The sequence below is a fragment of the Pelmatolapia mariae genome, linkage group LG3_W, assembly GCF_036321145.2.
Source record: "Pelmatolapia mariae isolate MD_Pm_ZW linkage group LG3_W, Pm_UMD_F_2, whole genome shotgun sequence".
NCBI classification, from domain to species: Eukaryota; Metazoa; Chordata; class Actinopteri; order Cichliformes; family Cichlidae; genus Pelmatolapia; species Pelmatolapia mariae.
Genome location: NC_086229.1, coordinates 8,915,535 through 9,059,713, shown reverse-complemented (window position 1 = coordinate 9,059,713; position 144,179 = coordinate 8,915,535). Strand labels below are relative to the sequence as shown.

The 144,179-nt window shown below is 41.1% G+C and overlaps 2 protein-coding genes across 2 annotated transcripts; one reads left to right on the top strand and one right to left on the bottom strand.

Moving 5' to 3' along the window:
* Window positions 1–27,446: 27,446 nt before the first annotated feature.
* On the bottom strand, window positions 27,447–28,958 carry LOC134620399 (uncharacterized). Its single transcript, XM_063466565.1, has one exon. It carries the CDS (start codon window positions 28,956–28,958, stop codon window positions 27,447–27,449), a length of 1,512 nt encoding a protein of 503 aa, XP_063322635.1.
* Window positions 28,959–47,281: 18,323 nt separating this feature from the next.
* Window positions 47,282–106,323, top strand: LOC134624183 (protein NLRC3-like). Its single transcript, XM_063469170.1, is given in 5 exon segments — window positions 47,282–47,451; window positions 47,688–47,782; window positions 97,530–97,765; window positions 97,865–99,656; window positions 106,146–106,323. Coding segments are annotated over 5 exon segments (2,442 nt in total). The 5' UTR covers window positions 47,282–47,310.
* The last annotated feature ends 37,856 nt before the right edge of the window (window positions 106,324–144,179 follow it).

Here is a 144,179-nt window from a genome sequence, read left to right as displayed (position 1 = left end):
ATTAAGCATCATGAGGTGGAGGGTGGTTCCCTTTTTTTTTTTTTCTGGGAGTTTACAACCCTATTAGTTAGGTTGCTTAATATTTCTGCTAAGTACTCTTTAAAATACCAGAATAGGAAGGATGGAGTAGGTTTAAGTTTATTAGATTGATCAGTGTTGCTGAACTATGAAATATTTTGGGCGCAGTGTATTTTTTACATACAGGTATAACAGAATAGCTTTAGTGTTGTTGTTTATTTAAACTTGAGTATGAACTTATACAAAATGCAGCAAGATATTAAAAAAACAGTTTTATTGATTAAAAAACACACTATATTGGATTAATATCGGTATTGGCAGATATCCAAATTTATGATATCGGTATCAGACATAAAAAAGTGGTATCGTGCCATCTCTAAACATTATCATTGATTGGGGAGATTAAAATTAATGATATATTTTTATGTGGTTCAGCCACAACTCTACTACAACCTCAGCCAGTAATAGGTAGGCCAACTTTTCGACAGTCAAGTTGTCTGCATGACTGCTGCAGTACGTGCATCACATTTGCGCACAGAAAGTGCCAAACAGCGCCCTGGTGGAGTGAGGAGCTGTAAAGAGAAGCAGAGTGCTCTGTTTATATTCTAAAAATGTTTTAAGCTTGTTTCAAAGATTCTGTACAGCAGCTTTAAATGTTTTCCAAAAGCACGCATACACTTAACTTATCAGTGTTTCTCAAACTTTTTACAGTGTGTACCACCTGATAAAAATGTCAAGCTCTCCCAAGTACCACTATGAAAGCATAAAACTCATAAATCTTACAACACAAAATTATTATTATTAAATCAGTAAAATTAGTATCTGCAGTAAAGATTTTTTCATGCATTGTATACATTCTACCACAGGCAAAGTTGCCTCCATTTTTATATATATATTTTTTTAATTTTGTAATAATTTATTTGTAATAATTTATTCTGTTTTAGGAGTGTTTTTTATGCATCTGTATTATATTATACATACACATTAAAAGTGAATCTCTGTCCAAAAAATGCACTCAGTTTACTTCTTACTCACTACGAGCATCATTCATTCTTCTCCCCCAGTAATTCCGGTTAGGATATGTATTTTTTTTATTCCAATCCATTCTTCTTGCAGCATTTAAATAACCTTTATCTGATTTGATGGTTTTGTTACATACTTTAAAAAAGTGTTTTGCCTTTCTTTGTGGGGATTAAATTGTGTTAAAATGTAAAAAACAGTGATGTCATGTTTTGTGACGAGGACCCAGGCACAGAGAGACTTGTTGAATTTAAGAATCATATGATTTAAGAAAGAAATTTGCAGACTTGCACAGAGATGGTAAAATTATGATGACTGATAACAGAGATGAAGACAACAGACGATGAGGACAGAGAGGAACAGGGGTTTAAGTGCTGGAGACATTTAAGGACGCAGGGACTGACAGAGACAGGGAAGAAGTCTCATCGTGGCGAGTAAAGTTTATCTTGCCTGGCTGGGCAGCTCTCTGGGTGCTCAGCACCCCCAAAGCTCTGATCCTAGAATCGCCCCTGGTGCTAAATACAGCATTTGTGCTAAATCATACTATTTCTGCTATTTTATAGGATTTGTACTTAATATAGTATTTCTGCTTAATTATAGTATTTCTGCCATTTTATAGTATTTGTGCTAAAACATAGTATTTCTACTAAATGCAGTATTTCTGGGTAATCATTGTATTTCTATATATTTCTGCCAGGTCCCCAGGGAGTCAGTCCTCTGTAGGGACTGTAATATTCAAACTTACCTATCAGGACCTGGACGGCTTCCCAGCCAGCCAATCATATCTGAGCCCTGGCACATTCAAATTTGCATATTGGGGCCTTCATGGCTTCTAAGACAACCAATCATATCTGAGCCCTGGCACATTCAAATTTGCATATTGGAGCATTCATGGCTTCTAAGCCAACCAATCATCTATGTCATATATCTTTAATATTTCATATTTGTATTTTAAATGGTCAACATTTCAAGATTCCCCCATGTCTTCTGAGCAAAACGGTCTAAGAATGACTGTTTTAGCCCCTACGGTTAGGAATTTATGGCTGTTTGTTTGAGGGGAGTCCTGACTATGAGAAATAGACTGCAAAAATCCTGTCTCTGTGCTGCATGTGTAAAAGCCTGCACTTGGTGCACCAGTTTTGGCGGGAAAAAGCACACAGCCTCTCTGATTGGTGGATTCAAATTGAGAAGCTCACAGCTGTTTTACTGACCTAGAAACATGCTGTTCACTTGCTGCTGCTGTGTGTGTGTGTGTCTGTGTGTGAGAGAGAGAGGGAGAGAGAGAGAGACAGAGAGAGAGAGAGAAAGAAAGACACACACAAAGACCTTTTTTAGGGCAGCATCTCATTGGTGGATAGAAATTTAATATATTCAGACTGGTTGACTGGCATAGACCCTGTGTGTTTGGCTCTCTCTATGCTACGTATGTGTAAGCAGTTGCACCTGTTTTGGCGGGAAAAAGTAAACAGCCTCTCTGATTGGTGGATTCAAATTTAGCAGCTCCCAGGCTGCTTGACTGACCTAGAAACTTGCTTTTCTCTCCCTGTGTGTGTGTGTGTGTGTGTGTGTGTGTGTGTGTGTGTGTGTGTGTGTGTGTGTGTGACAAAGAGAGAGAGAGAGAGAGGGCGAGAGAGAATTTCTATTGAAGCATCTTATTGTATGATTTTAATTTAATATATTTAGACTTGTTGACTGAATTTGATCCTGTGTGTCTCTCTGTGCATGTGTGTTTCCATATGTGTACATATTTGTGATTGTGTGACTGTTATACTTTTTTTGCTGATTATTTTTCGTTTCACAATTACATTTGAGGGACCCTTAGCATGTTCAGCATTTGTTCAGCTGTCCATTTTGCTTTTCCAATTTTTCTATTTAAGTTATTACTATTGTGCTAAGTCATAGGATTTCTGCTGCTTTTCAGTATTTGTGCAAAATCATAGCATTTCTGCTGCTTTTCAGTATTTGTGCTAAATACAGCATTTCTGCTAAATCATACTATTTCTGCTATTTCATAAGATTTTTGCTACATGTAATGTTTCTGCTAAAAAATACAATTTCTCCCAAATATAGTATTTTTGATTAATTATAGTTTTTCTACCAAATCATAGTACAGTTTTACTGCTTTTTATATGGCTTCTAAGACAACCAATCATGTCTGAGGGCTTGCACATTCAAATTTGCATATTGGGGCCCTCGTGGCTTCTTAGATAACCAATCATCTATGTCATATATCTATGATATTTCATATTTTTATTTTAAATGGTCAACATTTCAAGATTCTCCCATGTCTTCTGAACAAAACGGTCTAAGAACGACCATTTTAGCCCCTACAGTTAGGAATTTATGGCTGTTTGTTTGAGGGGAGTCCTCACTATGAGAAATAGACTGCAAAAATCCTGTCTCTCTCTGTGCTGTAAGAGCCTGCACTTAGTGCACCAGTTTTGGTGGGAAAAATACACAGCCTCTCTGATTGGTGGATTCAAATTAAGAAGCTCACAGCTGTTTGACTGACCTAGAAACATGCTGTTAACAGCCCCTGTTCACTTGCTGATGCTGCTGCTGCTGCTGCTGCTGCTGCTGTGTGTGTGTGTGTGTATGTGTGTGTGTGTGTGTGTGTGTGTGTGTGTGTGTGAGTGTGTGAGTGAGTGAGTGAGAGAGAGAGAGAGAAAGAAAGACACACACACAAAGACCCTTTTTAGGGCAGCATCTCATTGTTGGATAAAAATATAATATATTCAGACTGGTTGACTGGCATAGACCCTGTGTGTGTGTCTCTCTCTGTACATTTGTGTACCCATATTTGATTTTCTGTGTATTTGGTGATTTGTGTATCTATATTTGATTTTGTGTATATCTGTTGGCTGTTCTTATTTGTTTTTTTTTTTCTAAATGTATTTTTATTTTATTTTTTTCACAGGTGAACAAAAATTAGTTTTGAGCAAATTTAACCTTGTTCCTTTTTATTCAGGTGTCATTTTACCTTTCCAATATTTTCACTTAAGTTATTACTATTCTGCTCAATCATAGTATCTGTTCTAAATCATTGTTATTAAGCTATATTGTAGGATTTCTGCTAAATCATAGTATTTCTACTATATTATATTTTTCTTTCTAAATATAGCATTTCTGCTATAGAATAGTATTTCTGCTATGTTACAATATTTGTGCTAAACTGGAGTATTTTTGCTAAAACATAGTATTTATTCAAAATTTCAATATTAATAGTATATTACAGTGTCTCTGGTAAATCACTGCATTTCTGCTAGGTTGTACTGTTTTTCTAAATCATAGTATTTCTGTAATGTTTAAGAATGTTTGGCTAAATATATTCTTTCTGTTATCTTATACTATTTCTCCTAATTTCTTGTATTTTTGAGAAGTTATCGTGTTTCTGGTAAGTTAAAATATTTCAGCTAAGTTCTGCTATGCTATTGTATTTCTGCCAAGTATTATGTTTCCTCTAAGATATTACAGTTCTGCTAAGTTACTACATTTTAGCAAAGTTCCTTTGCTTCTGCAAAGTTTTTACAATTTCTGCAACTTTTCAGCTTTTTCAGCTAGTTTCAGCAGACAGCTTCAGCGTTCCAGCATCCACACTGCATTTTCGCAGGAAATGCAAATTTTTCTAGTTGTGTGGATGCTGTTAAGCATCCACACTATTGAGTTCCTGTTTCTCTTTATTCTTTATTATTATTCTTCATCTTCAAGTTGCTTCCGTACGTTTTTTGGCCTTTAACTAGTTCCACAATTTTTGTGCTATTTTCACCGTTCAAATTTCACAATATTTTGCTATTTCTGCTCTTTCCGGCTATGACTTTTGGTATTTATTACTATTATACTTTTTGAAATATCAAGTTTTTTTCCTTTAATTTGTCCCATTGAAATGAATGGGAAACTTCCGCAATTCTGCTAAAACTTGCTTGTTTTTGAAACTTAACTACTTCCTTATACTTTCACATAGAAACTCCATTTAAACTTTAAAATGTTCACAAATTATTGGGCTATTCATGTTTGATTCAGCTTTTTCATATCTGTTACTGTTTTCATCTTATCCCTCTTTAAGTTTTGAGTTTCATCTTTGTGATTTTTCACAAAATACATGTGTTGTTATGGTTGCTATGCAGTTGGTTCTGTGTGAGCCACTGTACCTTTCGCAATTTTCTCTTTATGTCCGAACAGCTTCTTGCTACTTGCTCAATTTTCACTCAACCGCCACAAATTATACATCAAAACGTAGGTATTTTTGCTGGCTTTCAGAAAATGTCACTATCATTGTTGTGGGATTTATAGAATTTTGGCAAATCTCCTCAGAGCAACACAAAGTCTCAAAAATCCCCATAGAAAGTCAATGGAGAGTTCGTTTAAAATCACCGCTTGATTTCTGTAATGAGAGGCATTTTCGAACCGTCATATCTCCCGAACAAAGCAAAGTTAAGACATGAGGCTTGTGCCAATATATCTCCAGACACTCCTGACGCTCACAATTCAAGAATTTTTTTCTCAGCTATTACCATTTGGCCATGAATTGGGTTTGTTTGAGGGTAGGAAATTTGTCCCTCGCTCAGATTTCTTCAGATTTCAAACTCTGGAAATGAGGCACTTTTTTCTCTCGTCATATCTTTTTGATAGATTTCCACAGAGACCTGAAAATTTCCATGACTGTTCACCAAAGCCTGCTGTCTCTTACGGTGAAAGAATGATATCTATACTCCAAATAGATTTAGAGTTAGAAACCGTTGTTTGAGGGCAAGTCAAGGCAGTTTTCGCTTTGCCTCTACTCAGTTATGGTGCATTAGAAGTCAAATATCTTCAATAATTCATATTTTAATGATAAATTGTCAACACTGTAAGATTCCCCCATCTCTTCTGAACAAAACGGTGTAAGAATGACTGTTCTAGCCCCTACGGTTAGGAAATTATAGCCATTTGTTTGAGGGGAGTCCTCACTATGAAAAGTAGACAGCACAAATCCTGTCTCTGTGCTGCGTGTGTGCACCTGTTTTGGCGGGAAAAAGTACACAGCCTCTCTGATTGGTGGATTCAAATTTAGCAGCTCCCAGGCTGCTTGGCTGACCTAGAAACTTGATTTTCTCTCCCTGTGTGTGTGTGTGTGTGTGTGTGTGTGTGTGACAGAGAGAGAGAGAGAGAGAGAAAGAGAGGGCGAGAGAGAGTTTTTATAGGAGCATCTTATTGTATGATTTAAATTCAATATATTTAGACTGGTTGACTGAATTTTATCCTGTGTGTCTCTCTGTGTGTTTCCATATGTGTCCATATTTGTGATTGTGTGACTGTTATACTTTTTTTTGCTGATTTTTTTTTCATTGAACAATTACATTTGAGGGACCCTTAGCATGTTCAGCATTTTCTCAGCTGTTCATTTTGCTTTTCCAATTTTTCTATTTAAGTTATTACTATTGTGCTAAGTCACAGCATTTCTGCTGCTTTTCAGTATTTGTGCTAAATATAGCATTTCTGCTAAATCATACTATTTCTGCTATTTTACAGGATTTGTACTTAATATAGTATTTCTGCTTAATTATAGTATTTCTGCCATTTTATAGTATTTGTGCTAAAACATAGTATTTCTACTAAATGCAGTATTTCTGGGTAATCATTGTATTTCTATATATTTCTGCCAGGTCCCCAGGGAGTCAATCCTCTGTAAGGACTGTAATATTCAAATTTATATATCAGGACCTGCACGACTTCACAACTAGCCAATCACATCTGAGGGCTGGCACATTCAAATTTGCATATTGGGGCATTCATGGTTCCTAAGACAACCAATCATATCTGAGGGCTGGCACATTCAAATTTGCATATTGTTGCCTTCATGGCTTCCCAGCAAGCCAATCATATCTGAGGGCTGGCACATTAAAATTTGCATATTGTTGCCTTCATGGCTTCCCAGCCAGCCAATCATATCTGAGGGCTGGCACATTCAAATTTGCATATTAGGGCCTTCATAGCTTTCCAGCCAGCCAATCATCTATGTCATATATCTATAATATTTCATATTTTTATTTTAAATGGTCAACATTTCAAGATTCCCCCATGTCGTCTGAACAAAACGGTCTAAGAATGACCGTTTTAGCCCCTACGGTTAGGAATTTATGGCTGTTTGTTTGAGGGGAGTCCTGACTATGAGAAATAGACTGCAAAAATCCTGTCTCTCTCTTTGCTGCATGTGTAAAAGCCTGCACTTGGTGCACCAGTTTTGGCGGGAAAAAGCACACAGCCTCTCTGATTGGTGGATTCAAATTGAGAATCTCACAGCTGTTTGACTGACCTAGAAACATGCTGTTAACAGCCCCTGTTCACTTGCTGATGCTGATGCTGCTGCTGCTGTGTGTGTGTGTGTGTGTGTGTGTGTGTGTGTGTGCGTGTGTGTGTGTGTGTGTGTGTGTGTGTGTGACAGACAGAGAGAGCCTTTTTATGGGAGCATCTTATTGTATGATTTAAATTCAATATATTTAGACTGGTTGACTGAATTTGGTCCTGTGTGTGTCTCTCTGTGCATGTGTGTTTCCATATGTGTCCATATTTGTGATTGTGTGACGGTTATACTTTTTTTTGCTGATTTTTTTTCATTTAACAGTTACATTTGAGGGACCCTTAGCATGTTCAGCATTTGTTCAGCTGTCCATTTTGCTTTTCCAATTTTTCTATTTAAGTTATTAATATTGTGCTAAGTCATAGCATTTCTGCTGCTTTTCAGTATTTGTGCTAAATCTAGCATTTCTGCTAAATCATACTATTTCTGCTATTTCGTAAGATTTGTGCTAACTATAGTGTTTCTGCTAAAAAAGTGTATTTCTGCAAAATATAGTATTTTTTATTAATTATAGTTTTTGTACCAAATCATAGTACAGTTTTACTGCTTTGTATATGGCTTCTAAGACAACCAATCATATCTGAGGGCTTGCACATTCAAATTTGCTTATTATTGCCTTCCTGACTTCCCAGCCAGCCAATCATATCTGAGGGCTGGCACATTCAAATGTGCATATTGGGGCATTCATGGCTTCTAAGACAACCAATCATATATGAGGGCTGGCACATTCAAATTTGCATATTATTGCCTTCCTGACTTCCCAGCCAGCCAATCATATCTGAGGGCTGGCATATTCAAATGTGCATATTGGGGCATTCATGGCTTCTAAGACAACCAATCATATATGAGGGCTGGCACATTCAAATTTGCATATTGTTGCCTTCATGGCTTCCCAGCCAGCCAATCATCTATGTCATATATCTATAATATTTCATATTTTTATTTTAAATGGTCAACATTTCAAGATTCCCCCATGTCGTCTGAACAAAACGGTCTAAGAATGACCGTTTTAGCCCCTACGGTTAGGAATTTATGGCTGTTTGTTTGAGGGAAGTCCTGACTAACTTTCCAATATTTTCACTTAAGTTATTACTATTCTGCTCAATCATAGTATCTGTTCCAAATCATTGTTTTTAAGCTATATTGTAGGATTTCTGCTAAATCATAGTATTTCTACAATATTATATTTTTCTATCTAAATATAGCATTTCTGCTATAGAATAGTATTTCTGCTATGTTATAATATTTGTGCTAAACTGGAGTATTTTTGCTAAAACATAGTATTTATTTAAAATTACAATATTGATGGTATATTACAGTGTCTCTGGTAAATGACAGCGTTTCTGCTATGTTGTACTGTTTTTCTAAATCATAGTATTTCTGTAATGTTTAAGAATGTTTGGCTAAATATATTCTGTCTGTTATGTTATACTATTTCTCCTAAATTCTTGTATTTTTGAGAAGTTATCGTGTTTCTGGTAAGTTACATTTCTGCTAAGTTCTGCTATGCTATTGTATTTCTGCCAAGTATTATGTTTCCTCTAAGATATTGCAGTTCTGCTAAGTTACTACATTTTAGCAAAGTTCCTTTGCTTCTGCAAAGTTTTTACAATTTCTGCAAGTTTTCAGCTTTTTCAGCTATTTTTAGCAGACAGCTTCAGCATTACAGCATCCACACTGCATTTTCGCAGGAAATGCAAATTTTTCTAGTTATTATTATTATTCTTCAAGTTGCTTCCGTACGTTTTTCGTCCTTTAACTACTTCCACAATTTTTGTGCTATTTTCACCGTTCAAATTTTAAACTATTCTGCTATTTCTGCTAATTTCTGCTATGATTTTTGATATTTTCTTCTATTATACTTTTTAAAATATTAAGCTTTTTATGCAATTTTTTGTCCCATTGAAATGAATGAAAAACTTCCAAAATTCTGCTAAAACTTGATTGTTTTTGAAACTTAACTACTTCCTCATATTTTCACCTAGAACAACCATTCAAACTTTAAAATGCTCACAAATTCTTCTGCTATTCTTGTATGATTCAGCTTTTTCATATCTGTTACCATTTTCATATTGTCCCTCTTTAAGTTTTGAGTTTCATTTTTGTGCTTTTTCACAAAATACATGCGTTGTTATGGTTGCTGTGCACTTGGCTTTCAGTGAGCCACTGTAAGTTTTGCAGTCTTCTCTTCATGTCCGAACAACTTCTTGCTACTCGCTCAATTTTCACTCAACCCACACAAATTATACATCAAAACGTAGGTATTTTTGCTGGCTTTCAGAGAATGTCACTGTCATTATTGTGGGATTTATAGAATTTTGCCAAATCTCCTCAGACCAACACAAGGTTGGAAAAGTCTCAATACAAAGTCAATGGAGAGTTTGTTCAAAATCACCGCTTGATTTCTGTCATGAGAGGCATATTCGAATCGTCATATCTCCTTAACGAAGCGAAGTTAAAACATGAGGCTTGTCCCAGTATATCTTCAGACACTCCTGACGCTCACAATTCAAGAATTTTCTTCTCACCTATTACCGTTCTGAGATGAGTTACACTTGTTTGAGGGTAGGAAATTCGTCCTTCGCTCAGATTTCTTCAGATTTCAAACTCTGGAAATGAACCACTTTTTTCTCTCGTCATAACTTTTTTTTGGATTCCCACAGAGACCTGAAAAGTTCCATGACTGTTCACCAAAGCCTTCTGTCTCTTACAGTGAAAGAATGATATCGATACTCCAAATAGATTTAGAGTTACAAAGCTTTGTTCGAGGGCAAGTCAGGGCAGTTTTCTCTTCGCCTCTACTAAGTTATGGTGCATTAGAAGTCAAATATCTTCAATAATTCATATTTTAATGATAAACTGTCAACACTTGAAGATTCCCCCATCTCTTCTGAACAAAACGGTGTAAGAATGACCGTTCTAGCCCCTACGGTTAGGAAATTATGGCCATTTGTTTGAGGGGAGTCCTCACTATGAAAAGTAGACAGCACAGATGCTGTCTCTGTGCTGCGTGTGTGTAAAAAGAGGTGCACCTGTTTTGGCGGGAAAAGGTACACAGCCTCTCTGATTGGTGGATTCAAATTTAGCAGCTCCCAGGCTGCTTGAGTGACCTAAAAACTTGATTTTCTCTCCCTGTGTGTGTGTGTGTGTGTGTGTGTGTGTGTGAGAGAGAGAGAGCCTTTTTATGGGAGCATCTTATTGTATGATTTAAATTCAATATATTTAGACTGGTTGACTGAATTTGATCCTGTGTGTCTCTCTGTGCTTGTATGTTTCCATATGTGTTCATATTTGTGATTGTGTGACTGTTATACTTTTTTTTTGCTGATTCTTTTTTCATTTAACAATTACATTTGAGGGACCCTTAGCATGTTCAGGATTTTTTTCAGCTGTCCATTTTGCTTTTCCAATTTTTGTATTTAACTTATTACTATTGTGCTAAGTCATAGCATTTCTGCTGATTTACAGTATTTGTGCTAAATACAGCATTTGTGCTAAATCATACTATTTCTGCTATTTTATAGGATTTGTACTTAATATAATATTTCTGCTTAATTATAGCATTTCTGCCATTTTATACTATTTGTGCTAAAACATAGTATTTCTACTAAATGCAGTATTTCTGGGTAAGCATTGTATTTCTAAATATTTCTGCCAGGTCCCCAGGGAGTCAGTCCTCTGTAAGGACTGTAATATTCAAACTTACCTATCAGGACCTGGACGGCTTCCCAGCCAGCCAATCATATCTGAGCCCTGGCACATTCAAATTTGCATATTGGGGCCTTCATGGCTTCTAAGACAACCAATCATATCTGAGCCCTGGCACATTCAAATTTGCATATTGGGTCATTCATGGCTTCTAAGCCAACCAATCATCTATGTCATATATCTTTAATATTTCATATTTGTATTTTAAATGGTCAACATTTCAAGATTCCCCCATGTCTTCTGAACAAAACGGTCTAAGAAGGACTGTTTTAGCCCCTACGGTTAGGAATTTATGGCTGTTTGTTTGAGGGGAGTCCTGACTATGAGAAATAGACTGCAAAAATCCTGTCTCTCTCTGTGCTGCATGTGTAAAAGCCTGCACTTGGAGCACCAGTTTTGGCGGGAAAAAGCACACAGCCTCTCTGATTGGTGGATTCAAATTGAGAAGCTCACAGCTGTTTTACTGACCTAGAAACATGCTGTTCACTTGCTGCTGCTGTGTGTGAGTGTGTGTGTGTGTGAGTGTGTGAGTGTGTGTGTGTGTGTGTGAGAGAGAGAGAGAGAGAGAGAGAGAGAGAGAGAGAGAGAGAGAGAAAGAAAGATATACACAAAGACCTTTTTTAGGAGCAGCATCTCATTGGTGGATAAAAATTTAATATATTCAGACTGGTTGACTGGCATAGACCCTGTGTGTTTGGCTCTCTCTGTGCTGCGTGTGTGTAAAAACAGGTGCATCTGTTTTGGCAGGAAAAAGTACACAGCCTCTCTGATTGGTGGATTCAAATTTAGCAGCTCCCAGGCTGCTTGACTGACCTACAAACTTGCTGTTCTCTCCCTGTGTGTGTGTGTGTGTGTGTGTGTGTGTGTGTGTGTGTGTGTGTGTGAGTGTGTGTGTGTGTGTGTGTGTGTGTGTGTGTGTGTGTGTGACAAAGAGAGAGAGATAGAGAGGGCGAGAGAGAATTTCTATTGAAGCATCTTATTGTATGATTTTAATTTAATATATTTAGACTTGTTGACTGAATTTGATCCTGTGTGTCTCTCTGTGCATGTGTGTTTCCATATGTGTACATATTTGTGATTGTGTGACTGTTATACTTTTTTTGCTGATTATTTTTCGTTAAACAATTACATTTGAGGGACCCTTAGCATGTTCAGCATTTGTTCAGCTGTCCATTTACTTTTCCAATTTTTCTATTTAAGTTATTACTATTGTGCTAAGTCATAGCATTTCTGCTACTTTTCAGCATTGGTGTTAAATACAGCATTTCTGCTAAATCATAATATTTCTGCTTTTTTATGAGATTTGTGCTAAATACAGCATTTCTGCTAAATCATACTTTTTCTACTTTTTTATGAGATTTGTGATAAATACAGCATTTTTGTTAAATCATACTTTTTCTGCTTTTTTATGAGATTTGTGCTAAATACAGCATTTCTTCTAAATCATACTTTTTTCTGCTTTTTTATGAGATTTGTGATAAATAGAGCATTTCTGCTAAATCATACTTTTTCTTCTATTTTATGAGATTTGTGCTAAATACAGCATTTCTGTTAAATCATACTTTTTTTGCTTTTTTATGAGATTTGTGCTAAATAGAGCATTTCTGCTAAATCATACTTTTTTTGCTATAATATGAGATTTGTGCTAAATTCAGCATTTCTGCTAAATCATACTTTTTCTGCTATTTTATGAGATTTGTGCTAAATACAGCATTTCTGCTAAATTATACTTTTTCTGCTATTTTATGAGATTTGTGCTAAATACAGCATTTCTGCTAAATCATACTTTTTCTGCTATTTTATGAGATTTGTGCTAAATGCAGCATTTCTGCTAAATCATACTTTTTCTGCTATTTTATGAGATTTGTGCTAAATACAGCATTTCTGCTAAATTATACTTTTTCTGCTATTTTATGAGATTTGTGCTAAATACAGCATTTCTGCTAAATTATACTTTTTCTGCTATAATATGAGATTTGTGCTAAATACAGCATTTCTGCTAAATCGTACTTTTTCTGCTATTTTATGAGATTTGTGCTAAATTCAGCATTTCTGCTAAATTGTACTTTTTCTGCTATTTTATGAGATTTGTGCTAAATACAGCATTTCTGCTAAATCATACTTTTTCTGCTATTTTATGAGATTTGTGCTAAATACAGCATTTCTGCTAAATCATACTTTTTCTGCTATTTTATGAGATTTTTGCTAAATTCAGCATTTCTGCTAAATTATACTTTTTCTGCTATTTTATGAGATTTGTGCTAAATACAGCATTTCTGCTAAATCATACTTTTTCTTCTATTTTATGAGATTTGTGCTAAATACAGCATTTCTGCTAAATCATAATCAATTATGTTTCCTCTAAGATATTACAGTTCTGCTAAGTTACTACATTTTAGGAAAGTTCCTTTGCTTCTGCAAAGTTTTTACAATATCTGTATTTTATCAGCTTTTTCAGCTAGTTTCAGCAGACAGCTTCAGTGTTCCAGCATCCACACTGCATTTTCGCAGGAAATGCAAATTTTTCTAGTTATTCTTCAAGTTGCTTCCATACGTTTTTTGCCGTTTAACTACTGCCTCAGTTTTCAGCCGATTTTCTCCGTTCAAACTCTATACTGTTCTGCTCTTTCTGCTAATGTTTGCAATGACTTTTGGTGTTTATTACTATTATACTTTATAAAATATTACACTTTTTTCCTTTAATTTGTCCCATTGAAATGAATGGAAATCTTCCACAATTCTGCTAAAACTTGCTTGTTTTTGAAACTTAACTACTTTGTCATACTTTCATCTAGAAACTCCATTCAAACTTTAAAATGTTCTCAGATTATTGGGCTATTCCTGTATGATTCAGCTTTGTCAGATCTTCTACCGTTTTAATCTTATACCTCTTTAAGTTTTCATTTGCAAAATTGTGATTTTTCAGAAAATACATGTGTTGCTATGGTTGCTATGCAATTAACTCAGAGTGAGGGCTGGTCCGTTTTGAATTTTCTCTTCTTGTCTAAACAACTTCTTGCTACTCGCTCAATTTCCACCCAGCCCCCACAAATTATACATCAAAACGTAGGTATTTTTGCTGGCTTTCAGAAAATGTCACTATCATTCTTGTGGGATTTACACATTTTTTGCAAATCTCCTCAGACCAACACAAAGACTGAAAACTCTCCATAGAAAGTCAATGGAGAGTTTGTTCAAAATCAGCGCTGGATTTCTCTAATGAGAGGCATTTTCAAATCGTCATATCTCCTTAACAAAACAGAGTTGAGACATGAGGCTTGTGCCAATATATCTTCAGACATCCCTGATGCTCACAATTCAAGAATTTTTTCCTCACCTATTACCGTTTGGCCATGAATTAGACTTGTTTGAGCATAGGAAATTTGTCCCTCGCTCAGATTTCTTCAGATTTCAAACTCTGGAAATGAGGCACTTTTTTCTCTCGTCATATCTTTTTGATGGATTTCCACAGAGACCTGAAAATTCACATGACTGTTCACCAAAGCCTGCTGTTTCTTACGGTGAAAGAATGATTTTGATTCTCCATATAGATTTAGAGTTACAAAACATTGTTTGAGGGCAAGTCAAGGCAGTTTTGCTTTGCCTCTGCTCAGTTACAGTGTATTACAAGTCATATATCTTTAATAATTTATATTTTATCTCTGATTTATGAAGACCTGCAGATTCCCCCATCTCTTCTGAACAAAACGGTGTCAGAATGAGCGTTCTAGCCCCTACGGTTAGGAAATTATGGCCATTTGTTCGAGGGGAATCCTGAATGTGAGAAATACACTGCAGAAAACTTATACCTCTCTGTGTGTCTGTGTGTGTAAGGGCTGATTACAGCAGGTGCAGCCAATTTAGCTGACCTAGATATACCAAGCCCAGACTCTTAACAGCCCCTGTACACTTTGCTCTCTGTGTATGTGTGTGTGTATATCAATATTTCTCCCATGTTAAAGTATTACTCCTCCATAATAGTATTTGTGCTAAATCAAATTACTTCTACTACATCTTAGTACTTCTGCTCAATCATAGTATTTCTGCTAAATCATAGTATTTTTGAAAAATCATGGTATTTGTGCCAAATCATGGTTTTGGGGCAGAACCATAATATTTATTTTATGTTATGAGATTACTACTAAGTGGAGGAATGTCTGTTATGTTATAGTTTATGTGCTGAATATAGTATATCTGCCAAATCATAGTATTTATGCCAAATTACAGTATTTCTGCTAAAAAGCAGAAATAGTACCTTTTAGCAGAAATTTCTGTCAAAAGATATTATTTATGTTAAAACATAGTATTTCTGCTAAATCATAGTATTTCTGCCAAATCATAGTATTTGTACTTATTCATAGTACTTGTGCCAAATCATAGTATTTGTACCCAATCATACTATTTCTGCAATATGATCGTATTTGTGCCAAATCATGGCATCCTTTTGCCAAATCATGGTATTTGTGCCAAATCATGTTATTTGTGCCCAGTTAAAATTTTTGTTATATTATAGTGTTAGAATAGTCATAGAGTTTCTGTTATGTTATAGTATATCTGCTGATTATAGTATATGTGCCAAATCATAGTATTTATAGCAAATCATAGTATTACTGCCCAAACATAGTATTTCTGCCAAATTGTAGTATTTGTGCAAAAACATAGAATTTCTGCAAAATCATAGTATATCTGTTATGTTATAGTATTACTACTAAGGCATAGTATTCCTACCAAATCATAGTATTCCTTCAAAATCATAGTATCACTGCAATTTCATAGTATTTGAGCGAAATTGTAGTATTTGTACTAAATCATGGTACTTGTGCCAAATCATAGTATTTTTTGCAAATCATATTATTTGAACCAAAACATTGTATTTGTACGAAGTCATAGTATTTCTTCTAAATCATAGTATTTCACCCAAATCTCAGTAGTTGTGCTAAAACCCAGTATTATTGCCAAATCGTACTATTTGTACTGAAACATAGTATTTGTGCCAATAATTTGTACTTATTCATAGTACTTGTGCCAAATCATAGTATTTCTGCCATATTGTGCTAGTTGTGCAAAAACATAGACTGTCTGCAAAATCATAGTATATCTGTAATGTTATAGTATTACTACTAAGTCACAGTATTTCTGCCAATTCGTAGTATTTGTACTAAATCATACTACTCGTGCCAAATCATAGTATTCAAATCAAAATATAGTATTTGTACCAAAGCATTGTATTTGTACAAAGTACAGTATTTCTGCCAAATCATAGAATTACTGCAATTTCATAGTATTTTGAGGAATCCCTTTTGTTATAGTATTACTTCTAAGTCATAGTATTTCTGCTTTGTCATAGTATTTGTACTGAAACATAGTATTTCTGCCAAATCATAGTATTACTGCTATTTTATAGTATTTGAGTGAAATTACAGTGTTTCTCCAAAAACATTGTATTTCTGCAAAATCATAGTATTTCTCTCATCTTAAAGTACTCAATTATAGTATTTGTGCCAAAGTTTAGTATTTGTGCCAAATCATATTATCTCTGCTAAATCATAGTGTCTGCCAAATCATAATATTTGTGCCTAAGCACAGCATTTGTACCAAAACATAGTATTTGAGCCAAATCATAGTATATGTCCTAAAACATAGTATTTCTGCCAAATCATAGTATTTGTCCTAAAGCATAGTATTTCAACAAAATCACAGTATTTCTCCTATGTTATAGTATTTGTGCTTGTAGAAAAACCTGTGTTAGTGTGAGCTACATTACCCAGCAGCCTCTGAGCAGTGAGGGAATTCATGGGACTTCTGAGCTAGATGGTCTTCCTTGGTTCCTGGGCTAACGATTGAGGAGAGAGCTGCTGGGAAGGGGAACAAATAGCCCATCCTGTATTTGTTGGGGATGGTGTGTGTCACATAAACGTGAGTTAATGTTCCATGCTTAAGATGTTTACCCTGCTACTTGTGTGTATCGGTTTTAGTTACCTTTAGCGTATGTGCTAGTTAGCGATAGCTATGGCAGCACAGTTATTTGATTGTTTTGGGCTTGTTCCTGCTTTGTTTGTTCCCCCTGCAAATTTATGTGAATTTGTACACTGTAATATCGCTGTATTACGTAGTGGCTAAGTAGGAGGCTGACTGTTACTAAGTGCATCAGTGTACATAGGTCATCTCTTGTGTTGGAGTGCCCTCTTGTGGCGCCTTTTGGGTAGTGCCTTAGTAAACGTGAACACTGCACAGTGGTATCAGACTGGTTTGTAGTGGAGGAATTTGTTGCCAGTTTCTTTCATCTTTAAACTGTATTCATGTTGTAATGTAGTAACTTTTCTGGCACAAATACCACAATATGGCAGAAATACCATGTTTTGGCACAAATACTTTGATTTGGTATACTTTAGCTTCTTCACCCCTTTTCAGCAAAATTTTCATTTTTTTCACCCCTTTTCAGCACAAATTCCAGCTTTTTTGGCAGTTTTCAGAAAAAAACTCTTTTCAGCAGAAACTCTGCTGATTCACCTCTTTTCAGCAAAATTTTCATCCTTTTTGCCTCTTATCAGCACAGTTCTCAGCAGCTTCTGATAATTTCAGCACAATTATCAGTCTATCTACCTCTTCTTTGTGAGAATGAGTTTGGCTCAGTGAGATGAGTAGCTGCCGTGAGACCAGGAGGTTCGAGGGGAATCCTGAATGTGAATGTGAGAAATACACTGCAGAAAACTCATACCTCTCTCTGTGTCTGTGTGTGTAAGGGCTGATTACAGCAGGTGCAGCTAATTTAACTGACCTAGATATACCAAGCCCAGACTCTTAACCGCCACTTTTCCCTTTAGGCTCTGTGTATGTGTATGTGTTTCTGTGTCTGTATCAATATTTCTCCCATGTTAAAGTATTACTCCTCCATAATAGTATTTCTGTTAAATCAAAGTACTTCTCCTACATCTTAGTACTTCTGCTCAATCGTAGTATTTCTGCTAAATCATAGTATTTTTGCCAAATCATGGTATTTGTGCCAAAGCATAGTATTTCCACAAAATAACAGTATTTCTGCTATGTTATATTATTACTGCTCATAGTATTTCTGCCAAATCTTGGTATTTGTTCCAAAGCATAGTATTTCTGACAAATCACAATATAACTGCAAAATAAAGGTTTTTTTTAGACAAATCATAGTGTTTGTGCTAAATCCTAGTAATTCTGCTCAATCATAGAATTTCTGCTATGCTGAAGTGCTTTTTGCTAGATTATAGAATTTCTGCTAAGTCAAAGTATTTCATGTAAATTATAGTATTTATACCAAGTCCCAGTGTTTCTGCCAAATCATAAATCATAAATAATGTGGCGTGTTGGGGGAACAGCTAGTTCTCTCCCATCATGCTTTGGGACATGTGCTGACTTTTAGATGTTCTTGTTTCATTGTTTATGGTTACGTTACTTTTAACTGTTGTCTTGAATGTTGTGTTTATACTACGGTACAAAGTCACTGACAGTTATTGTTTTATAGGAAGAATGCAGTACCATAAGTGAGTTCTGTTATGCTGTTATTGACCCTTGAAGCACATTGTAGCATAAGCAAGTATGTTCAATAAAAAGCTCCCCCTACCAGCTTGGGGTGGAAATACAGGCTCAATCTCTCCCTGTGAGCTTCTTTGCAAGATTCATTTGCATGCCACAATAATTTTTATAAAGCAAAGTTAAGACAAGAGGCTTGTGCCAATTCATCTTCAAACACTGCTGAGACTCATGATTGGAGCAGTTTTTACTGTCATTTTACTGTTGAGCCATAAATTAAATAAATTTGTTTTCAAACTCTTAAAATGAAGCTGTTTCTTCTCTCGTCATATCTCCGCGACGGAGGAACAAAGAGCTATAAAAATCGCACTCAAAGTTCATGAAATTCTGCTGATTCATCCAGTAAAGGAATTGTGCTTCTATCCCACCTAGTTTTTGAGTTACACGACGGCGCTTTACGCCTCTCACCACAATCTAATTTTGACTGCTCATCTCCCTGTTTTCCAGGCGCTGGCTCTCTTTGCCGGTGGCGCATTTGGTAATGACACGGGTCTGCAGCCCAAAGGTCGTGGGTTCAATTCCACCTTGGTCCACATGGTGTTTTTTTCACTACAAATTTATACACTATCACAGACCTGTAATTTATATTGCTAATTTATTACAATTCTGCAAAGTTTTATGATGTTAGTAGTTTGTCTAATACGGACCTCAGATTCTTGTTAACGCTCCATGGCAGAAATACATACAAGTACACAGCCTGATGAAGCAGACAGAAGCAGTACCTCTGATTGGTGAATTTGAGCAGAACCAGGTTGTTCTGCCTCTTTTGAGCAGAAATTCTGCTCATTTACCTCTTTTCAGCGCAACGTTCTGCTTCTTTCCCTCTTTTCTGCAGAATTTCTGCTGATTCACCTCTTTTCTGCAAAAAATAGACTGTCTGCAAAATCATAGTATATCTATTATGTTATAGTATTACTACTAAGTCGTAGACTTTCTGTTTTGTTATAGTATATCTGCTGAATATAGTATTTGTGCCAAATCATAGTATTTATAGTGACTTTGGCTTAGTGAGATGAGGCGCCACCTTGACACTAAGAGGGCCAGGTTCGAATCCTGCTCAGGGCAATGTTTTTTTTTTCACCACCATACAACTCTTTGCAACTTTTCATCTTTTTCAGCTTTTCAGCAGACAGCTTCAGCGTTAAGGCATCCACACAGCATTTTCGCAGGAAATGCAAATTTTTCTAGTTGTGTGGATGCCCTAAAAGGGCTTCCACACTATTGAGTTCCTGTTTCTCTTTATTCTTTATTCCACTATTTACTAGTTGCTTCCGTACGTTTTTTGGCACTTAACTACTTCCTCAGTTTTCAGCCGATTTTCTCAGTTCAAACTCTATACTGTTCTGCTCTTTCTGCTCTTTCCGGCTATGACTTTTGGTGTTTATTACTATTATACTTTTTAAAATATTACACTTTTTTCCTTTAATTTGTCCCATTGAAATGAATGGAAAACTTCCACAATTCTGCTAAAACTTGCTTGGTTTTGAAACTTAACTACTTCCTCATACTTTCACCTAGAAACTCCATTCAAACGTTAAAATGTTCTCAGATTATTGGGCTATTCCTGTGTGATTCAGCTTTTTCAGATCTTCTACCGTTTTAATTTAATGCCTCTTTAAGTTTTCATTTGCAAAATTGTGATTTTTCAGAAAATACATGCGTTGCTATGGTTGCTATGCAATTAACTCAGAGTGAGCACTGGTCCTTTCTGAATTTTCTCTTCATGTCCGAACAACTTCTTGCTACTCGCTCAATTTACACTCAACCCCCACAAATTATACATCAAAACGTAGGTATTTTTGCTGGCTTTCAGACAATGTTACTATCTTTATTGTGAAATTTACCGTTTTTTCGCAATTTGCCTCGAAGTGACACATGTTCTGGTTACTTCCCATTCAAAGTCTATGGGGAGGTTTTGAAATTCAGAGCTGAAATTCTGTAATGGGAGGCATTTTAAAATCGCCATATCTCCTTAACAAAGCAAAGTTAGGACATGAGGCTTGTGCCAATATATCTTCAGACACTGCTGACACTCACAGTGGAAGCAGTTTTTACATTCATCTTACCGTTGAGCCATAAATTACGTTTGCTTGAGGGGTGGAAATCTGTCCTCCTCTCAGTTCTCACACTCTGAAAATGAAGCGGTTTCTTCTCTCGTCATATCTCCGCGACGGAGGTACAAAGAGCTATGAAAATCGCAGTCAAAATACACCAAAGTCCGCTGATTCACCCAGTACAAGAATTATTCTGCTAGCCCTCCTAGATTTTGAGTTACACAACGTTTTGTAACTCCAAAAAACGGCGCTTTTCGTAGAGATGGACCGATCCGATATTAGGTATCGGTATCGGTCCGATACTGATTTAAATTGCTGGATCGGATATCGGTGAGAAATAAAAAATGTAATCCGATCCATTAAATATCAAAAAAGCACCTCACAAAACTTGCGACACTGCGTAACTCGGCTCATAACCGTAGCACGTCGGAGCAGTGTGCTCACGTGATAGAGCGTCTGTGTGTATTTGTAGCCTCGCTAGCAAACCAGCATTTCATCTCCGAGGAAGTTATCCCAGAGAGAAGTAAAGCAAGTGTGTAAGTTCATCTCTGAATGTTTGTAAAGCGTACCTACGTTAAGCTTAACAACCAATATATGGAGCGACTGCCTCTTCTCTCTCCCTCCCTCTCCTGCTGCTACTTCAATCGTGAAACTGCTTAATGATCAGCTGATCGGCTTTTCTGTCGCGAGTCCGTCTCTCTTCTTTGTTTTTGGCCCACTTTGCACCAGAAAGAGGAAACCAGCGGCTGAACAACAGCAGCACGTTTAACCTTGATAAGCTGTCGTTAGAATTTATTTAATATTACTTTCTAGACCAGGATCCTTTTCTACGTAGCTGACGGCTGGTAACTGTGCAGGGGCGGATCTAGCAAAGTTTAGCCAGGGGGGCCGATAGGGCATTAACAGGGAAAAGGGGGGCACAAAGACATACTTTTCTTTCTTATTCTCATTAAAAATGTCTAGCTTTTAATAAATAATTATCTGAATCTTACACCCAAAGTTTTAATCTGATGTAAAATGTATAGAAGTCCATTACTGTATATAGTAACTGTTAAGTCTAATATACCCTAGTAAGCTATAGTACTTTTTCCTTTGGGAAGATACCATCTGTGCAGTCTGCAATTCTGTAGAAGAAAGATGTTGAATCTATTTAATTATTCTTGAAAAATAATTTATTTCTGTGCATTTTTTTTTCACACTGCATCAAATTAAAGTTGATTACGTTGATTAAGCATCATGAGGTGGAGGATGGGGGGTGGTTCCCTTTTTCTTTTTTGCTGGGAGTTTGCAACCCTATTAGTTAGGTTGCTTAATATTTCTGCTAAGTACTCTTTAAAATACCAGAATAGGAAGGATGGAGTAGGTTTAAGTTTATTAGATTGATCAGTATTGCTGAACTATAAAATATTTTGGGTGCAGTGTATTTTTTACATACAGGTATAACAGAATAGCTTTAGTGTTGTTGTTTATTTAAACTTGAGTATGAACTTATACAAAATGCAGCAAGATATTAAAAAAACAGTTTTATTGATTAAAAAACACACTATATCGGATTAATATCGGTATCGGCAGATATCCAAATTTATGATATCGGTATCGGTATCGGACATAAAAAAGTGGTATCGTGCCATCTCTAGTTTGTAGTGGAGGAATTTGTTGCCAGTTTCTTTCATCTTTAATCCGTATTCATGTTGTAATGTAGTAGTACCACAATATGGAAGTTTTGGCACAAATACTTTGATTTGGTATACTTTAGCTTCTTCACCCCTTTTCAGCAAAATTTTCATTTTTTTCACCCCTTTTCAGCACAAATTCCAGCTTTTTTGGCTGTTTTCATAAAAAAAAATCTTTTCAGCAGAAACTCTGCTGATTCATCTCTTTTCAGTGCAAGTATCTGCTTCTTTGCCTCTTTTCTGCAGAAATTCTGCTGATTCACCTCTTTTCTGCAAAATTTTCAGCCTTTTCCCAGCAGCTTCTGCTAATTTCAGCAGAATTGTCAGTCTGTCCACCTCTTCTCTGTGAGAATGAGTTTGGCTCAGTGAGATGAGTAGCTGCCTTCAGCCCAAAAGGGCCAGGTTCAAATCCTGCTCATGGCAACATTTTTTTTTTCACCACCATACAACTTTTTGCAACTTTTCATCTTTTTCAGCTTTTCAGCAGACAGCTTCAGCGATAAGGCATCCACACAGCATTTTTGCAGGAAATGCAAATTTTTCTAGTTATTCTTCAAGTTGCTGCCGTACGTTTTTTGCCGCTTAACTACTCCCTCAGTTTTCAGCCGATTTTCTCAGTTCAAACTTTTAAAAATTCTACTCTTTCTGCTAATGTTTGCAATGACTTTTGGTGCTCATAACTTCTATACTTTTTGAGATATTGAATTTTTTTTGCAATATTTTTTTCCCATTTTTGCACATTATCAGTGGGGTCACTAGTTTTCCTTGCCCGGTTGAGCCGTGTTTTAGCTCAGTGAGATGAGCAGCCGTTCTCAGACTGGGAGGCCCGGGTTCAAATCCCGCTTATGGCAACATTTCTTTCAGTTCACAGTTAAACTTTTTTAACTCTTTTCAACACAAATTTCAGCTTTTCCACCCCTTTTCAGCAAAATTTTCATTTTTTTCTGCTGTTTTCAGAAAAAAAAGTCTTTTCAGCAGAAATTCTGCTCATTCACCTCTTTTCAGCGCAATGTTCTGCTTCTTTCCATCTTTTCTGCAGAAATTCTGCTTATTCAACTCTTTTCAGCAGAATATTCAGAATTTTCACCTCTTTTCAGCCCAAATTCTGCTTATTCACCTCTTCTGCAAAATTCTCAGCCTTTTCGCCTCTTATCAGCACAAATCTCAGCTTTTTTCAGAAAAAAACTCTTTTGAGCAGAAATTCTGCTGATTCATCTCTTTTCAGCGCAACTTTTTGCTTCTTTACCTCTTTTCAGCAGAAATTCTGCTGATTCACCTCTTTTCTGCAAAATTTTCAGCCTTTTCACCTCTTATCAGCACAATTCTCAGCAGCTTCTGCTCATTTCAGCAAAATTGTCAGTCTCTCCACCTATTATTTGTCAGAATGAGTTTGTCTCAGTGAGATGAGTGGCTGCCTTTAGACCATGAGGGCTAGGTTCGAATCCTGCTCAGGGTGACATTTTCTTTTTTCACCACCATACAACTTTTTGCAACTTTTCAGCTTTTTCAGCTTTTCAGCAGACAGCTTCAGCGTTAAGGCATCCACACAGCATTTTCGCAGGAAATGCAAATTTTTCTAGTTATTATTATTCTCAATCTTCCGCCTAAATTTCGCCGCGTAACTCGCCCCGCAGTTTTGAGACAAGCTTCATATATGTTACCTCATTTTGTGCGCCTGGATCTGGAATGGTGTGCTATGACTTTTGGTGTTTATAACTTTTATAGTTTTTTAATTATTAATATTTTAGTAAAAATTTTCCCACGCCTCTCTGCCCCCCAGTTTTGAGACAAGGGTTACATATGTTAGATCATTTTGTGCGGCTGGATCTGTACTAGTATGGTATGACTTTTGGTGTTCATGAGTTTTATAGTTTTTGAAATATTTAGATTTTAGTGCAAATTTAGGCCAATTTCTAGGCTCCTGAGAAAGATTCTTCTTTTGGCCCCATAGAAACAGACTTCATTTGTGGTGTGTTGGCGCCATCTTTTGGTCCCATTGAAACAAATTTCAAACTTCATTTGTGGTGTGTTGGCTCTCTCTAGTGGTATGCCGGGAGTGGTACGGCCTGTCTACCCTTATTTCGATACCGTAATGGCGACAATATCAATGGCACGCACAGCGTCGCTGCTTTCAGGAACCATTGGAAGTTTTAAGGTTGCGCGAACCATTGAATAGTTACGCGCTTCGTTTTTACCGCGCTTCGTTTTTACGTCTTTTTGCGCTGATTCTGACGCTGCAGGTTTTATTTCTCACCCGACGATATTGACTGAACCAGCAGCAAAAGAAGATCCAAACTACGCTTCACATAACATCGTCATGAATTCCCTCTGACTTTTGCTGTTTTGCTTCCACCACGATAAAAATCACACTTCATGCACAGCTTTCTCTCTCTCTCTCTCTCTCTCTGTACTTGAAGAACAGTTTCCCGTCTAAAAATCTGTTTTCTGTATTATTCGCTTGCTTGTTACGCACAAGTCTACCATTGTTTACAGCGCTGTCAGCCGCTGTTTTTTCCTTTTACTTACTTCCGAAAAGAAAACCTAATTTCTGCTGTTCAATAGGCTACTGAACAAATTTAAACTTTTTAAAATTATGCAAAATTGCAAAACGCTTAGCTGTGTCTCTAAACCTCTGTAACTTTGCTTTGCTTCACTTCAGCAGCATCAGGTAATGTTCATATGTTGATGAATGGTTTTCTTTCGTTTTTGATCTGCTTCAGAATATTTTTATAAATCGTATTTCTGTTTTATCCTTAGCTGCTTTGACACAAAGGCATCTGCTGTGATGCTCACACCTTTGATAAAGTCTCGCAAGTGTCAGCTTTCTTTTTTTAGATATAAAAATATAGAAATGTACTGATCCATGATCTGCATTATAATATTTCTGTCTGAGGCAAAATTTCCCCTGATGGAATCCTGGATCGAATCGATTCTAGAAATCAGTGACAATACGCAGGCCTAACAGTTACACAATCATACCAAAACTCTGTCCTGATAGTTTCCACTTTCTCTTTTGTATCAGACATACTGAGACAATATTTGGGATAAACACAAAAACAATCTATTTATTCAGTTTAGAGGTTTACACATCACATCATTATAATCACAGAGCCTATTTCACTTAAATCGTCCACTTGATGGCGCTGTAGAGCAAATGAATCATCACAATGCTTCGAACCATGAGTCGACCAGTTGGATGGAAAGCTTCAGCTCATCACGAGGCTTCATCTCACCGTCACTACTGCTGGGTCCATGGTGGCTGGTTCGTACTGTCACGTCCGGTGAGGCAGACGTGTGGAGTTTGTAGAAAAGACCCAAAATGCAGCAGCTCTGGTGCAGGTGAGTATTTATTGAACAAAAGTGGAAACAAACAGAAATGGCGAGGGTGCACATGAACTAAGAAAACCTAAACTGGAAAAGCTAACAGAACTAACCAGAAACCAAGATGCAGGGAGGCATGAGGACATACACGGAGAGGAGCAGGGAGACTGAGGGGAACAACACAGACGAACCAGCAACTAACAGAGGCAGACACGAGGTTTAAGTATACAGCAGGATAACGAGGGAATGAGACACAAAAGGAGGGCACAGCTGGAACTAATGAACATAACGAGACACAGACTTACAAAGTAAAGCAGGAACCACACGGACTATTTTACCACACAAACACGGGGACCCGAACGGAGCACAGAGGGAAGACACAGGTAGGAATAATAAACACTACGACCAAACCCAAAGAACTAATACAGAATCCGAATAAACACTAAACACAAGATGAAACCAAAATGAAACACAAAAAGCTGGGTCAACGACCCAGGATCATGACAAGCATAATACAACATAATGAAGGAAACGTACATAATAACAGAGTATCCACAGAGCATGATGTTGTTTATAGAATATGTGAGTGTTGCAGCAGGAACAAAGCTGTTTTTCTCATTTTTGTTCTACTCTCAGACCAGAAACCATCAACCAAAAGAAAGAAACTGAAAGTCATTATTCAAAGCATTCAGTCAACTGCTTTAGTCTAGTGTACAGGGATGCTGGGTTCAGCTGTGGCTCACTAATCAGCCTGTAAGCCCATATAACTGTCACGACTGGGGCAGCAGCCGTGTGATGTGTGGAAAGGAGGACTCGAATGCAGCACTTACTGAGATGCGAGGGTGATTTATTATAGAAGACAGAACACAAAGTGGGGATGGCAAAAACAGAACTAAGGATAAACTAAACTGGGGAAAACTAAACTATAGAACGGCAAACCTGAAACATGAGAGGAGGACTGCAGGGAGAGCACACAGTGGAGTCATGGAGAGGTTCATGGAGCAATGCAGAGTACGCAGAAACACAGGGTAAGACAGAGGATGAATACAGACGACGCGACAAGGAACACAGGCAGACACACACTAACACCAGGGACCAACAGAGGGAGCACAAACCCAGAAACCCAGCATTCAAAACCCCAAAATACAAATAATAATAATAATAATAACAACAATAAACTCAAAACACTGGGTCAACGACCCAGGACCATGACATTAACAATTTGAGTGAGCAATTTTCTGTCTTTTTCACAGATAAATATCCAAATCATGACACCAATGAAAATGAGTAAACAGACTCACAGAAATTTACCTCAAACATAACAAATGCTTATAACCCCTTTTTCTTTCTTTCTTCTTCTCTCTTTTTTTTTTTTTTACACACAGTCTGTCACAGTCTGTCTCACAGTTCAGTTTTCAGTCAATCATTGTTCCAAGATATATTAGATTATAATACTCAACACATTCCACTGTTTGACCCTTTTTGGACATGAGTATGTTTTCTAAATTCAGTGATGACGTCTTTTGAGATAGGACTCATCACAACATTTAGCATAATTGTCAAAGAATGGGTTGTAGCTGGTCTCATCATCCTGAGGCCAATTACCAATGACAGAGTAAACTGATATGTTTAATTGATAACTGATTAAATCTGCAAGTGAAAAATTTCCATATGCAATTTTTACAGAAATACTGTATTTTCTGTGAAACCATGAGAATGTCTTGTGATTTGAATTAAATTCTACACAGCTGTCTAATGGTTTTTCATCTTATTCCATAAGGTTTTCCCCAATTTTTTCATAACTGCAGGTATGTGAAGTGTGTACTGCAGAGCTCCTCTGGCACCGTCATCCACTCTGCTTCTCATCTCCTTCAATTTCTGGACCTTCTCTGTGTCTCCTTTCTCCTTCATCTTCTCAATTAATAACTCAAAGTGTACAATAGTGGACAGAGAAAAAGCATTCAGAGCGATTTCCTCCAGTCTGACAACATGTTGGTAGGACTCCTCCAGCCACTGTGACTTCTCTGCTGTCAGCTGGTTCATTTCCTTTTCTAGATTTTCCAAAAGGCTGGACTTGTTCTCACTTTCTGTCTTGTTCTTTTCATATTTCTTTTTCATTTCTTCATTAGTCTTTTTGACATGAAGTGTCTTGGTTTCATAGATCTTCCTTTCTTTCACATGATCTGATGCAGGACACTTGTTGGTACAAGAAGTACAGCGGCCTCCTTTCATGACCTCACAGTGTTCAGGATACCAGGCCATTGTGCATCCAGGATAGTGACAGTTCTCCTCACAGACTTTACAGCTGACAGCTCCTGCATACCCAGCCAACAAGCACCACCACCCAACCTCGATATCTTCTCTAACTTTGTAGACCTCATCAAATTCTATAGTGAACTCCTTATTTATCTTCATCTCTTCTTCATGTTTCTTCAGAGCCTCTTGAGTCTGTTTGATTTCTGTCTGTTTTAATTCAATAAAATCTATTCTTTTTTGCAGGTTTTGAATGCAGGCTGTCAGTCGGATGCGTTCATTTAACACTTCAACAGTTGTCATCAGTTTCTGAGGCTCAATATTTTCCAGGAATTTTGAGAATTCACTAATTCCTCCCTCTGATACTCTCCATGCGTTATCCAAACCCACCTTATCTTTCTTTCTTCTTTTTTTTTTCTGTTGGTTATTGAACAGGAAGTAAACTGGCTCATTCTCTATTCTGGCACATTTTATTTTTGCAGCTTCAAGAGCTTCAAGAGCATTTTCAGGTCTTCTTCCATCTGAGTGTGTGATCAGGGCTACAATGTTTTTCTTCAGGTTTTTTCCAAACAGAGACATCACTGAATCAAAGATGTACCTCAATCGATCACTCAGTCGATTATCTGTCGCCTTCATCACTAGACCCACTGCATGAACTTCTTGAACTCCGTCATCTGATCGAAACAAGTCAAATAATCTTTCACTAACAATGACATCATTCTCAACCCCTTTGGTGGCACCATATCCAGGCGTGTCGATTATGGTCAGAGAGTATGGCAGAGTTTCATCTTCAAAACCAAAGATCTCATACATGATCACATCTGATGTCTGACTTTCTGATAGACTTGTGTCCTCCTCCTCTACAATCTTAAACCAGACTTCATCCTCCCACTTCACTCCCATCGTGTAGTTGACCAAAGCGTTGATCAGAGTAGATTTTCCTGCTCCTGTTTCACCCACAAGTAAGATGGTTTTATTTGTCTTTTTTTTATTTTTTTCACCAACAGTCATTTTTGTCAGAGTTCCGAACGTTTTTTTCTTTGGTTTTAGCTGGTAAACATGAGGAGGTCCTGAACAGACAAGAACACTTTTGTGGATGGTGTTCTTGTATTTTGAAGACATATCCCTGGTCCTGAGAAGCAAAAATAAAAAATAAAAATTTGTTAAGTTTTGTTTTTTTTGCCACACATTTAAAATAAGTATGCATGTTTCAAAATACAGACACATAAATCATAAATGCCAACCCAGTTTTGCAATCTGTTAACCCTTTAAAACCGGTCGGAGTGCGCACGCTCCATTTTGCGTAACTATTTTTAACCCTCTGGGGTCCAGGGTATAATTGGCCGTTTTTGACTACTTTTGATTTTACCTCTATATTTCACTTTTAAAATATGTTTTTCTTGCCCTGTTTGGTATCATTATTTTCAGCACAACCTCAAATATCTGAAATCTGAGTTATTTTTTCATTTTGGTATACTATATTAGCACAGTTGATCTAAATTCAGATAAAAAATTCAAAATCCAAGTAGAAAAAAGTTATATTTTTTACTGTAAAACCCGCAAACATGTTTAACGAATCATTTTCATAACTTGAAATGCAAATAGAAATTGTACATTTCTAAAAATTATGCACAAGTTTTGCAAACAACAAAGTTATATGGTACTATTTACCTAAAAATGCAGCCAAGGCCTAAGGCGTTTTTTATATAACCATTTAAATCTATTTACAGAACAATCAGGTGTGCTGCATCAAATAAGAAGGCACACAAATTATTTGTGCCAGTCCAAAAAATGTAGTTTGTGTTCAGTATAAGACAGAGGAGAACACCACAGGCCTAAACCCTGCAGGTCTGACAGCAGGAGGTGCATGAGTGCAGTTTTCTATGTGGAGACAGCGTTTACACTGGAATCTGCCTTTGACGGCTTTTTTAGAGCAAATATGAAATTCAGCAGTCTAACTGACACACAATACAAAACAATAACTACACAACATACTAACTATAGCCTCCAAACACCCTAAACGTCACTAATGTCTCACATATGAAAACTCGCTCTCTCTCTTTCTTTCGCTCGCCCGCTTTCCGTTGCGGGTGTCCCTCCTAAAAACTTCCACTTCTCCCTAAACAACCAAATGTCACATGTTGCATTATCATTTTTTTGATTGGCTGACATGGTAAACTCTAACACCAATAGGGAAGGAGTGTTTTTTCTTTTTCTTTTTTCACTCGCAAAGGGAGAGTGTATGCTAGCGCTGTCTGTAGAAAACGCCGTTTTTACCGTTCTTCCCGCTGTAAACACCGCTGTTTTCTTCAGAAAAAAATATCGCGTGTATTTTTTATTATAACTCTGGTTTTACGTGGCCTATCGACACAATTCAAAAACTGGTATGTAGTTTGAAGTCTGCACTTTCGACCCAAGTTGAAATGGAGACTCTGACGTGCTGCATCTTGTAGCTGTGTCGTCTTAAATTGGTCATGTGATTTTGACGCGCCGGCGCGTCTGGCGACCCCAGAGGGTTAAATCCCTGTAGAACCGGAACCACGTAAGCTAGCGCAATATTTTTTTTTGCATATGAAACCGGAGGAGTTGTACTTACATGCTATTAGCTTGCCCTAGGTCACGGTTTCCTTGACCATATAGCTTTGCAAAAATTGCATAAAAAGCACTTGCAGGAACATAAACATAATATTCCAGAAACAGGCTTTGCAGATCCGATGTCAGCGCGAACTATCGCATGTCCACCATTACCCGCCCGAAACCAGAAGTGACGACATTTCGCGGAATATTTCGTTTTTTACCTTCAGGGTCTTATGAGCCTATACTGGTGTTTTCAAAAAGTCAAGTTTGACGTCATGCTTTTCTGAATAGTTTCTGGGATGCTTTGAAGTCAAATTGCACTGCTGGAAATAGTTTGTTTTGATGCACATGCTGTTTTCTTTGCAAATTTGCATTACAATATTTATTTTCGTTTTTCCTGCAGTATATAAAAATTGGTGTATCTCAAAAATAAAACTATGAAGACACTCAAAATAAATTTCCTGTTGTTGGAAACGATTTTGTGCAACTTTTTTGTATTTACAGTTTTGAGGAATAAACCTCTTAAATTTCTCTAACTAGAAATATATGTTTAAAAAAACCCAAAAACGATTTTACATTTTTTGTAGTTTATTGCACTTTGCAATTTCTGTAATTACCATGCACTTAATGCATACATATTATTAAAATTTGGGATATAATGTTTGTATTGATGTTTTTGAACTACTCCCAAAAATGGCACTACAGCATGTAAAAATATAAAGATAATCTCTGGCGGACTTGGTCCTATGGTAGGTCTTAAAGGGTTAAGAAGAATGATATGATCAGCTCTTATAGGACTCAAAAGACTCTTTTATAGTCTTTTTATGGTAGTGGTTGAAGAAATGTGAGTTAAACCATCTCACGTGACACAGACAGCTAAGAGTAGTAAATTACACATGAAAAGGCACTGTAACTTGGTGTTCATTCTCTCTGCGGTAGAGTATCACTTACTGTTCCTGTTCCAACAAACAGTGGTGTTTCTGAGTAGCTGGTCTCCCCTCCACCACAAGAACACTAGCTTTCCAAACATCACTAGCTGCATTTCATCTGACCCCTCTGATTGTTTTGCACAATAAATGTTTCATGTTTAGTGAATGTCTGAAAGTTTTACCTTCATACTACAAATAGGATGGAAATTGTTTTCCATATTCAGTATATTTTTCTTGCATCATGAATTCAGAAGTTTGGGATATCATTTGTAGTTATGTGTGTTCAGAGTAAGAAGATGCTTCAGACAGATTTTCCCAACACATACAAAAAGTAAGGCATCATTGAAAAGCTTCAAATTTCTCTTTCTGTCAACAGTTCAGTGAGCAGAATATGAACTGATCTCCAAAAGGCTCAAAGTCAGAGAGGAAACTTTCTTTTCTACATTTTAGCAGATTACAGTTTGATTTTTATTGGATGGATTTTCAGAAAAGTGGAGAGTGACTGTAGTTTGTAGAAGTTAAAACAATAACCAGTGTTTGAGTCATTTTTATGCTCTGAGTTTGATGAGTAAAAGTGCAACCTTTGCACCAAAGTTAGTGTTAGCTCTTCTAACTTCCTCCACCATTCAGCTTAATATGACTGATGGAAGAAAACATGAGTACGAGCATCACTTCCTGTTTGCTGAAGTGGATTTTCAGTTTTTTAGAAACCAAAGGCTTGTTTTTAAGAGACAGTTTAAATGAGATTGAGGGAATGACGTGTTTGCACTGCAGTTTATATCCAACAACATCAAGTTCAAGTTCAAAGTTTATTCGCCACATTCGCCTCAAGCAGGTAAATCAAAGAGTTCATCTTACTAACAGCTCACCTCTCTGCAGCAGACACAGGCTGGAATTTAAAATCAATGGGGGGACTTCTAGACTTCCCACGCTTTCTGGGTTCAGGTTCGTGTTTGCGTTTAGTTCCTCGTTTCTTCCTGTGAATAATGATGGAGCAGTGATGTGAGTGCTGAGCTGTGACATGGAGAAGAGTCATGGACAGTTAGGGATGGTCATCTCACCTCTGAGCTTTGGTCTGGCTCTCATGTTCCCCACACAGAGTGGTTGTAGAGGGAGGGACTCCCTCCTCTCTGTCCTCACACTGATCCATGCTGCTCAATTCACATCAGCTCACACACACTTTCTACTTTCACCTGCAGAGGAAACACAAATCATTCATGTGCACATCAACTGAAATCCTCCTTTCCATCATGTGTGCTGTCCAAATATCAGCTGCTTCTTTCCTGCTTCATCTCAGTGTCAGCTGAATGCAGTCAGACAGCAGTGTGAGGCAGAGGAAGCTGCCATCAGCTGCTCTACTATCAGTCCACTAGATGGAGCCTGAAGCACACACGATGCATTCACCGACACACACTGATCAATCCTGCTGAGTGTGCAGAGAACTCTACAGACACTGATTTACTGTTAATAAGAAAAATAACAAGTAATATTTTGTCTCTGTTCAGGAATAATGTGGACAGCAAACAAAAGGAAGGTGGAGGAGGCAAATCTTAACAATAAGATGAGTTTGATATAATTTCACCTGGTGGTTTCTGACTATTGTGAGATTATTCTGTTATCATATGTTACCTTATATATGTAATCAAAGTAGTTGAATTATGATACTGCTGTAGATCATATTATACCCCTTAATATAGAGTGTGTGATCAGTATGTAGTTTTAATTTGCATTATATTTCTAACTTAAAAGAGTGTGAAAATCATTAGATCTATTGGATTGACCTGTACTACTCGACACTGTTGAATGTGTTACACTGTTTCTTGACATATTATACTGCTGAATCATGAAGAGAATGTTGGGTGCAGAAGGCCTTGTTGTTCTGATAGCAGAAGAGACTGACCACATTCCATACCCCCACCTTTGCTGAGAGTGTAAAGACAAGGAGCCGAGGTCATAACTTAGGCGCCGTAAGACAGAAAGAATGTGAATGTTTAGGCTTTTACGAGTAGGTGGGGGCCACTAGAGAGTATAAGAAGCTGAGTAACCTGTCACCATTTTGAGACTTGCTGTGACCCTCTGCAGGCAGGTCTCCCCATCATGATGGTTTATGCTCAAAAGTGTTGAATTGTATGAAAATAAATAATGGTTGATTGAGCATTTATACACCGAGCATTGTCCTTCCTTCAGCCCAAAGATTAAAACAACTGGGAGATTTTAACAACTTGGTGCCTGGTGACCCGGATCTTTGGCGTGCTGAGGAGGGGCAGATTTGGCCTGTGGTGGGATCGTGGGGCGAGGCGAACAGAAAGGACCGGTCCACACAAAAAGGTAAGCACAGCCTGTTGTATTATAAATACCAAATGTGCATATTGGGCTTTCCAAATTAATCTGTTCGCTGAGTTACACGCATTTTCACATTAAATTTGTCGGTGTCTGGTTTTTGGCGCAAGATACTAACAACATAAGTTGAGGCTGAATTCCAGTGTGTAATAAACTGCTTCTAGCAAGATACTAATTACATACTACGTTGAGTCTAGTTGCAGCCCACTTTACCTTCCACATTTAACTTTGTCTAAGACTGGCTTCTGTAGCAATAGACATTAGAATTTTTCGTTGATGCGGCCATAATTCCAGTACATTGAATAGAGGTTTTGAAGTGGTTTATGGTGTCGGTGAGTCCCCGTTGATGCGGCCATGAAATTAGTATAAGATTAAGGGTAAGCAGATGCTGGCTTACGGTGTCGGTTAAGCGCCAGCTACGCAGGATGCGTAACGCGTCCGCAGGTTTTGGTTTATGATGCGGCGTGTTCTGGTGATGCGGTCGTAAGTGCAGTAGTGAAGGGTTGCTGGTTTCAGCACATTGAATAGAGGCTAGACGGTGGTTTGTGGTGTCGGTTAAGCCTCGAGGGCTGCGGTCATAAAATTATAAGTAAAATATTTACTTCACCCCGATTAAAGGTAAAGCAGACCTGGCTTATGGTGTCGGTTTTGAGCATTGGGGACGTATGCATCACTTTTGTTTTATGATGCGATTTTGCCCCATTGTGGCGGTCATAAGCGCAGAGAAAGGGGTACTTGGTCTATGGTGCGGTGGTGCTTCGGAATAGTTCTAACAGTTGAGCTCAGAGGTTTCTGTGTAAATTTCCGCTGGTGAAGCGCGCTCTGGGTGTTGTTCTGTGTCTGAGAAGCGCTCTGGGTGTGTTTCTGTGTGTGAAGCGTGAACACCGTAACAGTGACGGTTGATGTGTGATTAGGAGGACACTAGAGTAAAGACACATTTTAGGATCAAAGGTTGATACCTAGTGTACCTGTGGAAATTAATTTTGTTCATGGTGTGGCGACCCCCCTGTCTGTGGACGCACAGGCCGGTCCAGCGTCGTCTGGGTGCCGAGGTGGTGACTTGGGAACTGAGGACTCCCGCATAGCTACAGAATAACACTGGAACAGCCGTGTAAACACGGGTTCACATTTATTCTGGACTAGACCAAGACACATTTTGCGATCAAAGGTTGAGCTCTAGAGTAGTCGAAAATAAAAAGGTTGAATTCCTCGTTTCAGTGGTTGAAATTGTTGTGTGCCTGTCCCCTGACGAGTGTGAAATTAAACAAAGAGGGAATTTGGAGCCACATAGAGATAGACGGGCTTAATTGGGTGTATTACTCTGTGGTGTAATAAAAATAAAAAATAAAAAAAAGGAGAGAGAGGAATGTGTTCGGAGACTGGCGTGCAGTTTGCGCTGTCAAGGTGGGCATGTTGCCTGCTTATCTGTTTAACAATGATGACAATGATATTAAATAAATCTCTTAGTGTGTTAATACAGGAAGCTACGGACCTGGACCAACTGCCCCCACAAGCACAGCGGCCGAAGCAAAATTATAGTAATGGGAACCACACCCAGCACGAATCAGCAGCTGTGAAACCAACAGCAGCGAGGTGAGAATTAGAGGAGAAATTAAATCTGTAAGAGTACACAAAATTGGGTTGAAATTTGGGGCCAACGGACTTGTGGAGGTTGGGAAGGCGTCCGGAGCATCACAACAAAAGGTGAAACAAAAACACACACAAGTAGAGAAATGTGAGAGAAAGGCTCCTTTTAAGGTAACGCCCTGTTGAAGAAAAAGTTAAAAATAACCTGCCTACAAATGCACACTCACGCAATGAAGAAACAGCTTACACTCATGAACACGTGAAGATTTTCCAGCAAGGTTAAAGCAGCAAAAATTAACATACACCTGTTGTTAAATGATGAAGTTTATGTATTACTAACAAATAAACCCTCTGGGTTGCAGGACAACAATTAAACTTCAAAAAGAAAATAAAGAGACTGGTATGATCAACCAGTGATTAAACAACAAATTTAGTGGTTAAGAGTCAAATTGTGAGATGTTTTCTGCTGATTGAACAACACAAGTGAGGACTGACGGAAGGAAAATTCTCCTTTGTGAATTTAAAAATTTTGAACATGTGCATGTTGTCCTGTCAACTTGGTGGGTTATGAGTTGATTATATCGTGAGGAAAAGAAGAAGAAAAAAAGGGGGAGAGAAGGCTGACACAGGGCCTGACCCGGTGTTTCTCCCCTCTCTTTGTAACACAGCCAACACAACATCATTTTCCTGTTCGTACACTTCTGTTTGTTTTTGTTTTGTTTTGTTTTTGTTTTTTCTTCTCTTTATGTTTGATTACAGGCTGCTTTGCCGGCCCTGAAAGCCGAGGCTGACCTGGACTCCTGCTCTCCCCTCTACCATCTTCGACGTGACCCTGACCAAATGCTGCAGCAGCTGGACCCACAACAACAACCTGAAAATGTCAACAGTGCTGCAGGAAAGCGATCTCATGCAGCAGAGACGGAGAGCACTAAACCTAAGGCCCGTTTCACTACACGGGGGAAAATTCCCAAACAGCTTCAGCTGACAGAGCTGTGACGAGACGCCCGCCAAGCCCGAATGACAAGTAAGGCCGAGCAAAAGAATGCTGACCTTAACAATTCTGCATTAACACTGTGCAGGACAGTGATGGACCAACACGGCGGCAAAAAGGGCGTGACCGAGACAGGAGGAGCAACTGAGGTCAGAAGGCACCTCAGAATGGACAAAAACACAGAAGAAGATGCAGGTTTCACCTGCGGTGAGCATGGACACTGGAGAAAAGGACTGCCCCAATTGGGGTCAGAACAAGGATGGACAGAACTTTGAACAGCAGCAGCAGCAATGGTCGCAAACAGACTGAAAAGGAGGAGGGCAGGACCCCAGGACATGCTTCAGGCTGTGGTTTACCCAAAACACCAGAACAGGAAAGTGATGAACACAAACACAAACACACACACACACACACACACACACACACACACCTAAGTCGAAATGCTGATTCACTGAGAAGTGATCCACACACCTACATACACACGCTGATGCAATGAAGAATGCTTTGCTAACAAATGCTTATGCTGATATGCAAAATGCTGCACACAAACATCCAAATACATAATTTTTAGAAGAAGCCATTGATTACTTAGAATGTGTTTTATCTCACCCAGAGGGCATTTATGTAGATTTAAGGAACAAGGACTAAAATTGTCTGGTTATGACAACAACAACAATGTCTGTGCGTGATGTCTGTTTATGGCTCAAGGCCTCGACTGAATTGTTTATTGTGCTTCACACAGCCCTGGTAAGGAACAGTGGCACAGAGTGAAAATGATGAATTAATAGAGTAAGTTTTAAGTCGGAGTACCGCATTTTCTGTGATTGAGATTTAATTGAAGGAGGAACAAAAGGTGTTACGGCACCTGAGCTTCTCATTCCCACACAATATTGTCCCAGGAGAAGCAAAAACTTTCCTGTGAATTTCTGGCTGATTTTTGGGTTTTGCTTAGCACTAGTTTGATTTTATTAGTGAGTTTTGGCTTGTGTTCTTTCTCTAAGAGAGAGAGAGATGGTTTTATGCTTGGACATGTCTGCAATGGGCCCTAGTATGTGTTATTTTATTAGTATTTTGTTGGTTATGTCTGTCTTCGTTTTTGTTACAGTGCACTGAGATAAGAACATCTGAGAGGTGTGATCCACCGGTGGTGAGATTTTGATATTTGGTGAGTTTATGATTTAATAATCAGCTCTTTAAACCAGGCCTGAAAGATTGAAATTTAAAGCGCTATAAAATATTATTACTGTAAACAGTCGCAGAGTGTGCTTCTCCATGATTGTAATTGGCTTGGGAGAAATTCACTTATATGGGACACTGATTGCGTGGTAAGTCCTGAGTCTAAAAGGATTGCAGCGAGTCAATCCAGTTCAAAAAAACAAGGAACTGTTTTCCTTTAAAATGATGACGTCATCTTGCTGGTGATGGATGCTCGAATAGGTCGCGCGTGAGACTTCACTATCAGCAAAATCTGGTAAGAATGGGTGTGAAAGAATGCATGTGACTGGACTGTGATGGACTGACTTGATACTGAGACAAAGACTGCACGGACTTTAGGATTAGTAAATGCCGACCAACAATTCACCCAGCCAGCAAGAGAAGGGTGGATGCTTCGCTTTGTTTTGTTTTATTTTTCCAGGAGCAGGAGGATAAGAGAGACTGGAGGAGGAGACTGTAGCTTCACATGAGAGTGTGGAACTGCAGATTTAACCCGTTGGTTGCTAATTTTGAGTTACTGATGGTTGCATTAAGAAAATTGTGCTTTATTAGCTGTGTTTTGATTAAGGCATCATATTATATTATTGGGAATGCCAAATGCTACAGTGGAGAAAACTTTTGATATGACTCATGACTGGAATATGCTACTATTAGCCACAGCAGGCCACTGTAAAAAAGTCAATTAAGGTTTATAGAGGAAAATCGCCAAAACTTTAACAATATTTATGAATAACAGGGGAATGGTAGACTTGTCACATTCAAAATAGAGATATATAATAACAAAAACTGGTCCACGAAATTTAGGTTCTTTCTTGAAATAGTCAATAATTCAAAACCGACAGGGGCATTTGATAGGATGTGGTACTGCAAAAGAATAAGATCAAAGTAAAGAAAGAAAATATTGTGTTCAGCTTTGACAAATTCAAATTAAAATGTACCATTAAACTCTGAGGATCAATATGAAATAAAAACATATGCAAACTTTGTATGAAGCACATGACTGATAACTGTTCTGTCCTGAGTTTTTGTTTCCTATAGCACCCGCTTGACCACACCAACAGTTTTCCGCCACCAAAGGAGGGTAATTGCGAATATTCGAGGGAAGAGTATCACCAAAAGTGGGAAAGGTAAGCCCCGATGGGGGTGATAACACCATAAATTTCGTTTATGGTCAAAATTTTTCAAATTTTGACAACAAGCATAAAATTTTCCAAAACTTAGAGACAGAACAGAGTTCTGGATAGACATAATTTGGCAAACCACATAAGGATGGAGTTGGACATCCACAGGGTGGAAATGGGTTGGTGTGACCAAGGTGTGGTTTGGCTTGTTGTATGTACATTTCAAAATGTTACAGCTCTGGATGGATCAGTTACCAGGGCATGGAAGGATGACAGACTTTATTACATAAGGAGAAGGGAATTTTCTGGGATTGAAGATCCTCAGGGTGAGTGGTTGACTAAAGTATGCATAAAATAATCATTTTGTTATTGAATGTTAATTGATTGATAATTGGCCACATTTACAGCTGTGTTGACTTGTTGTGGACGCAGTCTACTTCATGTTTAAGGATTCTAATTAACAGATTGAAAACAGTGACACTAAGAGAATAATATGCAGTGCCACACTATCAGATGCCAGTGATGGTTGGGCTTTGTGATGAATTAGGATGATGAATTCGACAATGAGGGAAAAACAGTGGGTAAAAAGGGAGTGACAAATGTGTAGTGCATATTAACACACAGGTTTTGTTTTCAGGTAGTTCTGCGGATGCAGCCTCTGGGCGGAGCCAGGAGTTTAACAGATCTAACATGATAATTAAATTGATTTTATTCCCTAACACAGGATGACAAGGCTGGAGCAATAATACTGGGGAGGAGAATTTCTGATACTTTCGGAAATATGATGTCACTAACCTTTTTAATTTTCTAGCTCCGGTGAATTGACACATGGGAGTGTGTCAAAAAGGGGGAAGTTGAGAAGTTGAGTTTTAACATCAAACAATGGTTATATGAAAATTTTTATGACTTTATTTGTGTGGTTAATAATTTAGGTATGGTAAAACTTAAGCTTATAATGTGTTAGACTTAGAAATGGTTCATTAATCTTTGATTTCTTTTACTAAATACACACATTGCAAATGTGCTCATAATGAGCTGGCACTCAGTCTTTTGAAGGTCGTAAGCTTCATTCGGCGTTATTGTTCGGATTGATATATTGCAGGTATTGACTTTGAGTGCAGAGGGGTAAATGCAAACACGCTTACACACATAGACTATGATTAGAATAAGTCCCTGGGTCAGAGAGTCCTGAACATGATATGCTAAACCAAACCAAATTTGCATCACTAGATGAACAATGGATAACAACAGTAGATATTAAGGCTAGGCAGAGAGGTGTTTTAGTTTTTTGCTTTACAGAGAAAGGAACGGACACCAGACGAGGTCACGGAGATACGAGGATCCTTTGCAGCAGAGACAGACGTGGGGACTGCCGAGACAGCAACTGGGGTCAAGTGTCATGGTGGTTGGGCTCGAGAACATGGATCCCATAAACACAGCAATAACCATGAAGGGGTTGGCGAAAATCTAGGAACACCAGACCAACGAGGTTCGGGAGGCTCTTGGTAAAAAGGGGGACACGGCTGTGACCCCAGAATACACAGATCACTGTTTGAAAATCGGGGCAGAATAATCCCCTGATCTGTGCACCAACTAAAGGGTGGTCGAACCCCTGAGGTCGAAGAAAGAAGAGAAGTAGTGAATCACCCAATTGGAAGATACTGGTAGCTGCAGCAATAAAATAAAAGTTCACCAAAATAAAGCTGTGGGAGAACTGGGGAATGATGGGAGTGTCATCTGTAACTGCTGTTATTGTTGTAAATCTAGTTTTTCGTGCATCTGAACTGCGCAAACACAGAGGTCATCCTATATATGGTCCACCCGTTAAAGGGGGATAGAGGGCCTCAGGACCAAGAAGAACTGGACCTTGCAACGCTGGAGTGTATGTTATAAGTGATCTCTTAAAAAAGAGATCAAAAGGGGGAATTGTGAGATTATTCTGTTATCATATGTTACCTTATATATGTAATCAAAGTAGTTGAATTATGATACTGCTGTAGGTCATATTATACCCCTTAATATAGAGTGTGTGATCAGTATGTAGTTTTAGTTTGCATTATACTTCTGACTTAAAAGAGTGTGAAAATCATTAGATCTATTGGATTGACCTGTACTACTCGACACTGTTGAATGTGTTACACTGTTTCTTGACATATTATACTGCTGAATCATGAAGAGAATGTTGGGTGCAGAAGGCCTTGTTGTTCTGATAGCAGAAGAGACTGACCACATTCCATACCCCCACCTTTGCTGAGAGTGTAAAGACAAGGAGCCGAGGTCATAACTTAGACAGAAAGAATGTGAATGTTTAGGCTTTTACGAGTAGGTGGGGGCCACTAGAGAGTATAAGAAGCTGAGTAACCCGTCACCATTTTGAGACTTGCTGTGACCCTCTGCAGGCAGGTCTCCCCATCATGATGGTTTATGCTCAAAAGTGTTGAATTGTATGAAAATAAATAATGGTTGATTGAGCATTTATACACCGAGCATTGTCCTTCCTTCAGCCCAAAGATTAAAACAACTGGGAGATTTTAACACTATGTAGCTTTAATTTAAACTGGATGAAAACTTTAGGAGTTACAGCTCTATTTTGAGTACCACGTCCCCTGCCCCCCAAAATTAGTTAAAGACGCCAAGATTTTTTACTTTTTTTACTCATTTCATATTTAGAAATGAGTATATCGGATGGAGAACTGAATCACTGTTAAATATATATGTAAACATGAAACAATCTTTTAAAAACCTCCACTACATCATAACTCTTCTTTCAGCAGATGGTTTTAAAGTATCTGAGTAATAAGGAGTAATATGATGGTTGAAAGAAACTCTCATGCTGTCATCCAAAATCACATGCTGTCACATCCAAAATACAGCACTATTGTTCTACAAGAACTATTTTTACTTTGACTCTAACAAAGCTTTTGTTTTTAAATAACTTCTTTCATTGATATCATCATATTTTAATGGCTTCCTTAAACATATACTGTATTTTCTCAAAGTTGCACACAAGACCTTGAAGTTGGGCCTTATCAAACAATCAGACTCCCCACCATGAAAAAGGCTCCGACTGGAAGGCTCAGGCTACAGCTGAAGATGTTACTGAGATTTTATCACAGAGAGACAGCACTATAATCTTAAACTGAAATCTGTGGGAGATTTCCCTGAAAGTAAAGATGGGTGTAAAAGAAGAACTCCCAAAAAACTTTAGAACTTACTGTGTGGCAGACAGCAGATTCTTGAAGTATTTTAAATCAGTGTTTTTCCATACACGCAGTTTTTAGTACCATTAAAATTAATGTTAATTTAGGTCATGCTTCAGAAAGCTGCCCAAATAAGCACCCAGAGGGGTTTTAAGATGGCTGCCACGCTGCTGCACTTCCTTCTAGAAGGACTTTGGTTTGAGCTAGTGAGGTTCAAACTGTCGGCGGCTTTTTCATGAGCACATCACATCAATGACAACTTTCCATTGGTGTTATTCCCACTATTACAGCACACAGTCAGAACGCAGTGAAGCGGTTATTTAAGGGAACAGGAAGTTACGTCATATGTCTCATATGTCACATTAATTATTATCAGCATCAATGACACAATCTATTTTGCTCAATACGGCTCAGTTTTTATGACTCTGTGCAGCTTTGGAGACAAATCTTGAACTGTGACTTCATGTGTGAGCTGTCAGTATCAGCAGTCTGACACTGTGTGTTTAAACAGTTTGAATGCTGTGATTTCAAAGTTTCCTGATAAATTGAAAAATTGAAATGATAAAGGAAAAGTGCCAGATTAAGAAATGTTGCTGCACAGATGACACTGAGCTGGAAATTAAAACTGCAAGTGTAGTTGTGTAGCTGTGAGGGACTAACTACAGCGGGATTGCAGTGAATCCCTCAAAGTCTCCATAAATCCATCTACAGGATCACTGGAGACTGACAGCAGCACTCAGAGGCAATCAGCAGGGGGCGCTCACTGAGTCCTGTTACATACTTTCCATGAATTCTGGAGAATATTTAACAGACAAACATGAACTCTGATCCTTCATAAAACAACTTCAGAGTCAAACTGTAGTCCAGCGTCTGAAGCAGGTTCTCATATCAGGACTCCAGTTTGATAGTTTGACTGTGAGCCTGTTCAGGGTCCACATGAACACTGAGTGTGACGAAACATCACAGCACAGTCACACTTCCTCTGTTAAAGAGGATCAAACAGTGGCAGATGTGTGAGAAACGTTTCATGATGTTGGTACTGACCTGCAGCGCAGTCTGATGAAGACGTCCACACAGACTGTTAGTCTGATGTGATGTGAGGAGAACAAATCTCTACCCGCACACTCTGTTTGAAAGGCTCTGAGCTGGATGTTGGAGACTTTGGAGTCTTTATCCAACACCAGACGTCAGAGATGAAACAAGACTGCATGTGTTCTCTGCAGAAACATGCTAACAAACAAACAAGCTGCTCTGTGATGAAGAGGAGACCTCAGAGACTGGAATGAATCAAAGTTGCACTTACTCAGCTTCTTCCCATCAACTTCTTCAGTCTGCAGCTCTCTGCTGTCTGTAGCAGGTCTGTGTAGAAACAGAGAAGATCCTTTGCTTCTTCTCCCTCAGTCTGAAGTTGCAGCTCACAGGACAAAGATCAGCTACCACACTCTAATATAACGCCCACACTGTATATAGCATTTCGCTAATAATTGTCTAGAGTAGATGTGGGTGTCTCTGCAAGCTTAAACAGTTTAAAACAGCCATTAAACAGTAAATCATAAAAGAGTCTTAAGCTGCAGCTCTCAGGTCAAAGCTCAGTTGCTGCACCCTGATATCAGTTTATAGGTTTAAATAAATCATTACCCTGAAACAAAAGTTAATCATGATCTTTTCCCTCTGAATGCATTTCACTTTGGGGTTCTCATCCTTGCAGGAGTTTTCAGGTCCAAAGGGGAATCCACAGAAACCCTGTGGGATGCAGAAACCAGCAAGAACCTTTCCGTGCATCAATGTCTCTGGAAAACTTCCACAAAATTTCCAGGATTATCCGTTTTGATAACCGAGACGACAGACCAGCTCGACGGCAGAGAGACAAGCTAGCTGTCTTCAGGACAGTGTGGGATAAGTGGCTGCACCACCTCCCCTTGTTTTACAACCCTGGGCCTAATGTCACCATTTATGAGCAGCTGATCCCATTTAGTTGTGAAACATATTGCTTCACGTGTAAATGTGTTGTGTCTTTCCACTCACTCCACTTGATTATAACTGATATAATTTTTTTATAACATTTTATAAAAAAAAAATAAAAAAAACGAGAAGCACATTAATTCATAAATGTGATCTAACAAAGGTAAAGGGAAAAAATTAACCATGTTTGCTGTTCATATGGCTTGTAATTGGGATGAAGTAAAGATCTGTTGAGTAATTTAACATAAAATTGTTTGATAGTGTTAATTTGGAAAGCCAAAACTCTAGCGGGTCCACCAGACCCATGAACACTGGCTGAGTAACAAAAATATGAACACCACACAAGGGTTAAAAGAGCCAAGAGCCTTTCTTTCCACTTCCTCCATGTAAAGGTTGGCTAGAAATTTGAAGTATGTAGTGGTGAGGCAGAGGTCTAACAGTGTGCAGGTCTGATCGGGTGTGAAGTTGGTCCTGTCTTCCAAGGAGCTGTCTTCTTGTAGTCGTTTTCTGACAGTCTCCACTGCCTTCGTGGTGGGTATGCAAGTGAAGAGAGAGACTACATCAAAGGAAACCATGGTTTCATTTGGATCCAGGGTAAGTTTCTGGACCTTGTCAGTGAAGTCGGTGGAGTTCTTGATGTGATGTGAGGTGTTCCCCAGAAGAGGTGCAAGGATGGTAGCAAGGTGTTTTGAAATGTTGTAAGTGGCTGAGTTTATGCTGCTGACAATGGGTCTGAGTCGGACTCCTTCTTTGGAGTCCCACTCCTTCTCCTTTCTTTGTGGTTCTTAGGAAGTCTGTAAATGCAGGGTATGGCATCCCCTGGATATAGGCAATGATATGTAGGGCAGTCAATGATTTTGTCCTTTTCAAGGTCTTGAAGGGAAGTGTGAGTACAAGAAAATAAATGATTTGAATTGTGTTCAGGTTTCTTTAGATGATAGGGTAGATCAGAGGAATAGGAAAGGATTTGGGTGTGTAATTGTGTAGAGAGAGAGGAAATTTACTGACAGTGGGGGTCTGCCTGTCATAAAAGGAAATAGGCAGCCATAGCTGGGGGTGGATAGGTATGTACAGAATAGGGTAAAAGCAGACAGATGTCATGAGCAATGTTTCAGTAAGATGTTGGTTTCATGAATCGTGTTTCTCATTACTGATCATGTGTCCACCATCCACTTGCACATGCTTACGTAGCACATATACATACACACACCCTAAGTATCAGCACAGGCTGGTACCGGACAGACACACACACACCTCTACACAGTCTGGACATGAGTTGCTGTTGTTGCCATATAAGGGAATCCCCAGGGTTTTATAGCATGTTTTGAAGCTCATGGGGACCACCGCCCCCCGAAGGGTGAGGCTGTATATGTGTAGGACTGAGGGACTGCCCCTCAGATCTGCTTGTTACATTGAATGATCCCCCTCTGCGCAGAATTTTGGTTTAACCCTTAGATGCACACGTGGGGTCAAAAATGACCCCATGGGTTGTTTTTCTTCAAAATCTTTAAAATGCAAAGTTGTAATATATTCATATTCCAGGTATTCCTCATAAAACATGTTTGTAACATGAGACCATTTGCATTTTTATTTATTTTTTCATTAATTTAAAAAAAATGCAGTTTTTGTATCACTACCCCACTCTTCCACAAGTGGGGTCAAAAATGACCCCAAGCAGTTCCTGTGGAATCTTCTATGAAACTTTCATTCTTAGCAACTCTGACTTACCCACTTACACTTCTGATGGATCAAGAATTATTTTTTTACACAGTAACATACATGATTTATAGTCAGGGCTGCACATAAGTGGTATGCAGGTGCGCATTTGCTGTCAAAATAAAAGACGCGTACCAGATAAGAAGTTGGAACGCTCGTTTGCGTACATTAGATGTTCTGGAGGAGGACAGACATTTGTTCAGAACTCTTAAAGATGTCGAAGAAGCAAGCTCCATAAGCAATTACTTTGGTGTTCCTCCACCGCAAAAGAAGTGCGTATTCTCTGAATTTCCAGGAATACTTTTATTTTGACAGCGAATGCGCACCTGCATACCACTTATGTGCAGCCCTGACTATAAACATATCATGTATGTTACTGTGTAAAAAAATAATTCATTTTGTGTGATTTCTATTGCTGTTATAAACCAACATTTAAAAATGTGTGCAGTTATAACAGTTTTTATATAATATTATTCCACTTGCCACAAATGCCAGTGCGATGGGGAAACAGCGACTGACACCAGTTTTATGTACTATTAATATTTATTAATATTGTGTAAAACTGTGTAAAACTTGTTCTGCTGTAGGATGCTGTGCAGAGTGGTGTGTGGCGAGCCATTTGCACTGTCCTGACACCATTATGTTTCCATTCAGGAAATAAATCTGCAATGATCAACCAGAGACTCTGTCTTCTTAAAAAAAATACAACACAACACAGAGTGGAGGAGTTTATTTGGGCCAGCCTGTTACAGCATGGTGAAGCAGAAACTGGTTACACAGTGATTTGTGTGTAGCTTTGGAGACAAGACTCAGTTTACATTGCTGATGAAACTATGCAAACATCTCTCAGGTTTTTAAACAAGAAAATTATCTGAGTAAGGACAGCATGGGAACAATGATCAGGTCTCCAGAGTGTTTCTAAACTGAGAAGTTTCACTGTGGATCCACTTCATGTGAACATCAGGTGAACTCCTCTGCTGTGGATCAGAGTTACATGTCCTCTAATTCAACAAAGCAGAGTTTGAGCAGCAGACTGTGAATGAGTCTCAGAGTCAAACACCATGAGCTCTGACAGCTGATTGGTGCTGATTACAGCTGTCAGGTGATGTTTTAGTTTCACTCATAATTAAACAACTTCAATTCAAACTGAGGAGACAAAACAGTCCAAATGTGGATTAAACATGTGATTCATGCGTCTCCAGGAATAAAGTCAGACTGTTTAAAAATCAGACTGTCAGAGAAACAGAAACATGGAGGTGTGCTCATGACAGCGTCTGATTCCTGATGTCACAGAAACTTTGGATTATTCAGCAGAGCTGATGTGGAGCTGAGATCTGCATCAACATCAATGTTACATATTAAACTGAGACAGTCACAGATATCATGTGTGAACATCATGTGATCCTAAAGTGTCTGAGTGACCATAAAAGAGCTTTAATACATACTGAGGTTGGAGTTTGCAGAGAGCTGACTGTATCAGACTGATTGCTGTTCCTAATGTTCTGTCAGTTTCTTGCTTTTTGTGTTTTGTTATTGGAAGGTCTTAAATGTCAGAGTCAGCAGGTGAGATCAGGTTTCTGTGATTCCTGATGTAGATCATGTGACCTGGTTTCTAGGTTACCTGACAGGTCAGAGGTCAGCGACTGTAACTCAGTTACTTCTGTTAATGTGAACTCACTGAGTGTTTGTGGTTTACCTCTCAGACTGACTGAAGTCCACAAGAAGATGATGATGGAGGAAGAGGAGGACAGAGCAGAGTCTGCAGGATCCAGCTGTCCGTCTGTGAGGAGTGACCGGTCCAAAGATCGAAATCCAGACTTCAGTGGTGAACCTGGACCAACGAGGTCAGAGAGCTGAACTCACTGAGTAACAGAAATAATTCTGCACTGACATTATAATCAGTGTTGATTCTGGTTGATTTTCTGTGTTTGTGAGCTGAGAGGAAATGAAAATGAATTTGTAACAAAAATCAGTTTTGTCCAGTTTTCCTGTAAAAAGCTGAACTCTAATCTAAGAGGATGTTACTGACAGGAAACAGCTGCATTATCTGCAGTCTGTGTGATCACAGCTGCTTCAATCATGTTTGTGTCTGCAGAGGTCAGAGGTCACAGTCTGCAGGGTCCAGCTGTCCGTCTGTGAGGAGTGACCGGTCCAAAGGTCTACCTCCACAGTTCAGTGGTGAACCTGGACCAACGAGGTCAGAGAGCTGTGATGACTCCTTTACATGTTTGTGTTTCCTGGATAAATCTGACCTGAAACATCCTCAGATTGTTACAAAGATTCATTAAAAAGAAAACAATGAAAGAGAAAAGATCCAAATGTTAGACTTGGTCATTTGCTGTTTGAGGACAGTGATGCTCATATCTGTGGGGAAAGTGTGACCTGAGTGGGTTCATGTTTGTCTTTAAAGAGCTGCTCTGATTCTCTTTGTGTCTGATCTGTTAAACAGTCTGAGAGGTCACACAGAGACCCAGCAGCTAAAGCCTGGATCATACTGGCTGCTGTTGATGAGACTCCATCAGGACAACACTGAACCACAGTGGTGTGGATGTAGTGGATAAATCCCACCATACTGTTCATGGAAATCAATCAGTGCAACTTTACACTGTATTACCAAAAGTACTGACTCGTCTGCCTTCAAACATGTAAACTTGAGTGACATCATACTCTGAATCCACAGCACTTAATATGATGTCAGCCAAGAGTTCAACATATAACAGCTTAAACTGTTCTAAAAAGGTTTTTCACAGGTTTAAAAGTGTTTACGGGCATTTTTAACATTTGGACTGTGCTCATGATATCAGGCTAACACAGGAGTACCCAGTTTAGTTTCATTTTGTGGCTTTTAGTTTCTACTTTTCTTTTCAATATAGGCCGTGTTAAGCATTTGTTCTTGAATGTTCATGAGAAAAAAAGCCTCAAGCTGTGAACTCAGTGATGATGAAATTACTGTAATGTTGTGAAGGATTTGACATGTAGCTGATATCAGTACAGCAGTGTACTCACTTCAGTTCCTGGGCTCAGAGCCTCATGCCAGAGATAAAGATCACAGATGCAGGAACAAACTGCAAGTCTCAGTGGGCGGAGTCAGAACTCCCCTTTGTTCGTTCCTCTTAACTCGTTCCTCTGAGCACGTTCAAACTTTTATCCACTTTGTTTTTCTTTAAGGTGGAGGTTTGAATCCAGGAGTTCATTCTGAGCTGTTGTCGTCATGCTGATCAGATTCCCAGTGAACCTGTTTAACCTGTGAGAGTTTCATGGGCTGTTTTCTAAAGAGTTGATTTGTTCTACTCAAATGAGGAAGTGGTTGGAGACGATGTGGTCAGTGCTTCAGTAGAAAGTAAAAAAAAGAAGAGACTGTTTCTTTCATTTACACCGCTCAGTCTTCATACAGAAGGTACAGTTGCATTTTTTCAGTATCATTGTTGCTTTTTTGTATATTGAACTCTGATAATGATAAATGAGGATTATATTGACTTTATACTGTGGTAATATTAGCTCTCCTTGTATACTGCAGACATGGCTGCAGCATCGGCTCTGGTGACGGAGGACAGTCTTCTTTGTCCGGTCTGTCTGAGTGTGTTCACTAAACCTGTGTCGATTCCCTGTGGACACAACTTCTGTTTGGACTGTATAACAGACTACTGGAGCACTCTGTCTGTACTGCAATGTCCACTGTGCAAAGAGAAGTTTTACACTAGGCCATTGCTTCGGGTTAACCCTGTCATTGCTGAAATGGCAGAAAAGGTTAAAAAATCTGTTCAAGAAATGTTTTTGAGTTCAGCTGAAGAAGCAGGAAATGAGGACGTGCTCTGTGATTACTGCACAGGGTCCAAGGTCAGCGCCCAGAAGTCCTGTTTAATTTGTTTAGTGTCCTACTGTCAAAAACATCTGGAGCCTCATCAGAGGATTTCAGCTTTGAAGAAACACAAGCTGATCGATCCAGTTAAGGACCTGGAGAGCAGAATATGTCGGGATCACGGTGAGCCTTTGGAGCTAATCTGCAGACTGGATCAAATGTTTCTGTGCCAGTCCTGTAAATGCGGTGACCATAAAACACATGAAACAGTGACTCTGGAGGACGAGGCTGAAATGAGGAAAACCCAGCTGAGATTAGAAAATAACACCATGGATCAGATGATCCAGGAACGTGAGCAGAAAATCCAGGAGGTTCAACAGTCAGTGAAGACCAGCAGAAGTAAAGCTGAGGAGGCGTTATTGTACAGCAGGAAGGTGATGACTGCTTTGGTGGAGTACATAAAGACAGAGTTCACCAGACTGTCTGAGGCGATCGAGATGAAGCAGAAAATAAATGAGACGGAGGCAGAAAGCTTTATTAATGAGCTGGATGGAGAAATTACACACATTAAAAAGAAGAAACTGCAGTTTCATGAAGCTTTGCTCATCAGAGACGACTTCAGGTTCCTGGAGAACGTCCTCCCTCTTACCTACAATAAACCCCAGCTGAAGGACTGGTCTGCTGTGACTGTAACCAGTGACCAGTTTATGATTCAGGAGACCCTGGCTGAGCTGGAGACAGCAGTCAGAGAACAAGTCAGCACGCTGTGTGATATAAACTTCAGAGATGGAAAAAAACAGAGGTATGATCTGAATTTTTTGATGACTTGATCCAGATACGGGTTCTCCTCGAAACACGGTGAGGTCACTCAATCAAAATCAGTCAGTCCCTTCATCTTGCAACCCCTTTTTGTATATGAACTTTTGTTTATTCAGTAAAAATAAAGAATAGTTTATCTCATATCTGAAAAATAAGTGGTAAACTTTATAAGTATTATAAAGAGGTATTACATAATAAAGGGACTGTAGAGAATTATTGTGTTTGTCTGTTAGAGAAGGAGCTCCGCTGGCTGGTTGTTAAATAGTGAAGAGGGTGGTCAGGTTTATGGACTGGTTCTTATACAGCGCTTTTCGATTTGACCACTTTAAGTGCTTTATACAACTTTCCTCTTTCACCTATTTTTACAAGCTTTGTTGTTTTTGCTACCTAAGAGCTCACTCTGATTGTAACATCGGAGAGCAACCTGCGGTTCAGATATTTTTTGGAGTCCAAATCCTTCTCTGAATTATAATCCAACACATCAATTACGATGATGATTATCATGATGATGAGGAGGAATAGAGTCAAATCCAAGTCCAACATGGATGATTTCCCCTCAGTGCTGCTGCTGAAATTTCCAACAGTGAATTTTTGGAATCCTTTGAACTGCTCATCTTGCAGGGCGCTGGAGACTGACCCAGAACGCCTTCATATTATGGTTTCAATGTTTTTACTGTATGAGTAGTCTGTTAAATTAAGTAATCTACGTGTATTTGTTGATGAGTGCCTACCTTTTATGAAACCAGTTTGGTCAGGATGAATTAAAAGGGGGGTTGTTTTCTCTAATCTCTTTGAGAGAGCTTTGCAGATTATTTTAAGGTCTACATTAATAAGAGATATTGGACGATAGCTTGAGGCAAATACAGGGTCTTTGCCTGGTTTTAGTAAGAGACTGATATTTGCAGAGTTCATATTTGGTGGTAGTCTACCATTTTCTTTGGTTTCCTGCAACATTCTGTAAAAAACTGGTGCCAGAATCGTCCAGAATTCTTTGTAGAATTCTGCAGGAAAGCCGTCTGGACCTGGAGCCTTATTATTGGGCATACTTATCAGGGCTTCCTGGAGTTCACCTGGCGTCAGTGGTGAATCCAGTGCCATTGCTTGGGTGTCTAATAATTTTGGAAGAGTTATGTTGTCCAGAAACTGATCAATTTCGTTTTTAGATGGGTTTATTTGTGGTGTATATAAAGTTTCATAGAAATCCCTAAAAAGTTTTGTTTATTTTTTTAAGATCATATATTGTATTCCCAGATAAATCTTTAACAGCACATATGGTTGTTTTTTCTTTATTGATTTTTAACTGGTTAGCAAGAAATTGTCCGGATTTGTTACCGTGTTCATAATTTTGCAGGCGAAGTCTTTGTACTAAGAATTTAGTCTTTTTATTAATAATTTCATTTAATTCTAGTACTGTGAAATTAATATTTTTATGTATTAGAATTGCTACTCCTCTTTGTCTAGAATTATAACAGGCTGAGAACACATCAGGAAACTCAGGTGTTTTAAGTTTATTCAAACCTGTGACAGGCATGTAGGTTTCTTGTAATAAAACAACGTCTGCCTGTAGTTTTTTAAGTTGGTTAAGTATTTTTAACCTTTTTTCCCTAGAGCCAGCTCCATGCACATTCCATGAGACAAACCTTAGCGTGCCCATAGTTGTGTGTTTGTGGCTAATGACATACGCTGTGTGTCTTGCTTAGACGGGTGAGGAAAATGGAAACACATCATATTTTTTTGTAAATAAAGAGAAGAAAATGCGCAGCGAGAAGCTCCATAGGTCTGACTATGTGTGTGCATAATAACTAATATGAGCAAATGTGTGCGTGTGTCCTATATCTGTGTGCGCTGTGTGGCTGTTGTAAATGTGTTGCCTTTAAACGCATGTGTGTGCGTGATCGTGCAGAGTGAGCATGTAGAGATAGAGGGTGTTGTTTGTGGATGGATAGGGAAACAGGCGATCGCCGCAGTGATGGAAAAGAGAGGCAAGGAAACCAAAGAGCAAGGTGAGCGACAAGAGAGAGAAAGAGGGAGAAAAGAAATAAAAATGGAAACATTCCAATTAAGGCATTGGCGGAGAGTGACGGTGACGTTATACTAGATTAGCAAACTGATATTACAAAGTTAAACAGATGTTAATGCAAGAGAGTGTGAGCGAAAAGAATAATGTAGCGGATTCTTATCTGGTGTGCGGTCAATACAGCCATGGAGTGGTGCCGGGGTCGCGGTAGAGCTGTCTGTCCACGTAGAGCTGGTCCACGGCGATGACAGCCCGGGAGCCTTTCTGGATAAAACTACGTCGGACTGGGAAGAGGACCCTGCGTCGTTCTAGGATCTCTCTGGGGAACTGGTCGTTCACGCTGAAGTCCGTTCCTTTCAGCTCTCTGCTGCGACTCTTCACCTGCTCTTTCTGCTTAAAGTGGCCGAATTTGGCAACAATAGGACGCGGTCTCCCGCTTCCTGTCTTCGAAGCCCCGATGCGATGCACTCTTTCAAACCCTATGTTTTTCACCGTGTCCTCCGGCAGCTTCAGGTGGGTTTTAATAAAGCTTCTCACGGTCGTTTCCGGGTCCTCTCCGGCAGACTCTGGAATGCCAGAAAACACAAGATTATCTCTCATGCTACGGGCTTGTAGATCGATAACGGTCTCTTTTATTTTTTTATTTTCTATGTTTAATTGGGTCACATTTTCGGTTAGAGATTTGACCGAGTCGTGGCATTTTCCGCAGCAAGTGTTTCCACCTGCTGCTGGCTGAATTCCAGGAATTCTCTCAGAGATTTAAATTCCCGGTGTAAGATCTCCACCAGGGACAGCCTAGCATCAAAACTGGACAATCGCTTATCGATTGACTCCAGGATGTCTATGATGTCTTTGCCGGCAGGCGATTTTGTGCCGGGGGAGTCTGCCGGGCGACATCTTTTAGATGACGACGTCTCAACTTTGGCCGGGGAAGACGCACTCTGAGCCTTCTTCATGACCAGGTGGTGGAAGCACCGGTCGATGTAATCTTGGAGAGCGTCCAAACTCTCCATGATAGAACAGATGTTGTTAGTTATATGACAATTGATTAGTATATTTGGTAATACTGAAGCTTAAAGAAACTTTGTTCAATTCTAAACTACCATTCGCTTTAATTTTCCGCCAAAATCTCCGGCGTCTGACGTCAGTTACAACATGAGTCGCTTACCTTACCTTGTTCGTCACTTCCGTCACTTACCTCCTCCCCGTCCTCACTTACCTCCTCCCCGTCTTGCGGGGTCTTGCGGTCCGATATGGCACAGTTCCCAAACCAGACAGTGATACAGCCACTCAGGATACTCTCGATAGTTCCTCTATAGAAGGTGGTCAGGATCGGTGGTGGAAGCTGGGCCCTTCTCAGTCTTCTCAGAAAGAAGAGACGCTGAGATTGAAGAGTTCACTTGGATGAGTGACGAAATGTTTCTCCCACTGAAAACTCTACAGGGAGTGCAGAATTATTAGGCAAATGAGTATTTTGTCCACATCATCCTCTTCATGCATGTTGTCTTACTCCAAGCTTGGAAAAGATGGCGCCGGTGTGTGTGGCTTGCCGTCTGTCACTGCCAGTGTTATGTTTGTTTGTTTTGATTTTATTGACTATTGTAATAAATGCCAACTCTCTCTTGGTGTATGATCGCCTAACCCTATTGGATCTCCGACCTTCTGCCAAAGGCTGGGCAAAGTGGAACCAAGCTGGACATAAAACTTTGCCCCCGCTAATATCGGAGATCCCGGCTCACCTGTGCCGTGTTCCAGATCCACCACTCCGGCATAAGTGCCGTCGCCGGGGTCGCCGGGGTCGCCGGGCTGGCTTCCTGGTGAAGCTGAAAGCTTCTTTAAGGTATTCTCTTAAGCCCTTATCCAGAAAACAAGGAGCGGTGCCAAACCTCCGTTTCTCTCGGCGATCGTTGGATCCTGTCTGTACCTGGCTGGTACCTGTCCTCGGCCTGGATGGGACGTCCCAGTCCCGAAAACCCTGCTCTCCTCGTCCCCGCCGGCGTGGTGTGAATCTGCGGAACCTGCGGCCTCTGTGTCGGGCTTCTAGGACGGCTAGCGACGGGGATCCGCCGCTCACCGCCAGGATTGGCCTGGTAAATGCTAGGTCCCTAGCGAATAAAACGTTTATTCTGAAGGATTTTTTCACATCCCGAGGACTGGATTTTCTCTGTGTGTGCGAGACGTGGCTGAGCGCCGGTGAGTGCAGCATCTTCTCAGATCTTCTACCTGGCGATTGCTGCTATTTTAATTCCCCGCGTATGTTGGGCCGAGGAGGAGGAATAGCTACGATCTTTAAAAGTCATTTTAAATGTAAGCAGCTATCAACCCCGTCGTTCACCAGCTTTGAACTGTCTGTGTTTGAGTTGGGCTGCTCTCACACAGTGTTGTGTGTGGTGGTTTATCGGCCTCCAAAATACAATAAGGACTTTGTGGGTGATTTTGCTGACTTCTTGGCTGAATTCATGCCAAAATATGATCGTGTTCTTATTGTTGGGGATTTTAATATTCACGTGTGTTGTCCTGATATGCCCATGGCGAAGGGCTTTTTAAACCTTATTGATTCGTTTAATCTGGTGCAATGTGTGACAGGTCCCACACATGAACGTGGACACACACTTGATCTTGTTTTATCTCATGGCTTTTCTGTTTTTAACATAGAGATTTGTGATGCTGTGTTTTCTGACCACAGTCCTGTGATGTTTGAAGTTCCTCTTGCCTGTGCCACAGTTAAACCTCGCGCTGCTGCTCAGCGCTGTCGTGTTTTTAACTCCTCCAGTGCTGAACACTTTTCAACAGTCTTTGACCACATCTGTCAGATCCCGGATTTTTTGTGCAGCCAGACTGAGGAACTGAGCTCATGGTTTTATTCCACCTGTCGGACTGCTTTGGACACTGTGGCTCCATTAAAAACCAGGCTGCCTAAAACTAAATCTGAGCCCTGGCTGAACAACATGACCCGAGCTGTCAGATGCGATTGCCGTCGAGCTGAGCGCAAGTGGAAAAAGGACAAACTACAGGTGTCATTCCAGATGCTGAAGGACTGTTGGCGTCAATATCAAAGAACTGTAAAAGATGCCAAAAGAAAACACTTATCTGACATTATTTTGTCAAACTGCCACAACCCTCGTGTTTTATTTAAAACTATTAACTCTGTTCTTAGTGCACCATATACTGACTGTATCGAGCCCTCATCAGAAGCCTGTGAAAATTTTTTACACTTTTTTATTGAGAAGGTCTCCTCTACAAGGGCTCAAATCTGTCCTTGTGCTCATGACCTCTCAGTCTCTGTTTCCTGCTCTGCTGTCTTTGACAGGTTTGAGCCTGTGACTCTGTCCTTTCTAAAGGAGACTGTTGGTCGTCTTAAACCTGCAGGGTCTCCAAATGATGCTGTCCCTCCTCGACTTTTAAAAGAGGTGTTACCTACAGTTGGTCCTTTGGTTCTTGAGCTGGTAAACCATAGTCTGATGTCAGGCGTTGTCCCTAAAGATTTTAAGCATGCAGTAGTCAAACCCCTGATTAAAAAACCTGCTCTTGATCCTACGGTTCTTGCAAATTACAGGCCTATCTCCCAACTACCTTTTCTTTCTAAAATTCTTGAAAAGGTAGTTTACAGCCAAATAATGGCCTTCCTGGAAAAGCAAAATGTGTTAGAGGTTTTCCAATCTGGTTTTAAACCCTTTCATAGCACTGAATCAGCCCTTTTAAAAGTTTTTAATGACATATTTTTAGCAACTGATGCTGGGGACTGTGTTGTTCTTGTGCTTTTAGATTTGACAGCTGCGTTTGATACTGTGGATCATGCCATTTTATTCTCTCGTTTGGAGCACTGGGTGGGCATTAGGGGCACAGCACTGGAGTGGTTTAGGTCCTACTTGGCGGGGCAAACTTTTTGTGTCAGTCTCGGTGACTATGTGTCGTCCTCCGCTCCTCTCTTGTGTGGTGTCCCACAGGGCTCAGTTCTAGGCCCCCTCCTCTTCTCTTTATATCTGCTTCCTCTTGGTTCTGTACTGAGAAAGCACGGCATTGCTTTCCAGTTTTATGCTGATGACTGTCAGATCTATGTCCCTCTAAAGAAAAAAGGCAGATACCTTACACAGCCATTACTTCAGTGTCTCGACGACATTAAGGCTTGGATGTCTGTTAACTTTTTAAAATTCAATGATAAAAAGACAGAGGTGATGGTTTTTGGTAGCCCCACTGAGACCCCCAATGTGTATGTAGATTCCTTGGCCCAGTATGTTAAGCCAACTGTCACAAACCTGGGGGTCAAAGTGGACTGTGATCTGAAGTTTGAAAATCAGATTAAGGCAGTGGTAAAATCTAGCTTCTTTCACCTGAGGCAGTTGGCAAAAATAAAGCCAATTCTTTCACGGCAGCACTTTGAGACAGTGATCCACGCCTTTGTTAGCACTCGGCTGGATTACTGTAATGCACTTTATATTGGGGTCAGTGCATCATATATTAGCTATCTACAGAGGGTGCAAAATGCCGCAGCTCGTCTTTTAACTGGCACTCGAAAGTTTGAGCACATTTCCCCTGTTTTAGCTTCACTTCACTGGCTGCCCATTTCTTTTAGGATTCATTTTAAAATTCTTTTATTTGCTTTTAAAGCTCTCCATGGCCTCGCCCCATCTTATCTCTCTGAGCTGCTACAGCCTTATACACCCACCCGCTCTCTCAGGTCAGCTGATCAGCTGCTCCTGAATGTACCCAGGACTGGGCGTAAACTTAGAGGAGATCGTGCTTTTGCTGTAGCAGCTCCAAAACTGTGGAACGAGCTTCCTTTAGAGATTAGACAGGCCACTTCTTTACCTGTTTTTAAGTCACTCTTGAAAACCCACCTCTTTACCCTGGCCTTTGACACCACGTGAGATGTTGGTTTTTATTTTTATTTTTATTTTATTTTTATTTCAGTTGTTTTTAGGTGATTCGATGCTGTTTAATCTTGTTTTTTATTTTAATATAGGGCTGTTTTAATTTTATTTATTATGTGTTTTATCTATTTATCTTTGCTGTTTTCTGTTATTCAATTGTTTTAATGTATTTTCTGTACAGCACTTTGTTCCTGTGCTGGGTATTTTAAAGTGCTTTATAAATAAAACTGGATTGGATTGGATTGGAAGCTGTATAGGCTCGAAAGCCTAGTACCAATTAAGCATATTAGGTGATGTGCATCTCTGTAATGAGAAGGGGTGTGGTCTAATGACATCAACACCCAATATCAGGTGTGCATAATTATTAGGCAACCTCGTTTCCTTTGGCAAAATGGGTCAAAAGAAGGACTTGACAGGCTCAGAAAAGTCAAAAATAGTGAGATATCTTGCAGAGGGATGCAGCAGTCTTAAAATTGCAAAGCTTCTGAAGCGTGATCATCGAACAATCAAGCGTTTCATTCAAAATAGTCAACAGGGTCGCAAAAAGCGTGTGGAAAAACCAAGGCGCAAAATAACTGCCCATGAACTGAGAAAAGTCAAGCGTGCAGCTGCCAAGATGCCACTTGCCACCAGTTTGGCCATATTTCAGAGCTGCAACATCACTGGAGTGCCCAAAAGCACAAGGTGTGCAATACTCAGAGACATGGGCAAGGTAAGAAAGGCTGAAAGACGACCACCACTGAACAAGACACACAAGCTGAAACGTCAAGACTGGGCCAAGAAATATCTCAAGACTGATTTTTCTAAGGTTTTATGGACTGATGAAATGAGTGAGTCTTGATGGGCCAGATGGATGGGCCCGTGGCTGGATTGGTAAAGGGCAGAGAGCTCCAGTCCGACTCAGATGCCAGCAAGGTGGAGGTGGAGTACTGGTTTGGGCTGGTATCATCAAAGATGAGCTTGTGGGGCCTTTTCGGGTTGAGGATGGAGTCAAGCTCAACTCCCAGTCCTACTGCCAGTTTCTGGAAGACACCTTCTTCAAGCAGTGGTACAGGACGAAGTCTGCATCCTTCAAGAAAAACATGATTTTCATGCAGGACAATGCTCCATCACACGCGTCCAAGTACTCCACAGCGTGGCTGGCAAGAAAGGGTATAAAAGAAGAAAAACTAATGACATGGCCTCCTTGTTCACCTGATCTGAACCCCATTGAGAACCTGTGGTCCATCAAATGTGAGATTTACAAGGAGGGAAAACAGTACACCTCTCTGAACAGTGTCTGGGAGGCTGTGGTTGCTGCTGCACGCAATGTTGATGGTGAACAGATCAAAACACTGACAGAATCCATGGATGGCAGGCTTTTGAGTGTCCTTGCAAAGAAAGGTGGCTATATTGGTCGCTGATTTGTTTTTGTTTTGTTTTTGAATGTTAGAAATGTATATTTGTGAATGTGGAGATGTTATATTGGTTTCACTGGTAAAAATAAATAATTGAAATGGGTATATATTTGTTTTTTGTTAAGTTGCCTAATAATTATGCACAGTAATAGTCACCTGCACACACAGATGTCCCCCTAAAATAGCTAAAACTAAAAAAAAAAAAAAAAAAACTACTTCCAAAAACATTCAGCTTTGATATTAATGAGTTTTTTGGGTTCATTGAGAACATGGTTGTTGTTTAATAATAAAATTATTCCTCAAAAATACAACTTGCCTAATAATTCTGCACTCCCTGTATGTCAAGGTGAACAGAATCAACTTTGGGTAATAAATCTATGTTTGAATATCAGTTTCTCTTTGAATAAGTAGATAGTGAAGATGATTGATCTCTAACTCAGTCTAAGGAGCCTGGAAAGTTGAGTTCAGTTTGGAACTGAAGAAGCTTCACAGATGAGAGGAAAAACGTCTTCAAGCAACTTAAACAAGTCCAGATGCTTTTATTTCCAAGCTTCTTAGACTACGATGACCCTGATGACTGAGAACCTTGACAGACAGTGATCAAAACTTGACCGCTTGAGCGGTCAGCAAAACTTGACTTCCACCATCACCTACTCACTCAAAAATTATCTCTGTAAGCAAACAGTTGATATAACAGTCACTACTACTACTACCACCACCAACACCATGTGACCAAAAGCTACGCCTATCCACCAGAGACACTTTACCCTACTGGTGTCAGAGGGGCCGATGAAGCGATATGGCAGCCTCGCTTCTGTCACTCTGTCCCAGGGCAGCTGTGGCTACTACTGTAGCTGCCTCCACCAGTGTGTGAATGTGAGAGTGAATGAATAGTGGAATTGTAAAGCGCTTTGGGTGCCTTGAAAACCGCTATAGAAATCCAATCCATTATTATTATTACTACACATCATTTATGGATGTCTGTGTTTGTTTTCTTTGCATGTTGGAGGGTTGTTACCACCATCTGGTGAGAAATTTATGTTAATATCACCTTCAGTTTATGAACTATAGACTCTTCAGTTTGCATGTATTTAATGTTAAATTGTGTTTTCTTGAGTTAATGTGTATTATTTTAGTTTTACATCATGAGGTGAAAAGATGTTCACTGGTGTTTAAATTAATAAATCAGTGTTTGAATATTAGTTTCTCTAGACAGTGAAGCCGAGTGATCTCTGACTCAGTTTCCTGTGAAACAAAGGTGCGACCTAAAATAGATTATTTATTGATTTCTAACAAGCGGAGAGGAAAACTTGTTGAACACTGACAGGATGGCGGGGGTGATGGATATTAAAGTTTTGATTTATTTGTTATCGCTTTGTTTATGTGAAGGTCAACCATTTTTTCTGTTTTCATATTTTATTCAGTTTTGTTATTGAAGCTTCCCTGTGATTTACCTGTTCATTTTATATTCCTTCTGACACGAATAACATGCAGTATTACTATTATTAAACTTAATAACATGTCTGGCTTCATCTGGTTTCTGTATTCTGTATTTGTCTCCACATACATTGTTGTGTCTGCAGATTTTATTTCATTTATAATGTCACAGTATTTGTAAAAAAAAATAAAGTCTGAGCTGTACAGCAGCTGCATTACAGACATCAGTACTCATAAAGACTTCTGCACTCACTCTGCCCTCTGTTACGAACTTGTGTTTTCATGTGTTTGTTCTGGGCAGGTATTATCTGTTTATGTTAATTCAGCTGTGCCAGGGCTCTGCTCCGATTGGTGCGTGGATACACCGGCCCGACGCGACTGGTTCCAGCTGGAGGACCCGCCCATTAAAAGGAGGCTGGAGCGCTACGGCTTGAGAGGTCCTCGCGTCTCTCCTCATTACCCAGCAGCGTAACTGTGGCAGCCGCTGGCTGCAGTGCGGCTTGAAAGTGTTGGACTTGGAGTGGGTAGGGGTGAGCTGCCGTTTCTTTTGATCACCCGTTTTTTCTCCTGTTTTGAATTAGTTAAGGAGGTCAGACTCTGTCTTTACTTTTGACTTTGTTTTGGTAAGGTCAGGGGTGCGGGATTTGTGTAGATTTGTTTTGTTTATTATTTTGGCCTTGGCTCACCCTGAAGTGTTGACACTCCCGTTTTGTTGTTCCTCTTTTATTTATCACTTTGTAAATAAATCACTATAACGAACGGATTTGTTTCCTGTGGCTGCTTGGGTCTTGGGGGGGAAGCGAGTGCCTCGCTCATGTTATGGCCTGGCCCTAGACGGGTCGTAACACCTCTGATTGAAATTCTGCTTTTTCTCCAGGACGAGTCACATCTCACTGAAAGACATCATCTTAAACAGTTTTCCCATCAGCTCAGGACCTCCTGTTGTCTACCAGCTGAGACCAAAAAAACAGAAGATTGGATCTCTGACCAGAATGACTGTTGGAGAAAAAAGTTCATACAGGCCAAATAAAACCATCTTACTTGTTGGAGAAACAGGAGCAGGAAAATCTTCTCTGATCAACGCTCTGGTCAACTACACCATGGGAGTGAAGTGGGAGGATGGAGTCTGGTTTCAGATCATAGAGGAGGAGAAGAAGAGTCAAATAGAAGGACAGACATCAGATGTGATCGTGTACGAGATCTTTGGCTTTGAAGATAAAACTCTGCCCTACTCTCTGACCATCATCAATATTCCTAGATATGGAGACACCAGAGGGACTGAACATGATGACATCATCAGTCAGAGATTATTAGACTTGTTTCGATCAGAGGATGGAGTTCATGAAATTAGTGCAGTGGGTTTGGTGATGAAGGCGACTGATTGTCGACTGAGTGACCGACTGCTGTATATCTTTGATTCAGTGATGTCTCTGTTTGGAAAGGACATGGAGAAAAACATTGTAGCTCTGATGACACACTCAAATGGAAGAACACCTAGAAACTCTCTTCAAGTTCTAGAAGTTGCAAACATTAAATGTGCCAAAAATGAGAAGAATCAGCCTGTTCACTTCCTGTTTGATAACCAACAGCATGAAGATCGAACAGAAGAAAATGAATATTTAAAACATTCATGGGAACTTACACAGGAAAACATTAATCAGTTGTCAGACTTCATGAGAAATTGTAGTTCTAAAAACCTGAAGAACACAGTCGAAGTGTTAAATGAAAGAATCGGACTGAAAGCCTGCATCAAAAACCTGCAAGAGAGAATTGAGTATATTCAACTGAAACAGACAGAAATCAGACAGATGCGAGAAGCTCTGAAGAAACAGACAAATTACAGAAATAAAACTGAAAGTGAGAAAATGTTGAGTCTTTTGGAAAATCTTGATAAGGAAATGAAACAGCTGACAGTAGAGAATTCCCAGTTCCTGGACGAGTCCTACCAACATGTTGTCAGACTGGAGCAGATTGCTCTGAAAGCTGAATCAGCATCCACTATTGTCCACTTGGACTTCCTGATTGAGAAGATGAAGCAGAAAGGAGACACAGAGAAGGTCCAGAAACTGGAGGAGATGAAAAGAGTGGAGGAAAAAAACAGAGCAGCATATTGGTACAAGTTTACTCAAACATCATGAGCTATCAAAAACATTGGTAGATCCTCGGCCTGGTATAAATGAAACATGTATAGAAGCATCAGGCAGCTGTGTAGATGGCTTTTTTACAGATACAGCTCTATGCTACATGTTCAGATATACACCATGTTTTTTTGTTTAGCTGACAGATGGCTTATTACCATTTAAAAAAGCCTATTAGAAATTAATTACTTATTGATTATTGATCAGCACTGACATCTCTACTTAGAGAGCAGGTAGTTTGTTTAGCAGTGTTTTGGTCCTAAGGAGAAGTTACTGTGGCTCAGTGTTTGTTTTATACATCTGACATCAAATCTGTACCAAATACAACATGTGCCTCCACGTGCTTTGGTGATGCCTGAAGAAAAAAGTCGATTACTTCCAAATTTATTTTCGTCTCAATAAAAAAATTTTTATTTAAAAATCCCCCAAATATGTGAGAAATGTCATTGAATTCACAGAATATAAACATAGCAGAAAAATATAAAAACATGAAAATGATTAATCAGTGAAAGATGATGACCTTTCCTTCAAAGGTCTCATGTACAGAGCTTTTAATCATGTCGTAATATTATTTTGTATTTTTATGGCGGCTGATAGATAATTTAATGCAAGGGATTGATTTGTGATGCGGACATAAGGTCCTCCTTCTAAGACGGGAACATCATGTATGTTTTCATATTTTATCCAGTTATTAAAAAAAATATAAATTCTTATTTATAGAAAATACTTTGAGTTATTGATTTTTCTTTATTAATATACATGCATTTCACACAGATATTTGTACTTATGTATCAGCACATGACTAATATTACGACATAGACCCCACAGTGAGTTATTATGCAGAGCAGAACAGGTCTGAGCTGCCAGCTTTGCTGTAAATGCGGTGAGGATGCCCCCTGCTGTTTGATGATCAGTACAACAGTCTGTGAGAACAGCTCCCTGCCCCTCTGATGTCACAAACTAAACTCTGTGTTCTCCACAAGTACATGTGTTTCTTTCACATTATTCTAATGTTGTTCTAATGTTGTCAGTGTGAGCTTTATTCTGCTTCTCCTCTCATGGTGGCTCAGTAAAGTGGTTGTGGGACAGTAACATGTTACTGACATGATCCAGAGACAGTCCAACACGTTGTTGTGTTTCTAATCAGTGAGTATAGAGGATGTTGGACACATTGAACTGAATCCAGTCCTGAAATCTGATCTTCTTCCATCTGATCGATGCCTTGGATTCTTCATGTATCTTCATGCTGGAAATATTTCTGATGACTCAGGCCGAGTGGAAACATTTGGATCCTTTCATGTTGGACTTGATCTGTTCGAATTCTCTACATTCTGTTTTTCCACATGAAATCATCTCCTGCTCAATGCACTTTTCTGTCAGTCCTCAATGAAATCTGTGCTTCATTCAGTCATTTTGCTCAGAATGTCTTCACTGGATCATCAAATGGTTTTCTCTGTTCTCTTTGTTCCTCAGACACTTTCAGTTTATTGTTTGCAGCAGAGAGACAGGAACATGCCTATTAAACCATTTAACACAAACAAACACTACAACAATATAAACTAGAAAAAGTTGCATTTCCTGCAAAAATGCAGTGTGAATGTAGTGGAATCTGAAACCATCAGAAGGAGAACTATCTGCTGAAAACACTGTGTACAAGCTGAACTGTTTGCTGAAAACTGCTTTATTTGAAAGACTACACTGAAGAGTGTCAAGAATGCAGGGAGAGTGCAAGGAGGGAAGGTGTGCAGCAAATGTCACAAGTTGGATTCGAACCTTTGCCACTAGATCTCACGGCGGCTGTTCATCTCAATGAGCCAAACCAGTTCTGGTTTCCTGTAGTTTATTACTAACTACCTACTACTAACTACCTCATCCAGATGTCTTCCATGATAAAAAGTAACCGCAGTAGCCTTATAGGTCAAATCAGTTTCACCTGTTAAAGTTAGCTCCACTATTAATGGTGTCACTTGTTATTTCTGGGACGAGTTTAGTAGCCTGAACAGCTGCTCAAAGGAAAGGTTATTTTTATTATTATTATCATTTTAACTATTAAGTCTGGGGTAACCTGCAAGAGCTGTTTGCACAAAGAATAATACTCAGACTTTTAGGTTTTATCGTTTTACACAAGGTTTAAAAGTGAATGTCCACAATTGAACTGCAGGAATTGTTATTGAGCTAATACTGATGTAGTTGTTATCTTTGGTAAGGAGAGGCTGGAGGAAGGATGAGCACAGTCAGGCCTAAAGATGCTCTTAATAATAATAATGGATTGCATTTGTATAGTGCTTATCAAGACCCTCAAAGACCCTTTACAATTCCACTATTCATTCACTCTCACATTCACACACTGGTGGAGGCAGCTACAGTTGTAGCCACAGCTGCCCTGGGACAGACTGACAGAAGCGAGGCTGCCATATTCCACCATCGGCCCCTCTGGCCATCACCATCACAAGTAGGCGGTAGGTGAAGTGTCTTGCCCAAACGACCAGGACAGAGAGCCCGGGGATCGTACCGCTCCCGCGGACGGCAATCACTTTCTGGCAGACGATCACTTTTTGGCACAACACCTGGAGCTAAGGGGGCAAAACAATCGCATGAGTGCTGCTGTTTGACTGAGGAAGAATAAAGTAGTTGTGGTAATCCAATCACATGACCACTTCAAGATGACAAAGCAACAAGGTGCCAGTTTTTAAATTGTGTTGATAGGCCACGTAAAACCAGAGTCATGATAAACATTGTATACGCGGCGTTTTTTCCTCAATAGTTTCGTCACGTTTACTGTCTAAGGACAGCGCAGCGAGACCTCTCTGCTTATGAGCAAACAATAAAAGAAAACAAAACAAACAGCCCTTTCGTGTTGGTGGAAAAATGCACCATGTCAACCAATCAAAAATGATATGTCAACATGACATTTGGTTGTTGAGGAAGAGGGGGAAGATTTAGGACTGACGGCGAGAGAGAGAGAGAGAGAGAGAGAGAGAGAGAGATAGAAAGAGAGAGAGAGAGAGAGTTTTGAGATGTGAGAGATTTGTGACGTTTAGCTTATTTGGAGTGTGTGGATAGTATGTTGTGTTGTGTAGTTAGTGTGTAGGGGGAAAAAAGAACAAAATAAGGAAGAAAAAAGTTAGTGTGTAGTGTAGTGGATAGTTTTATGTTGTGTGTCAGAATAATGAGGCAACTGCTGAATGTTAAGTGCCTTGAGGCGACTGTTGTGATTTGGCGCTATATAAACAGAGTTGAATTGAATTGTTACAGGTGCTGCCACAAAACCAGCAAAGGCAGATTACAGTGTGAACGGTGTCTCCAGGTAGAAAACAGGAGGAGTGATACACCTCCTGTTGTCAGGCTGTGATGTTCTCCTTTATAGTGGACAGAAATTATTTTTTTGGAGTGGCACAGATAATTTGTGTGGCATCTTATTGAAGAACAGCTGATTGTTCTGTAAATAGTTTGAAATGGTTATTTAAAAAAAATCAAGGTAAAAGGTAAATGGGTGCAAATAACTTTGTTTGCAAAACTTGTGCATCTTTAAAATTGACAATTTATATTTGCATTTAAAGTTATGAAATATGATTCATTGTTTGTGGCTGTTACAGTAAAAAATATAACTTTCTACTGTAATTTTATGTTTTTTGTATGATTTTAGATCAATTGTGTTAGTACAATATGTCAAAATGAAAACATGACTGTAAATTCAGACACGTGAGGTTGTGCTGAAAAGGATGATACCAAACAAGGCAAAGCAATTAGTTTTTAAAGGTAAAATGTGGAGGAAACGTCAAAAGTAGTTAAAAATGGCCAATTATACCCTGGACCCCAGAGGGTTAAACGTTCAAGTAATTAATTACTTTTAGAATCTTGTAACTCAGTCACTAACTCAGTTATATTTTTGAAGAAGTAACTAGTAATTATAATTAATTACTTTTTCAAAGTAACTTGCCCAACACTGATGGTGACACGAGATCAAATGTGACCCTGAGCTTTGTTTTGACCTACAAAGTTCACATCCTGCTTCTTCTTCCAGTTCAAAACATGCAAAAGTTCATTGTCATATTGATTCATTAAAATCCTGAATCGATGTTTAAATATAAATGTATTTGAGCTGAAACGCCTGAATCTCAGGTTAAAGCTCCCACAGTTTCAACAACCATCAAACAGCTGAAACAGTAACTGAGAGCAGGAACACGGATTCTGCACAAAGACGCATCAGAATCAGTTTCATCTAAAAATCTCTGTTTTCTGCATTATTGGCTTGTTGTTACCCACCAGTCTGCCGTTGTTGACAGCGCTGTCAGCCGCTGGGTTTGTTGTTGTTTTTGACTTTGTCTCATTTCTGCTGCTCAAAACTGAACAAACTTTGTAAAATGATGCAAAACTCTCAGCTGTGTCTGTAATCAAACCTCTGTAACTTTGCTCTGCTTCACTTCATCAGGTCATGTTCACATGTGTTTTTGTTCTACTGCAGAATATTTTTAAGGTCATCTGCTATAAAAAGCCAGGCCAGGAAAATCTGCTTCATGTTCTTCTGTTTTATCCTCAGTGACTTTGACACAAAGGCCTCTGCTGTGATGCTCACACCTCTGATGAAGTCTCACAGTGTCAGCTTTCTTTTATAGATATAAAAATATGGAAATGAATGATAATATTTCTGACTGTCTGAGGCAAACTTCGGCGATTAAAAGTGAATGGATTGTAGAAATGAGTGAGGATACCCAGCCCTGTTAGCAGGTGTCCTCTGGTGGCTCCTTGACTGTCACACAATCATGTGCTGACAGGAAATGTTGCAGCAGCTTCAGTAAATGTTCCTCCCTCAGTTGTGCTCAGTCATGTGGTGGAGAGCTTCAGATGTTCAGAGCAGGAGAGCTCCAACAAGACCAGGACTGTGTATTATCCACCATCTGCTGACATCACAATATAACTGCTTACTGTTAGTAGTGCAGTGTCAGTGGATGCATTTGACCCAAACCAGAGTGGAAACGCTCACAGATGTGGTGTTTCTTCAAGCAGGCTGTGAGGTGGGCAGCAAGCGGCTTCTCAACAAGCTTTGACCTGAAAGAGAAACTGATCTATAATGTTGATGTAATGTTGGATCTAAGCTGGGTTTGCTGAGCTTTGCTTCCACAACGGCATGTTTGAAAAAGCTGGAACACTCCAGTCTGAAGAAAAGCCTTAAAAAGGTTTACAAGGCAAAAAGCTTTGTGGGGAGAATCTCTGAGGGAGCTGAAGACGGCTGATTCTCATCAAATGTCACAGGTGTAAAAGTAGAGCAGCAGTGAGCTGCCACAACAAGAACGCTCTGGGGGGGTTTGTCATTGATGTCTTTGATCTACAGAAAATCAGACTTTTGTTGCCGTCTGCTTTAGAGCGCACATTTATAGGTGAGGCAGCTCGAGACGCAACAGCTGATTGTGTCAAACAAAACTTTGAATTTCTCCCATTTTCTGATCTGAGTTTTGTTTCTGAAGTTTCAAATAGACTCATTTATCCAATGGCACGTCCTCAAGTGAAGGTCAACAAAGACGTGGTCACTCAAAGCTACATCCTCCGCAGACACGTTGCTGATGCTGAGGCCCAAAGAAAGGAAGCGTGTGAGACATGGCCGCCTGTGGAGGCTCAGTCTGTCTGTTCTTCTTCATCCAACATGTCTGCAGCACTTTACAGGACGCTGCAGACTAGTTACCAAAGAACGAGTCAGGAACACATCAGGAACAAACTGAGACACAAGTTTTACAGAGACCCAACGAAGATGAAGAGAAAGCTGCTGTAACCTGGAGACCTCAGTCTGACCCTGAAATACCCCACAGATGGAGACACAAACACCTCCACCTGCACCGTCTGCAGCAGGGAGGGAAACATCCTGCTGAAGAAACAAGTGCTGCTCACTGTCAGGGCTCAGTGCTGTAGATGCAGGTCAGAGGTCAGAGGTCATGGTGGGACCAGTTTACTCCATTGAATCCATTCAGCCTGTGGCTGATAATGTTTCTAATAATGACAAACTGGAAACACAACTTTACGATTGTTTCTTTAACATCATATTTCCTGAAGTATTCAGACACTTATTTGAAGCCCCTTCAGCAGGAATCACAGCAGCAGCTGTTTTTGATGCAACGAGCCTCGTCCACACCTGGAGTTTCTGTCCTTCTACTTTCTAAATACTCACAGGCTCAGGCAGTGGGGTCACAAAGAGGTGGCTCTGAGCCCGTTTGCAGTGCTGATGAACACTCTGATGTTTGCAGACAAAGTTCTGATCTGTAGTGAGAGTGAGGAGGAGAGTCTGGAGAGAAGAGAAAGTCCAAACAAGGAGAGATGAGGAGGAGGTCAGGGCTGATTTATGACAGGAGGAGAGCAGTAAGAGTGAAGAGGAGGAGATGGCAGTGAGACCTGCTGTGATGGAGACACACAGACAGGAGGAGCTGCAGGTGGCAGAGCTGAAGATGCTGAGAGTTTGGTTGGAGGTGAGCAGGATGGACAGGATTAGAAAGAAGAAGATCAGAGGGATCACTCAGGTCCAGCAGAGCTGCAGTCAGACTGTGTGCTGGATGCTCCACTCCAGAAACTGACTCAGTGTGTGTGTCAAGTTCACACAGTGCAGAAACAAACTCACTTTACAACATGATCACAGGTTTATTGATCCATCAGAGCAGGTGGAAGGAAGAGACGAGCTCCTGAACATTTCCTGACGCTGCTGCACAAACAAAGTGATTCATTATTAGTTTGATTAGATCTTTGATGTCACAGCTGTCTGAAACATGCTGATGTCACACAGTTTGATCAGACTGTGCATTGGTGCATAGTGTTGATTTTACTTGCATGATTTTATTGTCATATTTATATGTTTGTTTATTTAAATATCAGGTTTTATCCTGATATTGTGTGTTTTAGTGTTGTTGCACAATATTCTTTTAATCCGCTGTGGACTAAGCGCACAATAGTAGCACCTGTGGAGGTGGGGGCGTTCCCCGAGGCGGCCTATCAGCCGCCAGGCTGACCTGTTAAAGGGGATGGTGAGCGCAGAGATGGGAAGGCGACGCATGAAAGGCGAGCAGGAGGAAAAGAAACGCGCGCAGCCAGCATAGTGGGAGGCGATGCAATCCACAGCAGGGCAGGGGTGTCCCTCTGCCTGCATCTGGCGGTGCTACGACGGAGGCCGTGTTCAGGTGTGGAGTGGGGCGGGACTGTCAGGAGGAGACAGGTCTGCGACAGGAGCCCCGCCCCTTTGTTCTTCTGGCCGGCGTGGTTTCCATCCTGGAAGAGAAATTCCTCTCCTGTTTCAGATAAGGAACATCTGCCCGCGTGTGGCTGGACTGTGGGATTATGGGAATTATGGGAATTTTAGCATATGGAAACATTTGTTCAGCCTTTGTGTTGACAGTGTAGACTTATTTCTGCTGGCAGGGTTTTTAGCGTGTTGAGACTCTTTTTATTGTATAGGGGGATTTAACCTGTAACTCTGGTTGTGTCTGTTTCCATGGAAATAAAGCAGACAATAGCAGCACCTGTGGAGGTGCAATCAAAAAGGTATATCAATCAATAAATGGTGTGTTTAAGGCCAACTTAGTGTCTGTGCCCTGAGCGCTGACCCACTCACTCCCCTTCTACTTGCATGTGAACGCACTTTGAGGTGCAGATTTAGATCCACCACTTTTAGCGGCTCCACTAACACTGAAGCCTCACACAGGAAGTCATTTCTATGTGCCGTTTATTTACTTTCCGGCTCTTTGAAGCTTCGCTGCCAAATGCGGAGGAAAAGTTTTATCTGGAGCTCTGCAGCATGTATAAACTGATATTAATCTTTAACAGGGCTGTCAAAACTGAGAGCAAACAAAAGAACTGCTGTATAATGCCGTCCACCCACTTAGTTTCATTGGTCACATGACTGCATCATATGACTAAAATGCGTCATTGTTTTCAAAGGGCTCAGTTTTTGCAGTCCAGATTGCAACATGAAAACTGTGTTTTCAAAAAGCTCAGTTTTCCTTGACCAAAAACGCCATCTCAGTGTGGAGGCCAAAACGGAGAGAAAAAGAAGCTTTTAGAAGGAAAACGTATCAGTGTGGACATGGCCTCCGTCCTCTGCTCTGATCGGCTTCAGCTTTCTCTACACCTCTGAAACCTGCTGCTGTCTGTACACCTCATGCTGTGTTTGCTGTTCTCTCAGAGTGTCAGGTGGAGGAGGGGGCGGAGTCTGTCCGGCTGCCTGAGGACACTCAGGTGGAGTGGTGGCACCGTCCTGAGAAGCCTGACAAACAGGAGCAGCATCACAGAGTGAAAGAAAGACGAGCGTGTGAAAAGCGGACAGTTCAGCCTGACCCTTAAACGCCCCACAGACAGATACAGCTGTGTGGCCTGGAGCCAGGGAAACATCATGGATGGAGAATCGTGCTGCTCACAGTTACAGGTGTTTGTTCACTTTCACTTGGTTCTCTTTCACTTATTATTTTATTGTGTTTCTGTGTGAAGCTGTCGTGTCTCCTCTGCAGGGACGCTTCAGGTCCAGGATCAAACATCAGGAACAGAAGCAGCTCCATTGATCCGACTCCTCTGATGGCTGATCAATCAGTTTGATCTGATTATTGATCAGTGATGTCAGAGTGGAGTCAGTGTGATGTACAAAATATATCTTAAACTATCATAAACATGTTTTTATCATATAACTCATTTTTCTACATTTTCTTCTACAGATCAGTTGATGTCAGTATGTCCATGAAGGTTCTCCATCATCCAGGTCATCGTAGTCGAAGGAGCTTGCAAAGAAAAGCGTCTGGACTTCTTTAAGTTGCTTGAAGACGTTTCACCTTCATATGAGAAGCTTCTTCAGTTCTAGGGCTTAAATCTGGGACTCTTCAAATGGTGAAGAGTCCCAGATTTAAGCCCTGTTGGAGTGTCCCCCTAAGATCCCTTCCCAGACGCCTTAACGCCCACTCACATCCTGGGCCATCTGACCTCAGGAAATCACATGATAGGGTATAGCTTGTAGACAAACAGCTTTTTACATTATAATTACCTGTTTGGGTCCAGTGAGTGTCAATGACAGGGAATCCTCACCTGGTGGTGAGTGAGAGAAACCACAGCAGAGACCTCTGTGTTTAAGAAATGGATGGTTATGGTCGCTGATGCTCTCAGCTGGCTCAGTTTTCACACCAGCACACAGGTACGAGTGCACAAGCTCCCACTGTGGAGTAGACACTACAGGGACTACATCTGAACACCTGTGGAGCTGTTCACACAGACTGTGTAGTTACAGGAAGCTGCCAGCAGGTGGCAGCATATCACCGCAGCGTCAGCCTGCAACTAAAGCCTCCGCAGAGACTCTGACGGGTGTCAAACAGGCAGCAAGTTTGACATAAAAGCTGCTTCAGGATCAAACTCATTAGGATGTGATAATAGGATTATTCCTTTGTGACGTCATAATTAATCTTTACTTAACATAAGAAATGCTTTATTTATCTCGCAAGTTTGAAAATGAGGCTAAATAAGGTGAAAAACATGTCAGTGTAATATATAAAATATGACAGGAAATGGCTTGGATAATTAACAGCTGGAAAGTCCGTTGAAGCTGGAGATGTTGGAGGGCAGCAGGAGCAGTCAGGGAGATGGTCACCCTGGCTGAAAACAAAAAAAAAACCCATCAAGTTCACCAGGGAAGACACAAAGGACAACTGTTTGCCTTTCCTGGACTCCCCTGGAGGAAGAAGGAAAATCCACAGTTAGCCACACGCTAGCCGACTACCAATAACACACGTCTCGCACAGACTATACCAGTCAGGAGTAATAATCCCATGTCGACTGTCGCCGTGAGTCCAGGTTAAATACCTCCATCTAGCCCGGGAGATGATTACCAACCGCTGACCAGGTAATCAGGTGAGCCGGTAACAGCGAGGAGGGACTCCCAATGATGACAGTCGCCAAGTCATGCCTTTCCCACGGCTCACACTTCCGTAAACAGCCCCCGAGGACCGGGGGGAGAGAGAGAGAGAAGCAGACACACACACTCTACATACAAATTTGGACAGAACAGTAGACGACAGACCCCAAATAGTAATAATAATCATAATAATAATAATAATAATATTAATCCCCACTGCTCACGGACCCCCGAGTCCTCCAGAGCCGGGTCCGTGACAAAAATGATTCAATAACTTGCTGCTAATACACAACATTTCATCATATTTCCTCATAAGCCTCATTTGTCTGACCATTTGATCCCATTTGAATTTGCAATAAAGGATCCACAGAGTTTGGTGACAATAATGACAGTAGATGTTTGTGTGAAAGTGCTGGAAGCAAATTAGTGTGTGATGTTCTTTCAGTGTTGCACTTTGTAGACACTCCCTGAGTCTCACAGCCAGCTGCACATAGAGACCAGTGTTGTTAGTCCAGGTCAGAAGATGACTTGTTGGAATGAAAATGAGCTTGTAGTTTGTCTGCTTTAATCATGTGACTGGAAAAAGGTGTTGGACTTCAAATATGTCCATTTCTTTCACACTTCACCTTTAAAAGTGAAGCCTTGTGGTTCCTGGAAGGAAAAACACGACTTTTTCAAGTCTCTTTGCAGTTTATATGATAAATCTACGATTTTAATGTGAAAGTTTGAGTTTTTTCTCTTGTTGTGTTTGTTTGAAGCTGCTTCCTGTTGGCTTCAGCTGTTTGGAGTTTCCATTTTCTAAACTTCTACATTCTGAACCTTCTTCAGCTCTGAACAGATTATGAAACGCTGAATGATTTCAAGCACTTTGTCTAATAAACTTACATCTTTCATTCTTTATACAGATTGGTGGACTGTGGTTTGTCAGAGATCAGCTGTGATTATCTGGCAGCAGCTCTGAAGTCCAACCCCTCCCATCTGAGAGAGCTGGACCTGTGTGGGAACAAGCTGCAGGATTCAGGAGTGAAGCATCTGTGCGGTTTCCTGGAGAGTCCAGGATGTGGACTTGAAACTCTGAGTTCAGTCACCAGGTTTTAGTTGTGCTGAGATGAATATGATGTGAAAGTTGTGCTGACACTAAACTACAGACATCAGGCTGATATTATACTGATCCACACTGAGGATTTTCATGGTAAAGTCTGTTTTCTTCTTCTCTGGTTTAGTCCATTGACTGCAGCAGAACAATGTTCACATTTGAAACAGTGATACTCACCATATGGCCCGCGGCCCACACTCGGGCCATACGGTGAGAGGGGACACTGATTAACTGTGTACCGTTCTTCCTCAAAGTATCATACACAACAATGAATGATCCACAGCTGACTCTCTTTGGCAGGTCAAAGGTCACAGCACACAGCAATCTGTGCAACAGAAACAGTTTGGAGCAGGAATTATTGCACATTTAATTCAATTTTCAATTCAATTCAATTTTATTTATATAGCGCCAAATCACAACAAAAGTCGCCTCAAGGCGCTTTATATTGTACAGTATTTATGTCATGGCCTGGGTCTAGGGACCCAGGGCTCATGTATTTTCAGTGTATGTTTATGTTTATATTTTCCGTGTGGTGCTTTGGTTTTCTCTCCGTTTCTCCATGTGTCTCCGTGTGAGCTTCCGGAGGTGTGGGTTCGCTGAGGAGACTGCGAACCCGGAAGTGTTTCTGCTCCAGAGACAGCCACACCTGCCGCTCGTCGTCCTCTGCCAGCTGCAGCAGATTACGCTCATCAAGAGAACGGCATTTAAGACTGCAGCTGAGCTGAGGCCGACGCTGGATCCTTGAGTCAGAACTCGTCAGTACTGCCGTGGGCTTTTGGTATTACCTCCGAGGAAGTAGATCTCCTGCTAACCTTATGTTTTTATGTTACCAGGAATCTGGAGCGGAGTGTGCTTCGAAGTCACGGTGTGGGAATTGGAGTTTTTTGGAGTCGCCACTTTTCACGTTCACGGACATCTGCACTGTGTGGGATTCAGGGAGAATCGCCACGGGACCACAGTGCTTGGATTTTGTATATAGTTGTGTGTTTTTCACCTCCTGTAAATAAATCCACTGTCCTTCACTAAGAGTCTCGCGTTTGGGCCCTACTTTCACTGCCACTCCACGGTCTGCCATCGCAGCCCGTGACAGAAGGATCCAGCCATTATGGGCCCAGCGGACACAGGGACCGTCTCACAGGAGGAGTTGCTTGCCCAGCTCTGGAGTTACTGTCGGAGCATTCTCCAGAGGGCAGATCCTCATCAGAGACACTTACAGGTCCTATTTTTTGATTCCTTCCTATCATCAACCACCTTATCTGTAAGCTTTTTGGACATTAAGAGACTAATTTCAATTATAACCACGCTGAGGGCAAGTTCCTGCTTTAAGCTGTTTGGTTTGGGCTGTCTGGGCGAGATGGATGTGGCGACCTCCCTGGGAGCCCTTGCGGCCTATTTCTTTTTTTATAGGCAGATAGCCTCCGCACCGTCGCTTGCAGCTCACTTGTTGGACCCTCCATTGCAGGGGAAACGTTTCACACACCCTCTGCACCTCACCACCTCTCCACTCACCTCCGCGGCATGTGCTGAGTCAGCAGACCAAGGACCAGCAGCTCAAAACCACACAGCTGCTCTCCTGTCCGGCCTGCTGGTGGAACCTCAGCCTGACACGCTGGCCCCGGCATCGTTAAGGAAGCGACTCTTGTGCCGCCGGCGCGCCTCACCGCAGCCAGACTCTAAAACTTTCCAACAACGGGCTGTGGTGAGTCCTATGGACAATTCATCTTCACTCACCTCATCTGTTTATTCACTGGACTGTGTGAAAGCTAACCTTGTAGCACAGCCAGCCGCCAAGCCTGTAGCCGTAGCACAGCCAGCCGCCCAGCCTGTAGCCGTAGCACAGCCAGCCGCCCAGCCTGTAGCCGTAGCACAGCAAGCCGCCCAGCTAGTAACTCAGTCTTCAGACCAGTCAGCCTCTCATCCTTGTCCTCAGTTTGAGGTCGATATGCCTGCTGGACCAACTCTGCCATTATTTCACCCGCCTGTTGTTTCTGCATCGCTGTCCAGTCTACCACGAGTAGCTGCCACACCATCATCACCTCCGCCCTCTGCAGCTACTTCTCCACCAGCGTCTCATCAGACTGCAGCGACCGCAGCACTCTCGGCTTCACCATCCACATCACCTACTCAACCATCATCTTCACCACCTGCAGCTACCGCATCACCATCTTCATCTCCGGATCAACCTTCTGTAGCCGCACCGCAGCCGGAGGAGCTCAGCGAGCCCGAGCTGAAGCTCAGCGAGCGGGAGGAGCCCGCGTCGCTAGCTGTGGAGCTCGGCGAGCCGGAGGAGCTCAGCGAGCCGGAGGAGCCAGCGCCGCTGCCGGAGAAGCTCAGCGAGCGGGAGGAGCCCGCGTCGCCAGCTGTGGAGCTCGGCGAGCCGGAGGAGCTCAGCGAGCCGGAGGAGCCAGCGCCGCTGCCGGAGGAGCTCAGCGAGCCCGAGCTGAAGCTCAGCAAGCGGGAGGAGCCCGCGTCACCAGCTGTGGAGCTAGGCGAGCCGGAGGAGCTCACGCCGCAGCCGGAGGAGCAGCTCAGCGAACTGCAGCAGGAGCTCCCGCCGCAGCCGGAGGAGCTCTGTGACCTGGAGCGGGAATTCGGCGAGCAGGAGGAGTGGCCACCATCAAGAGAGGGGCTCGGCGGGCCGGAGAAGCGCGCACCGCCATCGGAGGTCGACGTGCAGGATGCATCTTTACATCCACGTCCAGCGCGCCGTCCGCGCCTTCCACGTCCAGCGCGCCGTCCTCGCCTTCCACGTCCAGCGCGTCGGGGATCCTGGGCCTTTCAACTCTGTCGCCTGCCGGAGCTGCAACGCCACCGGACCCGTGGCAGGCCGCCGGAGCTGCAACGCCGCCGCCACCGGACCCGTGGCAGGCCGCCTGAAGTGTTCTACTTCCATCACAGGGTCGGAGGTAGGCCGCCTGAACTGTTTTCCCACCACTGCCTGACCCATGGCGGGTTTTGCCTGTTTTGCGGTCCACTGGGTCGGCCGCCAGAACTGATGCTGCCACCATGGCAGTGGTTGGACTATTGAACTGGGTTTTTCTTTTTTGTCGTCTGGTGTTGACGGGGAGGTTTTGGGGCCCTCCGTCCTTGTCAGAAGATAATTATGTTTTGATCAGTTACATGAAATGTATTCTTTATATTTATCAGTGAAGCATATTTCTACATGACCTTTTGCCTAGTAACTTGTGTGCTGAACTTCTGCAGATACTAACCGCATCCTGTTGTTCTGAACATTTAGATGTAGAAGAAGACAAAGCTCAGCTCTTTTACGAGAACATACAGATGTAGAAAAGGGAAAGTCCCGCTACTGGAGTGATGATGTTATCTATGTAACACACACACACACACACACACAACACAGACAATCTTGTATAAATAAAGGTCGCAGACAGTCGTGGGGCGCAGATTCGTGCGTTCCATGACTGCCCCTCGTGAGTGAAAAACTTCTGCAGTGTTGTGTTTTCTGACTCAGACGTCTCAGCTGAAGAACGGCAGGGTGATTTAAAGAAATCCCCTGTCATTTAAATTGGTCCTTCGAGCCTAGAGATGGGAAAAGCAGACACGTTTCTGTGACTCCAATAAGGTCTGACTTCTGCATCCTGACGCCGTGGGTAAACCAGCACCGAAGTCTGTCGACAGCCCTCTCCAGGTAGAGGTGAAAGACCTGGGACGTAAGAAAAATTCGGGTCCAGGCCGGTGGAATAATTCTGGTTCACGACGTCTGGATCCAGAAGACCAGAACAACCAGCAAAAGACAGCTGAGGGTGAGAAAACACTGTCTGGTCTTAAACCGCCGGAAGGGTTTAGAAGAATGCGCAAAATGGGTTGCTGTAGCCGGAATTACTTCGTGAAATGCGCAAAATAGGTTGCTGTAGCCGGAATTACTTCGTGAAATGCGCAAAATAGGTTGCTGTAGCCGGAATTACTTCGTGAAATGCGCAAAATGGGTTGCTGTAGCCGGAATTACTTCGTGAAATGCGCAAAATAGGTTGCTGTAGCCGGAATTACTTCGTGAAATGCGCAAAATGGGTTGCTGTAGCCGGAATTACTTCGTGAAATGCGCAAAATGGGTTGCTGTAGCCGGAATTACTTCGTGAAATGCGCAAAATAGGTTGCTGTAGCCGGAATTACTTCGTGAAATGCGCAAAATAGGTTGCTGTAGCCGGAAATACTTCATGATACGCGTAAAATAAGGTTAGAAGTAGCCGGAATTACTTCGAAAACGCGTGAAATAGGTTGAGTTCGCCGGAAGGAACTAAGTTTAGATTGGTTTTAGAAGGCCGTGAAATACTTAGTGACAAATTAGCGCGCAAGTGTCTATCTGTCTGTATGTATGTGTGTTTTGTGTATGTGTTTTGGAAGTAAGTTGATTTTACAGCACAATACGCTGCTGAACTACTGCCATTGTTTTTATTGTTTTGTTTGCTGAGGCTCACGTACTGGTGACAAAAGAGAACGGTTGAGTTTTATCTCGTAAAACTGATACAGGTTCATTTTTTTTAGAAGTGAAGTAGAAGGCCGTATCAGTAAACCACTCTGAAGTCAAGCGTGCCAGTGACGGCCCAGGAAAATCCTTGAGAATGGAGAATAAACATACAAAATTAAGACCTGATGAGAAATGTTTAGAAAAACAACAAACCAGAGTAGGACTAATGCAAAAGAAAGACAGAGGAATGCATAGTGGAACAGCAAGAGGTAGAGGTAGGCCTACACACACACCAAAAAATGGCTTTAGCACTGCATGCTGGAGATGTGGAAAAGAGGGACATTTTGTACGTGACTGTAAGACACAGAGACACAAACCACACAGTGACTCTATCACTGCATGCTGGAGGTGTGGAAAAGAGACACATTTTGTATGTGACTGTAAGAAACAAAGAAGCAGTTCAGACTAGGAAGAACATAATAATCCCTGGTTAAATAAAAGATTGGAGATCAAAGTTTAAAAAGGGTTGGATACAGACCCAACTGAATATATGTAAATACTCTTAGGAATAAAGTGTAATAAAATCAGAGCTTATCTAAATGTATTCAAACTAATAATAGGAAGGATAACAACCTGTAAACTGGTATTAACAATAAAACAAAATTGGGAAGACAACCAAGCTGAACGAATAGAATAAATGAAAGCAGATAATTCACACAAAACATATTAAATAAATTAGAGAAATGCATAAGGTATATTAAGGCTGTGTCATTGTTGAGCCAAGGAAAGAGTGTGAAAAAGCAAATGTCTCCAGCTTGGGAAGGTGTGAAGCTGCAGATCACACAGACCCATGATGGATACATAATAACATATAAAAATAATATACTATTGCTGTTATAAAAAAAGGAAAAATAAAACAATAATAATATTAATAATGAAATACTATTAATAAGAAGAGGCACCTCAGTCAGTTATGATGTGAGGTGGATGATTGTTAAAAGTACTCTGATTCAAGCTTAAGATTTGCTCAAACTCAGTACAATGATATATGACATGAAGCAAATAAGGAAATAAGGAAAATACCTAAACTAATCAAGTGCATAGAGACACTTGACCTGTTTGTAAACCTGTCATCCTGGATGAGACTTTGTTGGGATGAAGAGCAAACCTATACTAACAAATAATAAGCCAAACCCTGTATACAACAGCTAAAGCTACAGGTTTGAAAAGCTGAATTAAATATGTGGACACTACTAAGCTAATGAGCAAGTTACACGTTATTTTTTTTTATTTGTTTTTTAGAGCAGAAGCTGCATATTAAAGCTCACACATGCAGCTGTCTGTGAGCTCAGTTTTTCTTCACACTTCTGCTTTGTTTCTGGAAGCAGCTTTTTCTTTTTCTTTTTGTGTCCTGACTCATTTGTGTAAAGCCTTTATGCCATCGGCAATTTGTATTTTGTTTTTGTTTGTTTGTTTTGTTGGTTTGGACAACAAACTTGTGATCATACTTGTGGATCACAATGACAAATAATGATTAGGCATATGATTTACTAATACCTAGTTTTAGAGCTGTGAGCTATGAGCTGTAGACAATGCCAAGTTTTCTTTTCTAACTTAAAGGTTTGAGAATGATTAGAGGTTTCAATTGTTTTTCTTTGACTTGCTCTTTCTGATTATGAAAAGCATGTCCAAAATACTTATATTTTGAGTGATTTTAACTGTGTGAATGCTGTCAGTATTTGATTTGAGTGATTCTGTGTGATTTGTACCATAATAAATAAGTAATAATAATACTAGGGAGGTTGATAGTAGAGTGAGTGAAAAAAGAGGAAGTTTGAGAAGGAAAGGCAGTGTGTGATAATTCCTGATGTCTGAAAGAGCTCTATTCAAAAGTGTGTGCGTGAAATAAAGGTGTATTGTTTTTAGATAAAGATTTAGTAGAATTAAAGGGGGTTTGTAGACTATAAATACAAAATACAAAGAAAGACAAAGAGTTTGATTAGTCTGCAGAAACAGGAAATATGTGTGCCTGTGGTGTGTCTATGACAGGAAATCGTGTGTGTAACAGGAACTACATGCCCATAAAAGGAAGCAGACAGAGAGACACACAGACGGGTTAAGCTCTAGGCATATGAAGCAAATGGAGCGTTTTAAAAAAAAAAAAAAAAAGTAATGAAATGATATTAATTACATGTTTTAGTGTGTCAATACAGGTGGACTCTCCTCAACCTGAAAACATGAATACAGCGGTACAAATGATAAATTAACAGAATTGGGAAAAACAGGCCAGGTTTTGGCTAAAATTTTAAGAGCTTGACCTATTACTTTGTCCCAAATCCTGAGAAGAAGCTTAAAGGACAGTTAATGTCCTGATGAAGACCGATAAGAACATCATGGACTTGAATACTTAACAGCAGGCAAAAGACAGTGCAAGTGAACCATTAACACTGACGACAACTGACGAGACCAGCAGAAGCATGTAAGAAAAGCATGAGATGCAACATGTACCGTGAATTACAGGCTGGGCAGTTGAACAGTGGGATAAAGAACTGTGGGAAAGCACTGGACATTGATTTTAATATTTGCCATGCTTGGAAGAGAAGACTTAAAGGATGAATGGAGAAGAAAAACAGAGAAGAAACGGACTGTGTTTTTCCTGGAGATTTGAAGGCCAAACAGGGGACCGGTGACAGGTCAAGCCTGGACGAGTTTGAGTGTGAAAGTACAGGATATAATTGGATCAAAAATGGAAGCTAAATCATGGAGGTTTAGGATTGTCCACCACATTAAAAAAGAAAAGAGAAAGATCGGGGAAAATAAATACATGAACTACCAGAGAATGTATATTCTTCAGAATGACTTTTGTAAAGTGCACAACAACATCATGAACATCCTCATCCATGAAGAAGCGCTCAACTTTAACAAGTTTTAAAGAGACTGTTGATCGTCATTGGACTTTTCATGGTTTTATTTTAATTTTATTTTACTTTTCTTTACTTATGTTATTCCTTGTTTAAAAAGCTGTAATTTCACAGATGATAAGTTTATCATTCACAGCATGCACAGATGTACTGAAATCTATGAAAATGATGAAGACTTCTTTTCTGTTTGTATCATGAAGGTGAAGTATAACAAATGATGTACTAACTGAGAATGTGAAAGACAAGTAGTTACTTATTGTACATTTCATTTCTCTGATAAACAGGGCCGGATGTCAGAAGATAATTATGTTTTGATCAGTTACATGAAATGTATTCTTTATATTTATCAGTGAAGCATATTTCTACATGACCTTTTGCCTAGTAACTTGTGTGCTGAACTTCTGCAGATACTAACCGCATCCTGTTGTTCTGAACATTTAGATGTAGAAGAAGACAAAGCTCAGCTCTTTTACGAGAACATACAGATGTAGAAAAGGGAAAGTCCCGCTACTGGAGTGATGATGTTATCTATGTAACACACACACACACACACAACACAGACAATCTTGTATAAATAAAGGTCGCAGACAGTCGTGGGGCGCAGATTCGTGCGTTCCATGACTGCCCCTCGCGAGTGAAAAACTTCTGCAGTGTTGTGTTTTCTGACTCAGACGTCTCAGCTGAAGAACGGCAGGGTGATTTAAAGAAATCCCCTGTCAGTCCTGGACCCCCCACCACCCGCCAGGGGTTGGTTGTACTGTGGTTTTTGTTTTGTGTTTGGTTTCTTTTGGGTCGTCGGGAGCCGACCCTTGGAGGGGGGGTACTGTCATGGCCTGGGTCTAGGGACCCAGGGCTCATGTATTTTCAGTGTATGTTTATGTTTATATTTTCCGTGTGGTGTTTTGGTGTGCTCTCCGTTTCTCCATGTGTCTCCGTGTGAGCTTCCGGAGGTGTGGGTTCGCTGAGGAGACTGCGAACCCGGAAGTGTTTCTGCTCCAGAGACAGCCACACCTGCCGCTCGTCGTCCTCTGCCAGCTGCAGCAGATTACGCTCATCAAGAGAACGGCATTTAAGACTGCAGCTGAGCTGAGGCCGACGCTGGATCCTTGAGTCAGAACTCGTCAGTACTGCCGTGGGCTTTTGGTATTACCTCCGAGGAAGTAGATCTCCTGCTAACCTTATGTTTTTATGTTACCAGGAATCTGGAGCGGAGTGTGCTTCGAAGTCACGGTGTGGGAATTGGAGTTTTTTGGAGTCGCCACTTTTCACGTTCACGGACATCTGCACTGTGTGGGATTCAGGGAGAATCGCCACGGGACCACAGTGCTTGGATTTTGTATATAGTTGTGTGTTTTTCACCTCCTGTAAATAAATCCACTGTCCTTCACTAAGAGTCTCGCGTTTGGGCCTTACTTTCACTGCCACTCCACGGTCTGCCATCGCAGCCCGTGACAATTTAGATATTGGCACTGCTGCACGGCATGCTGGATGATGCTAGCTGGTCAGGTATGGCTCTGAGAGGCTCCATGGCTGCAGAACACTGAAGAAGAGAAAATACAGATAGAGATGAAGAAAAGAAGCAGAGATGAAGCAGAAGTTTAGCTCCAGGGAGGAGCTGTGTCTGTGTGGGTGGGACTCAGGCAGCTCTGCCCACACAGTAACAGTGAAGCAGGTGAAGTGTAATAAATAAAGACTTTAACAGCAGACAGTATTTCATAAGCTGATGTACAAACATGTAGAATGATGATGGCTACAGAAACAGGTCCATACAGACTGAAGTGTGTTCACGACTATAGCAGTTTACAGTCAGCAGGGGGCGCTGTCACAGCCATGCGGTCAGTGGGCTGCTTTGCTTGTGCTGTTGTTGGTAAAGTTGAAATGAAGGCGAGTGTTAAAACAATGAAAAGTGTCCACTGCAGCCTTGATCTGAGCTTATCATGCTCTTCGATCCTCCATGTTTGTGCTGAACGCTGCTGTCGCTCGCTTCCCTGTTCCCTCCCACTTTCCAACCAATCAGCATTGGAGCGTGCACAGCGTCATCCACACTGAGCTTTGTTGTGAGCGTGTGGACTTGTCTGCAGAACATTTCCAGTGCAAGAACCAGCTGTGCATGCGCCCCAAGCAGCAGCTTCAATCTCACCTCAAAGAAGAAAGGAGTACTCGGCCAGCACACATCCAGCTGTCCGTGACTGTGTCCACAGCAGAGTGTGACCGAGGCTTAATGCTAATGAGCTTGGAAAGAAAAGCGTCTGGACTTCTTTAAGTTGCTTGAAGACGTTTTCACATCTCATCCGAGAAGCTTCTTCAGTTCGAAAGTCAAATGGTGGAGAGTCCCAGATTTAAACCCCTTGGGAGTAGTCTCTCTCTTCACTTGCATACCCACCACGGAGGCAGTGGAGACTGTCAGAAAACGACTACAAGAAGACAGCTCCTTGGAAGACAGGACCAACTTCACACCCGATCAGATTTGCACACTGTTAGACCTCTGCCTCACCACTACATACTTCAAGTACAACGAGGGTTTCTACAGACAAAAACATGGCTGCGCCATGGGCTCCCCCGTGTCACCTATTGTAGCCAACCTTTACATGGAGGAAGTGGAAAGAAAGGCTCTTGGTTCTTTTAAAGGGAGAGTACCCAGCCACTGGTACAGATATGTAGACGACACCTGGGTCAAAATCAAAACACAAGAAGTGGAATCCTTCACTGCGCACATTAACGCCGTGGATAAAAACATCAAGTTCACCAGGGAAGACACAAAGGATAACTGTTTGCCTTTCCTGGACTGCGCTGTGCACATTGAAGAGAATGGCAACCTCAACATCGAAGTTTACCAGAAGCCCACACACACGGACCAGTACCTCCTCTTTGACTCCCATCACCCTCTGGAACATAAACTTGGAGTAATCAGGACCCTACACCACCGGGCAGAACATGTTCCCTCTAAGCCTGAAGGGAAAAAGAAGGAACACACACATATAAAGGAAGCACTTAAAACATGCGGTTATCCTAATTGGGCGTTTATAAAGTCAGCAAAGATGCACAGAAAAGAAGATCAGACACCAGCGAGGGACGATAAGAAAGACAGACGCAACAACATTGTCATCCCCTATGTAGCCGGTGTATCAGAGAAACTCAGGAGAGTTTTCTCCAAACACGACATCCCAGTGTACTTCAGACCCAGCAACACACTCAGACAGAAACTGGTTCACCCGAAAGACAAAACTCCAAAACACAGACTTAACAACGTGGTGTATGCTGTACAGTGCAGCGAGGAATGCCCAGACCTCTACATTGGAGAGACCAAACAGCCACTTCACAAGCGCATGGCACAACATAGAAGAGCCACCTCCACAGGACAAGACTCAGCAGTCCATCTGCATCTTAAGGTCAAAGGTCACTCTTTCGAGGATGCCAACATTCACATTTTGTACAGAGAGGACAGATGGTTTGAAAGAGGAGTGAAAGAAGCCATTTATGTCCACTGTGAGCGACCATCTTTGAACAGAGGCGGTGGTTTACGACACCAACTGTCTGCCATCTATAATCCAGTTTTGAGTTCCCTCCCCAGACGCCTTAACGCCCACTCACATCCTGGGCCATCTGACCTCAGGAAATCACATGATAGGGTGGGGCCAGGTTTCACAATGAGCTCATCCGAATCCCTGGCTGATTGGGACCCACACCCGCTTTCACACCTTGGCTCATGTGATTAGGTAACAAACGACAAACGGGGTTTATCGGGGCTGTACTGACAAGAGTAAGTCCACCACCCAGCAAAGAAGCCTTCTGAGCCTCAGCTTAAATAGCCTAGGAGTCCAGGTCATCAGGTAGATTCACGGCAGGTGCGCGGGCCAAGGGCGGAGCTCAGCTGGGCTCCGCCCAGGCAGACAGGTGAGAGACAGGAGAGAGAGACATATAACCATAGTATGCTAATAGCAAATTCTTTTGTCAGGTTTAAAGTGAGATCCTGCTTTAAGGGCAGCTTCATCTGCTGGTAATGACAGATGTTTCTAGTATATCAGGCTTGGCCAACATTACAGGGACTTACTTGCAGAGACCCACGAGCTCCAAACTTGGTGCTTTATGATTGGTGCAGATGCTCTAAGCTACTATTAACCAATAAGAACCACGGGGTCAGGTGTCACTACAAGAACTTATCAGCCACCAACTTGTATATATAACTTTACTCACACTTGTAAAACTCTGTAAGTAGAATTCAATGGGGCAGAGTGACCTGAGCACAGGCCCACTCTGTGACACTCAGAGCTTTGTGGATATCATCTGCAGGTGCACGTACTGGGAGTACTGGACACAGTGCATGTACAGCCAGCTTGCAGCCACTTTGCCACCACTTTAGGACAATGTTTCCAGTAGACTGAGCCACACTGACTTTGAGCAGTCATTGTGCTGCTGCATGGCTGATGGCACTGTCCCTGCAGCTGTCAGGGACAACAAGAACCACTCAACTACCTCAGCCAAGCCAAGACTGTGCTGATGTTGTGACCTGAGACCAAGACACTAACCCAGGATGGTGATATGATGGAGTGAGAGTGGGTGGATGAGCCCATCCACCTTAAATATGGATCATATAAATATCTGCAATGCAACACATGTTTTATGCAACATGAACATATTTCCCAGCTGTTTCATGTTGTGTTTCCAAGATTTCAGTTTCCTGTAACTTTCATTTGTATTTCCTTCAGTCTGTTAATCTTGGAGCTGTGAGCAGCTTCTTATTACCAGGTGAGAATATGTAACAGTCTGTAGATGTGATGACACTATGGAGCGGATCTCCTGTCTAGTTCTGCACAGAAAGCTGATGTCACTGCAGCTGCTAATATGTGCTGCAGCCAAGCCTACATGAGAGGGCTGTGCTGTGGAACAGGGTGGTGCAGGTGGTGTTATCTATCTATCTCAGAGAGATTTCACTGTTAAATGTCACATATTTCTGATATATGTATAATACATAATCATGCTCTGTTACACACATTCATATTTGACTGTTACTGTATCATATTCAGTCCTCGTCTTACACTCAGGTGTTCATCGCAGTCACAGACGTGTCTGTAGTTGTTGTTGTCAGTGTGTGTGTGTGTGTGTGTGTGTGTGTGTGTGTGTGTGTGTGTGACTTTTACTGCTACCTTTCATTACATAATTACCAACAAGAATAAACTGGTAATTACCACCAAAGAACAGCTCACTTCCAGATGTTATTATCAACTTATTTTTTTTTCCAACCTAAATATCACCTGCTTTAAAGCAGCCTGGTTGTCTAGCAGTACTAGTTTCTGTCACTAGATGGCAGTGTAGGCTTTGGTATGTGTTTGATCACTTTGTGCTTGTGTGTTTCTCGTGTGATCACAGCTGAGACGTGTTTGGTTCTGTGGGCCTTTCAGTTTCATCTAAAACCTCCTGACAGTCTGAATAATCGTCGCCTTCGTTGAGATCAGACAAAAGCACCGTAACCGTAAAAGCACGTGTAACCGGCGTGTCCCTACGTTGTGTCTGACAATGAAAGGTCAAAGAAACAAAGAGCTCCAAGTCACTAACTTGCTCGCTGCAGCTCCTACAACCAAATGCAAACAGGAGGGAAGAGGGTTAGCTCCACCCACCACAACTTCCAAGCTAGCAAGAATGATCTATTCATGCTAGCATAGACTGTGCCTGTAACACATCTGTGGCACACACGTACTACACATTTACAGCATCTAGCAAAGACACAGTTATGACAATAACTGAACAAAAAACACAATCAGAAACATCAGGGTGGCTAAATATACATTATATGTGTGTTGTACAGTGTTGGGAAAGAAATGACACCGACCCCTCCCACAGGGGAATTGTAGCAAAGGGGAGGGGCCAAAGGGGTACCCCAAAATTTACAGGGTTGCACCAAAGAAGACGAATGAGGAGGGGCTCCAACTGATAATAAACATAAGTGCAGACTTGGAGGTCCTGCAAGTATAAAAGGACCAGTTTGGGTCTGGTTCCATTAATAAACCACATACTAATGCTCACTATTGTGTAGTTATTATAAAGTGCGACTAAATCCTCCCTCTGGATGGAAGAGTCCATGTGTCAGTATTCAGACACCTGGCTTGGGTTTCTGCAGCTAATGTGTCACCTGTGAGGACTCTGAGACAAACCCACAGCATGCAGGTCATTCCTACATCTGTTGCTGTGTCCTCAGTTTCCCAGCATGCCTTGGCTGTGCTCATGGAAGTGAATGAGGGGGAAAGATCTGTCCTGCTGCCCTGTCAGTACTCGGATTTCATACCTGGTGATCTCAGAGGACAAAAGCAGCGTTACATCGGCGCACATCGATGAGAGCTGATGCTCTCAACACTTCAGACCTCCGCCTGTCTCTGAGAAAACCAACAATGGCTGTCAGCAGCAACTACACCTGCTCCACCAGTGCTGGGAGAGAAGAGCTGAGACTGACAGCTCTTTGTACAGGTCAGTACTGTAGAGGTCAGAGGTCAGTTTGCTGACAAACCATTTAAAAACATTTTTGAGCTAAAATCCATGGAAGTCACAGAGGAAAGAAGAGACACTGCAGAGAGGATCCAGAATATTTGATGTTTCCTGATGACAGTTAAAGTTTCCAGCTATCAAAAAGTGTAACAGCGCAGCCTTCATGATCTTTCAGTTCTCCGTCATTAGTGATGACTGTCCGTTATAAATCATGTTGGCTAGTTTTCTAACTCAGTCCATGTCTCCAAAGCAAACTTCTGTCCCACACTTTCTGTGCTGAGTCTTCAGGGATTCTTTTCACTTGGTGCTGAACTAACTTTAATGAATTGGGGCTCCAAAGAAACCCCAGCCCTCCCTAAACAAGGCTAACAATGCAACAACTCTTTGGGCTCTCTGTAGTGTAGCTATTAATCACAATCAGCTTTACTGACCACAGATATGCACACATGACACCTTCATGACAGACACTTACTATATGCACAGCATATGCATGAGGACTGACTATAAACATCTACAGAGCCACTTCCTCTAGCTGCTGCTGGTACATACCTGTCCTTTCATCATGGCTGCTCTCCTTGCTCCTCCTCTTTCTCTGCTTTCTGCTGTCTGAGGTTTTCACTAAGTACACGGTCAGTTGTGGCTGATGTCTGTGGTCTCGTCCTGAACAGTGGTTCTGCTGACACTCACTGGTCCTCTGACTCGTTCCTTCCTCGTGTCAGTGCTTTCAGTCTTCTCCTTTGGCGAGCTCATTATCCCAGCTGGGTATCTGAATGGGCGGCAAGGCGCAGGTGTTGATTGGCCACAGTCAGATCCACCTACAAGCATCTTTGAGGGAAACATCCTGGTGGCAAAAGAAGCTGAAAGTCCGTGTAGAGTGTAGCTAGCATACAGCTAAAGCTAAGTCAAAGAGTTCTGTTCAATTCTAGTTATCAGTCACGTCTGAGCAACAACAGGAAGTGCTGTGGACTTTTGGAGGAAACAGAAAGTTCATGTTGATGTCACAGCTCATTGCTCGCCCAGATCTTTGCACATCTGTAGAACTTTGCTGCAGAATGCAAAGCACATGTGGCTACAGGAAGATTCAGAGGAAGATACATGAGATAGAGAACATGACCCTGTGACTGTGGCAGATCACTGTTTTAATGGATGCACCGCTACATTTACCCACTTAGCCCGCTGGCTTTTCACACAAACACACTTGTTTTCATGTTTTAGGGAGGACAACTAATTAAGATGATGCTTTTTCTCGCCACTTATTCTCCAAACTGAAGCCTAAACCTGACACACACACACAGTAGCTGCAGCTGTATGATACGACTTTCACCTGCTGCAGGTACAACAAACACTCACTGACTTCTTAAAGGAAGCAGGTGTCACATATTGTAAAAACAAGCATGTAGTCACTTCTAAAGCTTTAGTTGTCCCCATGATGGACAGCACCTCCACCCCCTGCAGGAGGCTGTGGAGGCCCTGAGAGCTCCTTCATCCCCACAGTCACACTGTGACACAGAATCAAATGTACACTCTGAAGATCATGAGTGGGTTTGTTTTCTTTGTTTTTCCACAGAAAGTAGTGAGAAACAAGTCTGAGCTGTTTGTGCTCGTTCAGCCGTGACTCAGCAGCTAAAGCAGGGGTGTCCAACATACGGCCAGTGGGCCACATCAGGCCCTGATACACTTTCATATGTCAGTTATTATTAATGATTAATGTGGAGCTGAATCTTCAGCCCTGCTGGTCTCCACGCAGACAGGGGTGGGACCATGCTGCCAATCACATGCAGAGACAGACTAGGTCATACCATTATTTAAATGGTAAATGGACTGATTCTTATATGTTGTATATCTTGTATAGAGCGCTTTTCTACTCTACCGGAGTACTCAAAGCGCTCTATACAACATGCCTCATTCACCCATTCACACCCACTCATACAAGCACTTCTAAACCCAAGTGCAAAGTAAACTACATTCACACACATTCATACTCCGATGAACACATCGGAGGGCAACTTGGGGTTAGTATTTTGCCCAAGGATATTTGGCATGCAGACTGGGGAAGCCAAGGATCAAACCACCAACCTTCCGATCAGTAGCTGATCTGCTCTACCACCTGAGCCACAGCCACCCCCTTCTTTATGTCAAAGAAGGACAGCAAGTGTAATGGTACAGGCCGGGTCCACAGAGAGACGGCAGCAGATTTAAATACAAGCGTGTCAGGAAAATGTAAAATGAGCAGCTTGTGAATAATAATTGAATATTAGATAAAATAAAGTTTATACAAAGTGTGTTTGAATAGCAGAGATGCAGAAATGTGAGCATGTAGCACAGAGTCACGGCTCAGAGTCTAAATGAGTCTCACAGGCTGAATGTGTGTTTTGCTCCTTATAATCATTATAAATTATAAATTACATTTATAATTTATCATTCTTAATGCATTATTGTGGGGTCTACCTTACAATATAAAGCACCTTGAGGTGACTGTTGTTGTGATTTGGTGCTATATAAATAAAATTGAATTGAAATTGAACTGTTTGATCTGCTGCTCACCACAAACAACCACAAGCAGACATTTTCGATTTTTATAGTTTCCAGCTTTTCCTGCTAATACAAACCTCCCTTATGCACATTTAAATGACACAAAGTTCAGTAATAGTTTCAGCAATAAACATAATAATATTAAAGACAAAAAGTTTCTTTTTTTCACTTCCTATTATAGAAATCTTCAGTTTTTTTACGACTACAGTTAAAGCTGGACAGAGTGGGCGATGAGCTATCAGAACTTTTTATTTCTGACAGTTCAAAGAGTCGCGCTGACAGATTTCTGTCATCACAGCAGCTTTATCTTCATCATGTAGAACAGGGATGTCAAAGTCCAGGCCTCGAGGGCCGGTGTCCTGCAGGTTTTAGGTAACGACCTGGGTGAACACACCTGAATCAAATGAGTAGCCTCTGGAGAACTTCCAGACATGTTGAGGAGGTCATTTAGCCATTTGAATCTGTGTTGGGTCAAGGACACATCCAAAACCTGTAGGACACCGGCCCTCGAGGCCTGGAGTTCGACACCTGTGATGTAGAAAAACAGTTGAATATGTAAATCCTTCACAGTTACAGGGACTTTCACTGGTCCGACCCATTAAAGTCAAAGGGGGCTGGATGTGGCCCCCATGTAAAGTCAGTGTGACACCCCTGCTCTAAATCATGGACTACAGGAACCATTAACATTCTAGCATAGCATCAGTATAGCACAGCAAGCATGCCCAGTCAATGACGACACACATTAGCTGTTCCTGCATTAGCAGTTAACGTTAGCAATGCTAGCTTCCCGTTACTGACTGTGTTCATGTGCAACGTGCTGGCTGTGTGCGACCGCACACAGCCAGCGACCGCACGCTTCGTAGTACGCGCAGTTCACGGACTACGTGGGGCATTACAAAGTGCGGAACAGAGAGGCTTGTGTAATGGGATGGTTTGGCCTTCCCAACCCTGCTCAGGTTGCCTAGCAACCATAATACTAACCAAAAGAAATGTTTCATACAGCATTGTTTGACAGTTTTTTTGTTTGTTCATTTTTTTAATGACATCACTTTGATTAGTTGAGTATCTGAGGCTGAGACCACAGGACTGTAAAACACGATTGTTGGGCTTCATTTCCGTACTGAACAGTCATTTTAAGATTAGTTAGTAAATAACAATTAGCTAATGTTGTTCATGAGACTGAAGTCATCTCACTTTAGTAATGTAAATATAATATGGCTAATATCATAGTTATTATAGTAATCTCTGGCAGTGTTGCTGAATCTGCCGGAGAAAGATCAGATGTGGATGGGTTGCTGCCACTGAGACCTGCGGTTTGTCTTTTTTGGTCGGCGAGTAGAGAATCACGCAGGGTGGTCTGCAAAGAGCTTTAGAATGCTTCCTCCCACCGTCCACTGCATCGTCCATCCACATGGTTTGCAGGGCTGGCTCACTTGTGGCTGCCACACCACTAAGATATTTTCAGAAATATGCAAGCAGGAGATGGTGGATGCTATATTACTACTAGTATAACACTTGTAACTCTGTAGAAGACAATAATTTGATAAAGTGCTATGTAAAACAAAAATAAACCAAAAGATTAGATTCTATTAGTTTGAAAAACATTTAGTTTACATATTTTATATAATACAGTAAATGAGTATGAATGACCTGCATTCATTCAGTCAGTCACTGATATTATCCATGAAACTAGCTAAGTAATTTCTAAATGTGTGTAGATTAACAACAATTATTTTACCAGGAAATGATCGTCTCTAAGGTACCAAAAATGCCGGCGACTTTGATAAAGGTTTTGTAGCTCCTCGAAATTAAAAGAGTACACAACACACAAAGCAATATTTCTCCATCCATTTTAAAGTTTCCGCGCTGTGAGGTTAGTGAGCGGAAAAAAATGGAAGTCAGGGTGGACATGAAGAAAGGCTAGAAGGCTGTCCAATTTAACAGTCGCTCACATCCTTCCTACCTGGTCGTCAAAGGATCCTTCGAAGCATACTTACTTCCTCATCCAGGCAGTCCAAAGCATGTCACACATCAGAATGCAGATGAGCTTTTTCAGCAAACTCTTATCTTCAATCTGTCTTAAGTTCTACACAAAGACAGTAATCTGTTGGTTCATCAGCTCTGAATGGAACTTGAACAGTATCATACTCTTTGGAATTTAAAGGATTTGTCAGTCTGATAAACACTGTTAGCATCAGTATAATCGGTATGAATTTTTAGACCCATCAGATATTGATCAGTAATCAGTCATCACTGATGGAACATTGTTCTGTCTTTTAACTGAAAACAGCCAAAGGGAGCAGATAAAACCAGTTTATTCAACAGAAGTCAACATTCAGGTTTAAGTGAAGTGACGTGGAAAAAACAAGAAGAAAAGCAACTCCAGTACAGTTTACTGTAAGTGTAAGCAAAGTCGGTGAGATATAAAAATTATGTTAGTTAAAAACAGTAAAGGTAAGACTGACTTTGTCTATGAGAGATGTGCAAATTGCATTAATAAATAATATGTACATGCTATAAAGTTGCATTGCAGCTTTAATATTGCCATTTTTTTATGTTACTTTTCAAGTGCCTTCATCATTTCAAATGTTAATAACCAAAGACAGTTTAGGAAACAACTTAGGAAAGGACAAAATACATACAGCATACATAAATTTTATTGTAAAAAAAATAATTTATTCAAAACCGATGTCTGTCGGGATTTAGGATGTGAGAGCGTCTGTCTGAATGGAAATATTCACTCTGACTCCTCTGTCTTTCTAAATGGAGGGACAGTAACTGCGTGTGAGCGTGTAAAAACTCCACACATAAATGCAAAAAAAATTAGTTTCCGAAAATCTTCACCCTGGTAAAGTTTTTTTTAAAAATCTCATCGAAAACACGTCGATGAAAGGTGCAAACGCATAGAAAGATCTGCATTTTCAAGAATACCTGTCTATGTGTGGATATAGCCTTAGTCATCCAGGTCATGCTAGTCATAGATGAATAGGATAAAATAGTCATCCAGGAAAAAAATGAATCAGGTTGTTAATAATTGATATAATAATTGCTTTTATCTTTCATAGAAAGTGTGACTGGATTTATAGACTATAAACAGAGAAACATGCTGTGAATGTTTGCAGTGTATATATATATATATATATATATTTATGCTCCAAACAAAGTCAGCAATCTTGATGCGGCTGTATTAGATGTCTGTTCACACTGGTAGATACAATAAATTTTTGTGTTAACCGGTGACTTTTAGTCTGAACCAGTCTGAAGTCAAACACACTGATGTAGGATCAGAAGCTGCAGTCAGACTAATATTAAATTATAAAACCAAAGATCTGTTTCTACACAGTAAAGTCTGTGACACAAACCACATCATGTTTGTCTGGTAGGGAGAGAAGAGAGAAAATGTTTGCAGGCTATGTTTGGAGAGACGTGTTTCCTGTTTCACATTTGCCTGTTTTCTACATAAAACCAGAAAGACGAAGAACATGTTAGACCTGAAAAGGGGATAAAGTAATAACGACGCTTAGAACATGATGCTCCTCTTCCAGCAGCTTCATGAGGTACTTAGGTCAGAGCCAGTGTTGCCAACTCCTCAGTAAGGAAAATCGCTACTGGCTGTCCTAAAAGTTGCTAGAAGTCGCTAAATGACATCATCACCTAATTTATGCATAATTGGTCATGCCTATGTAATTGTAACCTACACTGTAGAAGAGAGAAATAACATTGTGGAAAAGACATAAAGTTAGTAAATCACCCTATAAGCATTTAGAATATATTTAGAAGTACAAATTAGATTTATTTTAGCAATTATTGTTTTTTTTAATGTCACAATTCCAACACGCCACCTTTATCCGGACTTGGTACCGTCAAAGTGACTCAAAATAGCCACTCTGGTGGCTACTGCAGGCATAACTAATCAATCATGATCACTAAATCACATGGTTTATTCCCCAGGCTTAACAAGAAGACCATTGATTGAATTTTAAACAGGTTGTAATAACATTAAGAATTGTTATGCAGTTCAACAAAGAGTTAATAACGTTTTTTATGTTGGATGTTGGATGATGTAGCAGAAACAAACTTACAGGTTATTTCAGTTTCCTTGGTTGTTTACACAGCATGGCTGAAGGACAGCAGGGTGAGGACTACAGTCACATTCTTCACAGTGTGCAAGATAGGTTGCCATGGTGATGTACTTTGGTGAAAAATTATTTCCTTTTATAAACCTGGAAAAAAAACAAGAGTTAACAAGTTAAATCTAAAGACAGTTTGATAACCACAAATACTTGTTCTTAGTACTTCTGGTAAAGAAGTTTAAATATGTCTATCTCCACCAAAGTCAAAGCTCAGTGTGAATGGTGCTCTCTGACTCCTGAGACTCACGCTGGTACTAACAGTGATGTGTTTACACCAAATAAGTGCTTTCTATTTATTTACAGACACAGAATGACAGAAAAACTCTGATTTGATTTCTTTATGGTGTTGTGTCTGTACTAGAGGTCAGAGGAGGCTTTGTGAAGTAAAACTGTGTCTGTTTCCTGAAAAAGTTGGTTTGTGAGAAGTTAAATGGCAGAATAAATGGAAATGAAGCAAGACAGTATAAACAAAAGGATCCTGTGTCTCATGGAAGGGTGGAGGAAATTCAGAGCAAATGGGGGGGAAAGGAAAGAAAAGGGGGAAAGAGATCCCAAGGAAGCTCAACTTTTCACAGTGAAGTCTGCCATTCAGGAATTTGAAGGATGTTGTTAAATGAACTCAACTGTGTCTGTTAAGGCCCTCCCACCTGTGCTCAGCTTCAACTGGAGTCCCGCCTCCTTCCAAGAAGCAGCTCACCTGTGTGTCCGTGTTTAGTGTCCAGCTGTGGAGTGGAGCTTGTTGTTGGTGTCTCTGTGTGAAGAAACTGTAAGTTTTCTTTGTTGTCACAAGAGACACACCATAGTGCGTGTCTTGCGTTAAACACTTTGAATTTTGTCGCTTGCTTTAACTTATTTCAGTCAGTTTTCCTGGATTTGGTTATAAACCTATGCCAAGTAATAGCAATAATTTTATGTTAAATAAATCCAGATAGCTTCTTAATGGTACGTTAAGATAAGTGCAGAATCAAACCCTGATAGTTTTTAAATTTGTTTAAAAGTAGATACAAATTAACTGTTCATGAAGGTTTTTTACTTGTTTTGTGTCACTTTGAGAATCTTTATTGCATGGGTGCTCTGTATCAACTTCATTATTCTGTAAAAAGACTGTTTTAGAGCAAGTATACTCATCTAAAAGTTAACATCAACACACAAGACTCAATGAGAAGCACAAATAATCACAAAATGAACATTATTCAGTCCTGATTATCTGATATCAGAGCCTTTTTATATAAGGCAATCTGCGAACTCAGTCTGACAGCTGATGATTAGGGTGTCACAGAAACTGAAGAAGCTGATTGAGCAGAACAGGAAGTCATGCATTTATTTCTTTTACATCTAGTAAATCTGATATATAATCTCAATTAATTTATAGATCAAACAACCTGATATGTGTTAGTCTTCATACAGTGTTGTCAAACAACATGTTGTTACTGTTGATGCTTGTGTGCTGCAAACTGAAACTATGCTTGTAGTTACTAGATTTTCTAGTTTAAACTTCCATGAAGAGTGGAAAAAAACTCCTAACATTATACAAAGCATTTTTGTTTCTCACGAATATGATGGAAAACAGATGGCAGAAGAAGAGATGGTGCAGAGATTATTAGTTGTGAAAATGCAACGCAGTATCACAGTGTAAATATATATAAAAATCTATTCTGTGCTTTGTCCTCAATAATATTGTTTTGTGTACTGAGGGAAGAAATGGTAAAAATTGTGTTTTCTAGGGAAAGCGCTCGAAAGCACTCTCTGCTTGCAAGCAAAAACAAAAGCACCGCCCTTTCCTATTTCGGGAAAAATTTACCATGTCAAAATTATATGGCAACATGGCATTTATTTTTTGCTTTTTTAGGAAGAGGCGGAAGTTTTAGGAGTGGCAGTGGTGAGAGAGAGTTTTGATATGTCAGAGATTTGTGACATTTAGCTTGTTTGGAGTGTATATCAGAGCATTGAGGCAACTGCTAAATGTCACAGTTGCTGCCAAAAACCCACGAAAGGCAGATTATAGTGTAAACACTATCTCCAGGTGGAAAACAGGAGGAGTGATACACCTGTCAGGCCTGCAGGTATCAGGCTTGTGATTATCTCCTTTATCTTACTGTAGACAGAAATATTTTTTTGCAGTCGCACAAATAATTTGTGTGGTATCTTATTTTATGCAGAACAGCTGATTGTTCTGTAAATAGTTTGAAATGTTTTTTTTAAACGCCTCCCCTGCATTTTTAGGTAAATATCTGCATATACCTTGTGCATAGGTTTTAAAAATTTACAATTGATTGGTGATTCAAGTTATGAAAATGATTTGTTAATGGTTGTATTTGTTACAGTAGAAATAACTATTTTCTACTCTGATTTTTTTTTTTTGGTGTAATTTTAGATTTTGTGTTAGTACAGTATGTCAAGATGAAACAAATAACAGTAAATTCAGACATGTGAGGTTGTTCTAAAAAGAATGATACCAAATAAGGCAAAATAAAAATAAACTGTTTTGGCCCATTGACCAGTTTATTAAGTTTCCCCCTGTCCCCTTCTGCAGATTCCACCAGCAGACCATAAAAGATAGCTATACAGATAAACAACAACAGAAGGCCTCTGGCTGGACTGAAACTTCTGTGTTTCCTGTGATTTAAATGACCACTTTTCTTCTGATAGCCCTGAGCAGCTAAATTAGCAGCAGGTGTTTAACCGCTTACAGCAGGGGTGTCAAACTCAAATAAAATTCAAAACTGGAACAAAGTCGCAGGCTAACATTAATATTTATTGAAATCTTTATCCAGATATAAGAATGAATCTTTTCTTATGGACTCAAACAAGTCAAACAAGTTTTGCTGATATGGAACAAGCAAAGCTTAATACTAATCTCTATGTATGTGTATGTTGTGTATGTATATGATGTATATGTATATATATTAGCTGTATAATACCAGTAGGCCAGCTCTAATAGTAATTTGGTATGGCTTCGCGGGCCAAATGTAATTAGCGGGCCAGAGTTTCACACCAATGGCAGTTATCACCATGTTTGACGGTAAAATTACGTCTCAAATAAGCTGCTCAACCGTGTCAAAAAGAAAAGGACTCTGAGTCTGGCTGGAGAATTTGCCCTTCTATTTTAAGTTTATTAAAATATGTTAAATCAGCATAATTAAAATATTCATCTGAATATAATATGAACACTTGAATCGTTTGCAAGAACTGGAGAATTTTTTTTTCTTTTTAGGGACTTTAATCTTCTGAAAATTTGACATAATCCATTTAGAAAAACTGAAGAATCTGCAGGCGCAACATCTGAAACATGTAAACGTATCTAATTACTTAACATTAAAACCAGTTAACTTGGAACACAGAGGTGCTTGTTACTGACATAAAGCTGCTCTCTGCAGCCATGTTTAACCTGCTGCTTTGTAGGACTACAGTAATGGAGGATTAGGGGGCTGAACTTGACCTGTGACACTTTTTGTAGTGAACTGATGAAAGCTGTGTCTCTGATGGATGTTAGTCCAACACATCAGACACGACCTCTGCAGCTCTCAGTTGATGTGCACATGAATGATTTGTGTTTCCTCTGCAGGTGAAGGTAGAAAGTGTGTGTGAGCTGAATTGAGCAGCATGGATCAGTGTGAGGACAGAGAGGAGGGAGTCCCTCCCTCTAAAACCACTCTGTGTGGGGAACATGAGAGCCAGACCAAAGCTCAGAGGTGAGATGAAACTCTTTGTCACAGCTACTGGAATTTGTTTATTTGCATATATATCTACTGTAAAGAATGGAGAGGACCAGATTAGAGTGAGTCTCCAGGGAATGAATGTGAGTGAACTGGAAACATGACTGTTTGTGCGAAAGTCTCAAAGTGATGCTTCTTGTGTCAAAACAGCACTTTGATTCCAGACAACATGCTGAATTCAAACAGAAGAAAACTTTTACTCTTCTTTGTGACCATCAGAACTTCTGCATCATCTTTTAAATTTGGATAATTTTAGCCACAGTCAGTAAATTATTTAGTGATGAAGAAATGTGTTCACAGAGAGAGGAAGAGAAGTGGTGTTTGTGAGGAGGAGCAGCTGTCCTGCTGTGCTTTGTGTCAGGACGTCCTGAAGGATCCAGTCTCTACCAGCTGTAGACACTGGTTCTGCAGACAGTGCATCTGGTCATACTGGGACCAGTCTGCTTCATCAGGAGGCTCCTCCTGTCCCCAGTGTGGAGAAAGATCCAGAACCAGAGCTGGACTGCAGACAGCCAGTCAGAGCAGCTGTGTACAAAGTAAGACTGAACATCTGTCTGCTGATGGACTCATTTCTGAAAACTGGACTTCTTGTGTTGTTCAGACATTGAAGAGTTTTCTTTCTCTTTTTCTTTCAGCAGATGTTGGTCTGCAGGAGGTTTTAGATGAACATAAGATCAGTCTGAGGAGGAGATGTGAACGTGTGACTGAAGGAAGTGATGAAACAGGAAGTAGAACCCTCCTCAACAGGATCTACACTGAGCTCTACATCACAGAGGGACAGAGTGAAGAGGTTCATACCCAACATGAGGTGAGGCAGCTGGAGACAGCTTCCAAGATGGACGCCCTCCATGACACTCCAATTAGGTGCCAGGACATCTTTGAAGCCTTACCTGACCAACAGAGACCCATCAGAGTGGTTCTGACCAACGGCGTGGCTGGTGTTGGAAAAACCTTCTCAGTGCAGAAGTTCACTCTGGACTGGGCAGAGGGCTTGGAGAACCAACATGTCAGTGTGGTGGTTCTGCTTTCATTCAGGGAGCTGAACCTGATCAGAGATGAGCAGTACAGTCTTCTGGAGCTGCTCCATGTTTTCCATCCAACATTACAGAAGGTCACAGCAGAGAAGCTGGCTGTCTCTCAGCTTTTGTTCATCTTTGACGGCCTGGATGAAAGCAGACTTTCATTGGATTTCACCAACAGGAAGCTGCTGACTGATGTCACACAGAAGGCATCAGTCAGCCAGCTGCTCACAAACCTCATCCAGGGGGATCTGCTTCCCTCGGCTCTCGTCTGGATAACTTCCCGACCTGCAGCAGCCAATCAGATCCCTCCTACATGTGTCGACAGGCTAACAGAAGTACGAGGCTTCACTGACGCCCAGAAGGAGGAGTACTTCAGGAGGAGATTCAGTGATGAAGAGCTGTCCAGCAGAATCATCTCCCACATGAAGACATCCAGGAGCCTCCACATCATGTGTAGTATCCCAGTCTTCTGCTGGATCACTGCTACAGTTCTGGAGCACATGTTGACTACAGAGCAGAGAGGAGAGCTGCCCAAGACCCTGACTGACATGTACTCACACTTCCTGCTGGTTCAGACAAAGAGGAAGAAGAACAAGTACCATGAGGGACATGAGACGAGTTCACGGGAACTGACGGAGGCTGACAGGGAAGTTCTTCTGAAGCTGGGGAGGCTGGCGTTTGAACATCTGGAGAAAGGAAACATCATGTTCTACCAAGAAGACCTGGAGCAGTGTGGTCTAGATGTGACAGAGGCCTCGGTGTACTCAGGAGTTTGTACAGAGATCTTCAAAAGAGAGTGTGTGATCTTCCAGAAACCAGTTTACTGCTTTGTTCATCTGAGCATTCAGGAGTTTCTGGCTGCAGTCTACATGTTCCACTGTTTCACCAACAGGAAGACAGAGGTGCTGAAGAACTTCTTTGGGAAAAAATATAAAGAGTCATCGTTGGATGATTTTCTGAAGCAAGTCATGAGAAAATCCCTCCAAAGTAAAAATGGCCACCTGGACCTGTTTGTTCGCTTCCTTCATGGCCTCTGTCTGGAGTCCAACCAGAGACTCTTAGGAGGTCTGCTGGGTCAGACAGAGATCAGTCCAGGAACCATCCAGAGAGTCATCAACAACCTGAAGGAGATGAACAGTGATCAAATCTCTCCAGACAGAAGGATCAACATCTTCCACTGTCTGATGGAGATGAACGACCTCTCATTATTTCAGGAGATCCAAGAGTTCCTGAAGTCAGAGAACAGATCAGAGAAGAAACTCTCTGAGATCCACTGCTCAGCTCTGGCCTTCATGCTGCAGATGTCAGATGAGGTTCTGGATGAGTTGGATGTGCAGAAGTACAAAACTTCAGATCGGGGACGACAGAGACTGATTCCAGCTGTGAGGAACTGCAGAACGGCTCGGTGAGTCCAGATGATCATTAAGATCATTAATTAGTGTATTGTCTTGATCCCAATCATCCTTGTAAGTAAATCCCAAAATTGATTCTGTTCATCTGGATGTAGTGTTTTCAGTGGGGGAAACGTTTCGTCACTCATCCAAGTGACTTCTTCCGTCTCAGCTGACTGCAGGTTTCCCCAATCTTATAAACAGTACATTTGCATAATGACTGTGTGGCGGAGGTGTGGTCCCTGGTGTAGCTGCAGGGGAGGGGTGGAGCGGTGAGCTCAGGGGGCTGGACCGGGACAAGCTGTCATGGCCCATTGTTGTCATAAATAAAACGTGATTGTGAGCAAAAACGGTGTGTGTGTGTGTGTGTGTGTGTGTGTGTGTGTGTGTCGTCTACATCACAAGTGGTGCCGAAACCCAGTGTTGGATGTCTGACCCCCACGATGCGTCGCCCGCTCAGCCTTTGCAGTTGTTGGCACAGATGCTGGCGGGACCAGGCCGCGGCCCAGTGGGACCATCTGATGAAGCTCCAGGAACATTCGGACCACCAGACCAAGGTCCTGGAGCAACTGGTCGGGGCTGCTGCGTCGCCGAAGTCGCCTCTTCTGTCGGTGGCGATACACAGGATGTTGGAGGGTGACAACCCCAGGTCTTTTTGGAGGCGTGCCCAGCCCAGGCGTGCTGGTGGCCGCGAGCGGAGTGGGCCCCCGCGACTGATCCCACTGCTATCAGGGGAGGCTCAGACAGCGTCCCTGGGCCTGCTGCCTGCCTCGCGGAGCAGCTTCGACGACGTGTGCCGGGCCATGTTGGACCGGATGGGCCTCGCTCGGAAGACCATTGCCGGCAGTTTCGTGCCTTCAGGCTGACTGGGGAGGATCGGCCGGGAGAACGGACCCCGGCGTGGAGTCCTACTAACCCGTTTTCTTCCACTTTGCTTCCCCAGGGATCGGAGACATCTGGCGCTGCCCCTGAGCCACGGAGAGCAGCACAGATGCCGGGGCAGGTGTGCTGGAAGTGCGGGAAGCCGGGACACCTAAGCTGATGGAAGTGGGGCAGGTGTTCCGTGTCGCCGGCGCCCCAGCACCCTCCCCCGGTCCAGGAGGGACATACAGCATTCCAGTAAGGGGTCAATGGGGTGTACGCCAGTCTTTGGTGGACAGGGGCTGTACGCAGACCCTCGTGCACCAAAGCTTGGTTCGCCCCGGGGCATTGTTGGAGGCGGAGTGGGTGGAGGTGCGGTGTTCATGGTGATCTGCACAGGTATCCCATAGTGTCACTGTTGTTAAAATATAAGGGCAAAACGCATAGAGTTAAGGCTGCGGTTAGCCCACGCCTGTTGCATCCCTTTATCTTAGGCACGAATTGGCCGGGGTTTAATCAGCTGTTGGGACATTATGCGGGGATGCGATCACAACCAGTGGTAGCGTGTAGTGTCTGCGTGGCGGTCAGCACAGCGGTGACGCAGGGTCATCTGACGCTGACTCCGGGGGGGGGGGGGGGGCCTTAAAGGGAGGACCTGCCGTCTCTGGAAATTACCCCCATGGGGCCCCCACAGGACATTTCCCACTGGAACAGTCTCGTGACGACACCTTACGCTCAGCCTTCGACCAAGTGATTGAGATTGATGCTCACGTGGTGAGCCCTGAAGCCGCGAAGACCTACCTCGTCATTAAAAGATAGGTTATATCGAGTGAGTTGTGACACTCGCACACCCAGTTTTTGGGAAATACTTTTCCAGGCGGCTCATTATAACCAATGCCAACTTGTTAATGATAAATGGACTGGTTCTTATATAAGACTTTTCTACTCATCTGAGCACTCAAAGGACTTGTGCATTCACCCATTCACACCCATTCACACAAGCACATCTTTTTAAGTGCTTCATAGCTAACATTCATACTCTGATGGATGCATCGGAGAGCAATTTGGGGTTAGTATCTTGCCCAAGGATATTTGGCATGTAGACTAGGGGAAGCCAGGAATCGAACCACGAATCTTCTGATCAGTGGATGACCTGCTCTACCACCTGAACTACAACCACCCCATAATCAGCCAGCCAATCCAAAAGATCAGGCCGTTTCACCGGAGTGCATGCAGTTATCGCTTTGTACTAGTGCTGGTGGATTATGCAACGTGATTTCCAGAAGCAGTGCCACTGTGAACCATCTCTGCGACGAGCGTGGCGCAGGCCCTGTTTCAGGTCATCTCCCGAGTCGGTATCCCAAAAAAGCTACTGACTGACCAGGGCATGTCACTCATGTTGCGCAAACTGCGTGAACTGTATGACTAGTTGGGCATTAAATCTATTCGGACCAGCGTCTACCACCCTCAGACTGACAGGCTGGTGGAGCGACTGAAAAAGACTTTAAAGTCCATGATTCCTAAGTTCATTCAAGAGGATGAACGCAATTGGGATCGTTGGTTAGACCCTGTGTTATTTGCAGTGCAGGAGGTGCCCCAGGCCTCCACGGGATTTTCTCCCTTTGAACTGCTGTTCGGCAGGAAGCCGCGTGGGGTGCTCGAACTAATCAAAGGAAGCTGGGAGGATGGTCCGAGCCCCGCAAAAAACGAGATTCAGTATGGGAGAATCTGCTCCAGGCTCAGCAGCGTCAGCAACGTCAGCAGCGCCTGTATAACAGAGGGGCTAGACTCAGGCAATTTTTACCGGGAGACAGAGTGCTTGAATTACTCCCTTCTTCTAGCTCAAAATTACTCGCCAAATGGCAAGGTCCCTTTGTGGTCACACGGCGAGTGGGAGATGTTGACTATGAGGTCGCACGGTCGGACAGGGAAGGGGCCACGCAGATTTATCACTTCAACCTCCTGAAAGCATGGAGGGAGGCTGAGTCTGCTTCTCTGGTGAGCCTGGTTAAGGAGAGAGATGAGTTGGAGCCGGAGGTGCCAAATTCTATCGTTCCCGCTTCCCTCCATTGTGATGACCATCTCACACAGGCCCAGAGAGCGGACGTTGCTGCGTTGCAACACCGCTTTGCAGAAGTGTTCTCCCCCCTGCCTGGCTGAACGTCTCTCATTGAGCATCATTTTGAAACAGCCTGGCGTGACGGTGCGTTCGCGGCCCTACAGGCTGAACACAAAAGGCAAATCATTCAGAGGGACTTGGCTGAAATGCTGAAGATGGGAGTAATAGCCTGGTGTAGCCCCATCGTTCTCGTGGTGAAGAAGGATGGGTCTATACGGTTCTGTGTCGACTATCGCAAAGTGAATGGGGTGTCACAGGGTGCTTTTCCCATGCCCTGGATTGACGAGCTCCTGGACCACTTAGGCACGGCCTGTTTTTTCACGACACTGGATTTAACCAAGGGCTACTGGCAGATTCCCCTGTCTGCAGCGTCCAAGGAGAAAACAGCCTTCTCCACTCCGTACGGTTTGTACCAGTTCATCACGGTTCCATTAGGCTTGTTCGGGGCCCGGCCACCTTTCAGCGCCTCATGGACCGGGTGCTGCATCCACACGCTGCATATGCTGCCGCCTACTTGGATGACGTCATCATCTACAGTGACACCTGGGCGGAGTCCCTGAGGCAGGCGGGGCTCACGGCCAACCCGAAGAAATGTGCGGTTGGACAGAGGGAGGTTCTGTATTTGGGGTACCACTTGGGGGGCAGGTAGATGCGTCCACAGGTAGAGAAAACGGCGGCTCTAGCACCCTGCCCGCGCCCCAAGATGAAAAAGGAGGTGAGACGGTTCCTGGGGCTGGCGGGTTACTACCGCCGTTTTGGGCCAGGGTTTTCAGAGCTGACCAGCCCTTTGACTGATCTCACCCGCAAGGGTGCTCCGGATCTGGTCCAGTGGACGGGGCCGTGCCAGGCAGCGTTTGTGCAGGTGAAGAAAGCTCTCTGTGGAGAGCCGCTGCTCCACACTCCTGACTTTTCCCACCGTTTTGTTCAGCAGACTGATGTGTCACACAGAGGGCTGGGGGCCGTTTTGTCCCAAGAGGTACAGGGGGGTCAAGGTCAAGGTCAAATTTATTTATATAGCACATTTCAAACAGCCGATGCTGCACAAAGTGCTTACCAATATAAAAATGGCATTAAAAAACAACAATGTAATACAGTAATAACAATAAAAAACAATAATAGTACAATAAAAGAGTTAAAGCAGTAACTAAAAGGTCAACCGGCCCGTGCTCTACATTAGCCGGAAGCTGTCTGAGCGGGAGGGCCAGTACAGCACTGTGGAAAAGGAGTGCTTGGCTATCGGTGGGCGGTCGACTCCCTTCTCTATTACCTCCTGGGGCGCTCATTCACCCTCTGCTCGGACCATGCCCTGCTGCAGTGGCTCCACTGCATGAAGGATGCCAACGCCCGGGCTGGACCGGGATGTGCTATCACAGCGCATTGTTGTTATAAATAATACGTGATCGTGAGCAAAAACAGTGTGTGTGTGTGTTTTTGTGTGTGTGTCGCCTACATCGCAGACTGAAACTAGCACCACTGAAGGAACAATGGGCTGGGAGGTCAGTTCATTAATCGTAATTATGCAAAATATCATGCCCACTGATCAACAACCACTGACCAAATACCACTGATCAATGAGGTTGTTTGGTTTCCTTGATGTCTTTGGGGTGGACCAATTTTTGGAACAGCATGTTTTGGGGTTTGAAAGCCACAGAGACGCGGTGTTTAGAAAAAATGTGTCTCAACTGTCTCATATGGGATCACTACAGGTTTTCTCTTAGGCAGCGGTCTTCTTCTCTCCTGGATCGGCTGGAGCTTTCTTTAGGTGTCTTTCCAGCTATGACAAAAGTCCAGCTGGGATAACCACATTTACTCAGGGCCTTCTTGATATGATGTTCTTCTGCTTCCCTGCCACTGTGTCTGTGGGAATGGTGTTCGCTCTGTGTTGTAGCGTCCTGATGACACCCAGTTTGTGCTCCAGTGGATGATGAATACTGATCCATATGTGTAGGTTTACTGTACACGTCAGCTTTTAGATGTCCCCCACTACTGATGAAAATCTAACAGTCTAAGAAGGCTATCTGGCCACTTTTCATATCCTCCCTGGTGAATTTGATGCATCGGTCCACCAAGTTAATGTGATCTGTGAATTGTGGTACGTCCTGAGATTTGATTTTCACCCAGGTGTCATCCACATATCTGAACCAATGGCTTGGTGATGTTCCAGGGTAGGATAGCAAAGCCCTCTTTTCCACTTTTTCCATGTACAAATTGGCCACGATGGGTGAAACTGGGGAGCCCATGGCACACCCATGTTTCTGCCTGTAGAACTGACCCTTGTATGTGAAGTAGGTGGAATTAAGACACAGTTCCAAAAGCAAACACACTTGGTCGATGCTGAGAGTGGTCCTGTTGCTGAGGTTGGGGTCATCCTGTAATCTTTTACAAACCACCTTCAACGCTTCCGTGACTGGGATGCCGTCATGGTTTGTGGGCCTGTGTCTGAGGAGTCTGTGTGTGTGTGGGATGCTCTGGTGGCCACACGCCCGGGCTGGGCCATCACCGGCACACCTGCTTTCCATTAGGGCGATTACCTAAAGGACTATTTAAACCCGTGCTGACGGATGCTCCACGGCAGTCCGTTCATCACCTCTGGATGTGGTGTTGAGAGCTGCCTACCAGTGGGTTTAGGATCGAAGCCAGAAACTTGGAGATGTTATAGGTGACCGAGTTGATCATGCAGACAATCGGTCTTAAAGGTGCACGCTGTTTATGTATACTCGGTGTAGATTCCCCTGGGTAAAGTCTGTGGTATGAGGACTGGTCGATAGCCTTGTCTTCTTCTAACTTCTTCAGACAGTCACCCCCTTCCTGTAACCACTTCCTGGGTCTCGTTTCAAGGGCTTATAAGTATTATCATCACTGAGAAGTGACAGAATTTTCTCATGACATATACATATATATACATATATATATATGTGTGTGTGTGTGTGTGTGTGTGTGTGTGCCGGTTGGGAAGGGTCCTCATTTATAGCCGGCCTCTCCCAGCCCTCAACCAATGGTCAGCCTCCACCTGGAACATAGCAGCAATAACACAGGGCACAAACTATGCCACCCTCTGGTGTGGCAGACAAAAAACACAGTACAAAAATATCCATAACACTGAATTATAACACTTTGCAGTCTCCATCTTGCTCTTTCCTTTTTCTCCCTCTCTGTCTTTGTACTGTCACTCAAGTTCAATGGAAACAGTGTTATTTACAAACCAATCAAAGACAAACTGATCCATGTCAGTTTATAACAATATTCAAAGTGAATACAGGCTGCTGCTGGACACAGACAAGTAACATCATCTTGACTTGCTGTCACCTGGATCTGGAGTCATAAACACTGAAGCCCAGAACAGGAATACAAATCTTTTTCTGCCAACTAGTGATATACCAGCAGACTAATGGCTCAGAAAGCTAAAATGAGCCAGTCATTTCTTTGTTTAGTTCCCCTGAAATCAGATCTGATATCAGCAGCTCTGAGTTCATTCATTTTCTGCTTTAATGATAACACATTTTATATTTTTTTATAATCACAGACTGACTCTGTGTCGACTCTCAGAGTCTCACTGTGAAGTTGTGGCCTCAGCTCTGAAGTCCAACCCCTCCCATCTGACAGAACTGGACATGAGTTGGAACAAACTGCAGGATTCAGCAGTGAAGCTTCTGTGTGCTGGACTGGAGAGTCCAAACTGTCGACTGGAGACTCTGAGGTGAAGTCACTGACTGCAGCTTTTGTTGTTTTTCTGTATTTCAGGTCTTTGATTGATGTTTAAAACTTTCTATAGTTCCTAAATGTTCAGGATGTGTTTGAACACAAATGTGAAGAAGTTTGAGTGCTTTCAGAAATGTTGTCTTTCAAAACGACTGAACACCAGTTTTCCTTTTGGCTCCAAATACAAGTGACAGACTTGAGCAGGGTTCATTTAAAGGCTGACACAAGTGGAGTGATGACGGGGAGATGTTAGACAGGACAGTTTTTCAGCCTCCATAGGTTCATGTTGTGCTCCATCAGTCAGTGAAGATGAAGTCAGTACTGATGAGGCTGTAGAGTGTGTGAGGGATGTAGCAGATAAAAACAGGCTGCAGAGACTTTGAGCTTGTGTGGAAACAGAGAGAGAGAAAAGAAAGACACGAATGTCAAAGCTAATAAAGATGGAGTTAGGAGCTGTGATGATATTCATGGTATCAGAAGCTGATATGACTGTTACAGACACAACCCACACAGCTACTGTGGTGAGGTGTGTGTTAAAGCAGAGGAACACACAGAGAAGCCTAACACAGGACCAAACATGACAAAAAAGCAAGATTCAGGCTCTGTGAGAGGATTTCAAACAGAAGCTGGAGAAGAGTAAAAGTAAGTAAATAATTATTATTTATTATTAATTATTTATTTAGCACCATCAAGACAGGAAGCTATTACAGAGTATTTCACATGGGAATATAAAAGCATATAGAAAGCAAATAACTATAACAATATAAAGGAAGTTTAAAAGCGCACAGCAAAACAACATCTTACACACAGACAGTACCCAAATACCTCTCTAAACAGATGTGTTTTAAGCTGTTTTTTAAAAGAAGTCACAGGGTCAATGGTGCTTAGCAAGGGAGTTAAACTGTTCCACAGTATTGGAGCTAGGTATTGAAAAGCACAATCCCCCTTTGTTTTCAAACAGGTTCATGGAATATTTAGAAGAGCACTATTCTAAATATTCATGACGTGAAAGCGCGTATCGCTTTTACTCTCAACAAGCACCGAGTGCTGTAACGCAGGCAGTTCTTCTTTTACTCTTTTACTCTTATGCTGTTTTGTGGATCACAAGGTTTAAAACTACTTATAAACACACACACACAAAGTAACTCCACCAGAGTGCCTATTTCGGGTCACTTTTGCTGGTCCAAGCCCGGGTAAAGGAGCAGGGTTGGAATTGTGACATTAAAAAAACAATAATTGCTAAAATAAATTTAATTTGTAGTTCTAAATAAACTGCAAATGCATTTAGGACGTTTTTTACTCACTTTATGTCTCTTCCACGATGTTATTTCTCTCTCCAACAACATGGGTTACAATTATATTAGCATGAACAATTATGCAAATTAGGTGATGACATCATTTAGCGACTTTGTATTCTGTGCTGGAGGGAGAATTCACTGCCATACCCGTTATGTGCCTGTGAGTGTGAAGGAGGGAGAAAAAGGAGTTAAAACATACGAGTTGTCACCGAGCAGAAAAGGGAAATGGAAGCATGTAAATAATAATAAATAATAACCATTGCAGTCAAAAAGAGTGCCTGACGAGCCCAGTTGTAAGTAAGCTATTAAGACTCGACTGTACGCTGTGTTCGTGTTTTCCTCCAAAACAATAAGTTCCGTTGGAGCAGCCTTTCAACTCTTCTCTCTGTCTCTCGCTAGCAAAGTGACCCAGACAACAAAGTAAAGCTAGTTTTCAGCTACGAAGCTGATACGGAACCCGACGTAGTAGCCAGAGGTACCTTTACTACAGTTTGGAGCCGCGGACATGTTTTATATATGCTGGGAATAGTTTTCCATATGAGATCGCTGCAAAAAGTGCAGCCTTACCTAATGTCCACCTACTGTTACTCATTTTATATTAAGATTTAAAAATCTAGTTGGTATTGGCATGGTGAGTAACCTTCAGTAATAGTAATAAATCACATTGATGTAGTTATAAAACGCTTGATAATATATTAAGTAATCCAAATTATTCAGAAGTTGTTACTCTCATTGAGTAACGTAACGGAATACTTTACAAAATACATTAAAAAGTAATGTTCCTTGATCTCTGGATTTGATCTTCAATGTGGATTGGACTCACTGGATTATGAGTTGTTTTACTTGTTTGCCATTTGCTTTTTCCTTCTCTGTTGTTCTTAATAAGTGCTGGCTGTATATGCTGTTCAGTGTTGGGGAGTAACGGAATAAATGTACCACCATTATGTATTCAAAATACAAAATATGAGTAACTGTATTCCGTTACAGTTACCGTTTGAAAAGGTGGTATTTAGAGTTACTTTGTTGAAATAAAGTGATTAAACAGTGTTATTTTCCTGTTTCATCTTGTCGCGGGTCAGGACTGTTTGGGTTTTGTTTGACAGCTATGTTCTGTTGTTCCAGGCGGTAGCATTATGGTTGCCATGGTTACAGGGTGACAAACGCTCTCTCTACAGCTGTGTGTTTCCTGGGTGAGAGAGTGCCTTTTTGTAGTTGTTGTTGTGCTAAGCTAATAGGCAGAATGCTAAAGGCATATCCCTAAAGAATGTAGCCTCATGGGCAGTGTAGTTGTTTGGCACAGACAAGGTGCCCATGGCAGTACCTGCTGCGTGTTGAGAGTAAGAGCGATATGTGCTTTCATGTCAAAAAGTCATCATAAATAAGGGTAAAGACGATGATTTTAATGAAATGACACGCGTGGGAGAAAGAGCTGACTCTGTACGCAGACAGCACCACAATCTCAATCTCCAAACATCAGAATACAGTTTTTATACATCAGGGTTTAACGCCCCCTCATTGCGTCAGTACATCAGCTTCAAAACCACAAATGTTCTATTTGACAACTTGAGACACCATCAAAATACACTGGCCTCCATCCTCTCCCCGGTGGTTTCCCGTAAGCCAGCTCAGCTCTCACATCCTGCATCTTCTTCTTCATCAGGAAATATGCTCAACTTTGACCTACCACCTAACAGTGTGTGTGTGTATGTGTGTGTATGTCTGTCTGTGCGTACACAGAGTGTGCATTTGTGATCTCTGCACTTCAATTGATCTCAGGCCATCCGGTGTTGTGATCTATGTGAAATGTATAGAAATATAAAATGTAAAAATGTATTCTTCAACCTAATACCACTACTTAAAACTTAATCAAAGCTTCATCAGAGATATAAATGCATAATAAAACAGCCTGCTCAAAACACCTTACAATCTGACTCTGCTTTTGGTTTCACCTTTGCAAAGCGTGGCGTTTCCTGTCTCCCTTTTGCACAGAATATATTTCCTGTCCCTGGAGTCTACACAGAAACGTCTAAGATTATAGGAAACATTGAAAAGCATTTAAAATTATAGATTCAACTCAACAGTTTAACGTGGTTCTTACTGGACCTGTAATAAAGACTAATATGATACCTATATATTTGAACATCTGAATGCAATATCAATATTAATTATTAATGCAATAGTAATATGGACAATAGCAGTAAAATTATTTCTCTAACCCTACATGAGTTAAAAGAATGTGACAATTATTAGATTCGTTAGATAGGTGTGTATTATCCTGTACCATCGATCTGCTGTGAATGTGTTACACTGTTTCTTGACATTTCATACTGCTGAATCATGAAGAGAATATTGTGTGCAGAGAGTCAGGGCCTTTCTGTTCTGACAGCAGAGGAGACAGACCACATTCTACAGGAGTTTTACCCCCACCACCTTGTTGGAAGCAGATAAACAGGGAGCCGAGGTCATAACTTAGGCGCCTTGTGAGAGAAAGAATGTGAATGTTTAGGCTTTTATGACTAGGTGGGGGCCACTAGAGACTATAAGAGTTTGAACAATGCTCCATCATTTCGAGATCGATGCTGTCTGCGTACAGTATCCATCTCCCGCACGTGTGCATTAAAATCTTCGTTTGACCTTATCTCGTTGTACCAAGAGTGTTATCTTGAGTTGTCTCCTGCACCCCAATATTTTGAACCATAACATCAGCCTGTGACCTAGTCAAGTCTGGGCCTCTCATAAAACAATCTAATAAGCAGATACGTATTAAAAAATATCTCTCTATTTCTAAACACTGCCCTCGCCCCTCCCTGATGGATATTTATTCCTCCTGCTGCATCAGCAGAGCAGCAAACATTATCAAGGACAGCTCCCACTCTGGTTTCAACATCTTCAGCCTGCGTCCCTCAGGGAAGCACTACAGGTGCATCAGCACAAAAACCCACACACTCAAAAACAGTTTCTTCCCCAAAGCCATAACCACCCTGAACTCACACATGCACCGATAACACAGTATGGACCACCACTGTGCAATACCAATTTTATGTGCAATAACCCAACTGTATATACACAACACTATTTATTACATATTACTTTAAAGAAAACGGCTTGTATATTTCAATTCAATTCAATTCAATTTTATTTATATAGCGCCAAATCACAACAAAAGTCGCCTCAAGGCGCTTTATATTGTACAGTAGATAGCACAATAATAAATACAGAGAAAACCCCAACAATCATATCATATGACCCCCTATGAGCAAGCACTTTGGCGACAGTGGGAAGGAAAAACTCCCTTTTAACAGGAAGAAACCTCCGGCAGAACCAGGCTCAGGGAGGGGCGGCCATCTGCTGCAACTGGTTGGGGTGAAGAAGGAAAACAGGATAAAGACATGCTGTGGAAGAGAGACAGAGGTTAATAACAGATATGATTCGATGCAGAGAGGTCTATTAACACATAGTGAGTGGCTGGAAAGGAAAAACTCAATGCATCATGGGAATCCCCGGCAGCCTACGTCTATTGCAGCATAACTAAGGGAGGATTCAGGGTCACCTGGTCCAGCCCTAACTATATGCTTTAGCAAAAAGGAAAGTTTTAAGCCTAATCTTGAAAGTAGAGATAGTGTCTGTCTCCCGAATCCAAACTGGAAGCTGGTTCCACAGAAGAGGGGCCTGAAAACTGAAGGCTCTCCCTCCCATTCTACTTTTAAATACTCTAGTGACAGCAAGTAGGCCTGCAGTGCAAGAGCGAAGTGCTCTAATAGGGTGATATGGCACTACAAGGTCATTAAGATAAGATGGGGCCTGATTATTTAAGACCTTGTATGTGAGGAGCAGGATTTTGAATTCAATTCTGGATTTAACAGGAAGCCAATGAAGGGAAGCCAAAACAGGAGAAATGTGTTCTCTCTTCCTAGTCCCTGTCAGTACTCTTGCTGCAGCATTTTGGATTAGCTGAAGACTTTTCAGGGAGTTTTTAGGACTTCCTGATAATAATGAATTACAGTAGTCCAGCCTGGAAGTAATGAAGGCATGAACTAGTTTTTCAGCATCACTCTGAGACAGGATATTTCTGATTTTAGAGATGTTGCGCAAATGGAAGAAAGCAGTCTTACATATTTGTTTAATATGTGCGTTGAAGGACATGTCCTGGTCAAAAATGACTCCAAGGTTCCTCACAGCATTACTGGAGGCCAAGGTAATGCCATCCAGAGTAAGAATCTGGTTAGATACCATATTTCTAAGATTTTCAGGGCCGAGTACAATAACCTCAGTTTGATCTGAATTAAGAAGCAGAAAGTTAGTGGCCATCCAGGTCTTTATGTCTTTAAGACATTCCTGCAGTTTAACTAATTGGTGTGTGTTACCTGGCTTCATGGATAGATGGAGCTGCGTGTCATCTGCATAGCAGTGAAAATTTATGCTATGTCTTCTAATGATGCTGCCTAAGGGAAGCATGTATAATGTAAATAGAGTTGGTCCTAGCACTGAACCCTGTGGAACACCATAATTGACCTTAGTGGGTGAAGAGGACTCTCCATTTACATGTACAAATTGGAGTCTATTAGATAGATATGATACAAACCACTGCAGTGCAGTTCCTGTAATACCTACAGCATGTTCTAATCGCTCTAATAGGATATTATGGTCAACAGTATCGAACGCTGCACTAAGGTCTAGCAGGACAAGCACAGAGATGAGTCCACTGTCAGAGGCCATAAGAAGATCATTTGTAACCTTCACTAAAGCTGTTTCTGTGCTGTGATGAGCTCTGAAATCTGACTGAAACTCTTCAAATAAGCCATTCCTCTGCAGATGATCTGTTAGCTGTTTGACAACTACTCTTTCAAGGATTTTTGATATGAAAGGAAGGTTGGAGATTGGCCTATAATTAGCTAAGACAGCTGGGTCTAGAGATGGCTTTTTAAGTAAAGGTTTAACTACAGCCAGCTTGAAGGCCTGTGGTACATAGCCGATTATTAGAGATAGGTTGATCATATTTAAGATTGAAGAATTAATTAATGGCAGGACTTCTTTGAGCAGTTTTGTAGGAATGGGGTCTAGAAGACACGTTGATGGTTTGGAGGAATTAATTATTGAAGTTAACTCAGAAAGATCAATTGGAGAAAAAGAGTCTAACTTAACATCGATGGTACTAAAAGTAGCTGTAGATAATATTACATCTGTGGGATGATTATTGGTAATTTTTTCTCTAATGATAAAAATTTTATTTGTGAAGAAGTTCATGAAGTCATTACTAGTTAACGTTAAAGGGATTGTTGGCTCAACAGTGCTCTGACTTTTTGTCAGCCTGGCTACAGTGCTGAAGAGAAACCTGGGGTTGTTCTTATTTTCTTCAATCAGTGACGAGTAGTAAGATGTTCTGGCTTTGCGGAGGGCTTTCTTATAAAGCAGCAAACTATTTCTCCAGGCTAAATGATGATCCTCTAAATTTGTGACGCGCCATTTCCTCTCCAGCTTACGGGTTATCTGCTTTAGGCTACGTGTTTGAGAATTATACCACGGAGTCAGGGACTTCAGATTTGAGGCCTTAGTTTTCACAGGAGCTACAGTATCCAGAGTCGTACGTAGTGAGGAGGTAAAATTATTAACAAGATAATCAACCTCTGTTGGAGTAGCATTCAGATAGCTGCTCTGCTCTATGTTGGTACAGGGCATTGAAGATGATAACAGTGGGTGGATTATATTCTTAAACTTAGTTACAGCGCTTTCAGAAAGACATCTACTTTGATAAAGTCTACTCTCCACTGCTGTGTAATCAATTATTGTAAATGAAAATGTTATCTGGAAATGATCAGACAGCAGAGGGTTTTCAGGAAACACTGTTAAATGTTCAGTTTCTATACCATATGTTAAAACAAGATCTAGAGTGTGATTAAAGTGGTGGGTGGGTTCTTTTACATTTTGAGAGAAGCCAATTGAGTCTAAAATATTTGTACATTTTATATATATATATATACATCTTTTCCCCTCTGTTAATACTTTCCATATGTATATAGCTCTGCAGAACTGTCAGCTGATTCATGAAAACTCATCATTACCCAGGGTACCTACCCACACTGGATTAATGCGTTGCTGGTCCATGTGCGGCTGTGAGACGAGCACTCAGGGGCCGTCTCCAAAGTGTAACTCTGAGAGAGACCAGTGTTGTTAGTCCAGGTCAGAAGATGACTTGTTGGAATGAAAATGAGCTTGTAGTTTGTCTGCTTTAATAATGTGACTGGAAAAAGGTGTTGGACTTCAAATATGTCAATTTCTTTCCAACTTCACCTTTAAAAGTGAAGCCATGTGGTTCGTTGAATGACAAACAGGACTTTTTAAAGTCTTTTTCATGATTTTTCATGTTTTTATGCTAAATGTGCAACTTTAATTTGGAAAATTCAGTTTTTTCTCATGTTGTGTTTCTTTGAAGCTGCTTCCTTTTGGCTTCCTTTTTTTAAAAAATTCTACATTCTGAACCTTCTTCAGCTCTGAACAGATGATGAAACACTGATTGATTTCAAGCACACACTTTGTCTAATAAACATACATCTTTCACTCTTTTTACAGATTGAGGCGCTGTGGTTTGTCAGAGATGAGCTGTGATTATCTGGCAGCAGCGCTGAAGTCCAACCCCTCCCATCTGAGAGAGCTGGACCTGAGTGACAACAACAAGTTGCGGGAACCAGGAGTGAAGCAGCTGTGTGGTTTTCTGGAGGGTCCAGGATGTGGACTTGAAACTCTGAGGTCAGTCAGCATGTTTTAGTTGTGCTGAGATGAATATGATGTGAAAGTTATGCTGACACTAAACTGCAGACATAAGGCTAATATTATACTGAACCACACTGACGATCTTCATGGTAAAGTCTGTTTTCTTCTTCTCTGGTTTAGTCCATTGACTGCAGCAGAACAATTTTTACATATCAAACAGTGATACTCAACGTATGGCCCATGGCCCACATGTGGCCTGCCGACCTTTCCTAATTCAGAGAGAGGGGACCCTGATTAACTGTGTACCGTTCTTCCTCACAGTTTTAAGTATCAGATGCAACAATGAATAATCCACAGCTGACTGTCTTTAGCAGGTCAAAGGTCACGGCACACAGTAGTCTATGAAACAGAACCAGTTTGGACCAGGAATTATTGCATATTTACAAATTTACAATGTTGCACGACATGCTGGGTAATGCTAGCTGGTCAGGAATGGGTGTGTTAACGGCTGTGAGAGGCTGTGTATTTAAGTCCTTATTCTTCTTGTGTTCAGTGTCGTGTCCTCCCCCATAGCTGTGTGTGATTCTCCCTGTGTCTCCTCGTGCATAAATTTTTCCCAGTTTAGTTTTGTATTGTTATTTGTATCACCTCCTTGCCAGCAATAAAGTTGTGTGTCGGTGTGGCTCAGGCAGCTCTGCCCACACAGTGACAGTGAAACACATGAAGAGTAATAAATAAAGACTTTAACAGCAGACAGGATTTTATAAGCTGATGTACAAACATGTAGAACGATGGTGGCAGCTACCGAAACAGGTCCATAATGACTGAAGCATGTATAGCCATTAGACCAGTTTTCCTGTGTGTCACTTGTGTACGTTCATTTGAAGAGGGAAAAAACTTCCTAGGGACTCCGATGTAAAAAGATACAAGGAAAATTTAATTCCAGAGCTTGAAAATCTTCTTACAGGAGTAATCAGGTTTTACTTATCCTCAACAAACTTATTACGATAGGAAAACTGTGTGACTTCTCTCTCTCTCCCCCCTCCCACAGTGCATTAACTCACCAACATCACCGCAGCTGACCAATCAGCTTCTGTCACATCATGTGATCTTCTGTTGGTGACCCTCACATCCTGGGTCTTTTGAACTCAGGATGATAGGCTTGGGCTAGGTTTCACAATGAGTTAACCTGAAACCTTGGCTGATTGTGACCCACACTCACATTCGCACCTTGGCTCATATGATTTGGTTGAGCATCAATAGAGCATCAGTTGTGTGCATCGTCCACACTGAGCCTTGTTGTGAGTGCGTGGATGCAGAACATTGCTAGTACAATAACCAGCTGTGCATGTGCCCCAAGCAGCAGCTTCAAGCTCACCTCAAAGAAGTCTAACAGGAAGGACGACTCGTCCATCACGCGTCCAGCTGTCCGTGACCGTGTCCACAGCATAGTGTTACCCGAGGCTTAATGCTAACATGCACACATGAAACTAATACCACCATGAGCAGCTGCTCAGTGGATTTGGAGGATAAATGTCTCCAGCTTCTCACAGGGAGTATGCAGAATGTGGATCTCCACAAAGACTGTGGAGAGCTTGTCCCAGACTCTAAAATCCACACTTGTCTGCACAAATCTTCTCACACGTTCCCGTCACAAGTGTCTTCTAAGTGAAGCTACCAGGTTCAGGTCCAGCTTGTTTATCTGGAGCTGCAGTAGTTGAGTGATCCATCCTCCCATGCACATTTTCCAAAACAACATAGACTTCAGATATGCAAACACAGCATCATAAGACACAACCAAGAGATCCAAAGAATTCCCACTGCATTTCTGTGGCTGATGCTGTTTGAAACCTTGTTGTTCTGCACTTTAGGACCAGAAGAGGAAACTGAAACTCTGTGCAGAGGGTTCAGTGGAAGCAGCCAAATGCTGTAATTGTTCAGCTGTGCTGAGCCACAGCTGAACCAGCATCCCTGTACGGCAGCATTGTGTAGCTTTACTGTATAGCCTTCTCCACAGTCCAAATCTTGGTCTCCAAAAATGGCAGTTTTTGTTGTTTGTTTCTGTTTGTTTGTTTGTTTTAAACTCTGATGTGTCTTGTTTAGTTTTGATTTTACTCAGCGAAGCTAACAATTTTGTCATGTTTTTTTTTATGATAAATGTGCAACCTTCCTGTTTGCTTCAGCTGCTTGGAATTTCCATTTTCTAAACTTCTACATTCTGAAAGATGATGAAACACTGAATTATTTCAAGCACACACTTATTCTAATAAACTTATATTTTTCATTCTTTATACAGATTGAAGGAATGTGATTTGTCAAAGTTCAGCTGTGATTTTCTGGCAGCAGCACTAAAATCTAACCCCTCTCATCTGAGAGAGCTGGACCTGAGTCTGAACAACCTGGAGTATCCAGATGTGAAGCAGCTGTTTGCTCTTAAGGAAAGTCCAGATTGCACACTGGAGACTCTGAGGTCAGTGGAGTGTTGGAGTTAGTGGGTGGTGCTGTCAGCAGTAGTGTACAAAACATAGAAAGTATGAAACAAAGATCCAGTGTTTCCTGTAAAGCTGCAACTTCTCAGTGAGCTGTGAGAGGAGAATGGTGACAGGCTTCAGGATTGGACACTAACACTTCCTGTTTTTCAGCTTTATGGTTACCATAGTAATGGCTGACACAATCTGATCAAACACTGTCAACAGCCAATCAGCTCTCTGAACAAAGCAGCACTCAAACCAATGACCACATTTATTGTTTAAATCAGTAAAGAATACATTCTGTATGTGAGGAAGAATTTAGTGAGACCAGATGTTTGGATGGAATTCTTCCAGTTTACAGCTGAAACCATTACATCTGGATTTTTAGGGTTGTTGGTGGGGTTCCTGAAGAGCTCAGAGTGGACAGACGAAGGTTATTCTAATAATAATAATTCTAATGAATGAAAGTCCAAAGTAAAACTAGGAGTGAAAAACATTTTCATGAACTTCAATAAAAATCCAAAATAAAGATTGGAAAAAGTGAAACAACAATGAGTACTAGTGCAGTCCCAGCATCGAAGTCCCTGCTGCTCTTTATACTGGATGTGCTGCATCACTGACTCACAGCTGATGAAGAGTCTCTGGAATTACTCATTTAGGAGACTTCCAGCTCGGCAAGGTACAAGATGGCAGTATAAGAGAATGTGCTCCTTACGCTTTACCTAAAAACAGCCCACAGTGACCTGATTTTATAAGGATACTTATTCAAGATGCCAAGATGCAGAAATAGATAGAAATCTATGCGGTACGAGCTGCACAAGGGAGACGGAAACTAAAAGACCTCACCTGATGGCAGCATTCTAGAGGACATTGAAACACTAACAAATGCAAGAGAAGAAGCTAAGACTGTGAGCTTGGACCTTAATCTTTGAGAACTAAGAGAATTCAGAAGAGATACACAACTGATAGGAGAGGAAATAACAACACAAACAAGAGAGAGGGAGAGGCAAAAGAGAGAATTGTGGATATTGAAACTGTCCAGAAGAAAAAATGTCAGAATATATAGTGTCAAAGACGGATCGGAAGAGAATTCTCCATCTTTGGCCATTTGTGTGTAAAGTTTATTATGACAGAGTCTGGAGTTGCCAAACTCAGTTAAGCTACGAATCGAAAGATCTCGAAGGCACCAACAGGTCTGGTGCCATGGTCCACCATTGCCAAAATGTCCAGCTAGAGAATGGAAGAAGGAGTATTGAAATTGACCTGGCAAAAGCGTGGAAATACCTTGGAAAGTTGATCGATTCTGATCATCATTATGCACCTAAGGTCTCGAATCAGCAAAGGGAATATGTTGAGGTGAAATCCATTTCCAAAAACAAAAAAATCTGACTTCATATTCCATTTGCTACAAAGATGAGACCGGAGGGAACTGTGCTGTACGGCTCGGTGGAGGAGGCAACAGGTGACATGGCAAAGAGGGGACTACTGGTGACAATCATCAAATGCCCGGAGAGTTTCTCGAGCAGATCCAATGTTTATCGTGGCAGAGAGAAAAACACGAAGCCAAGTAAATAAGGATAAGACCCGAGACTATAAACAAAAGACTCCGGGCATTTAGACATTAAGAGCAGGAATGAGGGTGGTACTGAGAGACTAAGGAGTAGAGTGGATCCGTGGTGAGTTTTATTTTAGTAAAAAGATGTCCTCTGAAGAAACAAGCTATATAATCTGGCAATTTTTTCTTATTTTGAAAATATATACATTAGTGGCAATGTAGAAAATGGACGGGTGTTTTACCTATGCTATTCATAGAATGGACGCTGGCCGGGTGGCAAAGGAAGGCCCTGTCCCACCAAAGTGTAGAGGACCCCCCCACCCCAACCCCAACCCACTCATTATACAGAAAAATAGATTTTATAACATTTGAGAAAGACAAAGATAAAATATACACTTGTGAAATTGGGGTAATAGATATAAGCGACCATGCAACCATGTTTCTGTCTATTAATATGAACCTGCAACCAAAATCTAACAGTTGAAAAATAATTTGAGGAAACTCTATGATCTTCACTTTAAAGAACAGACTAAGAGAGAGATTCACCTTTACTTCAAAACTAATGCAAATGGTGAGGTGCCGCCTCCCATTCTGTGGGACACACTAAAGCAATCCTGAAAGGTAAAATTATAGAAATATACTCCTTTAAGAAAAAGATAAGAAATAAGAAATTAGAAACTTACAAAATAAGCTAAAAAATAAGTAAAAAACATCAAATAAAAAAAGCAAGGAATTAATTGGAGGCAATTATGAAAATTCAATTCAATTCAATTTATATAGCACGAAATCACAACAAAAGTCGCATCATGGCGCTTTATATTGTACAGTAAATCACACAATAATAAATACAGAGAAAACCCCAACAATCATATGACCCCCTATGAGCAAGCACTTTGGTGACAGTGGGAAGGTGTAAGTACAACTTGTATATATCTTTCTTGTGTAAATGTAAATTTTTCTGTTATTATGTAAATACTTAAGCTATTGTGTACTTCACACACATGGAGAGATGCCAAACTGCCTTTCACTGTTCTTGTAACAGTGACAATAAAAAGCTATTCTATTCTATTCTATTCTATTCTATTAAAAGGGAGTTCTTCCTGCAAACATACATGCACATACATGTATATATATGCCGAGCTGTATATATACATATTTGCATCCATACATGCATACACACACATATTTCCACATACACGCTTACATCTATATACATACACATACATGCCATCTAACTAGCAGGTGCATTGAGAGGTGCAGTGTGATCAGTGATATTGCACACCGAGTGTGTGTGTGTGTGTGTGTGTGTGTGTGGGGGGGGGGGGATGATATTGCATTGGTTGCATTGAAGTATAAACAGAAATACGCTTTATAAATAAGGTGTAATGTCCATGAGTGTTGACAGTGCAGTTATCCTCCAATCAGGGAGGAGGTAGGGCATGTTTGACAGCCTGTGGGTAAAAACTTCTGTTGAGTCTGTTCGTCTTTGACCTGATGGACCTGTAGCGGTTACCAGAGGGAAGGGGGGAAAAAAGTGAGTGTCCAGGGTGTGAGGGGTCTTTGACGATGATGCTGGCTTTCTGCTGAAGTCTGCCAGTATAGATGTCTCTGAGGGGGGTTAGTGAAGTGCCGATTGCCCACTCTGCTGCCCTCACCACCCGCTGTAGTTTCCTCTTGTCCTCTGCGGTGCAGCAGTTGAACCAGAGTGTGCAGCAGTAAGTCAGAAGGCTCTCAATGGTGGAGCGGTAGAAGTTTACTAGCAGTCTTTGGGGTAATTGGGCCTGACATAGTTTCCTGAGGAAGTACAGCCTTTGTTGTGCTTTCCCTACCTGGTGGGAGATGTTTGTGGACCAGGTAAGGTCGGCCGAGATGTGGACTCCGAGGAACTTAAAGCTTTCTACCCTTTCTACCTCCTCCATCAATGTAGAGGGTAGAGTGCTTAGATAGCTTTGTTCTTCTGAAGTCAATTACCATCTCCTTGGTCTTGGCTGTGTTCAGATGCAGGTTGTTGTCGTCACACCATTGCTTCAGTGGTGTCATCAGCATATTTTATAATGGTGTTACTGGTGTGGATTGGTGAACAGTCATGGGTGAAACATGAGTATAAGAGGGGACTGAGGATACACCCCTGTGGGACACCCACATTCAGAATGAGGGTGGAGGAGGTGTGCTCTCCCATTCTTACATTCTGGGGTCTGTTGCTTAGGAAGTCCAGTATCCAGCTGCACAGTGAGCTGCTGAGTCCTAAGTTGCTAAGTTTATTAACCAGCTTGTGGGGTTGAACTGTATTGAAGGCAGAGCTGAAGTCCACAAATAGCATTCTCACATAGGTTTTACTACAGTCCAGGTGTGTGAGGGCTGTGTGAAGAGCTGTTATTATGGCGTCCTCTGTCGACCTTTTTGCCCTGTATGCAAACTGGTATGGATCGAGGTTTGCAGGGATGGCAGCTTTAATGTGAGACATGATAAGGTGTTCGAAACATTAGGCAATTATGGGTGTTAAAGCAACTGGACGATAGTCATTCAAACAGCTCACTATGTTCTTCTTGGGCACTGGAACGATGGTGGCTGACTTAGGGCAGGATGGTACTACAGACTGTAGCAGTGAGAGGTTGAAGATGGTGATGAAACCTCTGCTAGTTGGTCTGTACATGCTTTAAGCACTCCACCGGCTGCACCGTCAGCACCAGCTGCTTTCCTCGCATAGACTCTGTCAGTGTGGCTCTGGCCTGGTGCTGCTCCAGCTGAATGGGAGCGTCGTCCCTCTCTGCCACATGTTTCTGGAGTTCTTTGTGTTAAAGTCATGGAGCTACTCCAGCGCTCCATTAATAAACAGCTAACAACACACTCGGACTGCGCTGTGATCATCGCAGGAGATTTTAACCACGCAAACCTGAAATCTGTCCTGCCTGGATTCTTTAAAAACGTGAGCTTTCCGACACACTAGACCAGGTCTACACCAACATCGATGCGCTGTTTGTATTTGTGCTTGGCTTCTTTTATGCCTTTAACCAGAGATTGGCGTGCCTCTTTGTTGACTTAGCATTAGCTTGCGGCGGCACATCAACTGCTATTATTGTGATCGCTGTGAGCTCTCTCGGCAAGTAGAAGGGTCTACACTGATCCATCATGTATTCTATGTCTGGGCAGCAGTGGACAACTTTAACTGTGTTGTTGGTGCACCAGTTATTGTTTACAAACACTGGCAGACCTCCCCCGCATTTCTTACCGGACTCTTTGTTCCTGTCCGCTCTGAACGTAGCGTGGCCCGCTAGCTCAATCGCAGTGTCTGGGGTAAAAGAGTCCAGCCAAGTCTCTGTGATGATCATAACACAGTAATCCAGACAGCGTGAGGTGATCCGCAGTCATAGCTTGTCCATCTTGTTATTTAGTGACCGTGAGTTGGTGAGGAAGAGACTTGTGGTCCGTGTGGGTTAGCACGTAGCCTAGCCTTCAGCCCCGCTCTCTTCCCTCTCTTCTGTTTCCTGTGCCTCCGACGCCTACGCCACTTCAGCGGTGGTATGGTGAAATTAGAGTCGGTGACCCTCCGGATCTCAGGGGGAGTTGAGTCCCAGTCATTGTCAGCAAAGGTGTGCAGGTTTTTGTGGTTTAGAACCGCAAGCAGTTCAGTTTTGCTGTACTGCATATGTGCTCCTGCATATCAGAGTAAAAGTGAAACAAAAATACACAAAATAAAAAGAAAACCGCTAAGTTGAGGAGAGCACCGGGCCACTGCGACTGCTCGCTCCGCCATCTTGATCATCAGGACAGGAAGCAACCTCCGGCAGAACCAGGCTCAGGGAGGGGCAGCCATCTGCTGCGACCGGTTGGGGTGAAAGAAGGAAAACAGGATGAAAGACATGCTGTGGAAGAGAGACAGAGATTAATAACAGATATGATTCAATGCAGAGAGTTCTATTAACACATAGTGAGTGAGAAAGGTGACTGGAAAAGAAAAACTCAATGCATTATGGGAATCCCCGGCAGCCTACGTCTATTGCAGCATAACTAAGGGAGGATTCAGGGTCACCTGGTCCAGCTCTAACTATATGCTTTAGCAAAAAGGAAAGTTTTAAGCCTAATCTTGAAAGTAGAGATAGTGTCTGTCTCCTGAATCCAAACTGGAAGCTGGTTCCACAGAAGAGGGGCCTGAAAACTGAAGGCTCTCCCTCCCATTCTACTTTTAAATACTCTAGTGACAGCAAGTAGGCCTGCAGAGCGAGAGCGAAGTGCTCTAATAGAGTGATATGGTACTACAAGGTCATTAAGATAAGATGGGGCCTAATTATTTAAGACCTTGTATGTGAGGAGCAGGATTTTGAATTCAATTCTGGATTTAACAGGAAGCCAATGAAGGGAAGCCAAAACAGAAGAAATATGCTCTCTCTTTCTAGTCCCTGTCAGTACTCTTGCTGCAGCATTTTGGATTAGCTGAAGACGTTTCAGGGAGTTTTTTAGGACATCCTGATAATAGTGAATTGCAGGAGTCCAGCCTGGAAGTAATGAATGCATGAACTAGTTTTTCACTCTGAGACAGGATATTTCTAATTTTAGAGATGTTGCGCAAATGGAAGAAAGCAGTCTTACATATTTGTTTTATATGTGCGCTGAAGGACATATCCTGGTCAAAATTGACTCCAAGGTTCCTCACAGTGTTACTGGAGGCCAAGGTAATTCCATCCAGAGTAAGAGTGTGGTTAGATATCATATTTCTAAGATTTTCAGGGCCAAGTACAATAACCTCAGTTTGATCTGAATTAAGGAGCAGAAAGTTAGCGGCCATCCAGGTCTTTATGTCTTTAAGACATTCCTGCAGTTTAACTAATTGGTGTGTGTTACCTGGCGTCATGGATAGATAGAGCTGTGTGTCATCTGCATAGCAGTGAAAATTTATGGTATGTCTTCTAATGATGCTGCCTCAGGGAAGCATGTATAATGTAAATAGAATTGGTCCTAGCACCGAACCCTGTGGAACACCATAATTGACCTTAGTGGGTGAAGAGGACTGTCCATTTACATGTACAAATTGGAATCTATTAGATAGATATGATACAAACCACTGCAGCGCAGTACCTGTAATACCTACAATATGTTCTAATCGCTCTAATAGGATATTATGATTAACAGTATCAAACGCAGCACTAAGGTCTAGAAGGACAAGCACAGAAATGAGTCCACTGTCAGAGGCCATAAGAAGATCATTTGTAACCGTCACTAAAGCAGTTTCTGTGCTGTGATGAGCTCTGAAACCTGACTGAAACTCTTCAAATAAGCCATTCCTCTGCAGATGATCTGTTAGCTGTTTGACAACTACTCTTTCAAGGATGTTTGATATGAAAGGAAGGTTGGAGATTGGCCTATAATTGGCTAAGACTGCTGGGTCTAGAGATGCTTTTTAACTACAGCCAGCTTGAAGGCCTGTGGTACATAACCAATTATTAGATAGGTTGATCATATTTAAGATTGAAGCATTTATTAATGGCAGGACTTCTTTGAGCAGTTTTGTAGGAATGGGGTCTAAAAGACCTGTTGATTTTTTGGAGGAAGTAATTATTGAAGTTAACTCATCATCAGCTGTAGATAATATTACATCTGTGGGATGATTATTGGTAATTTGTTCTCTAATAATTAAAATTTTATTTGTGAAGAAGTTCATGAAGTCATTACTAGTTAACTTTAAAGGGATTGTTGGCTCAGCAGAGCTCTGACTGTTTGTCAGCCTGGCTACAGTGCTGAAGAGAAACCTAGGGTTGTTCTTATTTTCTTCAATCAGTGATGAATAGTAAGATGTTCTGGCTTTGTGGAGGGCTTTCTTATAAAGCAGCAAACTTTTTCTCCAGGCTAAATGATGATCCTCTAAATTTGTGACACGCCACTTCCTCTCCAGCTTACGAGTTATCTGCTTTAGGCTACGTGTTTGAGAATTATACCACGGAGTCAGGTTCTTCGGATTTCAGACCTTAGTTTTCACAGGAACTACAGTATCCAGAGTCGTACGTAGTGAGGAGGTAAAATTATTAACAAGATAATCGACCTCTGTTGGAGTAGCGTTCAGATAGCTGCTCTGCTCTATGTTGGTACAGGGCATTGAAGATGATAACAGTGGGTGGATTATATTCTTAAACTTAGTTACAGCACTTTCAGAACGACATCTACTGTGATAAAGTCTACTTACACTTACAGCTGGGGTGGACAAGACTAAGCATCAGGCTTTCAAATGAATTAAAAGTCTGTCTTGGTCTTTCGTTAATTAATAGACTGGTGTGAAAAATTGCTGCCACACTGCCCCCTCGGCCTGTGCTTTGAGGTTTCTAGTAGTTAGAATGACTCGGGGGTGTTGATTCATTTAAACAACAAAAACAAGAAATGAAATCAATGATTTGACCACACTCAAAATAAAAACAAAAAATAATAGCTTTTTTTCTTAAACAAATTTATTATAAAGGAGGATCTAAAGCAATGAATGTTTTAACCTGGAAAATAGCACAGAATACAATCCACAAAATTAAAGATCCAGAAAGAAAAATCATCACAAAAAAAATTACATGAAATACAGGGACCCGTTCAAAATATTTTATAAGACTCTTTATGCCAATAATGTCATGATTCACTGTGTGCTGGCAGGAGATGAGGACCCAAACACAGATTTCACAGAGGCAATGGGTAAACTCCAAAAGACTGCTTTATTGCAGGTTTAGAAGTAGTACAAAATATTATCAAAACTAAACTGGGAAAATGCTGAGTATACAGGGTGACACTGGGAAATACACAGCATGAGGGAGGATGCAACAGTGACACAGAGAAAGACAGGGCTTAAATACACTGGGGAAAAAAAAGAGGGGAATGAGATACAGAAGGAGAGCACAGCTGGGAGAAATCAGACATGACATGACCAAAACTTTAGGGAAGGGACTCTAGGGAAGCAAAACTTAATACAGACATAAAGTATAGAATAAAGGAATATAATATGCTTCACAGTTTAAAAGACAACGCCACCCTGGGAATTTCACCCAGAGAATACTGGAAGTAACACTAATCACCAAGAAGGCACTTAGGTTTGTTATACTCAGTACAGAGATACGGTGGCCCTGAAGTGCAAACCACAAAAACAAAGACCAAAACGCACAACAAATTGAAAAGCGCAAAAACAAATTGAAAAGCGCAACAACAAATCATTTAACGCAAAAACAAATCACAAAACGCACAACAAATCACTTAACGCAAAAACAAATTGAAAAGTGCAACAATAAATTCACTAAACGCAAAAACAAATAACAAAACGCACAACAAATTGAAAAGCACAAAAACAAATTGAAAAGCGCAACAACAAAAACCAAACCGGAAGACGTAGGTACCAATGCTGCAACATCAGGCATCACTGATTGGATGATGGATCCGGTAGCCTTTTGAACCGGAAATTGTTCTGCGTAAAGCATTTTTACAAACATGAACGTTACGAGTGATCTACACGTTGCTTCCGCTATTCGGGAATATTTTGACTCAGGGCATACATACGAAGTTATTCTGGATATGCTCAAGACTAACCACGAAATTTCAATTAGTTTTCGTACATTGAAGACGCATTTAAAAGAAGCAGGACTGTATAGACGTGGCAACTATTCTCCTCTACCTGAGGTGAGGCGTGCCATTTTAAATGAGCTTCGAGGACCAGGACAATTGTTTGGCTATCGGACCATGTGGCAAGTTCTCAAACAAAAACACAAGCTACATGTTAAACGTAGTGTAGTTATGGTGTCGCTAAGACAGCTGAATCCTCAAGGAATCGTTTCTAGAACTCGCAGGAGGTTTAAAAGACGCATGTATCACTCCATGGGACCATACATCATCCAATCAGTGATGCCTGTTGTTGCAGCATTGGTACCTACCTCTTCCGGTTTGGTTTTTGTTGTTGCGCTTTTCAATTTGTTGTGCGTTTTGTGATTTGTTTTTGCGTTAAGTGATTTGTTGTTGCGCTTTTCAATTAGTTTTTGCGTTAAGCGATTTGTTGTGCGTTTTGTGATTTGTTTTTGTGGTTTGCACTTCAGGGCCACCGTACAGAGATGAGGTTCAATGATAAAACAGTTTAACAATTTATTAATAATTATTTAAAACGACGTATAAAAACACAATCATAAATATCAATATACAAATGCTTAAAAAAGGTATTCAGAGCTGAGGCTTACCAGTGGAGGGGCAGGGATGCCACGCATAAACTAAAAAAAAGGAAAGAAAACACACCAAGACACAAGTGCAGCACACTATCACACACTCACACTAATAAACTAAACAAGGCAGTTGTGTACACTCAAAGGATCCCACCACCAAGGCACCCTAGTCTCCTCCACGTCGGCACTCCGCATCTGAATAAAAGAAACAAAGAAAAATTTTATATATTACGACAAAACTAATATGTAGCGCTGGGGGATAACCCAACTGCAGGACCACACTGGTGATCTGCAGCTAGAAAAAGGGCGTCCCACGAATGGCGTAACAAAAATCCAAACTACAAATCAAAACAACAGAAAAACAACATACAATCTGGATAAGACTAAAATCTGGAGCAAACGGAATCTCCGTATTGCTCCAACTTGCCGTCTGCCCGACTATAAGTTAATCATCCGGTCAATATGCACGCCAGCTGACTCCCATAACCGGCATGAATATGGCCGGCATCCACGTCAGCGTCTACTTTAAAAGGCTGGCAGCTGCAGGAAAAGTAACCTCACAACGGGAACAGACGGTAAAAGCAAAGCAAAACAAAGCAGAGCAAAGCAGCAGCAATTCGGTTAGCGTAGCGTGGCGTAAAACTAAGGCCCACACTTCCTGCAAAGCATAATAAGTAATTACTAAAAAAGAACAATGAAAGGCAGAGATCATAACAAAATTTAATTACGTACCGAGTAAACCGCGTCACGAACATGAGAAGAGTAGCTCATAGGAGGCATCTACAGCTACGACCTAAAAACAATATCTGTTTACCACCAAGTAAGGTAATGTACACACTACAATGAGTAAACACCTACCAGCCGCAATGGAGGCTTCAGCAGGGTAACCTGCAAATGATCTCTACCGCACCAAAGGGAAGTCAGGTGACCAAAAAGGAGATCACAGGTGAGCGATCCACGAATGCTCAAATGGCCCCTATTTATACTAGCGCCCCCTGATGCGCCAGGCTGAAAGTGGGATGAACCGAGGAATAACCGTTATCCTGCCACAAATATAAGTAAAACACATTCACTTAAATACAATTCTAATCCATCAGAACAAATTTGAAGTATCATTTAGCAATGGCAAGCAGAGTATTTTAAATAATTGCGAGTTATAATACCCAAGGATCTCACAAAACTATTAGAACGAAATTACCAATACAAAAGAAAATTGATAAAGATATAGCGAGATGGAAATTAATTCCTTATATAAGTTTACATTCAAGAATAGAGACAATTAAAATGAAATAAATTGAAAACTATTATAGTTGTTTCAATCATTGCCAATAGAAATAAGCCAAAAACAATTTAATCAATGGGACAAAAAATCTGTCCAGATACAAAAGTCACTGCAATTGGAAACAGGGGGTGGGGGCTTCCTTCTTTTAGGGATTATTACTGGGCATCAAAATTAAGGTCTATGATTAGGGATGGGTATCGAAAACCGGTTCTTGTTGAGAACCGGTTCCCACTGTTTCAATTCCTTGGAATTGTTTGCAATTTTTGCAAACGATTCCCTTATCAATTCCAGTCGCCCCGAATGATGTCACCACCTTGCGGAGCGTCATTTACCTGGCAGGAAACATGGCGGCTCAAAAGTTTGATTATACTTTACGAGAACGGATGACACCAGGGCAACTTACAATACTTGCAAAGGAGATATTTCATTTAAGGGAGGAAACGCTACGAATATGCAAAAGCATTTGCTCACAAAACACGCGATGACCTTAAATCAATGTCGTGTTTTTAATTCCGCTCCGTACTCATGAATCTCAACCCAGCAGCAGCGGTAACGTTTGCACGTCCTCTCCCGTTAATGCAAAAGGTAAATAATCAACTAACAGCGCATATTATGTTAGCGCGATCTGCCTTATTACAAAACCTGGAATCGTGAAAATCTTATCAATACCCATCCCTACCTATGATATGCTGGTGTAATCCCTCACTGTTGATCAGTGGAAAGTCATTGAAGAGTGCCTGACCTCCATTCCCATACAAGGTATTATAGCAGACAGTAGCATGCATTAATTTATGCATCCATAAATTAAGTTGACTTTTAAAATTTGGGAAAAAAATAATAATAATCCATTTTATTTATGAGCGCCTTTCAAGTCACCCAAGGACACTTTACAATAGGATAAAACACATAATAGAACAATGACAAAATAAGAACAACAAAACAAAAGCACAAGATAAAATTAACAAACAGTGGTTTCACAGTGAATATGCAGATTGGAAGAGATGGGTTTTGAGTTGGGATTTAAACTGGGGGAGAGAACCAATGTTTCTTTTTTCTGGGGGTAGGGAGTTCCACAGCCTGGGAGCAGAGCGGCTGAAAGCTCTACTTCCCATGGTGGTGAGGCAGAGGGAAGGTACAGCAAGCTGGATAGAAGACGATCGAAGTGAACGGGCAGAACAGGCAGTGCTTAACAGGTCAGAAGGGTAAGGAGGAGTGAGGTTATGAATGGCCTTGAAGGTGAGCAAAAGAAGTTGGAAAATTATCCAGAATTTCACAGGGAGTCAGTGAAGTTCCTGAAGAACAGGGGTGATGTGCTGATAGGAGGCGGTTCTGGTGATAATGTGAGCAGCAATTCTGAACCAGTTGAAGCTTACGGAGGGATTTTTGGTGAACACTATGCAAAAGAGAATAGCAATAGTGAATAAGGAAGGTAACAAGGCTGTAGACAAGAATGGGCGTGGACTGGGTGGAAAGAGAAGGAAGTAATCTGTTAATGTTGTGTAGATGGAAGCAGGCAGAACGGGTGAGATTATTGATGTGAGATTTATAGGAAAGTGAACTGTCTAGGATGACACCAAGGCACTTAACCTGAGGAGAAGGGAAAACTGTGGAGTTATCGATGGTGAGTGAGAAATGGTTCGCCTTTAAAAGGTTGGACTTGGTGCCAATAAGGAGGATTTCAGTTTTATCCTCATTAAGCTTTAGAAAATTAAACCAGGATTTTAACTCGGATAGACATTCTAAAAGGGAGGAAGGTGGGATGGAGGAATCAGGTCTGCAAGAGAGGGTGTCATCTAGGTGTCATCAGCAAAACAGTGAAAGTGAAGATCAAATTTGCAGAAAATTGTACCTAGAGGGAGGATGTATATTATGAAGAGAAGAAGGCCTTAGACTGAGTCTCGGGGTACACCAGAAGTGACGGGGAATACACGAGAGCGGAATGATCTTAGTTGAATAAACTGGGAGCAGTCGAGGAGATATGATTGAAACCAGGCGAGGGGTGTGTCAGAGATGCCGAGAGAGGAAAGTCTGCTTAGAAGTACAGAGTGAGAAATGGTGTCGAAAGCTGAGCTCAGATCTAAAAGGACGAGAATGGTGAGAAGACCAGAGTCAGCTCCGGTTAGAAGATCGTTAGTGACTTTCAGTAAAGCAGTTTCATATAATACATAATATATTATACATAATATATCATGTACATTACTGGTAATTACATCTCACTCCCTAAGTGCCAAGTTTTTTTCTCTTTTGCATTTATGATTTTTTGTTTGTTTGTTTAAAAAAAGGGGGGAAGGCATGCTTGTTTATTTCCTCCGATCGTCCTTCTTCTCTCTGCAGATGGTGGCCATGATGGTAAACAGGACGGTGTGTGTGCTGAGAGAGGAGGAGCTGTGTCCTGATGATCCAGAGAGGTTGAAGCAGTAGCAGCTTGTGTGTAGAGATGCTTGTTACTGGGAGGTGGAGAGGAGAGCTTCATCCAGCAGTGACTGACAGAGGAATGAAGTGCAGATGACTGTCAGTGCTGCAGAGTGAACTGCTCTGAGAACAGCTCCACTGTCAGACACAATGTAGAGTCCAGCATCATCCCTGTGTGTCCCTCTGGATCTGACAGATGATCATCAGTGTATCTGGACTGCTCTGCTGCTGCTCTGTCCTTCTACAGTCTCTGCACAGTCTCTGTCTCACTCTGGCTTCAGACCCTCATGGATCAAACTCACCTGGAAAGACTTTCAAACACCTTTGAATAATAAACAGCATGTTTTATAAGATAAATGTCATGTTTTCATGTATGTGTGCAGTTGGAGCCTCAGTGGATGAATCAGTGCTTAATGTTTAATATGGATACTGATGATCAATAAATGTGTTGATTGGAATCAAAGGAATGACTCGGACTGAAGCTGTTTCGCTTTTCTGTCGTGTGGATCCGATCCAGACCTCCAGCTTCTGCCCTCCGCCTCACATTAGTCACCCAGCCGCTTTCCCATTAAAGTTCACTGTCACAGTGTGTAAGGAGTGGACCCAGGTGCAGACATTCTCAAACTCATAACTTAACTGATGGTGAACCGTTTATTAAAGCAGACAGAATAGTACCAAAATAAAAGGGTGAAAACAATGCAAACTAAGCAATAACCTAAACTGGGTAAACTAGAAAGGAAGCACGAACTATGAAAGCCCGGGCAAAGAGAAACACAAAAACTCTAAACATGTCAATGATGAGGTTATATGAAAACCTGAACGCAGGACATGGTATGTGAACAACACAGACGATCCGACAAAGACTGAATGAGAAGGCACAGACTAAATACACACGGGAGGCTAATGAGAGAAGTGGGAACACATGGGGGAACAGCTGACACACATGAACATAACGACCTCACAGTGGAAGAGTAAAACTAAACACGATGAACAGAGGAACACAAGATCTCTTCAAAATAAAACAGGAAACATGAGACGCAGACATGACAACCAGAACTTGACAGCGTAAGACAGATATGAAACACATGAAGGGCAGGGGAGGCTTAACAGGGGTTGGAAGACACAAGGGAAATCTAATAACAAAGAACTAGAAAAACTAATGAGCTTAATCATATAAACATCAAAACTCAAAACGCTGGGTCATAAGAGCCAGGATCATGACACTCACTTTTCCCACATTTAAAGGAGCCTAAGCCACACCTGGAAACAAGAATTGGAGAAGTGAGATGAGATGAAGAACAGCTGGGAGAACACGCACAGCACGAGCTTCTCATCTGTGACTGAAACCTTTGACTCATTTTTTATCATTGTTGTTAAACTAGTCAGTGATGCAGCTTTGAAAACAGGAGACTCACCTTTGACCTTTAAATGACCCCGTGACCTTTCCTCCAGCACCACCCTCAGTCCACAAACAGCCTGTTACTGATTAGCTGAAGTGGTCAATAGTCCAGAAGCTTCACAAACTTGATGCTGCACTTTGTTTAAAAATAACTTTTATTTTGATGAGCAGGTGTTATGGGTCAAAAATATAAGAAGTGAATACAGGCGGAATGCAAGTAACCACACTGGTCCAAAAGGTGAAGTCAGACGATGATTTTTAATGAAAGGACACGCGTGGGAGAATGAGCTGACTCTGTACGCAGACAGCCCCAAAATCTCATTCCCCAAACATCAGAATACAGTTTTGTATACATAGGAATATCACGCCTCTTTTTACGTCAGTTAAACACAATACAAATCAAAAAAAACACAAAACCCTAAGTTGACTCTTTAACTTTTTCAAAAGAACATTGTCTTCCACCTTCTACCAGGCGCTGTCTCCACAACCACAGCTGAGGGCTGTCTGACATCCTGTACTTGCATCAAAGCATCACGTACACCATCATAAAACTGTAGACTTAGCAATGCATGCTTAAACTTTCACCTATTAAACAAAAACCCCTACCCGTATGTGGGTGTATGGATGTGTATGTGTAGGTCTGTGCAACCACAGGGTGTTCATTTGTGATCTCTGCACGTGAATTGACCTCAGGTTAGGCAACCAGACTGAGAACTTCCTGTGTGGTGATAATCTTAACTTCTATGTATAATGTATAAAATATAAAATGTAAAAATGTACCACACAACTGTTTCAATCTAATACACCTGCTTAAAACTGGATAAAAGGTATAAATGAATAAAAATGATAAAAATAAAAGTAACAGAATACAAATGTAATGTAAGCCTGCGCAGTTCTTCCTGAGCTCCTGTCAACCTAACAGTAGACTGGCTGATCATAGCGCCAGCCAGAAGTTTATGACCATCAAATGACCCCTGAGCTACAACTCTGTAAAAGGCACAAAATGCAATGTGTGTAAAATAATCATAGGTGCACCTGCAATGACAACTTATCGAATGATTATTATGGCACCTGTAAATAAAATCAAATAAACAAAGATTAACATAAAATTGATGCAAACTTTAAGGTAAAATCAATACTTCAATGAATGTGCCAATGAAAAGGCCTGTTATATGATTATGATGCATCAGTAATAACAAAATAATAAAAAATAGAATTCATAAACCTGAAATAATGAATGGAAATAAATGAAATAATGAAATAATAAAATGGAAATACTGAAATCATGAAATGACAAATGAAATACTGAAATACTGAAATGATGAAATAATAAAATGGAAATACTGAAAAATAATCATGGAAATATATCTTTTTCAAATTGTTTCCAAATCAAAGCTAACGCCATGACAGCTTGTAGCTTTAATTGACAGTGTGTAGAACAAGCCTCATGACACAAACTCCCAGAAAACCTCAAAATCAACATTAAGCATCCAAAGTTTCACCGATGGGAGCAAAACATGAGGCCAAGAACCAGTTGTAAACCTGTGTCCTTGTTACAGGAAAAAAAATATATATATATATGATGATAAAGTTAATAATAAGAACCTTTCCTTTGGTTTGGAGTTTCCTACTAAACTCATCGCAGAAATAACAAGTGACACCATTAATAGTGCAGCTACCTTTAACAGGTGGAACTGATTTGACCTATAAGGCTACTCCGGTTACTTCTTATCAGGGTTAGTAGGGAAAACATCTGGATGAGGTAGCTAGTAGTAGGTTGTTAGTACTGGGCGAGTCCTCTCCCCCACATCGGCTGCAGAACCCTGTATTATCTACTGGGTAAGATTGCCTGTTTTATCAAACTATGGCCATTACTACTGTGATCATTTGCAGCCCAATGTGTTGCTCTCTCTGCTGGTAGTCATCCTTTTCTTTCTGTCAAGAAGACGTGAAGTGATTATATCTGTTATGTTAGGAGTCTAATAGTCTTTAAATAAAACTGTAATGAATGAATGAACTGTGAGTTCCATAAAAACCTTCAGAATACAGACAGACTACAAATAGACAGAAATCAAGGAAGAATATTTGGTGGATGCAAGTGTTGTAAAAAAAAAAGATAAAATTCTCATTTTGAGAATTCTGCTTTTAAAAGTAAGTACTGTGAATGAAAAACAAAGAGTGAACCAGCACTATGAATGTTACCCATTTATGCAATAATGTAATTCACATTTTAAATGATCATCTATGCAAAAGTTTGAATCCTGACCTGAGAGTTTCCACTGCAGACTGTGAACTCTTTAGTCCAGCAGACAGAAGCTTCACTCCTTGAATCCTGCAGGTCAGAGTTACTCAGGTCCAGCGCTCTCAGACTACAGGACTGGGAGCTGAGGACTGAGGACAGAGCTTCATAGCCTCTCTCTGAGAGGTTACTGCCAATCAGCCTAAAAAAATAAACGACAATCTATAAAACAAATACGCATGGAAAAGTTGTTAACATAATTAACAATATTAAATCTTGTCTTTCTATTTCTGTTGAAGCAGAGCAGGCGACATTGAGGGAAATTTAAAACTGCTGGCTAATGGTAAACGTAAATTCAGTAAAATCATAATTTACGTCGGCATTGCTGGCTGTCTGAGTGGTGTACCAGAAATGATGTGGGCTTCATAGATAATTGGCAAACCTTCTGGAGGAAACCTGATCTTGAGGAGAGACGGCATCCATCCCACTTTGGATGGAGCAGCTCTGATTTCTAGAAATATGGACAAATGTATTAAACCCCCCAAAATGTGACAATCCAGAAACCAGGAAGCAGAGTTGCAGTCTTACAAGCCTCTCTGCAGCTTCTCTCCTGTTACCCCCCAAAAACCCATCTTCTTTGAGATTGTGTCAACTCCCAAAAAGACAAAAAACAAACCAAAAACCAGCAATAAAGAACTTAAACATAAAAAATCACAAAGAAAGAACAATACAGTATCCACATCTGAACCAAAGAGTAAAACAGTAATATGTGGATTATTAAATATTAGGTCTCTCTCCTCTAAGTCTCTGTTAGTACATGACTTAATAATTGATCAACAAATCGATTTAGTTTGCCTTACAGAAACCTGGTTGCAGCTGTATGATTATGTTAGTTTAAATGAATCAACACCTCCGAGTCATTTTAACTACCAGAAATCTCGAAGCACAGGCCGAGGGGGCGGTGTGGCAGCAATTTTTCACACCAGCCTATTAATCAACCAAAGACCCAGACAGACTTTTAATTCATTTGAAAGCCTGATGCTGAGCCTCGTCCACCCCAGCTGTGAAACTCAGAAACCAGTCTCACTTGTTATCATCTATCGTCCACCTGGGCCATACACAGAGTTTCTCTCTGATTTCTCAGACTTTTTTATCTGATTTAGTGCTCAGCTCAGTTAAAATAATTGTTGTGGGTGATTTTAACATTCATGTAGATGCTAAAAATGGCAGCCTCAACATTGCATTTAATCTGTTATTAGACTCAATTGGCTTCTCTCAAAATGTAAGAGAACCCACACACCACTTTAGATATAGAAAATACATTCAATGGACATATAAATGATCCATTCATTTTAATATCCATGTAGAATATAATCCACCCACTATCATCATTTTCAATGCCCTGTACCAACATAGAGCAGAGCAGCTATCTCAACGCTACTCCAACAGACGTCTCTGCTTATGACCAGAGTGAGCGAGTTTTGAGATGTGAGTGGTTTGTGACGTTTAGTGTGTTTGGAGTGTGTAGTTAATGCATTGTCCTGTGTAGTTACTGTGTAGTGTACTGTTGTGGATAGTTTTGTGTTGTGTGTCAGAACAATGAGGCGACTGCTGTCTCCAGATAGAAACAGGAGTGATACACCTGCTGCTGTCAGACCTCCAGGTATCAGGCTGTGATGTTCTCGTTCATAGTAGAAAGAAATATTTGGAATGGCATGAATAGTTTGTGTGGCATCTTACTGAATGCAGAACACCTGATTGTTATGTAAATAGTTTGAAATGGTTATTTTATAAAAAAAAAAAAAAGGATAAAAGGTAAATGGATGCAAATAACTTTGTTTGCAAAACTTGTGCATATGATTTTAAAACTGACAATTTATATTTGGATTTAAAGTTAGGAAATATGATTCATTAAACAAGTTTGTGGCTGTTACAGTAAAACTGATTTTATGTTTTTTGTCTGATTTTAGACCAATTGGGTTAATACAGTATGTCAAAATGAAAACATAACTGTAAATTCAGACACATGAGGTTGTCCTGAAAAGAATGATAACAAACAAGGCAAAGTAAATAGTTTTTAAAGGTAAAATATAGAGGTAAAATTAAAAGTAGTTAAAAATGGCCAATTATACCCTTGACCCCAGAGAGTTAAACCTTTTCTTTAAGTAACGGAATATTTACTTTTCAATAATTAATTACTTATAGAATATTATAACTCAGTTACTAACTCAGTTACTTTTTTGAAGAAGTAACTAGTAACTATAATTAATTACTTTTTCAAAGTAACTTGCCCAACACTGGTTATTACTGTGTTGGGTCCTGCTCTCTCTTCCACAACATGTCTTTATTGTGTTTTCCTTCTCTCACCCCAACTGGTAACAGCAGATGGCCCCGCCCCTCCCTGAGCCTGGTTTTGTCCGAGGTTTCTTCCTGTTAAAAGGGAGTTTTCCCTTCCCACTGTCGCCAACCCTTACAGCATAAATCACCTAGAGATGACTGTTGTTGTGATTTGGCGGTACATAAATAAAACTGAATTGAATGGAATTAAAGGAAACAACATACTAAGATACATCATCATATGGAAAAACGTAAACTGTGTAAATAAACTATGTAATTTGTCATATATGTAAAACAAAATGCCTTTTGATCTGACCTCAGAATATTCAGTTTATAGTTTATAGTTTAAACTTTTTAGTCCAGCAGAGAGAAGCTTCAGGCCTGAATCCTGCAGGGTTTTGATACTCAGGTCCATCTCTGTCAGACTGGAGGACTGTGAGTTGAGAACTAAGGACAGAGCTTCACAGCTTCTCTCTGAGAGTTCACAGATTTTGAGTCTGGAAATAAAAACATGAAAAAAAACAACTGTTGTTAAAGCGTAATTCACGGTGTAATAACTAATCCTGTATTTTACAGAAGCCTTGTAATATTGTTCTGAGTAGCTTAGTAAAACCTCATTTTAACTTAGAAATGACTAAAAACGCTACAAAAGACAATGAAACAATGAATGGATAAAGTTACCTTTTACTTGTTAAATTGTTTAATTTATTTTCTCAGTTGAGAAAAAAAACCATAAATAAAGCAAAACAAAACAGAATACAAATTGATCTGACCTCAGAATATTCAGTTTGGCGTGTGGACTCTCCACTGCAGCAGACATAAGCTTTACAGCTGAATCATTCAGGCTGTTGGTACTCAGGTCCAGCTCTCTCAGACTACAGGACTGGGAGCTGACGACTGACAACAAATGTTCACAGCCTTCCTCTGAGACGTTACAGCTGTTCAGTCTGAAAAACAAACAAACAAACAAAAAGCAATATTCATGATCAAATGAAATGTATTTATATTTTGAACTTAGATAACCTGCATACTAAATCTGTATATACTATAATGCAAATTTAAATGTTATATATATATTTTTTAGTCAACTGTAGGAGAAAAAACAAAAATACTTCAAATTTGTGGAAACACAATTATACCAGTGTATCTAAATGGAAACCAGCGAAGAGCGGGTAGATTTAGTGATACTAGTTCAGTGTTTCCAGGCACAGGTCTGTGGGTACTACAGTACTACAGGTAATACAGTACTGTTGGTCACTTTATTAATAATAATATGTGTGATTACTGTTAATGTAGTTATAAATAATGTATCACATGCTGGACTTGGTGCAGACTCTCGTTTCATTTTTTGTCTAAGTAACAAGCTGCTTTGGCTCATTCCCTATTAAAGGCTCGCCCTCCCTAAAGGCCAACTTTCTTTTGATTTGATGATTTCATAAAGCACGCTGAAGGGCAGCAGCCAGTCATCATGAGCTCCATCTCCTCCATCTTCTGGTTTTGAAATTCTAAAAAACTTTAAACTCATAAAAACAAGATTGTAAATAAATTCATTTTCATTGCATTTTTACATTTTAGATCCAGAGCAACAAAGTTCACAGCAGGACGTATCTGTTCAATAATTATTATGCTCATTACCTGTGTACTGTGAGGAATAATGGATTTTAGACCCTAGCTGTATAAAACTTTTCCTGTTAAAGGTGTGTATAAAGGAGATGAGCAGAAATGCAGACTTCATGTAGAATGTTTGCTGTAAGGATATATCAAAGAGAAATCAGAAATCCATGCAGTCTCTTCCACTTAGCCCACAGAGAGACAGACAACCACTCTCATTTACACCTGCATGAAGTTTAGATCACCAGTTAACCTAACTGCATGACTTTGGATAGTGGGTGTTGGAATGATTTTGTTAAAATAATGGATTGGATTTATATAGCACTTTTCATTCACTCTCACATTCACACACTGGTGGAGGCAAGCTACAGTTGTAGCCACAGCTGCCCTGGGGCAGACTGACAGAAGCGAGGCTGCCATATCGCGCCATCGGCCCCTCTGGCCAAAAAGTTGTCATTGTGTGCTTAAAATTTGCAAGACTTGTCTTAAACGGCATGTAATAATTCTGGTTTCTTTATTTGCTAAGGAATGTTTACTTCTGACCCTTTAAGGGCTCACCTGTGCTTTGTATATGATGGGACGTTAAAGGGGTTAAGCCATATATAGGGTGAGGGGAGATGACTGTTTTATAACTAGAGGTTGTTAAAACAGTTGTAACCAGGAAGTCATGTATACAGACACACTTAGGCTACGTTCATACTGCAGGCTAAAGTGCATCAAATCCCATTTTTGACCCTATGTGACCCATATCCGATCATGGTATGACAGTGTGAACGGCACAAATCTGATATTTTCAAATCCGATCTGGGTCACTTTCGTATGTGGTACTGAATCCGATACATATCCGATGTTTTAGGCAGTGACTGCTGTTTTAATAGTCATGTCGCATTAAATCCGTCTTTTACGTCACTGACAAAAGACAGACACCAATTATCAGCGCCGGAGAAGCGCCCGAGAAGACATTGCGAACGCTTCCTGGCCATCCAGTGTAGATGTTAGTGAAACTGTTTGGAAGACAATGCTGGAGAAACGTGAACATTTTATTTATACTGTATAATCTGCAGATTCTGACAGAAATCTGCAGCTATCCTTTGAAGCACCGCTCCTCTAAAACAGCAATAAGGATAATTATTAGGTTATTTACATTATTATGTAAATAACTAAATAACTTAAAGCAAAAATTGGGAAACGTAAAGTCCGAAGTCTTTATATTAAGGGCCACCAGTCAAACAAGACTGTTTGGTCTGGGTCTAAACAGAGCTCGTTGTGTGTGACGTCTTCTTTTGTGCATGCGGGCCGCTTTGAGGGTTCACACTAGAGCGCGTTTGCTATCACATTTTATTTGTAGTGTGAACAAGCAGACAAAAAAATGGAACTGAGCATCTTGCATACACACTGCACACTTGAAAAAGGCAAGATCCAAAAATTAATTAATTAATTAAAATTAAAATTAGCGCAACAAAATGTATTTTCATTACTGGAAATAACCGTATTTTTACGAGGAAGTTATTTTCTGTTATTTTACGGTAGTATTTTCGTGCCCCAGCTGCCGGAATATTACTGTTTTTTTAAGATGTTTTTTTTGACAGTGTGGCATTGTTGCTGTTGATGACGCAAGCGTGCCTGATGTCTCCATAGGGAATATATCATATATATCAAGAAAGGACCCAGTAGTAACTGAAGTACAATTTTCAGGATGTCTGATGCTGATCTTCTTTCTGCATAAAAATATGAGTAGAGTGTTGTAATCAGAGGTCTGAGTGGATTTAGAGCCTTGGGAATGTAATCTATAAGCTCTCAGGCTTATGCATTATCCACCTTATATTAAATAAATGAGCATGGTTATAGCTCACCATGTTCACTGTCATCGTCGGTTCTTTGGGTAGACACCTGAGAGAAGTTCAGGCTGGAGATAAAAAATGATCCACACACAGTAAAAAACCAAGTGTCAATTTTACACTTAGAGAGTTGATTTTAACTCTGCTTCAGATAATATTTGGTCCCACTCAAAATTAGAGTTAAATTTACTCTATAACCAGTGTTAACTTTTCAGTGTTAATTGTACTCAATTTAGTGTCAAAATTAACAACAAAATGTGTAAAAATATTTAACACTGAGGGTTATTCACACTGTTCAGAGTAATTTGATTACACTTTATAGAGCTATTTTTACTCCAAATTTAGTTTAATAATAACACTGATGTGTAATAATATATCATTTCATATCATTTCTCTATAGTGTTAATTTTTTATATCCATCTTATGATGCTATATGATACTGTGAGCCACCCTGGGGCGCACTGACAGAGGCGAGGCTGCCGAAGTGAAGTGTCTTGCCCAAGGACACAACGACCGAGACTGTCCGAGCCGGGGGCTCGAACCTGCAACCTTCCGATTACAAGGCGAACTCCCAACTCTTGGGCCACAATCGCCCAATTAGCATACAGTTCTATGATTCTCACTAGAGAAAGCAATACGACGTTTCCCCAATGTCATAGTTGTTTGCAGAAAAGTGAAAAAGTTGGTCAGCGATGAACTGTATGATGTACCAAAGACATAATGGGCCCTAAAGACTTCATCAAGAGGTCCTACTGAACCTGTCGCTTTACATGGAAGTGCATGCTTGTCAATCACATTGAAGGTGTAAATGGTGCTTCTTGTGGATCCCTGAGCAAGAAGGTAACTTCACTTACCTGACTGTGGCAACTCTCCGGAGAAAATTCTATGCGCATCAGAGCTCTGAGACCGCACACACCTGCGGACTGGTACTAATCAACACTGTGTGGAGTTAAGTCTTCACTGCGTGTCTAACAAACTTTACACTGACTTTTAACTCTGATGTTAGAGCTGGTTTACTCCTCATAGAGTTGTAAATACTCTATCTAGATTAAAATAGGTTTACTCTGAAATATTGACACTACATTTTTTACTGTGTGCACCATCTTCTCCCTGTGAGGAGAAACAGCTTTCTTAAAAGACGTTTTGGAGGTAACAGGAGAGCTTTGTATTTTAGTATCATTATTAGAGATGGACCGATCCGATATTACGTATCGGTATCGGTCCGATACTGACCTAAATTGCTGGATCGGATATCGGTGAGAAATAAAAAATGTAATCCGATCAATTAAATATCAAAAAAACACCTCACAAAACTTGCCACACGGCGTAACTGAGCTCATAACCGTAGCACACAGCAGTGTGGTCACGTGACAGAGCGGCTGCCTGTATTTGTAGCCTCGCTAGCAAGCCGGCATTTCATCTCCGAGGAAATTATCCCAGAGAGAAGTAAAGCAAGTGTGTAAGTTCATCTCTGAATGTTTGTAAATCGCTCCCACGTTAAGCTTAACAACCGATATATGGAGCGACTGCCTCTCTCTCCCTCTTCTTGCCGCTACTTCAATCGTGAAACTGCTTAACGATCAGCTGATCGGCTTTTCTGTCATGAGTCCGTCTCTCTTCTTTGTTTTTGGCCCACTTTGCACCAGAAAGAGGAAACCAGCGGCTGAACAAAAGCAACACGATAAGCTGCTGTTAGAATGTTTAATTAATATTACTTTAATTAATTATATATCCTTTTCTATGCAGCTGACGGCTGGTAACTGTGCAGGGGCGGATCTAGCAAAGTTTAGCCAGGGGGGCCGACAGGGCATGAACAGGAAAAAGGGGGGGGGAAAGACATACTTATCCTTCTTATTCTCATTTAAAATGTCTCGCTTTTAATAAATAATTATCCCAATCTCCCAAGATTAAAACCCAAAGTTTTAATCTAATGTAAAATGTGTATTAGTCCATTACTGTATATAATAACTATTAAGTCTAATATACCCTAGTAAGCTACAGTACTTTTTCCTTTGGGAAGATACCATCTGTTAAGAGAATATTGTATATATGTGATCAGCTGCATGAAATGTATCCTTTTATTATTTGTTATTAAGCATATTTCTACATGACTTTTTGCCTAGTAACTTGTGTGCTGAACTCCTGCAGATACTAACCGCATCCTGTTGTTCTGAACATTTAGATGTAGAAGAAGATCAAGCTCAGCTCTTTTACGAGAACATACAGATGTAGAAAAGGGAAAGTCCCGCTACAGGAGTGATGATGTTATCTATGTAACACACACACACACAACACAGACAATCTTGTATAAATAAAGGTCGCAGACAGTCGTGGGGCGCAGTTCGTGCGTTCCATGACTGCCCCTCGCGAGTGAAAAACTTCTGCAGTGTTTGTGTGTTTTCTGACTCAGACGTCTCAGCTGAAGAACGGCAGGGTGATTTAAAGAAATCCTCTGTCATTTAAATTGGTCCTTCGAGCCTAGAGATGGAAACACCAGACACGTTTCTGTGTCGACAGCCCTCTCCAGGTAGAGGTGAAAGCCCTGGGCGTAAATTCGTATCCAGGCCGGGCCTGGTCCACGATGTTGGGGTCCAGCCAGATGATAAAAAATGTAATCATCTGGCAATGCTAAACAAACTCTCACTTAAAAATAGTCCACAAGAAGAGATAGGTCGTGTGCAGTCTGCAGTTCTGTTGAAGACAGATGTTGAATCTATTTAATTATTCTTAAAAATAATTGATTTATGTGCGTTTTTTTCACCCTGCATCAAATTAAAGTTGATTACATCGATGACCTGAACAACCAGTAAAAGATGACCTGAACAACCAGTAAAAGACGACTGAGGGTGAGAAAACACTTTTTGGTTTTAAACCGCCGGAAGGGTTTAGAAGAGAAGCACAAAAGAGAAGCGCGCATTAGGCTGACCCACTGCACGGGTGCACAAAAGAGAAGCGCATAGGTCTTATCCGCCGCAAGGATTAATAGCGCATTAGGCTGACCCACTGCACGGGTGCACAAAAGAGAAGCGCATAGGTCTTATCCGCCGCAAGGATTAATAGTGCATTAGGCTGACCCACTGCACGGGTGCATAAAAGTTAAAACTGGCTTGGTCCGCCGCAAGGACCCGCGCGCGTAAAGAAAAAAGAGTGAATATATGTGTTTTGTGTATGTCATTTTTCTGTCTGTTGGAGGTAAACTAATTTTACAGCACAATACGCTGCTGAGTTGCCTCCAGTTGTTATTGTTATTTTATTTGCTGCAAGACGCTGAAGTACTGGTGACGAAGGAAAAGTAGGTTGGGCTTTGTCCCGTAAAACTGACACCGCTCCGCGGAAGTAGTCCCGGAGTAGAAGGGCGTGTCAGCAACCACTCCTGAGTCTCATACCAGAGAAAGCTTTGCAGTTGTGTTGTAACAATGGGGAATCAGCCCACAAAACTCACTGCTGACGAGCAGTGGCTAGAAAAGAAATGTCCGGGCGCCGGACAAATCAGTGCTTGTAGATGGAGAAATCCTAAAAAAACAAAATCTCCCACTTGGGAAGGGAAATGCAGCCCCTCAGCACTAATACAGCTGAAAGAAGCTCTTTTGAAAGAAATAGCAGAAACAAAAAACTTAAAAAAGAAAGGAAAACGCTCACAAGAATCACAATATTTCCAGGCCTGGAAAGAAGAAGCAGCTAGGCGAGAGGAGAATAAAAAGAAAAAACAAGAGAAAAAAGATAAGAAGTCAGAAAAAGAGAACTTAACCGCGAGTTTAATAAAACCAGAAGACGAGACACCGTGCGGTGCTCGCAATATGAGTATTAATCCACCACCATATGCACCACCACCACCCACTTCTGCAGCCACAGCTGCAGCACCACTCACTGTACACTCACCTATATCAGGCAGAACTAGGTCACACACACATCATCATCCTTATGTAAAAGCACAGACAATGCTAAACAAACTCTCACTTAAAAATAGTCCACAAGAAGAGATAGGTCGTGTGCAGTCTGCAGTTCTGTTGAAGACAGATGTTGAATCTATTTAATTATTCTTAAAAATAATTGATTTATGTGCGTTTTTTTCACCCTGCATCAAATTAAAGTTGATTACATCGATTAAGCATCTTGAGGTGGAGGGTGGGGGGTGGTTCCCTATTTTCTTTTGCTGGGAGTTTGCAACCCTATTAGTTAAGTTGTTTAATATTTCTGCTAAGTACTCTTTAAAATACCAGAATAGGGAGGATGGTGCAGGTTTAAGTTTATTAGATTGATCAGTATTGCTGAACTATGAAATATTTTGGGTGCAGTGTGTTTTTTGCATACAGGTATAACAGAATAGCTTTAGTGTTGTTGTTTATTTAAACTTAAGTATGAACTTATACAAAATGCAGCAAGATATTTAAAAAAAACTGTTTTATTGGATAAAAAAAACTGTATCGGATTCATATCGGTATCAGCAGATATCCAAATTTATGATATCGGTATCGGTATCAGACATAAAAAAGTGGTATCGTGCCATCTCTAATCATTATGTAGATGCACAAAACCTCAGCAA

Coding starts and splice junctions, on each gene's coding strand:
- LOC134620399 (XM_063466565.1), bottom strand. CDS start 28,958: ATGACTGTTGGTGAAAAAAATAAAAAAAAGACAAATAAAACCATCTTA.